Raw genomic sequence first — 128,127 nt, forward strand, 5'->3', positions numbered from 1 at the left:
ACCTGCAGTGTAAATCCATCCAAAGACTTTGCGGCTTGAACGCAGCCATTTTGCAGGACCTCAGTGTGAAAGAGGCTAACGTGAACGTGTGACGCACACGTTGCATTTTCAGTTCAAACGTGATCTGTAGTTCTGGCAAATGAGGTCAGGTCGTTCTGCATGGCTGAAAGAGGAAGTCCAGAGTGACACACATCAGCGCACCTTAACCTCTGAAAGGTTAAAGGTTCAAACATCTATTTTCACTTTGTTGCACTGAGTCAGCATGTGCGAGCGGGAGTGAAAGAGATGACGACAGATAAAGAGACAGAAGGAGCCATGCGAGCTAAGCAAAGGCTTATCTCGTCTTTGTTTGCACGTGGAGTCTCTGGAAGATAACACCGGTGTTTTTTTTTTAACACACTTCACTGTCTCTCACTCACTCGCACACACTAAGACTTACATGCAGGATGATTCAGTTCTCAGACAGCATGATCATTCACTGAAGTGGTGGTGGGTGGGGAGGGGTGCACGACGTCCTCTCCCTGCTGTGTTTGTGATCAGACATTCTGTGCTGCTTCCAGACACATTGTACAGCTCTCTTCCTGTGCGGCTTTGAGGTGGATTGCATTGTGATAATGATCATCATACCTCACAGTGTACGCGTTTCAGGTCTGACCAGTGGTATATCCACAGTCAATGTTGGGAAGACAATGCCAACAACACTTTGTATTGTCAGGTTACATTCATGTTTGTGAAGTACTAACTTTGTGGACAAGTTGTTAGTGTGTCAGCGTCACAATTCCCACGCTGCCTGCCCCAAAGTCTGGGGAATAGACAGACCACTACACCATCTGTGACTAATGATAACCATAGTACCAAAAATGGAAAGTACTTTGTCATAGGTAAGCGTTTGGCTGCTCAGTACAATTCGTCCGTTTTCTATAGCGCTTGTTCTCATTAGGGTCACGGATGAGTTGGAACCTATTTCAGCTGACTTTACGCAAAAGGCGAAGTACACCGTCGACTGGTCGTTAGACAATCGCAAGGAAAATATAGACAAACAATTCATACTTACATTAACAAGTCAATTTAGAGTCTTCAATTAACCTGACATGCATGTTTTGGGAATTGGGAGGAAGCACAGTTAAAACTTACAAACTCCACACAGGAGGGCCTAAGCTAAGATTCAAAGCCAGGATTTCTCAACAGTGAGGCATACATGCTAATCACACATTCACCATGCTGCCCTTTTTTTTTTTTTTTTAGCTTCATTACACAGTGGTTAACTTCTCTGTAAAATTATTTTTGCAACCATCATGTTCCGAATATTTTTCTTATCTCATGTAAAAATACAGAACATACATTGACTCAAGTACAATAAGTATACACCTACACTTAGATTTAGTTGGGTTTCGATGATTATCCAGGCGTAGCCTACATGTAGTAATAATTGATAAACATCCATTTTAATACATTAACCCACCAGACATGACAATACTTGTGGACTTCATCATATTTTGTATTCAGTAAATGCCACTGATGATAATTCTTGATATAATAATGTCCTTTCATTAATCAATTTTCTATAGTGCTTGTCCTCATTAAGGTTCACGGGTCAGCTGGTACCTATCCCATCTGATTTTAGGTGAGAGGCGGAATAAAGCAAGCACAGGGAGAACATGAAAATTCCACACAGGAAGGCAGGAGCCCGCATTCAAACCCTGAACCTCATAACTGTGAGCCTGATGTATTAACCATGATGCCTAGCTTTTTTTTTTATTTGAAAAAATATATCAAAACTATCTAAATGTACTATTTTCTTGCTTTTCTAAATAAAAGTAAATAGTGTATACAGATATACACAACTAAAATATAAGAAATATAAGTAATTCATTTTAAAATTAAATGAATGTAAAATGTGTAGAGCCAGGTTTGTTTTCATTTTAATGTTGTTTGTTCCTGGAGTTACTTAAAGCAAACATAATTTGTTTCTTGGCTTTGCTAACTCGTAAAGTCAATATTAAAGTCAATATTCATGTCATCCTGCATGAAATTCTGTCATTCATCTTCCATACCGCTTGTCCTCACCAGCGTCGCGGGTGTGCTGGTGCCTATCTAAGCTGAATCTGGCTGGGTGAGAGGCGTTGTACACCCTGCACTGGTCGCCAGCCAGTTGCTGGGCACATATAAACAAACAACCATTCGCACTCACATTCACGCTTATGGGCAATTTTGAGTTTTCCTTTAACCTACCATGCATGTTTTTGGGAAGGGGGAGGAAACCGGAGTACCAGGAGAAAACCCACGCAAGCACGTGGAGAACATGCAAACTCCACACAGGCGAGGCCAGCTTTGAACCCGGGTCCTCAGAACTGTGAGGCAGATGTGCTAACCAGTCGTTCACCGTGCCGCCACCTGCATGAAATAGATTAATTCAAATGAATAGAACAACAATGTAGTACCTATAACGTAGTAACTTTCACCTGAATCCTATTTGTTCCTGGTAGTCTTGCCATGTAACAGTGTACAAACATGTTGTAACTGTACTTGAGCAGAATTTGTACCCATCTGTAAGTTACTTCAAAAATACAATTTCATTCAACTTTGACTTTTACTCCATTTCCTAAATAAAATGTATACTTTTACTCCAGTACATTTCCACTAGCCACCATTGTCATTTGTTACTCCAAAGTAAAATCTGAATAAATTATTGATGACAAGATTTGTAATATCAGAAAATTACTGTTCAATAAGTAATATTCTACAAGGTGACTTAAATTTCATCAATTCTCATCAAGTTACTTTCTATTACGATACGTATACTTTGACTCAAGTTTTTTTCCCCAGATACGTTATTCAAAATATTGGTTCCTGGATATGACGAGTTTGTTTACAAATGTACCTTATATCCAGGGGGCGTGGTCAGTAACCTTTCGTGCTGACGTCACAGCCCACTGACAACCCCGGCACGTAATTAACAAGAAAAAAAATGTTTTATTGCCGTTAAGGTCGTACGGAAACACGCTTGTGGTTTTCAATTGTCCCTTTCAACTTTTGTGCAGGTCAGACGAGTGGGTCAGACACTAAGTACCACTGCAAACTATTTATTTCAACATTTCGTCATGGCGTTTGGAACATTCTTTCCCCGCCGGCTTACGGAAATAGAACGAAGCGACCTTTAGAGGACAAGTCCACCTTAAATAAATAAAACAAAAAAAATCATTGACATCACATCCGAGGAGTCTCCTTAAGAGGCGCCTCGCCGACGTTCTTGAGCCCGAGAGAGAGGCACTGTAGACCGGATAGATAGCTAAGAAGCAACGGGCGGAAGCGTTTTCGTACACCTTGTGGATATTTCGTTTCACTCACCTTCTTTTTTGGGGGAATTCGCCTCTGTTCTGTTCGGTTTTATACCTTACATGCCAAAGCTGGGGGAACAAATTGGACCTACTTCCACGCGAAGCTTCGCGGTTTTCGCCACAGTCATCGGTAAGTACTGTACACCTTTTGAATAATGACTAAACTATGTAATATTCGTCTGCTTTTGAGGCCAAAACGTTAGCCGGCTTAGTAGCCGGCTCGTGTTAATTAAAACAATAACTTGTACGTCATTGTTGTGCTTGTGGTAGTGATAGCCTACTATCGTTTTTTTTAATTGTAAAAAGAAAATAAAAAATAAGAGGGTTGGGTCTCTATTATAAAATATGTTGTATTAAAAAAAAATTAACAATAGGCCACTACGAATTGTATGCCATTATGAAACAATATTATTAGGCAACTCCTTGGATTGATATAACCTCCTTGGTGGCCACTTGGTGGCGATCGAGTTCTTCTAACGTGGAAGGTGGGCTAACTTTTCTCCAAGAAGAACAGGCATAACTACAGCAAATTTATATTTATATGCTATAAATATTGAAGTTTAAAAAAATGCTCTATGATGGCACATTTTGAGAAATACACACATATATTTAGTCTTAGTTTACATACTCAAATAGATCCATTGATTAAACTCATTCTTATATTCAATATATTCATTGCTCGTTCTAGTTTAGTGTTGCACACCACATAGAGAACCCAATCACACACATGCAGGCATGCAAGGAGACGTGTCGGAGTAAAGTGTGCAAACAGTGCTGCACCCATTGAGCTTTATGCAGTCACTTAATAGCAAATTTCTTTTTATTTATTTATTTTTTGTTTTACTTTTACTGCCCGATGTCATAGAAAATCGATGGATGGATAGTATTGCAATGTGTTGCTTCCACAAGAGACAGAACAGTATCCAGCCTCATTATTATAAATGATTGCTTGAATGAGATGCTGGGATGTATTATTATTAATATTTTTATTTTTAAACATATATTGGTGTAAATGTGGTGAAATTAGAGCGTTGTGGTCTTCATTGGCTTTATCTATGCTGTCATTTATTATGAATGGCTTTTAAGTCGCTTGCCCTCCACGTGGGTGTAAACCTCGCCCCCCTATTGGCTCGTCCCCGGGTGAGCTCTCTCGCCATTGGTCCGCCGTGCAGGGGGTTTGTCTTTAGAGTCGACGCTGGATCTTCGGGATACTTTTTGTGTGCGCGACCACGCTCATTGTCGCTCGTGTTCCACGGGAGCCTGCGCAGGTACGATTGAAGCCCTACGTCGCGTCGAGCGTACTTAAATACCGAGAGGAATATACGTGCTTTTGTGTGGCGTGGACGAGCCTCCCCTTTTGTGGTATTCACTCATCCATGTAGCATTGAGCTGCGGGGACACTATAGCGACGGATCGCTCACCTCCACGCCCTCCTCCTGCTCTTCTTATTCTCCCTCGTCGACTCCAACACCTCCGGTTCATCCTCCACCTTCCCGCGACCCACAGGTTATCGGATGGACCAGCATCCCAGCGCCCGGAGCTGCACCAGCCGCGGGGCTTCTTCGTCCTGCGAGGCTCTCCCCGCCGAGCCCTCCATGAACCTGCACATCCACTCCACCACCGGCACCCGCTTCGAGCTCTCGCTGCCCCAGGAGGAGACCGTGGACGGGCTGAAGAGGAGGCTCTCGCAGCGGCTCAAAGTACCCAAAGAGAGGCTCGCCTTGCTGCACAAAGAAACGTGAGTCAAATATTTCACGTTAAGTGTGTATCGTAGTACACGTTTGAGTAGGAAAAATACATTTAGTCTGAGGAACTCTTTCTTGGCTGCAAGGGTGGGAAACGTCCAGCCCGTGGCCCAGCCATGCATTTCTCAAACCATGGAAGAACTGCTATAGAAAGTCTAAATGTACATATGTAATCATATTCAACATGCATTCGATCATTGCATCGTATTTTTACAGTATGGCCTTCTGAGGACTGAAACTGCAATGGAAAAAGGTTCCACAACCCTCATTTAGTGGTAGTACTGCAGCTAAACATGCATAAAATTGCATAAAACATTCTGGCAATGTGTCAATAATCACTTTCAATGTTATTTATGGAAAGACCTTTTGATATGAGTTTTTAAGGGGGTCCAACTTAGAACACACATTCAAAGAAGCTCTCAAATATCCATCTGCCCAAAAGCCTTCCATCCACCATACGTATCTAACGACCACGGCATAATGCAACATGACATAATTCAAGCGAGTGCGCACACAATCATACATTGAACAGCACTAAGACATAATGCTGGACGTAACACAGAAAAATGTCAAAAATCAAACTCAACCTCTTATTTTTGCTCATCTTATTCTGAGAGGTATTCAGGAAACAATGTGTTTATTATTATCCTGGTTACATGGATTTGTTATATCTTAAACATTAGGAGCCGCTCTCAGTACGATGAAGTACTAAATGTATTATATTAAAACTCGGCATAAGGGTAGATTGCGCAGGTGTACCCAATGTTATTGCAATGGTGTCGCAATTATACACAAGGGGACACGTCGGTCACTGGGAGGGTATTGATGGGACGATGCATTGATTAATCCCTCCCACCTTCTAAACAGGGAGGCCAGAATGAATTGATAATGCTTGGTGCGTGTGAGTGAGAGAGACAGAGAGAAAGATAGAGAGACTCATATAAGTGTCAATGCAAGTAACCTTACACAAATCCAATTTTATGGAGTTCCATCAGGGATTATTTTTTTTCTCTTTTCGTAACCCCATGTTACATGTCACGGGTGAGTCATGCTCTTTTTGATTTCAGCAGACTTTTGGGTGTGGGTTGTCCGTCGCAGTGGCGCGGAAGGGTGGGCGCCGCCTAGATGGTTGTGGCTTTTCTTATTCTAACTGAAGTGAAACCATAACGCTGGAGTATTAGCAAGTGGCTAAGTGAATGAATGAAGGCCAGGTTAAGTGGGGTTTAACAAAAGCGCAGGTGGTGTTATGCAAAAAGTAAGTAGGGAGAGGGGGCTTTAGAAGATGCAAACAGTATGTATTGTTTTTCTGCCTATACCCACTCTTGCCCATTGTAATCACATCATCCTTTAAAACCTGCACTCCCCCCTTTAAAAAAAAATAAATAAATAAATAAAAAAATAATAATTAAAAAAAAAACATCCGCTCCTGCCCTTATAACTGTAGATCAGCTAGAAAGTCTGTGCCGGGGGTCTTTTGTTCAGCTGCACAGGGTGAGATTTGGGTCACGCTGGCTTTTCACTCAGCTGTCCATCGCAGGTTATTGTGTCAGTCATGTGTATTGCGTCACATAACATGCACCGGAAAGCTCCCTTTTAATACAGGACTAAGTTATTTCACTGATCATCAAGCAGGCTATTTAATTCAAATTGATGTCTTCTGTGTTCTTCATCATTACTTGTATGCAGTATATGCCCAATTTATGATGTGTTTTAGTACATTTGGTGAAGGAACCAGCTATATGGATCATAAATCGCACTCCTCAGTATAACACACAACCTCAAATGCCGCAAAATATCCACTGCGAGCAATTGTCAGAGCCTCGCTATGCTTGAAATTGAAATATGACAGCCAGTCAATACTTCCCCTTCACCCTCGGCTCTTTTTCCAAACTAGTTTTGTAGTCGGCACGCCCCCGTGGCTGGAGTGTGTGTGCGTGTGTGTGTGTTTGTGTGAAGAGCGACATTGTCAGCACAGTCTAATTATCTTGTTCCTCCCCGAACCCCGCAGCAGACTAAGTTCAGGCAAACTCCAGGATCTTGGCGTCTCCGATGGGAGCAAGTTAACACTCGTACCGACCGTCGAAGCAGGATTAATGGTGAGGCCAGCCTGCTTATCTGTCTGCCGTTTGAACACGCTGTTAATTTATTCACTTTTTAAAAAAATATGCCTTGTTTTTCTTCACAGTCTCAAGCATCAAGACCTGAGCAGTCAGTAATGCAAGCCTTGGAGAGCTTAACTGAAACGCAGGTAAGAAGTCAGCATGGTTATTAGAGTTGATTGCTTTGGGAACTTGGTCCTGGTCAGGTTCATTTTCAAAGTGAATGGCAGTCATTAGGTGTCTTCTTTTATTGGTGCTTAAATGTTGAAAGGGGGTTCTTCCCTGGGCCCCAAACTTATCACGACTTACACATATTCCATGTATTGCCATAACACGAACATATACAGGGGGTCCTCGGTTTACAGCGGTGATGTAACACAAGTTTGCAAGTTGGAACGTACCATGTCTATCACGAAGCTTCACTAACACACTAATAAGGTCATAATTACAGCCCATAAATAAAAAAGTAAAACTTTAAAACAGTAAGTAATGTGGTAACTAAGTGTGTCTTTTAGTGCTTCTGGATGATGTTATATCATGGCGCAAACTAGTTCTAGTGTGCCATTTGTAACTGTCGTATGTTGAGACCCTCGTAAACTGACGACGCCTTCATCAAACATGAATTTACTTCAGTGAACATAAACCAAAAAGCCCTTTGCCAAGAAATTTTACTGTGGCCCATGTAGTGGCCCCTGACAACAGTTTGGGAAACCTTGCAAAATATCCTTGATTACCAGATTAAAGGACAGTAAAAAAAAAAAAAACTGTGGGCACCTTCAGAAGACATTGTGAGTCATGCACAGTCTCATGCATGTCATCGGTTGACACGCTACCTGTTGTTACATCACCTCAAACCTGATTCATTCCTTTGTCAGGTTGCTTGCACCACCACGTCAACACAACTAAACTGCACAAAAGGAACCACACAAATTACACCAGACCAAAGAGGGCTACTGTGAAAGCCTGGTTTGAGCTACTGTATTGTGTGTGTTTGTGAGAAGGGCAACTTTATCACTCCAGCAATGCTGTAGAAAGCGGATGAGCCTCTAAAGCACAAGCCTCTTTCCCTTGTCTTAATCTCCACCTCTTAAACAAGCCCATTGAGCGTCATGTGTTAAGATATAACAGGGAGCAACACCCTCCTGTATCCTAGTAACATTTGCAGTTTATATGTGGAAGTGCCAGCCCTTCTACCTCCATGGTTCATGTAACACTCACATGTCCAGGCAAGTTTCCAGGAAGTGCGCTGGGGCCTCACTCGCTCATAAACCCTTGCGCTGGATTGTCAGATGAACACCAGCTTCATGACAGCCAGTTGTGCGGTGGTGGGCCCCGACACGTTGCAGTTAAAGTAAAACCGCTTCGCCAGATTCCGTCGAAATGTTTCTACGTCTTTCAGTCCGCATCAGGGTATGACTCAACCTCGGCAATTGATAGCGACGTCTAGGTGACCGAGGCGGCCAGGCCAAACACGCACACAGGCGACAGCGTGACGTAGGAAGCACATGCAGTGACTTCCTTTCGCAACGTTGTGTAATTGCAAGATGCATGGAGACGTGTCAGAGTCAATTTCAAAACCAAAGTAGATGAGGATGCGAATTTAGCAACCTATTAGTGAATTTGCATAAACTGTGTTAGGTTTTGTGGCCTCAAACGTTTGGGTCATAAACCTCTGCCTAGTTGTCAGCAAACAAGGGATAGGCCTTTTTCTTATTTTCCCCAGGTGGCTCTTCCGCCATAGTTTCAGCAAAGCTCTTGAAGCCCAAAACGTCAGCCAGAGAGGGCTGATTCCCCCCCCCCCCCCCCCCGACCCCACAGATCATTTTACTAATATACTACTGTCAGGTCAGAAGGACAGCTTTATGTTGTTGTTGTTTTTTTTGTAAATTGCAAAACTCCCTTTAACATTCGGGGATAGAATTATGACTTATGGGATTGCGTGCAGCTCTGCGCTTATTGCACAAAGCTGTCCGGTGACATCAGAGCGCAGTTTGGCCTGACTTAGCTCCCCGATGTGAACTTGGTTGGCCGTGGTGAGGCTGTGAACTCGTAGCACCGAAGAACAAGATGACTTCATGTGTGTAGGTGTGTGTCAGCAGATGGTTGCTCGCACTTGTGAGCAGTAGTGGGCTGCCTATCGAGCTCTTCATCTTTGCATCTTAACTGTCAGTTGATGCATCAACTTTGAATATTGTTCACCCTTGTCTCGATTCCCGGGTTGGCCTCTTAGACGCATTAGTAGTCGTGTGTGCTTTTCTGTGGAATTTCTTGCGCTACATTATTGCTGTGCTCATCCTTGTTGCAAAACTAATTACAATAGCACAGTCTGGGTCAATGTGGTCAGCCTGATAGCTGGGTAAAAGGTTACAATAAAGGCATTCAGCAGCTTTAGTGTGTTTTTATCCAAAGAAATTGATTCTGCTTTATAATTCATGAAGCGGAACGGGACGATATAGATCGCGCTAAGATTTGATTGGAAAATAGGAACACCAAAGCTTTCCACATTCGACCCCCACCCCCTCTTCCCCTTTAATGCTGGGGCTATCAAAAATCAATCAATGCACTTAGCTCTTAAAAGTGTCTGACACGATAACTGATACCCAAAAATAGCCTGAGGGAAATGTATGCGTGTGTTTGGCAGACTTGGGGTTGCGGGGGTTAGCTGTGGTAGCCTGAGACGCTAACCTATGAACCTTTCCAGACCTCGCATATCCCCCTAACACCCACATGTGTTTTCGCCATATGAATTGGATATTTAATATACTATATTTCCTTAAATAGTGGTGGTCTTGCTAATAGACTGTCTGCCGCCTGGTCGGCATTGCAAATGAGTCTTCTGAATTGCCTTACATGGATAAATAAAGTTAAATAAAATGGACGGCAGCCCCTATTAGGTGTAGAATGCATCATCCACTTAAATAGAGTAAGTGTAATTATGTCAGTTCATAGACTCTATTGTTAACACATGGACGGGTGAACTTCTGAGCCCATTTGGAATGTTGCTAACAAAATAGAAGCACCTACCAAGGCATGTAAACGGACTCTCAAATTAAGTGAGGAGTTTTATTGCAAGTTGTAAATGAGACCCCTGTGTTGTGTTAAAGATGATGGAGTTATGTGGAAAGGGCATCTTGAACGATGATTAGCCATCCAGCAGACTGAACAGCTTTATTCTGTTTTAAACTTCAATTTTGCTTGACATGAATTGTAAAATGCTAGTACCATTGTTTAATATTAGGACAACTGGCCCCATTTCCAGATGAGTAAATCAACACCTCCCGTGTATTTGTGGAAATACGGTTTATACAGGTATATAATATATATTAACAAACTATCCATAGTTCAAAGTAAGCGGAATAATAAAAATGGAATTGGCCGGTCTTTATTGAAATGAGTCAGGGATCTCCCAAGCAGCTATCAATTAAACGGACTCACCGCCTCAGTTTGAGCGTGACGACAAGGACAATCCTGGTCGCCTTTTAATTCCTGCTCTGCCACCTCAATAGAGACTCTATGCATGACATCTAATTGGCGTTAAGCGCCTGCCTACTGACAGCCCATCAAAGCACAGCTCTAGGCCGTGCTACTCTCGTCATCAACCTTATATGGTTAGTGTGTACATCTTACATATGCACATCCCAGAAGAACAGCAACGTTGGAAAGGATGTATTTAAGAGGATTTCTCCTCCTGTCCAGAGACTGATGAGACGTCTCTTAGGAAAATGTAAGACGAGCGCTGAAAGCGGCATATTCACAATTTTGGGGCGTTCGTTGGCATCGATGTCCTCTCTCCAACTATTGATCTTGGCATTTGACAGAAACAGAAGGATTATGTATCCCTTCTTAGCACACAAGGGACTATTTCCTCATTGATGCACATTGATGTTGGAATAAAACCCAACCAGGCAAGCAAACAGGCAGGCAGGCATCACCCTTACCATCCCCCCCGTTGCCCTTCCCCCGCATGCAGCCACCTCTTTGTTCCTGTCTTAAAGCACCAAACCTGACCAACTGACAAACCCTTCAAGGCATCACAGTGATTGAGGTTTTGTGGTGGACTTTTTAACTCCCCGCACCCATGCATCGGCTTTCATCTACACGCATCCATAGGCGGACCTCACCATCTTCCCGAATGAATGCCTTGGCCTTGGCTTGGGCTGCAAATTGACAAATTTCCTCTTGAATGCTAACAGATTGCTTTGGGGGGAGACTGTGTTTTTGCCATAGCTGGGCATCCCCGCTGATGACGCCCCCCACCCCACCCATATACATTTGCTGTCCTCGCACACACTTCCCTCATCCTTGCACACTTCCTCCTCCACAGGGAGCGACAGATCACGCTCATTGCCATTGGGTCTTGGAGCAGAGTGACGCAAATGTGTGTCATCTGAAAGTCGGAAGAGGAACCTTTGGGGTCACCCTCACCTCGTTCTGTTTGCTTTGCCTCCTGTGAAGGGGCAGAGGAGGAAAGTCCTCTGCCTCTGCTGTTACACAGCAAAATATGCTTATTCCTGCGCTCATATAGTGAAGATCTGCTAGAACAGAATATAGAATAACTGTTTTGTGCCTGCGTACATCTCCTTGCAAGGGCTCAATTTCTCTTTTCAGTCATGGATGGTAGTTAATCAGCTGCATTGACACTACTGGAAATCATTATAATTGGATTTAGAAGATGGGAGTGCCAGGAAACTGAAGAATGACTCAATGTGTTGGTCAATAGCATGCCCTCCTCGCCACTCTCTGAAATGAAGGCTTTTTAAATGCATGCATCTTAAAGTTCTTTTCTCTTTTAGAATGGAAATTTTCCCTTTTTTTTGTTACCTAAACGTGAATTAAAATTGAGATAATAGACAATGTTTCGATAATGGCGAGGCCCCATTGAGTCGCTGCTCATGTAAATGGCGGCCTTGGAAATAGAATTAATAAGATGATCACACAGCCTTTTAGCACCTGTGTAATCCCCCTTTGTGATGTATTAATGCATGGCAGGAGGGGGGATGGGGAGTGGGGGTTGTCAAAGGTGTGTTTGCAGGGGATTTCGTTTGTGTGCATGGGCCGGCATCCATTTTTAATGTCCGCCTCTTTTATTCGCTCCCGCACACGGCGGCGAGACCAATTTCTCCATCTATAGCCATTGTTTTTGTATTCCACTGGCGACGCAGAGCTTTTGTGATTCGAGTAGCAGACGTCGTGACCGCTGGGGGTGCTGAGTGGGTGGACGAAGACGGGAAAATTGCATGTATGATGGCCACTACCAAGTCTAATGAGGTCAATTAGATTGCACTGTCAAAGAACTTGGGCAAAGGACAAATTATTTACAGAACCCCAAGCAGGATTTTGTCTGGGTTCACTGATAATTGAATGACAGCAGCATTTGAAAGTATATCTAAAATTGGAGAAGGAATGTGTGCTGAGTGTTCAGTCCGGGCATGTGTGAATACGTCATTCAAAACAGTAATGGCCTTACACAACGCTGCAGAAACATTTGTTCTTATATCACTACTGTGTCCTGCAGATTTGCATTACTTACCAAAATTTTACATCACAAATCACATATATGCCAATGAAATGTATTCAAAGGACTGTTTTGCCGGTCTAACCGCCCACCACTTGCCTAGCAATGGCATTAGTATTTTCAGTCCTATTTTTTTCAAGTCAATGTTAATGTTTTGACACATCTCATGTATGCATGAAACTTTCCAGTGTATTCGTTCTTACTGAATTGATGTCACATAAACGTATCCTCCATCTGTCATACTGTGTCAACCAATGAGCTCCAGTCTTCTCATATTGAGGCTGCTCTAGTTTGTGTTTGGCTGGAGCCGTGACCACAAGGAGTGGCTTTAGTGGGAACTTAATTTCACCGTTATGAATGCTATTTCCTGACCGTCTCTGTTTCATATCAGGCGGTATTACTCATGCCAGTCTTCCTAATGCGGTCTTTGAAAAGCCCCTGGCTGCTTTTATGATTTGGTGCATGATGCAAGTCATTGATTTTTTTATTTTTTTTTCCTCTTCTTTTAAGAGCAAGCAAGTTATTGCATCTTTAGCTGGTCCGTGTTTGCACAAAGACTGTCAATATTGTCCCGGTGCGATCAAACCACATCAGTCGATAGGTGGGTTAATAAGAATGGCTTCGACAGGTGAGCGGCTTTATCGAAACCAGAATATGGCCGCATGAGACAGCCTAGCCCCCTCCTCTTCTCTCCACCATCCTGTCCCGTCCTCCAAGCCTCTATCCTCTTTCTCGGGCACAAAGCTGCTCAGTTGTTCATGAATGTCAGCTAGGCACTGCCAGCTCCCTCGATCTTCTTCCCCTCCCTCTCCCTTCTTGCTTCCTTATCTCCACTGCTGTACTTCCGCTTAGTGTGCAAAGGAAGAACGACTGCAAATGAGTTCCTTGAACCACAGGGACCCCAATAAATAAAACTGTCATCCAGAGAAGAAAAAAAGGGAAGGAGCCAGAGGCACATCCTCACTGAATATTTCATCACCCACCACCACCACAACCACCAATACACCCTGCCCCCACCACCCGCATCCGCCATTCCCCCTTCTCTCACCATCTTCTCTCAACCCCTCCTCCTCTCACTGCCCCTTATCATGCTCGTCTCCCATCCCTGTATGGCAACCACAGCCTCCCACCAAACAAAATACCAGCACCTAAATATGACAACACTGTGGTATTTCAAGAGGGAACAGCGTCTTCATGAACATCACCAAGCCTGGGCTAATCACGCGTGTCGTCTTCAGCAAATGTACACCTTGTTCTTCCCTTTGCATATCATGCAGTCGCTGCATGTGAAAGGGAACAATGCAAGGTTGGCTTCAAGTGAGGCCCCTCCGTTCTGCTCGTCTTGGGTCTCTTATAACAAACCACTACAGAAGTTGCTTTTGTAAAGCTTTGGAATTCAAGTGTGCTGCGAGGAGCACCGGTGGGGGGAAATAAAGATTGCAGAGAGGCGTAGGATGAGGAGGAGGGTTTCAGACATGCCTAGAAGCCTCTCTTTTGTTTGCCTGTGATGTTCCAGAAAGATCTATCTGGTGTTTGTCCTGACGTCAATGGTAGCCAGCCACATTGGCTCTCTCTTGGCTGGGGTCCTGAGAGCAGACAGGGATGTTTGGACTGGAGCTGAGCTGCTATAGCTGAGACCTCTGGGAATCATTCACTAGCCAGCTCGACAGCACTTGAAAACTCCTCCCCCCTGCCTCATTCCCTCACCGCACACACAAAAAAACACACACACAGAGACTTAACAGACACCCTCCTCTTGTTTCCCCTCTCACAGTCTCTGTCCGTCTGGAAGAGCCTTGTTGCCACACGATTGCTCCCGGCAATGTGGCCGCTGGCAAGCAGACTGTGCTGTGTCATTACCCTCCCCCCCCCCAATCCCCCCTCCTTCAGGAAACAGGGCCCCGTTTCAGGTGTTGCACTCGGCAGCCCTCACCCCCGCCCCGGATCCTCAAGCTGCTTCTTTGCGGGCTCCTCGTGCGTGCCTCTGTCTGGATTCCACACCTGAAGATTTACTTTGGCTCTGCTTTGTTTATCATTTGTCGAAACAAAAGTCGAAATGCGCTCTGTTATTTGTGTATTTGCTGATTTTGGCCTTTTGATTTGTTTTGTCTAAACTAAAGGTTGCGGTGGTGCAAGCATGTACGACTGGAGACCCTTTTGTGAGTCAGACGTATCGGTTTGCAAACAATTTTAGCTTGAAAACACGTGTGAGGCACCAAATTGGTTTTGTGAGTCAACTGTGACAAAAAATTGCCGTAGGAGGTAAAAAATAAAGAGGCAATTTTTTTGTTTTTACTAAACTTAGACTTGAGGTTGGAAGCTTTGTCTACTGAACATCCATCCATGCATTTTCCGAACCGCTTCTCCTCCAGGTGTGCTGGAGCCTATCCCAGCTGACTCTGGACGAGAGGGAGGATACACCATGAACTGGTTGCCAGCCAATCGCAGGGCACATATAGACAAACAACCATTTGCACTCACATTCACACCTACGGGCAATTTTAGAGCCTTCAATTAACCTGCCATGCATGTTTTTGTGATGTGGGAGGAAACCGGAGTACCTGGAGAACACCCACGGAGGCATGAGGAGAACATGCAAACTCCACACAGGCGAGGCCGATTTTAACCCGCAACCTCAGAACTCTGAGGCAGATGTGCTGACCAGTCGTCCATCGTGCCGCGTCTGCTGAACACACACTTAAATATAAATTTAAGAGGAACAAGAGCACCCATAGCACAGAGATTATGGTCAAGTCTTGGGGGCAAGGCCAAAAATTGTGCTTTGTGGCCACTCGAAAACTGCATTTTGTAGACTAATGATGATATTTAGTTAAACATGGTCCGACTTTTTAAAAAAAAAGTGTTCATATAATATACACAGGCAACGATATTCAAAAGACAATTCTGTTTGGTAAGAGTGAGCAACTACAGGCCTGGCATGCATTTTACAGCATTGTTTTAGCAGGTAACTTTCACTGTCTTTACCAGGTTGTTGTTGACTGAACATAACCTTCAACATGTGCAAAATCAATTAGCCTATCTAGAATATTTATTAGCTAAAAGGCAGTTTAAGGAAACATTTCATCCAAACCTGGAATCTCTTCTGGATCCACGGGAACACAATGTAACAAGGTCTTACAACACGTTACAAGCTGATTCGATGAGAACTGACAGAATGATTATTGTCTAAACATGTTAAACTCTTAATTGCTGCCAAATGCACAATCTGTATTCGATCTGGATGAAAGTTGGTTTATATTGCAGCTCTTGCAATACGTAAGATGTGGTTTTTCACGCTCCAAATTTTCAAGGGGACATCAGCAGAAGAATAACTGCACAAGTGCACTTTGTTCAAAAACAAAAACGGGTTGAACTAAGATGCACACATACAATGATTATGCTGTGTGCAAAGGTAATTTGTTCTTTTTCCTGACGCTCTTGTGCTGTAGAATGAAGGTTTGTTATATAAATCTACCTGTAAGTCCTGTACAAACAAAACAGGCCGCACCAGGGTGGAGCTTGCAGTGATGGCGAGAAACTTCTCAGGAGGGTTCCACCCCATCTTTCAACCTTCCTCAAACCAAACACCAGTTTGACCCCCCACCCCAACAATACTTGTTCTCTTGACATCTGCCAACTACCCACCACCTGACCCTCACTTCTAGGATTGCACCTTCTCCCAAATATGTTACGTTGTCTATTATGCCCTTGCCAAAACCCCTCACATGCGGCGCCCAACCCTGTTTTCACACCCTGCCTCGGGCCTGCTGGGTTTGTCATTTTACCACAACAGTGTCATCATGGTGGGTGTGGACTATATCAACAAGACCCTGATAGGCAGCGTTTACACTCTCAAACTGCTGGGTTTATGTTCATCTCAAAAGCCTCCCCTGTATGCTGATTGTAGTCACCTTTTTATTTACTTTTGAAATGTTGCCATGAGCTCATCCTTGTCCTTTCAGCTGCCTTTCCTTTTTTTTTTTTTTTGTTGCACGCCCATGTCAATACCAACTTGCAAAGGTCACCCTGACAGTATGGCGTGGCGACGGTCAATAGAGAAATAAATAAGCAGCCCTGGTGAAAGAGGAGTGATTGAGGGCAGAGCCTGCTGATTGACAGGGTTAACCACCGGCCAACATCTCAGGAGCACGCCCAAAAGTCTTGACAGGGTGACACCTGGGCTCTTTTTTTTCCCTAAGCCTCTTTCACACACGTCAGAACTATAACACATCAGAGTCGTAACAAAAGAGCCAGAATTTTTCTGCCTTTTTTTTTGTATAACCCAACAAAGCGAGTTGCAGCAACTGTGGGTGCTTTCGCACAGCAACAAGGCATTCCCACAATCAGTTAATTGGATGTGTCGGGTGTCAAACTTTACCCCCTTTTTGAATATTGCCTGATCGACTTCATCCCCCCCATTCGCCGATCGTACCATTTAAGCAGAACAGCAACGTGATAGGGGAAAACAAAGACACTTTCACAGGCTTGATTCTGCTTTGGTTGCCCCTACTTTCCTCCGCTCCATTCCTTGCCTCTCCATTCTTATCCATCTTCCTGTTTTCCCTGAATATCCTCCCTCCCTTATGTCCTACCAAACCTCCCTTTATAGACTCAAAGCTTGCGAGCTGTAGGAGATGTTGAAACCCTATTGGACAGACACATCACGATGCATTTGCGACTGCTAAGGCTTTCAGACGCTAAGAAATCTTTGTGCCCTCTGAGTGACTCTCACAATGAAACACACATCACATGCACACATGGTTTTAGCAGCGAGTGGCAAAAAGATGCAGCAAAGTCACATGCGTGCCAAGGCCAGGACAACAAAACGTTTGTTGTTTAATGTGAATCCTCTAGCCAAGTTGTGACAAATCTGCTGTGTCTGTGTGGATTTCTTGTGTGCCCATCCGGGCCACTGGCGGGTCAGTGAATACCCATCGAGACACACACACACACACACACATTTGGCCTCCGTTGCTGTTGTGAGTCCTCCAAAAATGGGCATCGCTTCCAGATCCGCCATACACAATTGTCCATTTTGTGCGTGTGTGGCGGGTGGGGTGTATTTCCTGGACGGAGGACTGATTTTTCAGGCCCTAAGCCAGAGAGAAGGGTGGCTTTTGTCCGCGCACTGAATGACACTGCTGACTAAGAACGGGCCCAAAGGCAGTGGTAGGCGAGTGAGAGTGGGCTCTGTTTGTGTGTTTTCAAACAGTCAGCCTCATCCAGCAGATGTAAATAGCCCAGTGTTATAGAATGGTGATTGATTGTAGGATTGGCCTAATGTGGTGCGTCTGTGTCTCCATTAGAGTGGGAGCTCAAAGCTCTGTTGTTTGTGCTTCAACGGCTGTCCAGTGTTCACTGACAGAAGAGGAAGTCAACGCGCAGGGGAGATTCTCAGTTTTTGACTGCAACAGTTCTCAGTTGCCTCTGCCAATGAGGCTGTATTCATCAGCCAGTTTGTTGGTAATGGGCATTATTGTGAAATAAACTAAAAGCATGGGACAAGGATAAACCCATTACAATTTGGCAGACTTACTTCGAATCTCATTAGTTGTCCAGTGTAGCGGGGAAATGAACAATCGGTATGTCTTTGACCAGTCGTACAGTCGTCACTTGAGTTTCTGTTGAATGGATGGACAACCTGCTATCATGTCATGAATGATGTTGTTATTGTTGTTTGTCTCTATATCTCTTTCCTTTCACTTTTGGCTCAGATCAAACCACAAATGACAAGTGAAGCACTTTGCAATGTTAGTGTTAGTCCATAGTTCTGCAATTAACTGGCTCGCTGGCTGTATTGAAAATCAAATCTTTTCTCTATAGGTCAGCGACTTCCTGTCTGGCCGCTCTCCCCTCACGCTGGCCCTCCGCGTGGGTGATCACATGATGTTTGTCCAGCTCCAGCTGGCAGCACAGCAGTCGGGCGGTCCGCAGCTCCAGCACAGGCACCTTATCACCCGGGGCAACTCAGATGCCACGATGGGCCAGCGCACAGGACAGCCTTGTCTCCCTCAACCGCACTCCCACCTCCACTCTCATTATCCACACAGCCCCCACTTGCCTCAGCCAGGCACCTCCTTATCCTCTTCCACGAGCACCTCGACCTTCCCTCTTCCCTCCACACAGCACCAGTCTCTGCCCCCAATTTACAATCAGTCCCCGTCGTCTGCTCCTCACTGCAACCCAGCCACCCCTCCTCCTCCTTCCCGCTCCCCTCCCATGTCTCATGTCCCCGGGAGTCTGTTCCGGTCTCCTCCCCATCACCTGCGGGACCACCACCACTACCACCAGCCTTCCTCAGGCCAGAGCAGCCACAACATGAGCCAGGCCAGCCCTGTAGCCCCCGTTTTGTGCCCAGAGGTAAACCTGAAATATCATCCTACTATGCATGATGCTGGATTAAAATGTCTGGGAATTGTTGCTTGTCGGTAATATAGCTACCGTCTTCGGAGGTTTGTGCCTATGAGAATAGCGTTTCAAAAAATTACAAGACCAAAACATCGAACCAAAATATCTGACCAAATTGCCCCAAAAGTGCAACAGAACTTTACTTTTTATTGTGCTAAACTGTTAACATGTCACGGCCACTGATGTGGGAATGCTGGTTCCCTGCACTAGAAATAAAGATATAGTTTAGGAGTTACATAACTCCCACGTCCAGGTGGTATTGCTGAGGTTTGACTTTCACTCTTAAATTAGTTGCCCAAGTTTACAAGTTTAGTCCGGTCTTACTTTGTGGTAACTTAATACTGTGTCATTTTAGTGGGTAGTGTGACCCGCAGATACTATTGCTTTTTACGTACATTGTACTAGTAGTGGTTTCAGCATCATGACGTAACTGTCACTTAGCACTGGGTGCTCTTCTACTGAAATTGAAACATGATGATAGACTCAATTTACTCCCATTGATTGTTCCAGGCCAGCTGCAGCACCAGCAGCCCCAGTAGTGGCACCAGTTCCTCAACGCGCTCCCGTAAACCTGGTGCCATCATTGAGAGCTTTGTGAACCACGCTCCTGGAGTCTTTTCAGGGACCTTTTCAGGTGAGATTTATTGATGCACTGAGCAATAAACATGCACTCCCCTCTTGAGGGTGTGAGCGGGGCTATATTTAGAGATGTGGTGTATTACTCTGCTTCCTCACTTCTCAGGCACTTTGCACCCCAACTGTCAGGACAGCAATGGCCGCCCCAGGCGAGATATAGGTACCATTCTTCAGATTCTCAATGACCTCCTGAGCGCCACACGCCACTACCAGGGGATGCCGCCGTCCCTCACCCAGCTTCGCTACCAAACCCAGTGCAGCACGCCCAGCTCGCCGTCCCCGTCACCGCCTCCCTCGCCCCCAGTGGTCGGCACGACTGGACTCTCCGCCAAAGCTACCTCGGTGCCCACTGGCAACCCCAGCAGCCCTCCACCGGCCCTTCATCCACTGGTGCAGTGCCAGAGCCAGATCCGCATGTGCAAGCCCCCTGGTGAGTGACTCTACACATGAAAGCATGACATGGAATCACAGGCACACAAACAGGCGCATTAATTCACTGTGCATCCTTTTGAAGCTCTCATGGAGCAGATGTTCCTGCTGTTGCCTTGAAAGACCGTGTGTTCATTTGCAGTTCATCATTTTCTTGATCAGCTCATTTTTTTGCCTTGATAACGTGCCAAAGAAAAAGTGGAATGAAACAACCTAAGAAGTTAGGATATCTTTTTGTGTTGAGATGGAGGAGAAAAGGGGAAGGGGTTGCTTTCCTAAGAAATGCGATACAAGCATCTCCAGACTTGTTCAGTCAGCCGTCACTTGTCACGCAGCAAGTTGGCTTTGTTTATGTGCACCAAGGAGATAGGTTTACCCCTCCCACCCCGGGCAAAGCTATGTTTAGAGTAGATTAGGCTTTGGCTGCTTTAAGACGACAGGGGTTTGTACAGGTCTGGACTAGTAGGGACTGAACAACGCTGGACACACCCATGCCCAAGGGCAGGGCTGGTGCAGGTGCTGCAGTTCAGATGACACTCTTTTAAAGCACCTTTCCGGCCGGAGACACTAGATTTGGAGTGTCAGACAGATGTCCAGCACAGATAACATTGAGCCAGTGTTGTAAGGTTACACTAAGAGAAAACAGCATTGTCTTGTGTGGCCTCCTTATCTCCTTTTGGGGAAATGGAGTTTGGTGAAGTAGTCCGTTGGGCTCAGTCCTGAGATGCAATGAATCTTTTTCAATGTTGGCTTTTGTGTGAGTAGAATAGAGGTTCAGTTTTAGCAGCTGACTGACTAAGAGTGTACTGTCAGTCGAGCATCCCCCTGTATCACCCCTAGTGCCCTCAAAAGTGTCCAGTGAACAGTTGGAATAACACAGTCTTATTTTCCTAACTTAAGGAAGACCTTTCCCTCACTGCCTCCACCCCTGTTACTCCCACCCTCCCCTTGTCCTGTCTCTACATCTGCACTCACCAGCCCACATATTGAACCCCCCCCCATATGCTGTCCAAAAACAGCCTCGCCTGTAAAATCCATCTGTCCATCTTCCTCCTATTCACCCTCCCCCGCTTCGTTTTCCATGCCTGTGTTGTGCATCAATACTGTACATTCTCTGTGTTCATTTGGCCTTTAAATAGATTTAGTCTGAACTTCAGCACTGGGGAGTTGTTACAACCACAACACTAAGCCTTCATTCATCATACGGGTGCTGAATCCTGTCCTTTAGCCAGCCAACTGCCCATGGATTGACCATGGCTTCCAGTGGAGGAAAAAAAAGAATGGGTCAAAGAGAAGCTTGTCTTGTGCCCTGTTTTGACACTACAGCCCTTGCCCCAACTTCCTGCTCACCATCTAAACTTCTGGGAACTGATATGAATGGGGAACCAGCTGTGTCAAACCCGGTCTGGCTCACTGAGACAATAAACCCTGGTCTCTGGCATCCTGTTTCGCCTGATGTCCTAAGGAAGCCATTGACTCAGCGAGCTTGGGCAACCTTATCTGCCGACACCTGACGGACGACTTACTGGACTTAACACTGCAGCTTAACTCCACTTCACAGCGGCCTGCCTCCATTCAGCTGCAGGACTAACCAGTGCGTTCCGTCTGCCTAAGTATGTGTGCACACTTATACTTGAGACAGGCTCTTGAAAATGTCACATAGCTCGGTTCTCTCCAGAGAGCCTTTACCCTTTTCCACTGCAAGTTCATGTACGGGGAGGATAAGACAAGCGTAAATAAAAAAGCTTGACACACTCCGCCTCAAACGCCTGGTTAAAAGCTTGGATTCATGGCTCTGGTGAAAGGAGTTGCTGAGTTTGAGGATTTTTCAGCTTAGGACTGACGGCCTGGCAGGCTGATTGTTGGATAAATTCCATTACTTGGGAGGGTGAACCTCCCTCCAGCCCTCCTGCCCAGTCAACACCATTGTGTAGGGGCCAGGGACAGGGGCTGCATACAGGGCACCAGGCTGAGCCATTGTAGAGTAGAGGAAGGGAGGGCTTTGGGATTATAGTGCTGCCTTTTACTCCTTCTCCCACTGCAGCTGCCTTAGTTCAACACAGGCCCACAGAATAGAGCTCTGAAAGCTCCTGCGCCCCCGTCCCCCACCTTCCGGATCTCTTCACCCCCAGTTGTCCCCTTTAGATTTGTCAGGTCACGTTAGCGTCCAGGGAAAACCAAAGGGGAAGGGCGGGTGAGGGAGAATCTGAGATATTTTCCTCTCTGCATTTAAGATCTGACGAGCTTGAACTGATTGCATCGCACCCGTTATCCATCGCTAAGACCCTGCACACACGTGCGGCGGCAGCAAAGTGAGCTCAGCGACCGGTGACGCAGTATAGCGCGGCGCTATCGAGCGAAAAGGCAGTCAAGCACATCAGGTGCCCTTTCATTGTCGACAAGCAGAGAAGAAGGGGGAATGCAAATGAAGTCTATAAGTCATTGAAGAGCATGTGTCCCTGCAGGGTTGTCAGTGGCCTTTCACTTGCTGTCACAAGGCTCATTTTAGCCCACCGTTTATGATTGGCGGTGCATCTTATTGGCCGGTTAGCTGTTTTGTACAACAGAGCTACATGGTTTCTCAGGTGGCTGGCATTGGCAGCTCAGAATATCAAGTTAAAGTCATTTTACTATACCAAAGAAACCTTCAGTCCTTGGTTTGATTGTTTCTGAATGTTAGTCAATAAAGCAAGTTATTGCTTACCTCTTCATTGCAAACTTGTAATGATTTCAATCATTAAGCTCCATCAGTCCTTGTCCACAAAGGTTTAATTGAAGGCCCAACAACATATAAGAACTCCATTTGGCTTTGATTCAACTTTTGTGGATAGGGACTCACGTTGCAGTCTCCCCTGGACGACTGAGAATTTACAAAGACATGAGAGTCCTTAAATATTGTTTAAGTTCATCTTAATGCAGCTTTGTTTGGTTTATTGTTTACCAAAGGAAATCAAAACCAGAATATTAAACCCTTTGTTCCACCAGCCAGAACAGTTTTTTTTTTGTTTTGTTTTGTTTTTTGTGTGCAGAAGATTCTATTATACTACACACTATGTAACCTTCCAACAAATTCCAAAAGAAGACACTGTAAACATAGGACAACTATAATGACGGACATCCAGCATTTCCGTGGTCTTCCCATTTCATTCCTGTGTGACTTTTCTCTGTCGACCGATCGGCAGACTGCAGGCTAGCTCCACCCTTTAGGTGTTGGGTACTAAATAGTTTCACAGTATCTGACAACTTCTGACACTGAAAAGGCAAAAACTGTATTGAGCTCCCGGGTCATAAAAGAGGTTGCTTTTAGCAAACACTGTGTTAGCTGTCCCCCTTCTTCGTCTTTTGTTCTCTGGTTACCACTCCCCAAATTTCCCAAACATACACTTGGAAGATCAGGCATCACATCAAAGCAAACAGCCTCGAGCATTGCCACAAATGAACACCAATCTTAGTGCCATTAATAAAATAAACATCCATGTTCCCCTTGTGTCTTGCTACTGCATCCCCTCAATTCTTTTACCCTCCTCCAACTCCTGCCCTTCTCCCTTGGTCTTGATGCAGGGCTGGGCTAACACATCGGTTATTCATAGATCACTTCTTCTTCTTTGTCTTCTCCTTCTCCTCCTACTCCTCCTCCTTCTTCTTCTCAGTCTCTGTGGCTACCACAGGGCGTCTGTCAAAATATAAGCGGACAAAATTTAATTGTTTTTCTCTCCAATTCACTTCCTATTTCTCTCTGAGTCCTCCAAGGGTATTGTGCTCACGTCAAAACTCCACAGTCAGGCTCTGGGCCAGCCAGCCAGCATGCATGCATGCATGTGCGTGTGTGTGTGTGTGTGGGAGCATGGACTGTCCCTCTTAGCCAACCCTAATAATAGCCCTACTGTCATAAACATAGACTGGAGATCCCTGCGGCCAGCTGTGTCCGGCCCAGCCGCCCAGGGCTCCGGTAGTGACGTTGATGAATGGTCACGCGCGCACACACACACACACACACGCACACGCACACTCTCACACTCACTTTGGTGGCGCTCCAAGCACATTCCCTAAACACTTGCCAAGCCAAAGGCCGTAGACCTCCTACTGCACCATCAAACTTCTTTTATACTCTCTGTCGGTTGTATCAGCGACGGCTTGTTAGAAAGTAGAATTGAATGTGCGGCCATATTTTTGACATAAGGGGAAACAGGAGGACTGGAGAGGGAACAAGAGCCTTGCTGCGATGTATAAGAGTGTCACATGGAGCTGGGGCAAAGGGACAATGGTCTGAATGTAGGAGACCCCCTGCTCTGTTCCTTAGAAATGTCATTTTAACATCCTTGCTGATCTCCAGCAACCAACGCCAGCAAATTTCCCATTCACAGTGGCTTGTATTTATAGCAGCAAAGGAAAAAGGCTCAAGGGGGGAAAAACCAAATGAAGCCCATGCTGGGTTGACAAGTCATTTCGATGGGGGTAGAGCAAAGGAGGGCACAATCGATTGGGGAAAACTGCCACCGACGCCTGATCCTTTACCCTCCGCCCTCCATCCCCGCTCTGCCCCTGGGGGAGGAATTCCTTAGCCCTCCCCTCCAGTATCCTTCCTCACACTGCCCCACCCAGCAGCATCCCTTGGGCAAAGAGAGGAGGAAGGTGGAAATCAAGATGGAGGTAGTGGGTGAGGTGGGGGGCGGTGGGCTTCGGGTCAATGAGCTGAAAGTAGGAAGCCATGAAGGAAGAAAAAAAATTGAAGAAAAAGCCAATCTCCCTGGCTCTCTCGCTCTCTCTCACCGCGTACAATTTCCATTCGCTTGCATTTTCTATTGAAAGCCAATAGCGTTGTCCTGCGCTTGAGATGGATGGCTGCACTAGAGCTAAGGTTTAATCAATAGGTCTTTTTAATTTGCCATCGATCCACGTTAAAAGCTACTGCTGCTGTTGCTGTGTGTGCCGTGTACGTGTGTGTGCATGCACTGTTTCGCCCCCGTATTGTGTGTGTGTGTGTGTGTTTATATGCGCAAATATGTGATGCCGGATCAGAGCCACAGCTAGGCGATGGGCCGCCCCGCTTTGCTTTATCGACATGGGAGCCTGTTATTTCATTATTTAATTCTCAGACAGATACGAATGCAGCTAGCTAATAGATTGTGGTTACGCCGTCTACCTTCCTTCTGAGCCCTGTATACAGTATATATAAATACTATATACTGTACATGTGTATATAAATGTGTGTGTGTGTGTGTAAATATACTGCTTAAGATGCATATCAGCAAGCATCTTTACATGTTACATGGCAGTATTACTGATTTTCAAGTCAATTATTGTTGAACCAGAATGTTGGCTCCTAACTAACAGAGTCATGGTTAACGAAAACAAATACGCCACACTGCAATTTTTCACTTTTTGTTTACAGTCCAGCCTTGGTTGTTTATGATTGATTCTCAGTGCGATAAGGCTCCGCCCACTCATTGATAAGCTGCTATTTGAAGCCTGAAAATGCTATTTGTAAGCGAATTAAACGGATGGATGTTGTGGTCATGTAAATGTGTCCTTGGTGACTGTAATAAACTCACATGGTGCATCATGCTTATGATAAGACAGGCAACGCTCTCTTTGAAGGTTCTGAACGCCTGTTTCTATGCCAATACTGTTTTTCCACAAAATTGTGGTTTGGCTGAACATTTTGGTGCTTAAAAACCTGTACAATTTTATAGATGTCAGATTTATACAGTAACCTTAAACTTGTAATTTTAGCGTATTCTGGATTAGATTTTTGTCTTCCATAACTACTTCAGGTGATGACCCTCCGGCGCTTTCCATACCATTGTTGTGTTGGGTCCTGGAGGCTGAATAAAGTATTGCAACACTACAGTGTACTTACTCGCCACAATTTACAGGAGCAACCAATAAACGGTTGGAAGCAATGATACTCAACCTCTTCCCTATTTGCCGAACTGCACAGACGTATTGGTATTAACAATATGTAGTATTGTTTCATTTTTTAAGGCGAGGTATCTCTGTACCTTTGTAGTACCGGAATACTGTACAACCCTTGCAAGCAATAATAATATCCTGTTCTTCCCACAAGAAAGAACAAGAACAGGAACCCAGACAAGAAACACAAAACAAACTCTGATCAGGCTGTGGATGCTGTATATTTACACCAAATTGTGTGATTATTATTATTCCACCCCCCCAAAAAAACCCCATCTAACTCAGTTTTCTTCTCTCCTGATCCAGGTGACCGAGTCCGGCAAACGGAGAACCGTGCCACCCGCTGCAAGGTGGAGCGCTTGCAGCTGCTGATGCAGCAGAAGCGCCTGCGCCGGAAGGCCCGGCGGGACCAGCGCGGCCCCTACCATTGGCTGCCCAACCGCAAGGCGGGCCGCAGCAACAGCAACAGCAGCATGTCCAGCGACGGCTCCCTGGACCTGGACTTTGACGACTCCGTGTGGAAGCCCGACGTCAAGGCCGACTTGAAGTCCGAGTTTGTCATGGCCTGAAAGGAAGAAGGATGTGAAAAGCAAAGTTCGGGCGAGTTTGCAGCGGGCAGGGGAGCGGATCAACAGGGGGGCAGGCATGAGTGTGTGATGATAGGAATGACCCCCTTGTAGACTTCAATCACATTATCCTTCACAGCAACAGGACTTAGTCTGATGCTTGGATTTGGACTCTTCACGTACGGTCTCATGACAAAGATGAAACCTTGAATATAAGCATAGCAGAATTCCGTGGGTGGTGGTGGTATTTTTTTGACGTGTGTGTATGTGAGAGAGAGAGATAAGGCACACACTGGACAGTGACTTAGAGCTCCAAGTGGACTTCCCAACAGGACACAAGCACCAGATGCCTCAGTGTTCTCTCCCAAACCGCCCAACAATGGCAGAGCCGCCGAACTCTTTGGAATATTGCGATGGGCATTCTTTACTGATCTCCAAACTCACTCGAGCAGTCCGCTTCTGACCTGTTACAGGCTGGTTCAATGTTGTTTGTTTTTTAAACATTCTATTTTCTGAAGCAGAAAAAAAGATGTAGCATTGTTCACAAAGCATTCAGGTTTTCATAGAACAGTTCAAAACGTTGATTTGCACAGGATATTGATTTCTAACTAGTGTGCAGAAATAATATGGAAGTATTGATATCAACCTCAGTGATCGTAATGATTTAAGGGTTGACAGAAAGTGCTTTAGATGGGGGATTTTAAAATCTTTACAAAAACGAATTATGACATTTAATAAGAAAAAAAATCTTTTTTATTTTATAAAAACCTTGCTGTTTTCCAAAAACAGCAGCCGTCTGCGGCTTCGTGGTTGACTACCAATAAACATCCATTCAGTCGTTCATGAGTTCACAGCGGTCTAATGACACGCAACTCACAACCCAAGTAGTTTATGTACATAAATGTGACGACTGGCAAAGATTTATTAGGCTGTGTGTTGTTCGTCCCCCCTCATATTTGTCGTTTTCTCCTAAGTTTATCCAATCAGCTAATTATATCCCCTCCCTCACAACCATTTTAAGTTCCTCTAGCAATTATATTTTTATGGACAAAGTGGGGGGAAAAGTGTGATCAGTTTGTTACCTAGTGCCTCCACCAGGACATCCATGAACATATCACAGTTTTGCTGCTACACACCTTGACAAAAAAATGAAAAAAAAAAAGTGTCAGGAAGCGTTTTCTTTGCATGCGGATGATGTTGGGATGAAATGGACAAAGGAGAGCAGAGGTGAGGGTTCACATGCATGATTTTTTTTATGAAAATTAAAAAAAAAAAAAAAAAAAATGCTGCTTTTGTTAAGGTTTTTGTCATTATTACTTGTGCGTGTTCAGGGGGAGGCAGACAAAAAACAGTACTGAAAGTATTAACGGCAAACCAGAACAGATGATTTTAAGTGTGACACCCCCCCCTCCACTGAACCATTCATGTTAAGTGACAATGAAGTTGGAACCTTACAACGCAACCAATCCCCCCGCCCCCCCGCCCCCCCCAAAAAAAAAAAAAAACACCTAGAAACTATTAAGCCCTCTTTCATGCCAGGAGACTGAGGATCATGTATGGACGCATTCGCGGAGACCCGAGGAACCAGCGGAATGTTTTCCACGGAACTTTGTTCAAACTATCGAGCGCCCCGCCACGATTGCACTCCCAGGAGGTTGCAGTGAGAGATTACCTTTTTTGGGGTGAACCTCATATTTTTGTTAAGTGGCCTTACCTTTCACTAAGAAATTGGAGACAATGGGGACGGGAATGTTTGTTTGTTTTTGTGTCGACTTGTCATCAAGGCACCACTTTCATGGCCATTTTTACACTGCCTGTATCAGCCCACGTTTGTCCACCTGCTTTTTTTGTTGCTATTCTCTATAAATGACACAAAATGGAGGTACAAAGTCAGAAGTGGCAATTCTCTGCTTTTGGAAGTAGTGTCCCAAAAAAACCCACCAAAAAAAAAAAAAACCCCTCAAACATCCTTTAGGAGTAGCAACGGAGGTGGGACAGACCCTGTGTAGCCCATTTTATACTGAATGTAAAAAACATTTTTCCACTTTTTCCCCATTCTGTATAAACTGCAATGACACGGAATAGGGAGGCAAAGTCAACTTTGCAGTTGTCCACCTTCAGAGGTAATATTTGCCTGTAAAAGATGACATGTTTCCTCCTTATTCCACCATTCTGTTTAAACTGCACCGATACGAAATGGGGAGAGTAAGTTGGCTTGTTGGCTGTCCATCCTCAGAGGCCACCATTTTCCTCATGTCTTTTTCGTGTAGTTGTTGTATAGGAAAAGTCTCCTACACGGACATGGAGGACGGAGTTGTCTCCGCAATTTTCTGCCTTTAGAGGTATTATGAGAAGCCCCTCTTTCACTGTCTACATGGGGTGTCGCCATTTTTCCCTATCTTGTGAAAGCCAGCACCTGTATAAACTGCTTTGCAATTTTCCAGCTTTGTAGTATCTCCCTGTAATAGCCGGCATTTTCCTTCCCCCTTTCCGTGTCGCTGGTGTGTATAAACTTCATCAAAACGGACTTGGAGGACGTTAACCTCCCCGTGTAGTCTGTTTTATATAGCATGTAAAACCCCACATTTTCTTAATTTTCCGACTTCTGAGGAAGTATTAGATCAGCGTGTGAAGGTATTGTGCAATGCTGTCTCTCTCGACCTTTCCCGCCTTTGCTGGGCTCTGTGTAAAAGGCAAAGGTGGATAAATAGTGGGTCTTTTTTTTTGTTTTTTTTTGTTTTTTTTTAGCAGGATCTGTGTAAAAGTGGCTAATGTCTCCCAAGGACACGGGGCATGTGTTGTTTTGTGTTTTCTAGCTGGTGGAGTCTCTATTCTGTCAAGGCTTCTGTGCCTTAAGTGTTGCCCTTGCTGTGTCGATGAAAAGTTGCGATGTTCCTCAACGACTGTCTTCATTTCGTCATCCCGACCTCACATCCCTGCAAAAAAAAGAGAAAAAAAGAGGGTAAATTTGAACTGTTCACGCTATTAACATGGCACGAAAGAGCCAGAAAGGTCCTGTGAGGACCACATGCACTTCCTGTTCCCTCGGATCCAACATTACCAAAAGGACAGTTTACCCGCCCGCCCCTCCACTCCCTTGTCAAATTCTATTTATTTTCTTTTTGTATATCTATGAACTATACTCTGTGTGTGCCTCACTCCTGTGTGAAATTGAAAAACAAGACAAATGATGATAGAGCATTACAGAGAAGGATACAAAAAACAAACATTGTCAATGAAATTCCAGATCACAACAGTTTCAGTTGCCTGTTCTTTCTTGTAGCCAACTATTGAAGTTGTACCAGATTCAAGAATACAATTTACAATGTTCTAGCTCTAGACCGGTGTAGCACATGTGTGACTGTATTAATTTATGAAACCAAAATGGTAACTGTGAATTACAGTTTTTTTTTTTTGTGCATTTTTTTCTTCTTTTTTTTTTTTAAGTCGGGGGGGGGGGGGGAACAAGGCAGCAGCATCTCTTGCTCGTGTCTGGATTTTATTTTGTTTTTTTGTTGGTGGAAATATAACAGAAACAAACCATGTTTCTCAAAAAAAAGAAAAAAAGAATATATGAATATATTTTTTTCTTAAGCAATACATTTCAGTGTGACTTGTGATAGAACATTTTCTTTTTTTAGGTAATAAATAAAAAGCCAAAATGAAAATACAAGCTTGTATCCACGAGTGTTCATTACATCCGCATTCGATAACATTGAGTGAAAGCTGTTATTCGGTCTAATATTTCATGGCAGAATCTATTTGATCAAGTAATGTGATAGAATCAAGAAGAGAAGCATTTGATTGATAACATGATCTTGACCTGATTACATTTAATGACTGGAGCATACCATGACTGCTTGTGTAGGTTCTGATGTAACTACCCCTATAGAAACATCCATGAATCATGACACAGTCTAGGTTGACAGGTAGTATCTGATCTGTAACACAGGCCAAATGGTTCCTTTGTAACCCCTTTAGACCCCTTTATAGCTATTCTGTGTAACAGCACAGACTATGACACGAGGGACAAAGCGGACGTGACAATTTTCTGCTTTCACAGCTATATGTATTATAAAACCTTAGTAGCCCCTTTACACTGCATGCAAAAGCCAGCATTTTATTTTCCATGTTGCTATAGTGTATAAATGGCACTACCGCAGAATGGTGGGACGACTTGACGATTTTCCGCTATCAGAGATATGAACTGAATTATTGTAATAGAGGCGTAATAGTGCCTTTGTAGCCCCTTTTACTCTGTAATACATGTCATTGTTGTGTATAAACGGCACTGACACTGAATGGAGGGATAAAGTCGCTCTGGCAATTTTCTGCATTTGGGGGTAGTATCAGATCTATAACATCAGCAGGATGCTCCCTTTGTAGCTCATTTTACACTGCATACAAGCGCTGCCATTTTTTTCCATGCCACAGTTGTGTAAAGATGGCATTGACACAGAATGAATGGTGGGAAGAAGTCAACCCGTCAAATTTTCCTGCTTTGGATGCAGTAGCAGATCTGTAACATAAGTGGGATGATGCATTTGTAGATCATTTTACTCTGCATATAAAAGCTGCTATTTTTTTCCATGTCGCAGTTGGCTATTTCCAATAGTGACACGGAATTGATGGATGCGTCTACCTGGCTATTCTCTGCATTCAGAGGTCGTATCACTCGCTAGCTATAATGTAATTGAGGTGTGACAGCATCTGTGTTGCTCCTTTTACACTGCCTGTACAGAAGGCATTTTTACATCTTTTTTCCACATCTTTACAAATGGCACTGACACGGAATAGGGGGAGAAGAAGTCGACCCCGGAAGTTCTTCAGAGGTAGAATCAGAACAGGACATCACGCGACCAACCAGTGTTACACTACATACTGTATAAAGTCAGCATTTGTCTGATTTGCCCTAGGAATTTTTCCGCCTTTTGAGGTAGTACCAGATCAATTTGTCAAATGTTTTTTTTTTTCCAGCTCGAGATCCAAACGTTTGGTTCCTCCCCATGATCTAAACTTACTTACATCTTTTACTGCAATAACATGGACACATATGGACATAAACTAATGATAAAGAACACATGTGTATTCTCTACAATAAATGTGGTTCAGAAAATGTGAAGCCTGAGACGGGCAAGCAGTTAAGTGTTGGCGAGTCGGTGCTGCCAGCTCTGACTTTTGTAAGTGCGAAGGACAAGAAGAGTGGGCTCAACTTGAGGGGATTTGAAGGTGGATTGAACATGAAAGGACGAAGACGCAGAAGCCAAGCAGACCTGAGTTGTGCATGTCAACTAAACCTTCACATTAAAGCTGTTTTGTAGTGCTGACATCAACTGAAGCAGTTGTGGAACCATTCAGTCTTTGTTCAGGGCGGCCTGTTATCACTGAAATGTAATACTTTATTGTACAAAAATTTTATTTATAAAAGGAATTGTTGAAAGCGGGGTTTAAAAGAGAATTTTTTTTAAAATTTGTGTTGAAAACGATACACCTCCAAAATAGCCTACAGTGTTTGTGGCACAATATAGTTTTGTTTTTTTTAAACTAATTAGCATTGCGTAAGGTGAAGTTGATTTGTGTTTTATTTAAACATTGCTTTCAACATTGCTAAAGAGGCATGCATACAAGTGTCAATAAAAGTTCACAACTTCAGTTATATGTACTGTAAAAAAAAAAAAAAAAGAATACAGGTGAGTCGCACATGCATCTTGTTAACATTCTTCTTGTCACATGTGTTGAAAGAAGTTAAACTCTAAATTCACATACATTCCTCTGTTTATTTTTCTTGTTACACTCCTTGTAGCGGACTAGAACTATAAGAAGAGACTGACTATAACATAGATTGTAAAGAGATTGACCAGAAATATGAAAGAAAATCATAAGACTCTTCAACTGGTTCAAATTGATGCTGCCTGAATACTGACTAAAACTACTTTGTACAAGAAACAATCATAAGACTCGCCAACGGTTGTAATATGCTGCTGCTCAAATGCTGACTAGAACTACGAGAAGAGGCTGACTAGAACAGAGACTGGAGGGATTGACTTGAACTACAGGAAGAGATATAAGACTCTCCAATTTTTCCAAAATGTTGCTGCCCAAGTTATCTGCCTATTTCCAAAAATGTGTCTGCAAGCGACCCCCTCTGCACTTCCTGGACTGCAACTATGAGAAGAGACTGACTAAAACAGAGACTGGAAAGACCGACTAGAATTATCAGAAAATATCTCATGACTCCCCAACTGGTGTTAAATGCTACTGCCTGAGTACTGACTAGAACTATGAGAACAGACTGATGTGTCTTTTTAACTGGTTCAATAATCTACTGCCCAATAGACTGACTAGAAAAGGGATTATAGAGCTATTGATTAAGACTGCGAGAAGACACTGACAAGAACACAGACTCTAGAGAGATGACTACAACGATGAGTAGAAATCATGAGACTCTCCAAAAGATCAAAAATTCTGCTGCATGAGTACCGACTAGAACCACAAGAAAATGTTACAAGACACTCAAATTTTTCCAAAATGTTGAACCACGAGAAGTGACTGACTAGAATAGAGCCTCTGGAGAGACTGTCTTGAACTATGAGGAGAGGTTAAAAGACACTCCGATTGGTACAAAATGCTGCTGCACGAGGACTGACTAAAACCACACAAAGAGACTAACGAGGACAGAGACTTTAGCAAGACTGACTGGAACTAACAGAAGCATATGACCCTCCAACTTGTCTTAATTGCTACTGCGTGAGCACTGATTAGAACTATGAGACGAAATAGATTTGTCTTTTCCAACTGGTTCAAAATGCTACTGCCCAAGAGCCTGGCTAAAACAGAGATTCTAGAGATACTGATACAAACTGGGAGAAGACTGATGAGAACAGAGACTTACAGAGATGTCTAGAACTACAATTAGAAATCATGAGACTTTCCAAAAGGTAAAGAATTCTGCTGCTCGAGCACTGACTACAACCACAAGAGGTTACAAGATTCTCCAACTGGTCCAAAATGGTGCTGCTCAAAAGCTGACTAGATCTAAGAGAAGAGGCTGACAAGAACAGAGGCTCTGGACAGACTGACTTGAACTATGAGAAGACGTTACAAGACACCCCAATTGGTCCAAAAGGCTGCTGTCTGAGTGCTCAGTAGAAATATGAGAAGAGATGATGAGACTCTCCAACTGATCCAAAATGCAATCGCCAGAGTCCTGACTAGAACTACCAGAAGAGATCACCCTTGGGTTTTTTCTTTAGAGGAGTCTTCCTCGCCTCGGTCGCCAGAGTTCTTGTTCATGTGAGGTTCTGCAGGCATAGGCAAACTGTAAGGCTACGCCTTGTGCTAACTTTCGTTGAGAATTGTCATTATAAAAAAAAATTTGGGGGATTATAAATACACATCATATGGCATTTTTTAGGGCGTTCTTTTTTTTCCTTTTTTTTTTAACATTCTCATGACTTCCAGTCAGACTGCAACTGTCAAGAGGCTTCTTCTGAGAAGTTGCTGCCTCTTTCTCGCAGTCACTCACGGCTTCCGCACCCAACCGTCTTCGATGACAGACATGGGCGAGCGAGGCGCACTGGTACAGAAAGAGAGAGAGAGAGGCTCCATAGAGTTGGCTTTTTCTCCGTGTGATCTCAGATAACACATGCTGCCGTATTTAAAAAAAAAAAAAAAAAGAAAGAAAAAGAAAAAACACGCAGGCATGTACACATTGATGTAAACAGTCAACAGCAGATCTTGCAGGGTGTTGTTGTTGTTGTGCCTGCTTGTCATAATGAGGGCTGGTTGTGCATGTCAAAGCAAAGTGAGCCTACCTGTCAGGCTGCTGTTTACACATGCTGTTTTTCATTGCTATTTTATTTTTGACATCAACAGCAGTCACGCATGCCGACGACTGCGCTGCAATTTATGAGGACAGTCTGTCCATCAGTTCACCTCGTCCCACTCTGACAACAAAACACTACGACTGCCAATTAGCGATTTTTAATTGCCTTAATAAAGCAAGAGAGTTAAGGGGGATGGGGGGGGTGGCAGAGAATAAAATCGGCTTGCATCAGTAATATTTGTATACACTATTCTATTCCATTATAAAAAAAAATATTATATTAAGGTAAAGACAGAGTCCATTTTGGTGTACAGTGTATTTACAGTCATGGGTCATCAAAAATGTCAACCGTGCAAAACCTCGCCTTGACCAAAGCTGTATTTCTACTGCTCCAGGAACTTTTAGTTCTAACTAATAGGTTCCAGTCGGGTATGTTCAGTGCTGCAGATGCCACCCAAATGGTTCATGGACCACTTGAAAGTACTACCTAAATGTTCTTTTAGCCCCTGATAAATTACCCCAGAACTCTGGAATCTATCCATCCATCCATTTTCTACACCGCTTGACCTCACTAGGATCACGGGTGAGCTGGGTGAGAAGGGGGGTACACGCTGAACTGGTCGCCACTCAATTCCAGGACGCATATAGACAAACAACATTTCACACTCACATTCAGCGCTATGGAGAAATTTAAAGTCATCAATGAACCTAACATGCATGCATACATTTTTGGAATGTGGGAAGAAGCTGGAGTGTCCCAAAACTCCAGCTGAGATTTGAATATGGAGCCTCAAAACAACATACAGGGTCTTAGGTTTTGCCGGTCAATGTACAGTACTTAATTGCATTGTGAGTCGTCAACTGAATTTTTTTCATTATGGTTGACTTCAGTCACTTTTGGCCGTGTCGCTCGGTGTGTAGCCGGCTGAAGCATGTTGAATTTAGTGTAATAAAGCAATAAATAATACTAAAATAATAGAATACAATTATTATCTCTATTGTGAGTTTGTGGATTTAAGGATAATAATAAATAACAGTAAATAAATACTCAACTCAACTCAAATTTATTGATTCATACAACCACAGCTGACAACAAGTACTGTACACAGTTAAGAATCAAACTTCGAAAGAAAGAAATTAACTAATCAATTAATACAGTGCAACTTTCCAGGGTAATCAAGGCCCAAATCAACTATCATGCAGGATCTTTTTGTTATTTTTATTTTTATCAGTTCAAACCTTCTTTGCCTCTTCCAAGAAGCTAGTGGCTGGCAAGATGCTATACCGACACAATTATAAAACTGCTGTTTCCTGCTAGGGGAAGGCGTTGACAGGAATAGCCCCATTGACTGATGAACACAAGATAGCTTTAACTTGAATAGTTAATGAGGAACTGGAATCTTTTCCCTTTGACGACTGTTCTATATACATTTGTCATGGGTGTGTGTTCTGGTTGTGTCTCGTACACACCTGCTCCTGAGAGCATCTTCCCCACCAGTGCCTCGTTTACCCTAATTACCCCTTGCATTTAACCTCGTGTCTCATTCTTTCTGTTCGCCAGTTCGTTGTACCTTGTTGTCACGTTCCAGCATTCCTTGTTTCCACATCACCGACTCATAGTAAGACTAGACCCTGTTCCGATTATTGACCTTGCCTTTTTGCCTCACGTTTTTTGGATACTGTTGCCTTTTCGGATTCCCTGCCTGTGTACCGACCTCTCCTCGTTGATTAAATCTCTCTTTTGTGGAACTGTCCATTTGTATTGGAGTCGTGCATTTTGGGTCGTCTCCTCTGTTCCGTTCATGACAACACTGGGATTATTGACACATTTTTGAGGAGGAGCCTTACTTCTGATTGTAACAAACACAAAATGTTGTCTTTGTAGTTTATTCCTTGCAAAAAAAAGAGTAGAAAATAGAGTGCAGTAAACGAGGTCTTCTGAATAACACAGCAGCTGCTGTCACACTTATACTGAACGTAAGCCACATCATGATCACAAACACAATACACAAACCAGTTACTGAACAGTGAGTACAAAAATGAGCCACATGCTGCGTCACCAAGATTAACTGATCATGTCGCAGCCTGTGCTGGTGCATTTCCATTACAGACAGAAAGGATTATTCACATTTACGATAGGGAAACGACGGCAGTATGGTTTGTTTATATGTGCCCTGTGATTGGCTGCCGACCAGTCCAGGGTGTTCCCCGCCTCTCGATCAAAGTATGCTGAGATGGGCTCCAGTTGACCTGCGACCCAAATGGTTGGACATAAGCCTTTTTGTACAGGCAGACATTTTGACAAAACATGTACCGGATCCTATTAGACCGCCATATAACCTCGCCAGACTTTCATCTCTTCACCCGGGCTCGGCTTTGTGCCGTTTGATTAGTGAGCGCCATATGTCTGGGCGGGTGTACACATCCTGTTTGCAGGGTTTATTTTAACCATGACCTCTGGGCTGTGTCGCCGGGTCAAGCTGTGAGGTCGTACACACACACACACATACATACAGCCACACTGATGGCGTTGGACAGCTGAACACCTTCTACTGTGACTGTGTGTGTACATGTGCGTGTGTGCGTGCGTGTGTGTGTGTGTGTGTATGTGTGTCTGAGGAGGATATCAAAGGTTCTCCTAACAGCTGCATAAATATCCACCAGGTAAAGTCTCAAACAGAGAGCCACTCTGCTCCTTGCACAAAGAAAAAGTAGACAAAAGACAACAAGGACCCTGCCGACCGTGCAAACTACGCCCCCCCCCAAAAAAAGAAGTTTCCACAGCGACCTCCAGAAAACATTGCTGAAAATGCAGCTTTCATCACATCCAAATGCTTATTTGCCTGTCCACTGAGACCATTTAAACACATGCTCAGATGGGGGAGAACATTTCCAAGAATGGTGGTAGTGTTATGGTTCACATAGTTGACTTTTCTGCAGTTGGCGTGGGATCAAATCTCAGTGGACGTGGACTCATCGGGTACAATTTTAAAGGTGCGAGACAATTTTTGATGATAGTAGGTCAGACTAGTGTCAGTGAAGCGTACCATGCTCAAGCACAGACTGAAGGTCTGAGTAGTGGCCTGTAATTACTTGGGCACATATTGTCCAGTTCATGCCCGTCTTTTTTTTACACGCCTGGCTTGCGCACCTTCAAGGTATATGCATTCTCCCAAAATTACTTCTGACACACACCATGCGAAAGCAACTCATGTGTGCGCAGCGACCAAAGAGGTGTGACTAATTGAAGTCTGAGGCTCGCTGTAATTCCTGGAGTGTGGAGTTTTCCATGTGAATGCCATAGAAACCCATCCATCCATCCATTCTCTGACCCACTCATTAGGGTTGCAGGTGTGCTGGAGTCTATCCCATCTGACTTTTGGGCAGGAGGTGGGGTACACCCTGAATTTGGAAAATATGTCAGACTTTAAATCCAGAACTGATACAGATGTTAAATGTCACGAGTGAGATGCATTTACCGAAGCAGATGCCACAGGATCTCTTGGTAGACGTGTTGATTTATCTTCTGGGTCTGTGGCAAAATCTCACAGTGGAAGATGCCCTCCATATCAAATAACTCGATCATCATGACTTTGGATTTAGATTGTCTTGCTGTCTTTGCATTTGGTGCTGTCAGACTCAGAGTGTACCATACTTGAGCACAGATTGAAATGCTCAATACCGGGTAATTACTTGGTTTGGGTGTGTAAAAGAATACTCGAGTTTCATGGGAGGTGAGCTCAGCTGGTTAGACCATGACGCAAAAAAGCCAAGACCCCTTTACGTGCAATCACGTTTGGTGACACTAAAGCTATTTCAAGTAATTTGGATCAATAAAGGACAGCAGCAAAGACAACATTGCTCTCGTAACGTATCCATGTTTGGTTCTCTTTTACAAGCATTAATTCTGGGTCTAGGGCCACATCAAATGTACCACACTTGAGCATCTGGCTTTATCACCCAGTAAACCACTTTGCTGGAGCCCAATACATGGTAACAACTTAGTTTGGATGTTTATGTGAAGCTGGTAGAATTTTGTCAATGGGAAACTCAGTTGGTTTAGTGCTAATAACACCAAGGTTGCGAGTTTGACGCCTGTCTGGGCCATTTGTTTTGGCAACAGGAGCTCAGGCCACAATCATGCTATTCCCTGTTATTCAAGTGAATTAACGGCCAGCAGGAAGGCCCACATTCATCCATTTTCTGTACCGCTTATTCTCACTAGGGCCGCGTGCATGCTGGAGCCTAGCCCAGCTGACTGGGTGAGACACGAACACACTGTACTGTCACCAGCCAATGGTGGGGCACATATGAACAAACGACAATTCACACTCACATTCACACCCACGGGCAATTTAGTTTTTAATTAACCTACCATGTATATTTTTGGGAGGTGGGAGGAAACCGGAGTACCCAGAGAAAACTCATGCAAATTCCACAAAGGTAAGGCAGGATTTGAAACCAGGTCTTCAGAACTGTGAGGCAGACATGCTAACCAGTCTTCCACCGGAAAGACAATATTGCTTTGGCAAAATAATTTTTGATTTCTGGTCTTTTACATGCAATCTTTCCCGGCACAAGCCCACATCAAGTGTACCATGCTGGAGCATTGAGAGAAACTGTCACATTCGTCCAGTACAACTTTCTGGAGCCCAAAAGAAACCACTTGGTTTGGGTGGGTACCGGAGATGAGAAGAATTTTAAGGCTGGTTAGCTCTGTTCGTTGAGAGTCTGATACTGCTAACAACAAGCATGTGGGTTCTGAGCTCAGACTGCTCGGTCATGTATACTGGCCAAGAAATGGTAAATGTATGGTTTTGGTGGGTACATATGACCATAACTGTTACGTGGCCGGTTAGCTCAGTTGGACAAGATCGTGGTGCTAGTAATGCCAAAGTTCCACCCCCCCTACGGGCCATTTCTTTAAGTGACCATAGCTGTAAGGTAGCTCTTTTTTTTTTTTTTTTTTTTTTTTAAGTCATTGGATTTAATAACTGCGGCACGGTGGACGACTGGTTAGAGCGTCAGCCTCACAGTTCTGAGGTGCGGGGTTCAATCCCCGTCCCCGCCTGTGTGGAGTTTGCATGTTCTCCCCGTGCCTGTGTGGGTTTTCTCCGGGCACTGCGGTTTCCTCCCACATCCCAAAAACATGCATTAATTGGAGACTCTAAATTGCCCGTAGGCATGACTGTGAGTGCGAATGGTTGTTTCTATGTGCCCTGCGATTGGCTGGCAACCAGTTCAGGGTGTACCCCGCCTCCTGCCCGATGACAGCTGGGATAGGCTCCAGCATGCCCGCGACCCTAGTGAGGAGAAGCGGCTCAGAAAATGGATGGATGGATGGATTTAATAACAGCGAGGCAGAAAACAACCTCTTCTGGTAAAAAAATCAATGGTTTCTTTTTATTTGCTAGCAATATTGCATGGCCCAAACCCATATTAGGTGTACCATGCTTGAGCATTGATAGAAATGGTCAGATTTTTATCCTGCTGGAGTATATGGTAAATGCATGGTTTTAGTGGGTACGTATGACGATCACTGTTTTCTGGCCAGTTAGCTCTGTTGTACTAGTGCGTGGTGCTAATAACGCCAAGGTCACGGGTTCGACCCCCGTACGGGCCATGTCTTTCAGTGACAACAACTGTCGGGTAGCTCATATGTTTTTAAAGTCATTGGATTTAATAACAGCCAAGCAGAAAGCCAACTTTCTTTTGGTAAAAAAATCTATGGTTGCTTTTTATTTGCTAGCAATATTGCCAGGCCCAAACCAATATTAGGTGTACCATGCTTGAGCATTGATAGAAACGGTCAGATTTGTCCTGCGGGCGGGAGTATATGGTAAATGAATGGTTTTAGTGGGTACGTATGACCACCAGTATTATATGGCCGGTTAGCTCAGTTGGACTAGAGCGTGGTGCTAATAACGCCAAGGTCACGGGTTCGACCCCCGTACTGGCCATTTCATTCAGCGACATGAGCTGTAGGGTAGCTCATGTTATTTTAAGTCATTGGATTTAATAACAGCCGTGCCGAAAGCCAACTATCTTTTGGTAAGAAATCTATGGTTGCTTTTTATTTGCTAGCAATATTGCAAGGCCCAAAACAATATTAGGTGTACCATGCTTGAGCATTGATAGAAACGGTCAGATTTGTCCTACGGGCGCTAGTATATGGTAAATGCATGGTTTTAGTGGGTACGTATGACCATCAGTTTTATATGGCCGGTTAGCTCAGTTGGACTAGTGCGTGGTGCTAATAACGCCAAGGTCACGGGTTCGACCACCGTACGGGCAATGTCTTTCAATGACAATAACCGTCGGGTAGCTCATATGTTTTTAAAGTCATTGGATTTAATAACAGCCAAGCAGAAAGCCAACTTTCTTTTGGTAAAAAAAATCTATGGTTGCTTTTTATTTGCTAGCAATATTGCCAGGCCCAAACCAATATTAGGTGTACCATGCTTGAGCATTGATAGAAATGGTCAGATTTCCTGCGGGCGCTAGTATATGGTAAATGCATGGTTTAAGTGGGTAAGTATGACAGTCAGTGACGTATGGCCGGTTAGCTCAGTTGGACTAGAGCGTGGTGCTAATAACGCCAAGGTCACGGGTTCGACCCCCGTATGGGCCATTTCTTTCAGCGACAATAGGTGTGGGGAGCTCATGTGTTTTATAAGTCATTGGATTTAATAAAAACCATTCAGAAAACCGACTTTCTTCGAGTAAAGAAGTCAATGGACGCTATTTATTTGGTAGCAATATTGCCAGGCCCAAACCCATATTAGGTGTACCATGCTTGAGCATGGATCGAGACGGTCACGTACACTGCTGGAGCCAATATATGGTAAATGCATGGTTTTGGTCGGTACATATGATCACCAGTAGTACGTGACCGGGTAGCTCAGTTGGACGAGAGCGTGTTGCTACTAATGCCAAGGTCACCGGATCGGCCCCCGTACATGCCATTGCTTTCGTTGACAATAGTTGTAGGGTACCTCATGTGTTTTTGAACTCATTGGATTTAATAACAGCCGTGCAGAAAGCCAACTTTCTTTTGGTAAAAAATCAATGGTTGCTTTTCATTTGCTAGCAATATTGCCACGCCCAAACACATATTAGGTGTACCATGCTTGAGCATTGATAGAAACGGTCAGATTTGTCCTGCGGGCGGGAGTATATGGTAAATTAATGGTTTTAGTGGGTACGTATGACCACCAGTGTTATATGGCCGGTTAGCTCAGTTGGACTAGAGCGTGGTGCTAATAACGCCAAGGTCACGGGTTCGACCCCCGTACGGGCCATGTCTTTCAGTGACAACAACTGTCGGGTAGCTCATATGTTTTTAAAGTCATTGGATTTAATAACAGCCAAGCAGAAAGCCAACTTTCTTTTGGTAAAAAAATCTATGGTTGCTTTTTATTTGCTAGCAATATTGCCAGGCCCAAACCAATATTAGGTGTACCATGCTTGAGCATTGATAGAAACGGTCAGATTTGTCCTACGGGCGGGAGTATATGGTAAATGAATGGTTTTAGTTGGTACGTATGACCATCAGTGCTATATGGCCGGTTAGCTCAGTTGGACTAGAGCGTGGTGCTAATAACGCCAAGGTCACGGGTTCGACCCCTGTACGGGCCATGTCTTTCAGTGACAACAACTGTCGGGTAGCTCATACGTTTTTAAAGTCATTGGATTTAATAACAGCCAAGCAGAAAGCAAACTTTCTTTTGGTAAAAAAATCTATGGTTGCTTTTCATTTGCTAGCAATATTGCCACGCCCAAACCCATATTAGGTGTACCATGCTTGAGCATTGATAGAAACGGTCAGATTTGTCCTGCGGGCGGGAGTATATGGTAAATGCATGGTTTTAGTGGGTACGTATGACGATCACTGTTTTCTGGCCAGTTAGCTCTGTTGTACTAGTGCGTGGTGCTAATAACGCCAAGGTCACGGGTTCGACCCCCGTACGGGCCATTTCTTTCAGTGACAATAGGTGTGGGGAGCACATGTGTTTTATAAGTCATTGGATTTAATAAAAGCCAAGCAGAAAGCCAACTTTCTTTTGGAAAAAAATCAATGGTTGCTTTTCATTTGCTAGCAATATTGCCACGCCCAAACCCATATTAGGTGTACCATGCTTGAGCATTGATAGAAACGGTCAGATTTGTCCTGCGGGATAGTATATGGTAAATCAATGGTTTTTAGTGGGTACGTATGACCACCAGTGTTATATGGCCGGTTAGCTCAGTTGGACTAGAGCGTGGTGCTAATAACGCCAAGGTCATGGGTTCGACCCCCGTACGGGCCATTTCTTTCAGCGACAATAGGTGTGGGGAGCGCATGTCTTTTATAAGTCATTGGATTTAATAAAAGCCAAGCAGAAAGCCAACTTTCTTTTGGTAAAAAAATCTATGGTTGCTTTTTATTTGCTAGCAATATTGCCAGGCCCAAACCAATATTAGGTGTACCATGCTTGAGCATTGATAGAAACGGTCAGATTTGTCCTGCGGGATAGTATATGGTAAATCAATGGTTTTTATTGGGTACGTATGACCACCAGTGTTATATGGCCGGTTAGCTCAGTTGGAATAGAGTGTGGTGCTAATAACGCCAAGGTCACGGGTTCGACCCCAGTACGGGCCATATCTTTCAGTGACAACAACTGTCGGCGAGCTCATATGTTTTTAAAGTCATTGGATTTAATAACAGCCAAGCAGAAAGCCAACTTTCTTTTGGTAAAAAAATCTATGGTTGCTTCTTATTTGCAAGCAATATTGCCAGGCCCAAACCAATATTAGGTGTACCATGCTTGAGCATTGATAGAAACGGTCAGATTTGTCCTGCGGGCGGGAGTATATGGTAAATGAATGGTTTTAGTGGGTACGTATGACCACCAGTGTTATATGGCCGGTTAGCTCAGTTGGACTAGAGCGTGATGCTAATAAAGCCAAGGTCACGGGTTCGACCCCCGTACGGGCCATTTCTTTCAGCGACAATAGGTGTGGGGTGCGCATGTGTTTTATAAGTCAAAGGATTTAATAAAAACCATTCAGAAAACTGACTTTCTTCGGGTAAAAAATCTATGGTTGCTTTTTATTTGCTAGCAATATTGCCAGGCCCAAACCATATTAGGTGTACCATGCTTGAGCATTGATAGAAACGGTCAGATTTGTCCTGCGGGCGGGAGTATATGGTAAATGCATGGTTTAAGTGGGTAAGCTATGACCACCAGTGTTATATGGCCGGTTAGCTCAGTTGGACTAGAGCGTGGTGCTAATAACGCCAAGGTCACGGGTTCGACCCCCGTACGGGCCATGTCTTTCAGTGACAACAACTGTCGGGTAGCTCATATGTTTTTAAAGTCATTGGATTTAATAACAGCCAAGCAGAAAGCCAACTTTCTTTTGGTAAAAAAATCTATGGTTGCTTTTTATTTGCTAGCAATATTGCCAGGCCCAAACCAATATTAGGTGTACCATGCTTGAGCATTGATAGAAACGGTCAGATTTGTCCTGCGGGCGGGAGTATATGGTAAATGAATGGTTTTAGTGGGTACGTATGACCACCAGTGTTATATGGCCGGTTAGCTCAGTTGGACTAGAGCGTGGTGCTAATAATGCCAAAGTCACGGGTTCGACCCCCGTACGGGCCATTTCATTATGCGACATGAGCTGTTGGGTAGCTCATGTTATTTTAAGTCATCGGATTTAATAACAGCCGTGCCGAAAGCCAACTATCTTTTGGTAATAAATCTATGGTGGCTTTTTATTTGCCAGCAATATTGCCAGGCCCAAACCCATATTAGGTGTACCATGCTTGAGCATTGATAGAAACGGTCAGATGTCCTGAGGGCGCTAGTATATGGTAAATGCATGGTTTAAGTGGGTAAGTATGACAATCAGTGATGTATGGCCGGTTAGCTCAGTTGGACTAGAGCGTGGTGCTAATAACGCCAAGGTCACGGGTTCGACCCCTGTACGGGCCATTACTTTAGGTGACAATAGCTGTCGGGTCGCTCATGTGTTTTTAAAGTCATTGGATTTAATAACAGCCACGCAGAAAGCCAACTTTCTTTTGGTAAAAAATCAATGGTTGCTTTTCATTTGCTAGCAATATTGCCACGCCCAAACCCATATTAGGTGTACCATGCTTGAGCATTGATAGAAACGGTCAGATTTGTCCTGCGGGCGGGAGTATATGGTAAATGCATGGTTTAAGTGGGTAAGTATGACCACCAGTGTTATATGGCCGGTTAGCTCAGTTGGACTAGAGCGTGGTGCTAATAACGCCAAGGTCACGGGTTCGACCCCCGTACGGGCCATGTCTTTCAGTGACAACAACTGTCGGGTAGCTCATATGTTTTTAAAGTCATTGGATTTAATAACAGCCGAGCAGAAAGCCAACTTTCTTTTGGTAAAAAAATCTATGGTTGCTTTTTATTTGCTAGCAATATTGCCAGGCCCAAACCAATATTAGGTGTACCATGCTTGAGCATTGATAGAAATGGTCAGATGTCCTGCGGGCTAGTATATTGTAAATGCATGGTTTACGTGGGTAAGTATGACAGTCAGTGACGTATGGCCGGTTAGCTCAGTTGGACTAGAGCGTGGTGCTAATAACGCCAAGGTCACGGGTTCGACCCCTGTACGGGCCATTTCTTTCAGCGACAATAGGTGTGGGGAGCTCATGTTTTTTATAAGTCATTGGATTTAATAAAAACCATTCAGAAAACCGACTTTATTCGAGTAAAGAAGTCAATGGACGCTATTTATTTGGTAGCAATATTGCCAGGCCCAAACCCATATTAGGTGTACCATGCTTGAGCATGGATCGAGACGGTCATGTACACTGCTGGAGCCAATGTATGGTAAATGCATGGTTTTGGTCGGTACATATGACCAACAGTAGTACGTGACCGGGTAGCTCAGTTGGACGAGAGCGTGTTGCTACTAATGACAAGGTCACCGGATCGGCCCCCGTACAGGCCATTGCTTTCGTTGACAATAGTTGTAGGGTACCTCATGTGTTTTTAAAGTCATTGGATTTAGTAACAGCCGTGCAGAAAGCCAACTTTCTTTTGGTAAAAAATCAATGGTTGCTTTTCATTTGCTAGCAATATTGCCACGCCCAAACCAATATTAGGTGTACCATGCTTGAGCATTGATAGAAACGGTCAGATGTCCTGCGGGCGCTAGTATATGGTAAATGCATGGTTTAAGTGGGTAAGTATGACATTAGGTTATGTATGGCCGGTTAGCTCAGTTGGACTAGAGCGTGGTGCTAATAACGCCAAGGTCATGGGTTCGACCCCCGTACGGGCCATGTCTTTCAGTGACAACAACTGTCGGGTAGCTCATATGTTTTTAAAGTCATTGGATTTAATAACAGCCAAGCAGAAAGCAAACTTTCTTTTGGTAAAAAAATCTATGGTTGCTTTTTATTTGCTAGCAATATTGCCAGGCCCAAACCAATATTAGGTGTACCATGCTTGAGCATTGATAGAAACGGTCAGATTTGTCCTGCGGGCGGGAGTATATGGTAAATGCATGGTTTAAGTGGGTAAGTATGACCACCAGTGTTATATGGCCGGTTAGCTCAGTTGGACTAGAGCGTGGTGCTAATAACGCCAAGGTCACGGGTTCGACCCCAGTACGGGCCATATCTTTCAGTGACAACAACTGTCGGCTAGCTCATATGTTTTTAAAGTCATTGGATTTAATAACAGCCAAGCAGAAAGCCAACTTTCTTTTGGTAAAAAAATCTATGGTTGCTTCTTATTTGCAAGCAATATTGCCAGGCCCAAACCAATATTAGGTGTACCATGCTTGAGCATTGATAGAAACGGTCAGATTTGTCCTACGGGCGGGAGTATATGGTAAATGAATGGTTTTAGTGGGTACGTATGACCACCAGTGTTATATGGCCGGTTAGCTCAGTTGGACTAGAGCGTGGTGCTAATAATGCCAAAGTCACGGGTTCGACCCCCGTACGGGCCATTTCATTATGCGACATGAGCTGTAGGGTAGCTCATGTTATTTTAAGTCATCGGATTTAATAACAGCCACGCAGAAAGCCAACTTTCTTTTGGTAAAAAATCAATGGTTGCTTTTCATTTGCTAGCAATATTGCCAGGCCCAAACCAATATTAGGTGTACCATGCTTGAGCATTGATAGAAACGGTCAGATTTGTCCTACGGGCGGGAGTATATGGTAAATGAATGGTTTTAGTGGGTACGTATGACCACCAGTGTTATATGGCCGGTTAGCTCAGTTGGACTAGAGCGTGGTGCTAATAACGCCAAGGTCACGGGTTCGACCCCCGTACGGGCCATGTCTTTCAGTGACAGCAACTGTCGGGTAGCTCATATGTTTTTAAAGTCATTGGATTTAATAACAGCCAAGCAGAAAGCCAACTTTCTTTTGGTAAAAAAATTTATGGTTGCTCTTTATTTGCTAGCAATATTGCCAGGCCCAAACCAATATTAGGTGTACCATGCTTGAGCATTGATAGAAATGGTCAGATGTCCTGCGGGCTAGTATATTGTAAATGTATGGCTTACGTGGGTAAGTATGACCACCAGTGTTATATGGCCGGTTAGCTCAGTTGGACTAGAGCGTGGTGCTAATAACGCCAAGGTCACGGGTTCGACCCCCGTACGGGCCATGTCTTTCAGTTACAACAACTGTCGGGTAGCTCATATCTTTTTAAAGTCATTGGATTTAATAACAGCCAAGCAGAAAGCCAACTTTCTTTTGGTAAAAAAATCTATGGTTGCTTTTTATTTGCTAGCAATATTGCCAGGCCCAAACCAATATTAGGTGTACCATGCTTGAGCATTGATAGAAACGGTCAGATGTCCTGCGGGCGCTAGTATATGGTAAATGCATGGTTTAAGTGGGTAAGTATGACAATCAGTGATGTATGGCCGGTTAGCTCAGTTGGACTAGAGCGTGGTGCTAATAACGCCAAGGTCACGGGTTCGACCCCCGTACGGGCCATGTCTTTCAGTGACAACAACTGTCGGGTAGCTCATATGTTTTTAAAGTCATTGGATTTAATAACAGCCGTGCCGAAAGCCAACTATCTTTTGTTAATAAATCTATGGTTGCTTTTTATTTGCCAGCAATATTGCCAGGCCCAAACCCATATTAGGTGTACCATGCTTGAGCATTGATAGAAACGGTCAGATTTGTCCTGCGGGCGGGAGTATATGGTAAATGAATGGTTTTAGTGGGTACGTATGACCACCAGTGTTATATGGCCGGTTAGCTCAGTTGGACTAGAGCGTGGTGCTAATAACGCCAAGGTCATGGGTTCGACCCCAGTACGGGCCATATCTTTCAGTGACAGCAACTGTCGGCTAGCTCATATGTTTTTAAAGTCATTGGATTTAATAACAGCCAAGCAGAAAGCCAACTTTCTTTTGGTAAAAAAATCTATGGTTGCTTTTTATTTGCTAGCAATATTGCCAGGCCCAAACCAATATTAGGTGTACCATGCTTGAGCATTGATAGAAACGGTCAGATTTGTCCTGCGGGTAGTATATGGTAAATGAATGGTTTTTAGTGGGTACGTATGACCACCAGTGTTATATGGCCGGTTAGCTCAGTTGGACTAGAGCGTGGTGCTAATAACGCCAAGGTCACGGGTTCGACCCCCGTACGGGCCATGTCTTTCAGTGACAACAACTGTCGGGTAGCTCATATGTTTTTAAAGTCATTGGATTTAATAACAGCCAAGCAGAAAGCCAACTTTCTTTTGGTAAAAAAATCTATGGTTGCTTTTTATTTGCAAGCAATATTGCCAGGCCCAAACCAATATTAGGTGTACCATGCTTGAGCATTGATAGAAACGGTCAGATGTCCTGCGGGCGCTAGTATATGGTAAATGCATGGTTTAAGTGGGTAAGTATGAAAATAGGTGATGTATGGCCGGTTAGCTCAGTTGGACTAGAGCGTGGTGCTAATAACGCCAAGGTCACGGGTTCGACCCCCGTACGGGCCATGTCTTTCAGTGACAAGAACTGTCGGGTAGCTCATATGTTTTTAAAGTCATTGGATTTAATAACAGCCAAGCAGAAAGCCAACTTTCTTTTGGTAAAAAAATCTATGGTTGCTTTTTATTTGCTAGCAATATTGCCAGGCCCAAACCAATATTAGGTGTACCATGCTTGAGCATTGATAGAAACGGTCAGATTTGTCCTGCGGGCGGGAGTATATGGTAAATGAATGGTTTTAGTGGGTACGTATGACCACCAGTGTTATATGGCCGGTTAGCTCAGTTGGACTAGAGCGTGGTGCTAATAACGCCAAGGTCACGGGTTCGACCCCCGTACGGGCCATGTCTTTCAGTGACAACAACTGTCGGGTAGCTCATATGTTTTTAAAGTCATTGGATTTAATAACAGCCAAGCAGAAAGCCAACTTTCTTTTGGTAAAAAAATCTATGGTTGCTTTTTATTTGCTAGCAATATTGCCAGGCCCAAACCAATATTAGGTGTACCATGCTTGAGCATTGATAGAAATGGTCAGATGTCCTGCGGGCTAGTATATTGTAAATGCATGGTTTACGTGGGTAAGTATGACAGTCAGTGACGTATGGCCGGTTAGCTCAGTTGGACTAGAGCGTGGTGCTAATAACGCCAAGGTCACGGGTTCGACCCCCGTACGGGCCATTTCTTTCAGCGACAATAGGTGTGGGGAGCTCATGTGTTTTATAAGTCAAAGGATTTAATAAAAACCATTCAGAAAACTGACTTTCTTCGAGTAAAGAAGTCAATGGACGCTATTTATTTGGTAGCAATATTGCCAGGCCCAAACCCATATTAGGTGTACCATGCTTGAGCATGGATCGAGACGGTCACGTACACTGCAGGAGCCAATATATGGTAAATGCATGGTTTTGGTCGGTACATATGACCACCAGTAGTACGTGACCGGGTAGCTCAGTTGGACGAGAGCGTGTTGCTACTAATGCCAAGGTCGCCGGATCGGCCCCCGTACAGGCCATTGCTTTCGTTGACAATAGTTGTAGGGTACCTCATGTGTTTTTAAAGTCATTGGATTTAATAACAGCCGTGCAGAAAGCCAACTTTCTTTTGGTAAAAAATCAATGGTTGCTTTTCATTTGCTAGCAATATTGCCACGCCCAAACCCATATTAGGTGTACCATGCTTGAGCATTGATAGAAACGGTCAGATTTGTCCTGCGGGATAGTATATGGTAAATCAATGGTTTTTAGTGGGTACGTATGACCACCAGTGTTATATGGCCGGTTAGCTCAGTTGGACTAGAGCGTGGTGCTAATAACGCCAAAGTCACGGGTTCGACCCCCGTACGGGCCATTTCATTCAGCGACATGAGCTCTAGGGTAGCTCATGTTATTTTAAGTCATTGGATTTAATAACAGCCGTGCCGAAAGCCAACTATCTTTTGGTAATAAATCTATGGTTGCTTTTTATTTGCCAGCAATATTGCCAGGCCCAAACCCATATTAGGTGTACCATGCTTGAGCATTGATAGAAACGGTCAGATGTCCTGCGGGCGCTAGTATATGGTAAATGCATGGTTTAAGTGGGTAAGTATGACAATCAGTGATGTATGGCCGGTTAGCTCAGTTGGACTAGAGCGTGGTGCTAATAACGCCAAGGTCACGGGTTCGACCCCCGTACGGGCCATTACTTTAGGTGACAATAGCTGTCGGGTCGCTCATGTGTTTTTAAAGTCATTGGATTTAATAACAGCCACGCAGAAAGCCAACTTTCTTTTGGTAAAAAATCAATGGTTGCTTTTCATTTGCTAGCAATATTGCCACGCCCAAACCCATATTAGGTGTACCATGCTTGAGCATTGATAGAAACGGTCAGATTTGTCCTGCGGGCGGGAGTATATGGTAAATGCATGGTTTAAGTGGGTAAGTATGACCACCAGTGTTATATGGCCGGTTAGCTCAGTTGGACTAGAGCGTGGTGCTAATAACGCCAAGGTCACGGGTTCGACCCCCGTACGGGCCATTACTTTAGGTGACAATAGCTGTCGGGTCGCTCATGTGTTTTTAAAGTCATTGGATTTAATAACAGCCACGCAGAAAGCCAACTTTCTTTTGGTAAAAAATCAATGGTTGTTTTTCATTTGCTAGCAATATTGCCACGCCCAAACCCATATTAGGTGTACCATGCTTGAGCATTGATAGAAACGGTCAGATTTGTCCTGCGGGCGGGAGTATATGGTAAATGAATGGTTTTAGTGGGTACGTATGACCACCAGTGTTATATGGCCGGTTAGCTCAGTTGGACTAGAGCGTGGTGCTAATAACGCCAAGGTCACGGGTTCGACCCCCGTACGGGCCATGTCTTTCAGTGACAACAACTGTCGGGTAGCTCATATGTTTTTAAAGTCATTGGATTTAATAACAGCCAAGCAGAAAGCAAACTTTCTTTTGGTAAAAAAATCTATGGTTGCTTTTTATTTGCTAGCAATATTGCCAGGCCCAAACCAATATTAGGTGTACCATGCTTGAGCATTGATAGAAACGGTCAGATTTGTCCTACGGGCGGGAGTATATGGTAAATGAATGGTTTTAGTGGGTACGTACGACCACCAGTGTTATATGGCCGGTTAGCTCAGTTGGACTAGAGCGTGGTGCTAATAACGCCAAGGTCACGGGTTCGACCCCCGTACGGGCCATGTCTTTCAGTGACAACAACTGTCGGGAAGCTCATATGTTTTTAAAGTCATTGGATTTAATAACAGCCAAGCAGAAAGCCAACTTTCTTTTGGTAAAAAAATCTATGGTTGCTTTTTATTTGCTAGCAATATTGCCAGGCCCAAACCAATATTAGGTGTACCATGCTTGAGCATTGATAGAAACGGTCAGATTTGTCCTGCGGGCGGGAGTATATGGTAAATGAATGGTTTTAGTGGGTACGTATGACCACCAGTGTTATATGGCCGGTTAGCTCAGTTGGACTAGAGCGTGGTGCTAATAACGCCAAGGTCACGGGGTCGACCCCCGTACGGGCCATGTCTTTCAGTGACAACAACTGTCGGGTAGCTCATATGTTTTTAAAGTCATTGGATTTAATAACAGCCTAGCAGAAAGCCAACTTTCTTTTGGTAAAAAAATCTATGGTTGCTTTTTATTTGCTAGCAATATTGCCAGGCCCAAACCAATATTAGGTGTACCATGCTTGAGCATTGATAGAAATGGTCAGATGTCCTGCGGGCTAGTATATTGTAAATGCATGGTTTACGTGGGTAAGTATGATAGTCAGTGACGTATGGCCGGTTAGCTCAGTTGGACTAGAGCGTGGTGCTAATAACGCCAAGGTCACGGGTTCGACCCCTGTACGGGCCATTTCTTTCAGCGACAATAGGTGTGGGGAGCTCATGTTTTTTATAAGTCATTGGATTTAATAAAAACCATTCAGAAAACCGACTTTATTCGAGTAAAGAAGTCAATGGACGCTATTTATTTGGTAGCAATATTGCCAGGCCCAAACCCATATTAGGTGTACCATGCTTGAGCATGGATCGAGACGGTCATGTACACTGCTGGAGCCAATGTATGGTAAATGCATGGTTTAGGTCGGTACATATGACCAACAGTAGTACGTGACCGGTTAGCTCAGTTGGACGAGAGCGTGTTGCTACTAACGACAAGGTCACCGGATCGGCCCCCGTACAGGCCATCGCTTTCGTTGACAATAGTTGTAGGGTACCTCATGTGTTTTTAAAGTCATTGGATTTAGTAACAGCCGTGCAGAAAGCCAACTTTCTTTTGGTAAAAAATCAATGGTTGCTTTTCATTTGCTAGCAATATTGCCACGCCCAAACCAATATTAGGTGAACCATGCTTGAGCATTGATAGAAACGGTCAGATTTGTCCTGCGGGATAGTATATGGTAAATCAATGGTTTTTAGTGGGTACGTATGACCACCAGTGTTATATGGCCGGTTAGCTCAGTTGGACTAGAGCGTGGTGCTAATAACGCCAAAGTCACGGGTTCGACCCCTGTACGGGCCATTTCATTCAGCGACATGAGCTCTAGGGTAGCTCATGTTATTTTAAGTCATTGGATTTAATAACAGCCGTGCCGAAAGCCAACTATCTTTTGGTAATAAATCTATGGTTGCTTTTTATTTGCCAGCAATATTGCCAGGCCCAAACCCATATTAGGTGTACCATGCTTGAGCATTGATAGAAACGGTCAGATGTCCTGCGGGCGCTAGTATATGGTAAATGCATGGTTTAAGTGGGTAAGTATGACAATCAGTGATGTATGGCCGGTTAGCTCAGTTGGACTAGAGCGTGGTGCTAATAACGCCAAGGTCACGGGTTCGACCCCCGTACGGGCCATTACTTTAGGTGACAATAGCTGTCGGGTCGCTCATGTGTTTTTAAAGTCATTGGATTTAATAACAGCCACGCAGAAAGCCAACTTTCTTTTGGTAAAAAATCAATGGTTGCTTTTCATTTGCTAGCAATATTGCCACGCCCAAACCCATATTAGGTGTACCATGCTTGAGCATTGATAGAAACGGTCAGATTTGTCCTGCGGGCGGGAGTATATGGTAAATGCATGGTTTAAGTGGGTAAGTATGACCACCAGTGTTATATGGCCGGTTAGCTCAGTTGGACTAGAGCGTGGTGCTAATAACGCCAAGGTCACGGGTTCGACCCCCGTACGGGCCATTACTTTAGGTGACAATAGCTGTCGGGTCGCTCATGTGTTTTTAAAGTCATTGGATTTAATAACAGCCACGCAGAAAGCCAACTTTCTTTTGGTAAAAAATCAATGGTTGTTTTTCATTTGCTAGCAATATTGCCACGCCCAAACCCATATTAGGTGTACCATGCTTGAGCATTGATAGAAACGGTCAGATTTGTCCTGCGGGCGGGAGTATATGGTAAATGAATGGTTTTAGTGGGTACGTATGACCACCAGTGTTATATGGCCGGTTAGCTCAGTTGGACTAGAGCGTGGTGCTAATAACGCCAAGGTCACGGGTTCGACCCCCGTACGGGCCATGTCTTTCAGTGACAACAACTGTCGGGAAGCTCATATGTTTTTAAAGTCATTGGATTTAATAACAGCCAAGCAGAAAGCCAACTTTCTTTTGGTAAAAAAATCTATGGTTGCTTTTTATTTGCTAGCAATATTGCCAGGCCCAAACCAATATTAGGTGTACCATGCTTGAGCATTGATAGAAACGGTCAGATTTGTCCTGCGGGCGGGAGTATATGGTAAATGAATGGTTTTAGTGGGTACGTATGACCACCAGTGTTATATGGCCGGTTAGCTCAGTTGGACTAGAGCGTGGTGCTAATAACGCCAAGGTCACGGGGTCGACCCCCGTACGGGCCATGTCTTTCAGTGACAACAACTGTCGGGTAGCTCATATGTTTTTAAAGTCATTGGATTTAATAACAGCCTAGCAGAAAGCCAACTTTCTTTTGGTAAAAAAATCTATGGTTGCTTTTTATTTGCTAGCAATATTGCCAGGCCCAAACCAATATTAGGTGTACCATGCTTGAGCATTGATAGAAATGGTCAGATGTCCTGCGGGCTAGTATATTGTAAATGCATGGTTTACGTGGGTAAGTATGATAGTCAGTGACGTATGGCCGGTTAGCTCAGTTGGACTAGAGCGTGGTGCTAATAACGCCAAGGTCACGGGTTCGACCCCTGTACGGGCCATTTCTTTCAGCGACAATAGGTGTGGGGAGCTCATGTTTTTTATAAGTCATTGGATTTAATAAAAACCATTCAGAAAACCGACTTTATTCGAGTAAAGAAGTCAATGGACGCTATTTATTTGGTAGCAATATTGCCAGGCCCAAACCCATATTAGGTGTACCATGCTTGAGCATGGATCGAGACGGTCATGTACACTGCTGGAGCCAATGTATGGTAAATGCATGGTTTAGGTCGGTACATATGACCAACAGTAGTACGTGACCGGGTAGCTCAGTTGGACGAGAGCGTGTTGCTACTAATGACAAGGTCACCGGATCGGCCCCCGTACAGGCCATCGCTTTCGTTGACAATAGTTGTAGGGTACCTCATGTGTTTTTAAAGTCATTGGATTTAGTAACAGCCGTGCAGAAAGCCAACTTTCTTTTGGTAAAAAATCAATGGTTGCTTTTCATTTGCTAGCAATATTGCCACGCCCAAACCAATATTAGGTGAACCATGCTTGAGCATTGATAGAAACGGTCAGATGTCCTGCGGGCGCTAGTATATGGTAAATGCATGGTTTAAGTGGGTAAGTATGACAATAGGTGATGTATGGCCGGTTAGCTCAGTTGGACTAGAGCGTGGTGCTAATAACGCCAAGGTCATGGGTTCGACCCCCGTACGGGCCATGTCTTTCAGTGACAACAACTGTCGGGTAGCTCATATGTTTTTAAAGTCATTGGATTTAATAACAGCCAAGCAGAAAGCAAACTTTCTTTTGGTAAAAAAATCTATGGTTGCTTTTTATTTGCTAGCAATATTGCCAGGCCCAAACCAATATTAGGTGTACCATGCTTGAGCATTGATAGAAACGGTCAGATTTGTCCTACGGGCGGGAGTATATGGTAAATGAATGGTTTTAGTGGGTACGTATGACCACCAGTGTTATATGGCCGGTTAGCTCAGTTGGACTAGAGCGTGGTGCTAATAACGCCAAGGTCACGGGTTCGACCCCCGTACGGGCCATTACTTTAGGTGACAATAGCTGTCGGGTCGATCATGTGTTTTTAAAGTCATTGGATTTAATAACAGCCACGCAGAAAGCCAACTTTCTTTTGGTAAAAAATCAATGGTTGTTTTTCATTTGCTAGCAATATTGCCACGCCCAAACCCATATTAGGTGTACCATGCTTGAGCATTGATAGAAACGGTCAGATTTGTCCTGCGGGCGGGAGTATATGGTAAATGAATGGTTTTAGTGGGTACGTATGACCACCAGTGTTATATGGCCGGTTAGCTCAGTTGGACTAGAGCGTGGTGCTAATAACGCCAAGGTCACGGGTTCGACCCCCGTACGGGCCATGTCTTTCAGTGACAACAACTGTCGGGTAGCTCATATGTTTTTAAAGTCATTGGATTTAATAACAGCCAAGCAGAAAGCAAACTTTCTTTTGGTAAAAAAATCTATGGTTGCTTTTTATTTGCTAGCAATATTGCCAGGCCCAAACCAATATTAGGTGTACCATGCTTGAGCATTGATAGAAACGGTCAGATTTGTCCTACGGGCGGGAGTATATGGTAAATGAATGGTTTTAGTGGGTACGTACGACCACCAGTGTTATATGGCCGGTTAGCTCAGTTGGACTAGAGCGTGGTGCTAATAACGCCAAGGTCACGGGTTCGACCCCCGTACGGGCCATGTCTTTCAGTGACAACAACTGTCGGGAAGCTCGTATGTTTTTAAAGTCATTGGATTTAATAACAGCCAAGCAGAAAGCCAACTTTCTTTTGGTAAAAAAATCTATGGTTGCTTTTTATTTGCTAGCAATATTGCCAGGCCCAAACCAATATTAGGTGTACCATGCTTGAGCATTGATAGAAACGGTCAGATTTGTCCTGCGGGCGGGAGTATATGGTAAATGCATGGTTTAAGTGGGTAAGCATGACCACCAGTGTTATATGGCCGGTTAGCTCAGTTGGACTAGAGCGTGGTGCTAATAACGCCAAGGTCACGGGTTCGACCCCCGTACGGGCCATGTCTTTCAGTGACAACAACTGTCGGGAAGCTCATATGTTTTTAAAGTCATTGGATTTAATAACAGCCAAGCAGAAAGCCAACTTTCTTTTGGTAAAAAAATCTATGGTTGCTTTTTATTTGCTAGCAATATTGCCAGGCCCAAACCAATATTAGGTGTACCATGCTTGAGCATTGATAGAAATGGTCAGATGTCCTGCGGGCTAGTATATTGTAAATGCATGGTTTATGTGGGTAAGTATGACAGTCAGTGACTTATGGCCGGTTAGCTCAGTTGGACTAGAGCGTGGTGCTAATAACGCCAAGGTCACGGGTTCGACCCCTGTACGGGCCATTTCTTTCAGCGACAATAGGTGTGGGGAGCTCATGTTTTTTATAAGTCATTGGATTTAATAAAAACCATTCAGAAAACCGACTTTATTCGAGTAAAGAAGTCAATGGACGCTATTTATTTGGTAGCAATATTGCCAGGCCCAAACCCATATTAGGTGTACCATGCTTGAGCATGGATCGAGACGGTCATGTACACTGCTGGAGCCAATGTATGGTAAATGCATGGTTTTGGTCGGTACATATGACCACCAGTAGTACGTGACCGGGTAGCTCAGTTGGACGAGAGCGTGTTGCTACTAATGACAAGGTCACCGGATCGGCCCCCGTACAGGCCATTGTTTTCGTTGACAATAGTTGTAGGGTACCTCATGTGTTTTTAAAGTCATTGGATTTAATAACAGCCGTGCAGAAAGCCAACTTTCTTTTGGTAAAAAATCAATGGTTGCTTTTCATTTGCTAGCAATATTGCCACGCCCAAACCCATATTAGGTCTACCATGCTTGAGCATTGATAGAAACGGTCAGATTTGTCCTGCGGGATAGTATATGGTAAATCAATGGTTTTTAGTGGGTACGTATGACCACCAGTGTTATATGGCCGGTTAGCTCAGTTGGACTAAAGCGTGGTGCTAATAACGCCAAAGTCACGGGTTCGACCCCTGTACGGGCCATTTCATTCAGCGACATGAGCTCTAGGGTAGCTCATGTTATTTTAAGTCATTGGATTTAATAACAGCCGTGCAGAAAGCCAACTTTCTTTTGGTAAAAAATCAATGGTTGCTTTTCATTTGCTAGCAATATTGCCACGCCCAAACCCATATTAGGTGTACCATGCTTGAGCATTGATAGAAACGGTCAGATGTCTTGCGGGCGCTAGTATATGGTAAATGCATGGTTTAAGTGGGTAAGTATGACAATCAGTGATGTATGGCCGGTTAGCTCAGTTGGACTAGAGAGTGGTGCTAATAACGCCAAGGTCACGGGTTCGACCCCCGTACGGGCCATTACTTTAGGTGACAATAGCTGTCGGGTCGCTCATGTGTTTTTAAAGTCATTGGATTTAATAACAGCCACGCAGAAAGCCAACTTTCTTTTGGTAAAAAATCAATGGTTGCTTTTCATTTGCTAGCAATATTGCCACGCCCAAACCCATATTAGGTGTACCATGCTTGAGCATTGATAGAAACGGTCAGATTTGTCCTGCGGGCGGGAGTATATGGTAAATGCATGGTTTAAGTGGGTAAGTATGACCACCAGTGTTATGTGGCCGGTTAGCTCAGTTGGACTAGAGCGTGGTGCTAATAACGCCAAGGTCACGGGTTCGACCCCCGTACGGGCCATTACTTTAGGTGACAATAGCTGTCGGGTCGCTCATGTGTTTTTAAAGTCATTGGATTTAATAACAGCCACGCAGAAAGCCAACTTTCTTTTGGTAAAAAATCAATGGTTGCTTTTCATTTGCTAGCAATATTGCCACGCCCAAACCCATATTAGGTGTACCATGCTTGAGCATTGATAGAAACGGTCAGATTTGTCCTGCGGGCGGGAGTATATGGTAAATGAATGGTTTTAGTGGGTACGTATGACCACCGGTGTTATATGGCCGGTTAGCTCAGTTGGACTAGAGCGTGGTGCTAATAACGCCAAGGTCACGGGTTCGACCCCCGTACGGGCCATGTCTTTCAGTGACAACAACTGTCGGGGAGCTCATATGTTTTTAAAGTCATTGGATTTAATAACAGCCAAGCAGAAAGCCAACTTTCTTTTGGTAAAAAAATGTATGGGTGCTTTTTATTTGCTAGCAATATTGCCAGGCCCAAACCAATATTAGGTGTACCATGCTTGAGCATTGATAGAAACGGTCAGATTTGTCCTGCGGGCGGGAGTATATGGTAAATGAATGGTTTTAGTGGGTACGTATGACCACCAGTGTTATATGGCCGGTTAGCTCAGTTAGACAAGAGCATGGTGCCAATAACGCCAAAGTCAAGGGTTCGACCCCCGTACTGGCCATTTCATTCAGCGACATGAGCTGTAGGGTAGCTCATGTTATTTTAAGTCATTGGATTTAATAACAGCCGTGCGAAAGCCAACTATCTTTTGGTAAAAAATCTATGGTTGCTTTTTATTTGCCAGCAATATTGCCAGGCCCAAACCCATATTAGGTGTACCATGCTTGAGCATTGATAGAAACGGTCAGATGTCCTGCGGGCGCTAGTATATGGTAAATGCATGGTTTAAGTGGGTAAGTATGACAATCAGTTATTTATGGCCGGTGAGCTCAGTTGGACTAGAGCGTGGTGCTAATAACGCCAAGGTCACGGGTTCGACCCCCGTACGGGCCATTACTTTAGGTGACAATAGCTGTCGGGTCGCTCATGTGTTTTTAAAGTCATTGGATTTAATAACAGCCAAGCAGAAAGCCAACTTTCTTTTGGTAAAAAAATCTATGGTTGCTTTTTATTTGCTAGCAATATTGCAGCCCCAAACCAATATTAGGTGTACCATGCTTGAGCATTGATAGAAACGGTCAGATTTGTCCTACGGGCGGGAGTATATGGTAAATGAATGGTTTTAGTGGGTACGTATGACCACCAGGGTTATATGGCCGGTTAGCTCAGTTAGACGAGAGCGTGGTGCTAATAACGCCAAAGTCAAGGGTTCGACCCCCGTACTGGCCATTTCATTCAGCGACATGAGCTGTAGGGTAGGTCATGTTATTTTAAGTCATTGGATTTAATAACAGCCGTGCGAAAGCCAACTATCTTTTGGTAAAAAATCTATGGTTGCTTTTTATTTGCCAGCAATATTGCCAGGCCCAAACCCATATTAGGTGTACCATGCTTGAGCATTGATAGAAACGGTCAGATGTCCTGTGGGCGCTAGTATATGGTAAATGCATGGTTTAAGTGGGTAAGTATGACTATAGGTGATGTATGGCCGGTTAGCTCAGTTGGACTAGAGCGTCGTGCTAATAACGCCAAGGTCAGGGGTTCGACCCCCGTACGGGCCATAATTTTAGGTGACATTAGCTGTCGGGTCGCTCATGTGTTTTTAAAGTCATTGGATTTAATAACAGCCACGCAGAAAGCCAACTTTCTTTTGGTAAAAAATCAATGGTTGCTTTTCATTTGCTAGCAATATTGCCACGCCCAAACCCATATTAGGTGTACCATGCTTGAGCATTGATAGAAACGGTCAGATTTGTCCTGCGGGTGGGAGTATATGGTAAATGCATGGTTTAAGTGGGTAAGTATGACAGTCGCTGATGTATGGCCGGTTAGCTCAGTTGGACAAGAGCGTGGTGCTAATAACGCCAAGGTCACGGGTTCGACCCCCGTACGGGACATGTCTTTCAGTGACAGCAACTGTCAGGTAGCTCATATGTTTTTAAAGTCATTGGATTTAATACCAGCCAAGCAGAAAGCCAACTTTCTTTTGGTAAAAAAATCTATGGTTGCTTTTTATTTGCTAGCAATATTGCCAGGCCCAAACCCATATTCGGTGTACCATGCTTGAGCATTGATAGAAACGGTCAGATTTGTCCTACGGGCGGGAGTATATGGTAAATGAATGGTTTTAGTGGGTACGTATGACCACCAGTGTTATATGGCCGGTTAGCTCAGTTGGACTAGAGCGTGGTGCTAATAACGCCAAAGGCACGGGTTAGACCCCCATACGGGCCATTTCGTTCAGCGACCTGAGCTGTCGGGTAGCTTATGTTATTTTAAGTCATTGGATTTAATAACAGCCGTGCCGAAAGCCAACTATCTTTTGGTAAAAAATCTATGGTTGCTTTTTATTTGCCAGCAATATTGCCACGCCCAAACCCATATTAGGTGTACCATGCTTGAGCATACAAGGCCTTCACAAAAAAACTGAAAATGTGGCTAGTTAACACCTATAGCTGCCAACACTAAAAGACAAGTATGTTATGTTGTCTTTTTGTTATGATCAAAAAAATTATGGCTTTATTCTCTCTTAATAGTATAGTTTGATTATGTATCCTGTATTATATTGTCTTGTAGATGTATTTTACTGCTTTTTTACATCATGGCCAGGGGACTACAGATGAAAACTAGCCTTCTGGCTAATTCTGGCTTTTTTAACCATGTGTACTTCATGTGTTTTATGAAATTGCATTGTCCCCTTTCAAAAATAAACTGAAACTGAAACTGATAGAAACGGTCAGATTTGTCCTGCGGGTAGTATATGGTAAATGAATGGTTTTTAGTGGGTACGTATGACCACCAGTGTTATATGGCCGGTTAGCTCAGTTGGGCTAGAGCGTCGTGCTAATAACGCCAAGGTCACGGGTTCGACCCCCATAAGGGCCTTGTCTTTCAGTGACAGCAACTGACGGGTAGCTCATATGTTTTTAAAGTCATTGGATTTAATAACAGCCAAGCAGAAAGCCAACTTTCTTTTGGTAAAAAAATCTATGGTTGCTTTTTATTTGCTAGCAATATTGCCAGGCCCAAACCAATATTAGGTGTACCATGCTTGAGCATTGATAGAAATGGTCAGATTTGTCCTGCGGTCGGGAGTTTATGGTAAATGAATGGTTTTAGTGGGTACGTATGACCACCAGTGTTATATGGCCGTTTAGCTCAGTTGGACTAGAGCGTGGTGCTAATAACGCCAAGGTCACGGGTTCGACCCCCGTACGGGCCATGTCTTTCAGTGACAACAACTGTCGGATAGCTCATATGTTTTTAAAGTCATTGGATTTAATAACAGCCAAGCAGAAAGCCAACTTTCTTTTGGTAAAAAAATCTATGGTTGCTTTTTATTTGCTAGCAATATTGCCAGGCCCAAAACAATATTAGGTGTACCATGCTTGAGCATTGATAGAAACGGTCAGATTTGTCCTACGGGCGCTAGTATATGGTAAATGCATGGTTTTAGTGGGTACGTATGACCACCAGTGTTATATGGCCGGTTAGCTTAGTTGGACTAGCGCGTGGTGCTAATAACGCCAAGGTCACGGGTTCGACCCCCGTACGGGCCATGTCTTTCAGTGACAACAACTGTCGGGTAGCTCATATGTTTTTAAAGTCATTGGATTTAATAACAGCCAAGCAGAAAGCCAACTTTCTTTTGGTAAAAAAATGTATGGTTGCTTTTTATTTGCTAGCAATATTGCCAGGCCCAAACCAATATTAGGTGTACCATGCTTGAGCATTGATAGAAACGGTCAGATTTGTCCTGCGGGCGGGAGTATATGGTAAATGAATGGTTTTAGTGGGTACGTATGACCACGAGTGTTATATGGCCGGTTAGCTCAGTTGGACTAGAGCGTGGTGCTAATAACGCCAAGGTCACGGGTTCGACCCCCGTACGGGCCATGTCTTTCAGTGACAACAACTGTCGGGTAGCTCATATGTTTTTAAAGTCATTGGATTTAATAACAGCCAAGCAGAAAGCCAACTTTCTTTTGGTAAAAAAATCTATGGTTGCTTTTTATTTGCTAGCAATATTGCCAGGCCCAAACCAATATTAGGTGTACCATGCTTGAGCATTGATAGAAACGGTCAGATTTGTCCTGCGGGCGGGAGTATATGGTAAATGCATGGTTTAAGTGGGTAAGCATGACCACCAGTGTTATATGGCCGGTTAGCTCAGTTGGACTAGAGCGTGGTGCTAATAACGCCAAGGTCACGGGTTCGACCCCCGTACGGGCCATGTCTTTCAGTGACAACAACTGTCGGGTAGCTCATATGTTTTTAAAGTCATTGGATTTAATAACAGCCAAGCAGAAAGCCAACTTTCTTTTGGTAAAAAAATCTATGGTTGCTTTTTATTTGCTAGCAATATTGCCAGGCCCAAACCAATATTAGGTGTACCATGCTTGAGCATTGATAGAAACGGTCAGATGTCCTGCTGGCGCTAGTATATGGTAAATGCATGGTTTACGTGGGTAAGTATGATAGTCAGTGACTTATGGCCGGTTAGCTCAGTTGGACTAGAGCGTGGTGCTAATAACGCCAAGGTCACGGGTTCGACCCCCGTACGGGCCATTTCTTTCAGCGACAATAGGTGTGGGGAGCTCATGTGTTTTATAAGTCATTGGATTTAATAAAAACCATTCAGAAAACCGACTTTCTTCGAGTAAAGAAGTCAATGGACGCTATTTATTTGGTAGCAATATTGCCAGGTCCAAACCCATATTAGGTGTACCATGCTTGAGCATGGATCGAGACGGTCACGTACACTGCTGGAGCCGATGTATGGTAAATGCATGGTTTTGGTCGGTACATATGACCACCAGTATTACGTGACCGGGTAGCTCAGTTGGACGAGAGCGTGTTGCTACTAATGACAAGGTCACCGGATCGGCCCCCGTACAGGCCATTGCTTTCGTTGACAATAGTTGTAGGGTACCTCATGTGTTTTTAAAGTCATTGGATTTAATAACAGCCGTGCAGAAAGCCAACTTTCTTTTGGTAAAAAATCAATGGTTGCTTTTTATTTGCTAGCAATATTGCCAGGCCCAAACCAATATTAGGTGTACCATGCTTGAGCATTGATAGAAACGGTCAGATTTGTCCTACGGGCGGGAGTATATGGTAAATGAATGGTTTTAGTTGGTACGTATGACCATCAGTGTTATATGGCCGGTTAGCTCAGTTGGACTAGAGCGTGGTGCTAATAACGCCAAAGTCACGGGTTAGACCCCCGTACGGGCCATTTCATTCAGCGACATGAGCTGTAGGGTAGCTCATGTTATTTTAAGTCATTGGATTTAATAACAGCCGTGCCGAAAGCCAACTATCTTTTGGTAAAAAATCAATGGTTGCTTTTCATTTGCTAGCAATATTGCCACGCCCAAACCCATATTAGGTGTACCATGCTTGAGCATTGATAGAAACGGTCAGATGTCTTGCGGGCGCTAGTATATGGTAAATACATGGTTTAAGTGGATAAGTATGACGATCAGTGCTGTATGGCCGGTTAGCTCAGTTGGACTAGAGCGTGGTGCTAATAACCCCAAGGTCACGGGTTCGACCCCCGTACGGGCCATTTCTTTCAGCGACAATAGGTGTGGGGAGCGCATGTGTTTTATAAGTCATTGGATTTAATAAAAGCCAAGCAGAAAGCCAACTGTCTTTTGGTAAAAAAATCTATGGTCATAGAGTACTGCTTTTTTACATCATGGCCAGGGGACTACAGATGAAAACTAGCCTTCTGGCTAATTCTGGCTTTTTTAACCATGTGTACTACATGTGTTTTATGAAATTGCATTGTCCCCTTTCAAAAATAAACTGAAACTGAAACTGATAGAAACGGTCAGATTTGTCCTGCGGGTAGTATATGGTAAATGAATGGTTTTTAGTGGGTACGTATGACCACCAGTGTTATATGGCCGGTTAGCTCAGTTGTACTAGAGCGTGGTGCTAATAACGCCAAGGTCACGGGTTCGACCCCCATACGGGCCATGTCTTTCAGTGACAGCAACTGTCGGGTAGCTCATATGTTTTTAAAGTCATTGGATTTAATAACAGCCAAGCAGAAAGCCAACTTTCTTTTGGTAAAAAAATCTATGGTTGCTTTTTATTTGCTAGCAATATTGCCAGGCCCAAACCAATATTAGGTGTACCATGCTTGAGCATTGATAGAAACGGTCAGATTTGTCCTGCGGGCGGGAGTATATGGTAAATGAATGGTTTTAGTGGGTACGTATGACCACCAGTGTTATATGGCCGGTTAGCTCAGTTGGACTAGAGCGTGGTGCTAATAACGCCAAGGTCACGGGTTCGACCCCCGTACGGGTCATGTCTTTCAGTGACAACAACTGTCGGGTAGCTCATATGTTTTTAAAGTCATTGGATTTAATAACAGCCAAGCAGAAAGCCAACTTTCTTTTGGTAAAAAAATGTATGGTTGCTTTTTATTTGCTAGCAATATTGCCAGGCCCAAACCAATATTAGGTGTACCATGCTTGAGCATTGATAGAAACGGTCAGATTTGTCCTGCGGGCGGGAGTATATGGTAAATGAATGGTTTTAGTGGGTACGTATGACCACCAGTGTTATATGGCCAGTTAGCTCAGTTAGACAAGAGCGTGGTGTCAATAACGCCAAAGTCAAGGGTTCGACCCCCGTACTGGCCATTTCATTCAGCGACATGAGCTGTAGGGTAGCTCATGTTATTTTAAGTCATTGGATTTAATAACAGCCGTGCGAAAGCCAACTATCTTTTGGTAAAAAATCTATGGTTGCTTTTTATTTGCCAGCAATATTGCCAGGCCCAAACCCATATTAGGTGTACCATGCTTGAGCATTGATAGAAACGGTCAGATGTCCTGCGGGCGCTAGTATATGGTAAATGCATGGTTTAAGTGGGTAAGTATGACAATCAGTTATTTATGGCCGGTTAGCTCAGTTGGACTAGAGCGTGGTGCTAATAACGCCAAGGTCACGGGTTCGACCCCCGTACGGGCCATTAAGTTAGGTGACAATAGCTGTCGGGTCGCTCATGTGTTTTTAAAGTCATTGGATTTAATAACAGCCAAGCAGAAAGCCAACTTTCTTTTGGTAAAAAAATCTATGGTTGCTTTTTATTTGCTAGCAATATTGCCAGGCCCAAACCAATATTAGGTGTACCATGCTTGAGCATTGATAGAAACGGTCAGATGTCCTGCTGGCGCTAGTATATGGTAAATGCATGGTTTACGTGGGTAAGTATGATAGTCAGTGACATATGGCCGGTTAGCTCAGTTGGACTAGAGCGTGGTGCTAATAACGCCAAGGTCACAGGTTTGACCCCCGTACGGGCCATTTCTTTCAGCGACAATAGGTGTGGGGAGCTCATGTGTTTTATAAGTCATTGGATTTAATAAAAACCATTCAGAAAACCGACTTTCTTCGAGTAAAGAAGTCAATGGACGCTATTTATTTGGTAGCAATATTGCCAGGCCCAAACCCATATTAGGTGTACCATGCTTGAGCATAGATTGAGATGGTCACGTACACTGCTGGAGCCAATATATGGTAAATGCATGGTTTTGGTGGGTACATATGACCACCAGTGTTATGTGGCCGGTTAGCTCAGTTGGACTAGAGCGTGGTGCTAATAACGCCAAGGTCACGGGTTCGACCCCCGTACGGGCCATTTCTTTCAGCGACAATAGGTGTGGGGAGCGCATGTGTTTTATAAGTCATTGGATTTAATAAAAGCCAAGCAGAAAGCCAACTGTCTTTTGGTAAAAAAATCTATGGTCATAGAGTACTGCTTTTTTACATCATGGCCAGGGGACTACAGATGAAAACTAGCCTTCTGGCTAATTCTGGCTTTTTTAACCATGTGTACTACATGTGTTTTATGAAATTGCATTGTCCCCTTTCAAAAATAAACTGAAACTGAAACTGATAGAAACGGTCAGATTTGTCCTGCGGGTAGTATATGGTAAATGAATGGTTTTTAGTGGGTACGTATGACCACCAGTGTTATATGGCCGGTTAGCTCAGTTGTACTAGAGCGTGGTGCTAATAACGCCAAGGTCACGGGTTCGACCCCCATACGGGCCATGTCTTTCAGAGACAGCAACTGTCGGGTAGCTCATATGTTTTTAAAGTCATTGGATTTAATAACAGCCAAGCAGAAAGCCAACTTTCTTTTGGTAAAAAAATCTATGGTTGCTTTTTATTTGCTAGCAATATTGCCAGGCCCAAACCAATATTAGGTGTACCATGCTTGAGCATTGATAGAAACGGTCAGATTTGTCCTGCGGGCGGGAGTATTTGGTAAATGAATGGTTTTAGTGGGTACGTATGACCACCAGTGTTATATGGCCGGTTAGCTCAGTTGGACTAGAGCGTGGTGCTAATAACGCCAAGGTCACGGGTTCGACCCCCGTACGGGTCATGTCTTTCAGTGACAACAACTGTCGGGTAGCTCATATGTTTTTAAAGTCATTGGATTTAATAACAGCCAAGCAGAAAGCCAACTTTCTTTTGGTAAAAAAATGTATGGTTGCTTTTTATTTGCTAGCAATATTGCCAGGCCCAAACCAATATTAGGTGTACCATGCTTGAGCATTGATAGAAACGGTCAGATTTGTCCTGCGGGCGGGAGTATATGGTAAATGAATGGTTTTAGTGGGTACGTATGACCACCAGTGTTATATGGCCAGGTTAGCTCAGTTAGACAAGAGCGTGGTGTCAATAACGCCAAAGTCAAGGGTTCGACCCCCGTACTGGCCATTTCATTCAGCGACATGAGCTGTAGGGTAGCTCATGTTATTTTAAGTCATTGGATTTAATAACAGCCGTGCGAAAGCCAACTATCTTTTGGTAAAAAATCTATGGTTGCTTTTTATTTGCCAGCAATATTGCCAGGCCCAAACCCATATTAGGTGTACCATGCTTGAGCATTGATAGAAACGGTCAGATGTCCTGCGGGCGCTAGTATATGGTAAATGCATGGTTTAAGTGGGTAAGTATGACAATCAGTTATTTATGGCCGGTTAGCTCAGTTGGACTAGAGCGTGGTGCTAATAACGCCAAGGTCACGGGTTCGACCCCCGTACGGGCCATTAAGTTAGGTGACAATAGCTGTCGGGTCGCTCATGTGTTTTTAAAGTCATTGGATTTAATAACAGCCAAGCAGAAAGCCAACTTTCTTTTGGTAAAAAAATCTATGGTTGCTTTTTATTTGCTAGCAATATTGCCAGGCCCAAACCAATATTAGGTGTACCATGCTTGAGCATTGATAGAAACGGTCAGATGTCCTGCTGGCGCTAGTATATGGTAAATGCATGGTTTACGTGGGTAAGTATGATAGACAGTGACTTATGGCCGGTTAGCTCAGTTGGACTAGAGCGTGGTGCTAATAACGCCAAGGTCACGGGTTTGACCCCCGTACGGGCCATTTCTTTCAGCGACAATAGGTGTGGGGAGCTCATGTGTTTTATAAGTCATTGGATTTAATAAAAACCATTCAGAAAACCGACTTTCTTCGAGTAAAGAAGTCAATGGACGCTATTTATTTGGTAGCAATATTGCCAGGCCCAAACCCATATTAGGTGTACCATGCTTGAGCATAGATTGAGATGGTCACGTACACTGCTGGAGCCAATATATGGTAAATGCATGGTTTTGGTGGGTACATATGACCACCAGTGTTATGTGGCCGGTTAGCTCAGTTGGACTAGAGCGTGGTGCTAATAACGCCAAGGTCACGGGTTCGACCCCCGTACGGGCCATTTCTTTCAGCGACAATAGGTGTGGGGAGCTCATGTGTTTTTTCATTCATTGGATTTAATAACAGCCATACAGAAAACCAACTTTCTTCTGGTAAAAAAATCAATTGTTGCTTTTTATTTGCTATCAATATTGCCAGGTCCAAACCCATATTCGGTGTACCATGCTTGAGCATAGATTGAGATGGTCACGTACACTGCTGGAGCCAATATATGGTAAATGCATGGTTTTGGTGGGTACATATGACCACCAGTGTTATGTGGCTGGTTAGCTCAGTTGGACAAGAGCGTGGTGCTAATAACGCCAAGGTCACGGGTTTGACCACCGTGCGGGCCATTTCTTATAGCGACAGTAGCTGTCAGGCATCCCACATGCTTTTTTTTTTTAAGTCATTTGATTTAACAACGGCCACGCAGAATGCCAACCTTCCTTTGGTAAAAAAAAAAATCAATGGTTGGTTTTTATTTGCTAGCAATATTGCCAGGACCAAACCCCATATATCAGGTGTACAATGCTTGAGCATGGATCGAGACGGTCAGTCGTCCTGCTGGCGCTAGTATATGGTAACTCCATTGTTTTAGTGGGTACGTATGACCATTAATGTTACGTGGCCGGGTTATCTCGGACTAGAGCGTGGTGCTAATAACGCCAAGGTCAAACGTTTGACCCCTCTTTGTGCTCGCTCATTTGCTGACAGTAGCTTTTGCGAGTCATTCAAATGAATAGTGGACAGAAGGAATGACAACATTTCTTTGATAACATAGCAATGGTTGCTTGTCTTTTGCTTGCAATATTACCAGGCCTAAGCCCATATTATAAGCATGCATCAAATGGTCACGGCAGTAAAACACTGCTGGCAAGCCCAGTATATGCTAGTGTTGTGTAACTTGTTAGCTCAGTCAGTGTTGAGCAGTGATTCTCAACCAATGTGCTGGGCACATTAGTGTGCCGTGAGTGCTCTTCAGGTGTGCTGTGGGAAATTATAAAATTTTTCGTAATTGCTCAAAAAATAATTCATGTACAAGAAATAATGTATCTTTGTTCATCAATTTGTGCCAGTGAGGCATCGTGAACAAATAAATGCTCTTCTATTAGATGGCAGGGAGTAGATATGTATGCACTTTTTGAGACATTTTTGTTTGTTGGTGTGCCATGAGATTTTTCAATTGTAAAATATGTGCCTTGGCTCCATAAAGGTTGGCAATCACTGGTCTAGAGCATGGATTTGACCCCCTTATGGGCTATCTGTTTTGGCGTCAGTCGTTGTCAGACAGCAGTCACGCTTTTTCAAGTCATTGGAGTTAATAACGACCAGACGGAAAGCCAACATTGCTTTGGGAACATGGTTGCTTGCCTTTTACAAAAAATATTGCTAGACATAGAAACTATACAAAGCGTTGCGTGCTTGAGCATGGATCGAAACAGTCTCATTCGTCCAGTCAACCATTCTGCTGGCCAGCCACATACAGGGTATCTACTTGGTTTGCTTGCGTACATGAGAATACGAGCTTCCAGTTACCAGTTCAGTTTCTTTTCAGCGTTGTGCTCATGTCAAGGTTATGGGATCGACACCTGTACAGTCATTCTGTTTTAGCGACAGTCGCTCAGACAGCAGTCACACATTTTTGAGTCATTCGGGTTATTAACAGCATGTTCACACTTACCTGGTAAACCATTCAGGTGTGCCCATATTGTAATTACTTGGTCTGAGTGTATTTGTGCGCCGATTACCATTTCCGTGGCCGATTATATCACTGGTATGGATCTTGGTACTAATAATGCCAAGGTAGTAAGTACAACCTCTATACCAGCCATCTATTTTGGTGAGAGTAGCTGTTATCAGTTTGATATGTTTTGGGGAATTTACATTCAATTAAAAATCTAATTTATGTGAATAACCTATTTGTAGAGCAGAAATGTTAGTAATTCGTCACTTCTGAATCCTATCAGCCGCTCTCAGCCACTCCATCTCTGAAAGGCAACTCCTATGTTCACCTTTTTTTCTCTTATATTTCACTTTCAATATATCCAAAGATCCCACTCTATATTGGAATGCATATTTTGATGTTATACTTTAATTTACATCATTCATCCAGCCAAAATCTATGTATTTGCGCTGTTACCAATAACTATACAATGTGGTGTTAGCACGGTAGTGTATTGATTAACACATAGGCCAAACAGTTGAGACGTTGTCCAAAGGTATGAATATGAATGTGAAGGATTGTGGCAACCAGTCCAAGGTGTAGTCCAACTTTTACCCAGTCAGCTGGGATACTGTAGCTCAACCGTGACCCAAATGAGGATAAATGCTGTAGAAAACGGATGGATGCATGGATGGAGTAATTGGATTCTGTCTGTCGTGTCTTGTGCAGTTTCACAAACTCAATACACTAAGCAAATTTCACAAAAACTCTTTTGTTGTTTGCAGAGTTTTGTTGGGAATGGCTAAAAGTTGCATCTCAAACACGTTGGGCGGCTTGTAAGTGCAATTTACATTTAGAGCCAATCATGAGAGACCCACAAACTTAACTTGTGTAGCTTTTGTGTGTTGCTCAGTCAACCATTAACATTCCATTCAACATTATGTGAAGATAATTGTGTTCAAATGGCTTCACTTTTCAATGCTTGATTTGGAAGCATGGCACATGGCTGTTGTGTGGAGGCGGATAAGGGGGAACCCAACATGCACGCAGTGCCATATATGGTAAATAAACAGAAAACAGTCGTCTGGAGTAAGCGTGCATACACACAAAAAAAATGAATGAGCACAGGAAGACCCAGTCGGGCAGGAAGTGGCAGCTGCTGCCATGGCAACAAAGTGAAACCCAAAGCAGTGAGAAATACACCTCGCAGGGCGCTCTTGACGTCACTTCTAGTAGCACTGACTCAAAGGCAGCAGCTGCACGGCACACAAAGCTTCGTGGATGCGCAGACACACACAAAAATGACGAGAGAAAACAAACATTTCTGCCAGCATTGTCCTTTCAACATAATCATTGTAGTGGAAAATCCCCATATGTTCACCAAGCATTATGGAGGACAAAGCGCAAGTGACAGTATTAAGAAAATCAGAGTGTATTTCTAAGAAGTGTGACTGATGAATATGCAAATGCATTCTGCATTAATGCCAAATTAGCAATATGGTCGCTGCAATTCTGGAGCTTGTACAGATTAGAAGTGCATGTGTGTGTGTGTGTGTGTGTGCGTGTGTGCGCGTGTGTGTGTGTGTGTGTGTGCGTGCGTTTGTCTTGTTTGTATTTCCAATGATTAAGGATCTGCAGTGGAACAATTAAAGTCAGTCTGAAACCAACACAAAATATGCATCCAAAGTCACACAAATTTCTTGGTTTTATATTGTATTTTTCCAGTTGGAAGCACGGTATAGAGTGGTTATCTGCTCTGCCTCACAGTTCTGAGGTTCTGGGTTTGAATCTCACACTTCTTGTGCAGTTTGTATGTTCTCGTACATTTCAAAAACATGCACATTCGGTTCATTCACAGCTCTAAATTGAATATGTGTGTGACTGGTTGGCGGTTGGGGGTGGTGACCTGTGATTGGCTGCCGACAAGTGCAGGGGGGTGCTATATTGTATTTTTGTAATGTTTTTGTCTACATTTATTCCAAAGAAGCAGCGACTCTATCAAGGGGGTGTTGAGAGGAATGTGTAGATGAGTGAGCATAGTGAAGGTGGAGAAGCTGAACTGAACTACCTTTACCAACCGCTGGCTACCTGCAATAACTTTCATCACGTGCTGTCATTTCAATATTTTTGCTTTAGTTTATAGACTGTTTGTATGTGGCGCATAGACAAATCACCAAACACAAATACCCTCACTCAGTGGCCACTGAGTGAACAACTTCACCGAACAATTAAGCATGTGCCACTGACCAGAGTCTAACGCTGTTAACTAACGTGAATCTGTGCATCTAACAAAAACCAATGCAGCTTGGTTACCTCTTGGGTTTGACATGACTGCAGGTGTCGCACCTGGGAGGGAGGAAGGTTTTTTTTGTTATTTCAGAAAGTCTGGCCATAGTCTCTGGAGCCTGAGCAACAGGGAAGACAACTCTGCTTTGGTAACATATCCATGTTGCAATCACTTACAAGCGGTTAGGTCAGTTGCTTAGAGTGACATGTTGTAATGCCAAGATCATATGTTCGATCCCCGTACAGCCCATCTCTTTTGGCAACAGTAGTCGTGCTATTTCAAGTCTCACAAGTGAATAACAGACTCGAAGAACGACAATATTGCTTTAGTTACATATCCATGTTTGATACTCTTTTATAAGCAATCATGCTGGTCCCTGACCCACATCAAGTGTACCACGCTCCAGCACAGATCGAACGCTCACAATCGTTGGGTAAGCCAGACTTTTGCCGGCGTGCCCATCGTCACTTGTTTTAAGTGTGTATGTGAAACTGATAAAGAACTTCTTGGCTGGGTTGCTCAGTTGGTTAGAGTTGTTTTGACCCTCGTACGGGCCAACTGTAATGGCGGCATTAGCTCAGATGGCATTCATGCTATTTCAGGTCATTCGAGTGAATAACGGGCATTTCCATGTTTGGTGCTCTTCTATAAGCAATCGTGCTGAACCCAGGCACGCATCACGTGTACCAAGCTTAAGCAAGGATCAAAACCTTCGCACTCATCTGATGAACCAGACTTTCGCTGGAGTGAAATGATAATCACTTTTGAATTTCTTGGCTGGTTAGCTCACTTGCTTAAAGTGTGGCACTGATGATGTCAAAGTTGTGCATATGACCCCCATACGGACTATCTGTTTCGGCAACAGTACCTCAGACTGCACTCCCATTATTTCAAGTCTCACAAGTGAATAACAAACAGCAGGAAAGACAATGCTGCTTTGGTCACATATCTATGTTTGGTGCGCTTTTACGAGCAATTGTGCTGAACCCAGGTCCACATAAAATCTACCATGCTTGAGCACAGATCGAAACACTCCCACTCGCAAGTATCTTTGTTCATTATTTCGATACATTTAAATATAAAAATGGCCTGAAACATCCAGGTTGGGCACGCCGCCAAAGTAATCCTGCTAAAATAACCTCTTCCAACTAAGCACAGGCTAGGGAAGTGTACCATAGCATGCCAAAGCATGGTACTAATGCATGGTGATTACCGAGTTGATGAAATATCCATCCATCCATCCATTTGCTGAGCCGCTTCTCCTCACTAGGGTCGCGGGCGTGCTGGAGCCTATCCCAGCTGTCATCAGGCAGGAGGCGGGGTACACCCTGAACTGGTTGCCAGCCAATCGCAGGGTACATACAAACAAACAACCAGTCGCACTCACAGTCACACCTACGGGCAATTTAGAGTCTCCAATTAATGCATGTTTTTGGGATGTGGGAGGAAACCGGGGCGGCACGGTGGCCGACTGGTTAGAGCGTCAGCCTCACAGTTCTGAGGTGCGGGGTTCAATCCCCGTCCCTGCCTGTGTGGAGTTTGCATGTTCTACCCGTACCTGCGTGGGTTTTCTCCGGGCACTCCGGTTTCCTCCCACATCCCAAAAACATGCATTAATTGGAGACTCTAAATTGCCCGTAGGCATGACTGTGAGTGCGAATGGTTGTTAGTTTCTATGTGCCCTGCGATTGGCTGGCAACCAGTTTAGGGTGTACCCCGCCTCCTCCCCGATGACAGCTGGGATAGGTTCCAGCACGCTCGCGACCCTAGTGAGGAGAAGCGGCTCAAAAATTGGATGAAAAATGGAGGAAACCGGAGTGCCCGGTTTCAAACCCAAACCCAAGATTCAAACCCAAACCTCAGAACTATGAGGCAGACGTGCTACCCTGTTTACAAAATAAAATTTTCATAATACGTCCTCTTTAAAAAAATGTTTTATAATGCATTAACAATACAGTACAAGTATTACTTTCATTTTACACTTGTATGAGAACATTCCCGTGTCCATTTATTAAATGTAGCCTATATCTATTGATAGCCATGTAGAAAAAAAAACCAAATGAAATGCGAAAAAATTGGATTTCTGTGAAAAATTCCGGCTGACTTCTAAGTTTCCATTTCCATTTCCATCTGTTTGACAATAGTATAGAACCCCCATCTGGATGGGTTGTTCACCCCATGAGGTCAGGGGGGAGGGTCCAACAAAGGGGGACACCGCTAGAAACAAATATAACATCACATATTTAGGTCATGGTTTAAACCGAGAACGTCGGCTCCTTCGACGCCTGCGGGGCCGAAGCATTTAACCCGTCCCTGCAATTATCTCAACTGACTGCCAGCAATTGGATGCAGCTGATCCATTTAGATCCATCAATGACGCTTGTACTTTGTGGCAAACGGTAAGTCTTTCGTCCCTCTTTTTTTCTTTAACACTAATTATCAGAAGTGTCCGAGAGAAGGAGTCCCTCATGATTTGGCTCATCACTCGGCCTCATTAAAAATCCTACATCCATGCACATTTGAGGCCCTCACTCGTTAACTGCGGATATAAGCTTTGTAATTAGGGGTAGTGTTAGAATTAGGGTTTAGTGTAGGGGTGGGGCACCTATGGAACTTCATGCAATTTTAAAACAGATTAAGCCTCATTATGGCAGCGTGGTGGACAAGTGGTTAAGCATATCTGCCTCAAAGTTGAATCCAGGTTCCCCCCACATTCTCAAAACATGTAGGTTAAGTTTATTGATATTAACCTAAATTCTAGTATTTGTTCTATGAAATTGTCATCGCATTTCTCTGTTGGATTGTTGTTGTTTTTTTTAAAATTCGATTTGTTTTGTCCAATCAGATTTCAGCCTCTATGTGTTGCCGTGTCAATCTAATCTGCTCACGGCCTTCATAATCAGCGGTGGTGACTGATGTAATTTAAACTAGCATTGCAACTAGCAATGGGACTGTTTCTTTAACCAAGATTTAAAATATATCATCACAGGGCCAACCAGCTAGTCCCCGCTGACATCAGCATTTTTCAGTCCTCTGATTGGTTGGTCAGAGCTAGTCAAGTTCAACTGGCAAAACACATCTTTCGCAATCTGCGAACATTAATACATTTCATCATTAGCGGCTCTGGTAAGTATATTGTATTTTGTTTAAATTTGTCATGTTTTTTCATGATAGTGGATTAATGTTGATTCTGAGTTGTTGACTTAAATATTTGTCTCTATTTTCATAACTTCTGATTTCGCAACCAATTTGTTGTTAAAAATATATACTGTAACAATGAAATGAAAAGGATGGGCAATTGTGCATACCTAATAATTTGATTCCACATTTATACAATTTTCATATCATAATGGCCCGCTGAGGGAAAGCATAACTACGATTAGTTTGATACCTCTAAATTGTCCGTGTGAATTTGACTGTAAATGCTTCTCTTTATGTGCCCTGCGACTGTCGACCAATCCTGGGTGTACCCTTCCTCTCTCCCAAAGTCCGCTGAGAAAGGCTCCAGCTCACCCACAACTAATGAGAACCAGCGCTATAGAAAATGGATAGGTGGCTGAAACCTCATAATAGTAAACATTTGTCCCATCATATTTCACATTTTTGTTGAACCTGAAAAGGAAAAAGGCTGCCCATTCCTGCTTTGTATAAAGCTGCTGGAGGAGGGGTTGGGTTAAGGCTAAACCCGTTGATGACAATCCTATTTAAATTGAGGGGTGAGGGGTAGGGTGACCTGAGCATGTGTCAAGTGTCTGTAGGGGATTATTGTAAATAAGGCACGTGCAAGAGGGAGGGATCTTCCGGGAGGCGTGTGCCTCTATGCAAATCTATGTAATTGTGGGTTGGGGCTCGGCTCTCAGTTCCACCCGAAGACAAACAACTGCCCTCGTGCATTTTCAGCCCTCTAATCATGTGGACTGATTTGTCTCACATCCCCCCTATCATCATCTCCAGTAAAGGGACAGGTGCCACAGCCTCCTGGCTTAGTAGCTTCATTATCAGTCCTCTGTGGGCCATACTAAATATATGAAAAATGTTTGATGCACTGATCAGTATAATTTTGAGCATTTGTATGTTAAATGTTTTTGGGCCTGGAATTATTTGAAAATTCAGCCCCCGAAGCTAGTCTTGCTTATCACTGTAATATTCGGTAGGCATGCCTATCATGAGTAAAACTGCAAAAAGGCTTTAAGAAACCAATTCAGAAAAGGCAGAGGAGGTCTTCCAATTTGGTTTGAAACGGTCATTGCTAGGTGTGTTTCAAAAATGAACCTGCAGATATTGTTCAATTGCTAACAAGAATCCGTCTAAAAGGTTAAGGTTCAAATCCTAAATTCTCCAAAAGTGTGAATGTGAGTTGGGCCAATGGTTTGTCTCCAGGGTGTGTCAGAAAAGTTCCAAAACTAGTGCCACAAAAACTATATTTCATATCCAAACTTTAAACTACAAGTTATCCCCTTCGAAGTAAATCTCTTGGAGTCTAATGCTCTTGCTCATCTTGGTGTTGCTCACATACATCTTCAAAACGGGTACCCTTGATTACCCCCTTCACCTTGGGAAAAAGAGGGTGGGGGGAGTCGAACATTGCCAGCACGGCAATGTTCTTCTCAGCCAGGATCTGTCAGATGCTCAGAACATTGTGAATATAAATTTGTAGATTATAGTTTGGGTTTAAAATATGTCTTTGGTGGCACCAGGCCTATTGAGGAAAGGCGCTATGGAAACTGGATGTATGGATGTTTTTGTGACTTTTTGAATCTGTGTATTGTTTGTTCTTCCTATTTTCAATTGGTCATCAAAAAATGAAACTACGACTCATTATTTGGTCATTTGTTTTTGAAACTCACAAAAAACGAAAAAAAAAACATTTTTCACATTTCAATTTTACTGCGATTGGCTGGTGTACCCCGCCTCACGCCCGAAGACAGCTATGTTAGGCTCCATCATGCCCGCGACCCTTGTGAGGATAAAGCGGTACAGAAAATGGATGGATGGATGGATGGATTTCAATTTTAGAGTCAGATCAAAAACACAAAATAGAAACGTGGGCCACATAAATTAATTTGAGTGTGCTGGTTATGCATGCCCGAAAGCTTGGTAATTGTCATTATTAAAGGTAACGTCAGCTTGTTTGCTGCCACAATTAGACCGGACTACAACCATGATCCAGCTAATGATCCACCAGCCATAGAATACAAAGGACAAACATGTTGGAAATGTAATCGGCTTGATGCATTACATAAAAAGAACCACTTTTCAAGCACTATCCATCAACTTTTGGGACGTCATGCCAATCCCCAACAAAATTTGATGAGTTTTTGCATATGGAAACTCTCTCAACATTGCCTAAGAATAATAATGACAAAGCTGAGATCCTGCTGTGCAGCCCTGCCCCCCCACCTTCCCCCCAAAACAGCGAGTGCTGATGATCAATAAGGAATTTTGTGCGTTCGATCGCCTGTGCCTGTGGAGGTCGTTCTGGTGTCCGTTTCTCAGAATGTGTGTGTCTGTCGCCATCTGTGTGTGTGTGTAAGTGATGTGAGGAGGGTTTAAAGGGGTTGGTGGGGGCCAAGTGTTTTTCTGCTCACTGGTATGGTTGTGACTGATAGGGTGACGAGCCCCCCAGCATGTGGAGGTAGTGGTGGGCGGGGAGATAGTAGAAAGGCTTTCTTTTGGGCCATCGATCCCAACGTGTCAATTAGACAGCCTCAAATAAATGTGGCCCCCACCTTAGCGGGCTGGCGGTGCGCCGAGCCTTCCGTGTAAGCGACACCCACGCGCTGGCCCCCATGTCACCCAACCCGGACCGATAGCGGCGGGCCCTCGAATTGAGCGACTTTTCCGCCACGCAGATTGTTTTTCACATTGACCGCGACCTTTGCAACCAGACATTATGTGATCGCAGACACAGTGCAATTGCGTTCGCTATTACTTTTCGTTAGTTGGTCGGTCAGTAGGATGTTGCTAATATATGCACAAAGGGCTTTTTATTTGTAGACGGCGCAGCTGCGCTTCAGTCTAAAAACTGGTGCATCTTGCTTTTCGTGCAAGCACAAGACTCGCTGTGTGTTTTTGCCTTTTTGGCAGACCTGTCTGCGGCAAGCCGAGCGTGGTCGGCATAGTGAAATTTTGGTGTTAAGCCTATTGGCACTACGTCTCAGTTTTGCCGAAGGTAAACACGATTTTGGTGAATTTGATCAGGGCACACACAGGCGGGCAGACACACAAGCACCTCGGATGTTTGGTGGACGACAGACTTACTTCAACAGTGGGCATCCAAACCTCTTAATCATTGCAGAAATCAATTCATTGATTACTATTATTATCATCACTTTTATATTTTTTAACTCATCCCATGTACTGGCCGGAACGCAGCTATGTGGGTCAGGGTGGGGGGTGTGAGTAAACAAAAAATCGTGAGCATGAGGTCCTCTGACATATTCAAGTCGCCAGCGGTTTTCACCACCTGATTCTGTTTTTAATAAGGATACCCGCTAACGTTCAATACTCCAGTCACGCACGGATCGCTGCGTCCTCTATGGAGACTTCTCCATGCGAGAGTATTGCGCCACTTTTAAAGCGAATGAAAGGAGCCGCTTCAATTGGACAGGATTAAAGTCCGCTGTGAACATGCCAGTCCAGTCCACGAAATAACCAAAACCTGGTCTAACCCGCCTCCTTGCACTGTTACACCAAGTGCAGCGCTGGATTTGCATTAGTCAAATGACCTAAATGACCCTTAAAAAATGGTTGCTTCAGATCAAAATAGCCGATTTCTTGTGACACTTCAATCAGGGGGCCTTCAAACCTTTGGTGCTACTACTCATGATACACGTCTACCACATTTCATATTCAAAAAGAAACTTGGCTGAGGGCTGGAAGCATTTCAAAGCCTTAACTTGAAATCAAACCACAGTGTTTATAACGAACCTTTATATAGATTAGCGAAAAAAACTAAACTAATATTTATTGACTGTATGAAAGGGTCTATAGCTTGGGGGGGGGGGGCTGCAGTATAGCCTGCACACCATATATAGCTGGCTTCTTTTTTATTCGGGCTCCCTGAGAATTTACCTTACAAAGAGTCCTGTAATGTTAAATTAAATTTGCTTTTTTATTTTTTTGCAAAATTTGATACATTAAAACATCATTTTCCATTAGTTTACTTATTGAATTTCTTAAATAATTACTTCACTTGTTTATATTATTTAAAAAAATAAAATAGAAAATAGATGCATAGGTGGACTGCGATTGACTGGCAACCAGTTCAGGGTGTACCCCGCCTCCTGCCCGATGATAGCTGGGATAGGCTCCAGCATGCCCGCGACCCTAGTGAGGAGAAGAAGCGGCTCCGAAAATGGATGGATGCATGTGTCTATTTAATTATTTGTCCACATATTTGATTAATTACTTGGTTAAAATAAACTATTTTACATAGTATTTTACATACACATATGAACTAAACATGTCCCAGCTGTCCATTTTAAAAATTAAATGTGGCTCGAGCGCTAAAGCTTGCCCGGCCCTACTCCGTAGTCATCCATCCATCCATCCATTTTCTGAGCCGCTTCTCCTCCCTAGGGTCACGGGCGTGCTGGAGCCTATCCCAGCTATCATCGGGCAGGAGGCGCGGTACACCCTGAACTGGTTGCCAGCCAATCGCAGGGCACATACAAACAAACAACCATTCGCACTCACATTCACACCTACGGGCAATTTTGAGTCTTCAATTGATGCATGTTTTTGGCATGTGAGAGGAAACCGGAGTGCCCGGAGAAAACCCACACAGGCGGGGCCAGGGATTGAACCCCGCTCCTCAGAACTGTGAGGCTGACGCTCTAACCAGTCGGCCACCGTGCCACCCTCCGTAGTCATCTACTGCCTCAATCTTTTCATAGCACATGCTGCTGATTGCAGAGAGCGCAGCTAGCCACAGTGTGGTCTTACAGGCAAACAAATATACAACTTCTTTTAACATTTTTGTTCACCTTAGTGGAGGTCTGCACACTGGATTTGACCACAGGAAATAAAGGGAATTACTGGCGCTGACGGAGCAAACCATCACACCCTTTAATACTCTTTACAATGCTCCACTCTGTCTGAGCACCCATGCATGAACATAAATAGACATTAGGAGATAAGATGATAGAAATGACCAAACAAGGGACAAGACTGAGGTGAAGCCTCTTGAAGATAACAACACAAAAAGACCTCCACTCCCCTCAACACAATCAGTAACCCATCCCCCCTCACCTCCAGGGGCCGACTGGAGGCGATAAACCCTTACTACTTCGGTCCCTCCACTCCTTCACCCGCCGGTCTAAAGGCAGCTCTTTGCACCTTCTCCCTAATGTGCCCTCCTACCAAACCCCCTCCCCTCACCTCCACACTGATCAGTAGGATTTACTGTGCACTGGTCCACACTTCTCAGGCGGTCACACACGCCCTCCGGGTTGATCCAGGTCGAATTCAATTTGTAAGATATTATGTATTGATCTCTCCCGACCCCTCCTCCGCTATACGCCATATACCACCACCCTCATTGACTCGCGTGCACCATTCTCTCGGCTCATCATCATCATCATCACGACAGACGTGCAGCAGTCTGAGCCAGTATTAAGGTCGCTGGCCTTAGGTCCCTTGTGGTGACCCTCCATCGCACCTGCTACCAAAGATCCTCTACACACACTTCGGCACTGCTCGGTTTGGAAAAAAAAAATATGACCGTTAGAGCGCAGACCTCTACCAAGGTCGAACAACAACCAGGTTGTATCATCACTTCCGCATATACTTGAATTGTGACATTAGCGTCTTATTTTTTTAATTTGTGTGTATTCTGTGGATTACGTGAATTTAATATTCAGAATATGCACAAATAAATGAAGGAAAACAATGAAATGATGACAAAAATGCAAAAACACTAGAATTAAGTTAAAATAGAATAGTCCAATTTATTTATCTGTTTTAATTCTTCTTCTTCTGTTCATATGAAATGCTAATTTAATGTTTTTGTGGCACACAGTAATATATATAATTACTACTACTACTTTTAGATTCCAATAGGGAATTTGCTAAATAGCTTATAAAAAAACAAACCACAAACATATATAGCTGGATTCATCTGAATTACAATTTGTTTGAATTAAATTAAAGCTAATTCATTTCGCCACCCAATATGAATTTATAAAATAAGAGAACTCCGAGAGCTTCCAGTAACCACCACAAGCCGTCATTTAGCGCTGCCAACAGGCCCTAAATCTTTCAGATCAATAGTTGCTCCTTCATCTCGCCATCAAACCCAAAAGCAAATAATTCAAATGAGATAACTAAAACCTCTTTGGAATTTAAATTGCAAAAAAAAAAAAGAAAAAAATCTGCATTGTGATTCGCATGTTGAATTTACGGATACAGCACCCAGCAGCTGTGAACTCGAGGGAGGAGGGGAAAGGAGAGGGTCGGGGGTCTTGTCAATAAATTTGCACTTTGAAAGCAATGCCTGCTCGGATGGGATGAATTGAAAAAAAAGCTTTTATGACTTTCCCATTGTATTAACATCAAATGTGTGCGGGTTTCACCTGAAGCTCATCGCAACATCACACTGATGTCAAAACAACAAGCGCAAACGAAAGAAACCCAGCTTCTAAACATGTAAATGTAGGCATTGTGTGAAAGAAAATGATAATGTAAGTGAGTGACACATGCACACGCAGATGAGCAGAGGTCCTGTATGGCTGCCACAGATAAGAGAAATAAGGTCACACGCTAACAGGGGAGAATAAGGTGAGCGATGGCCATGACATTTCACAAACTAGGCTAATTCCCCTGAAAATGTCTAAAGGGTACGCGCATTATTGCAGCGTGGCGCTCAAATCATCTCACAGTCGCAATTTCTTCTACCTCCAACAGGGATGAGAATTATTAGCCAGTGACTCTGTAAAAGCCAGCATTTCCCTCCCCCCGTATTTTTCTGAGTCGTTCTTTTGTATACAGTTTAAACAGTACCAACACACACTAGTGTAGTTGTTCAATTCCCTGACTTCCGGGCAGTGGGTTCAATTCCCACTGAGTGGAGGTGGGAATGTGAGCGTGAAAAGTTTTCTGGCTCTGCCTGTGATTGACTTGCAACCAGTTCAGGGTTTAGTCCGCCATTTGTCCTGAAGTCAGCTTGGATGCGATAATGAAGTGGATAAACAGTATAGAAAATGGATGAACGTAGGTACCAATACAAATTGGGGTTACAAAGTTGACCTGGCAATTTTCAGTCTTTGAAAGTAGTATCAGAGCAGTAACAGATCCGAGATGACATTTTCTATATTACTGCATTATGTAATAAACACTGAGAAGCATCAACAATTGTCTCTTTAATTAATATTATTCTTGCAAGAGAGGAGAAATTGCATAGAGCATAAAATGCAGTATCACAAGACCTGACAAATGCAGCAGCTACCATCTCACATACAGTATATTAAACATAAGCCTTAAGCTGCCTCTTAATTATAAACATACAACTGTTGACAGCTACTAGGAACAGAGCATTAGATAACCTTGGGTAATGAAGCACATGCTGCTTCACCACATCTATGGATAAATACATTATTATCTAAGCATGCAAGCAGCCTGCTCTGGTAAATTTTCATTAAACCCGTATGTAAATGTATATATATCCACCCATAGGGGCAGCACATTGACCCAAGATGTCTGCCTCATCTTGTGAAAAGCTGAGCCTTCTGTAACGGCTCTGATGCGGACATTTTGCAGGATTTCTGTGTGACAGAGCACCATTTGTTTCCTAATTTGCAAGCTAAAATAAATGAAACAAATTGCATGAAACTTTGTTGCGGGTTGGCGCTTGTGAAAATGCAAACAGCATTGCATTATAGTTTGGATCCTCATCGTCTTAGAATGCAAAATGGTGGAGTCCATTCTGTCAAATGCTTACGGTACCTCATTCTCCATGAAACCGAAAGTAGCCTCCTAACTAACAAAGGCCACACTTTGGTGAATTTGTTTTCTGTTTTGCTGTTTTAGTCATGTTGGAAGTGCCTCATCATTAGTAATGATTAAGTTACTTTCTAAATACATGTTTGAAGGTAATTGTTGAACATGTGCAAAGACCGAGAGCAATGTAGTACTCAATTGCGGAGCCATATCCTTTTGTTAAACAGTTTTTCACTGTTTTCCCGATTTATTTTTTATTTTTTTTGGATGTGGCTAAAACTGGGGCCCAGTGACCCACTTGGACATGTTTGGGGCGTCCAGCATCAACGGCCGACCCTGATCGTTTCTATCACTACAGCGCGCAGTAAGTTAGCTAGCTAGCTATTCTTACACCCAGAAAATGTATCTTTCCTGGTTGCCACAATATACAGAAAATATCAGTGTCATCAGAGTCCCGGGTGATACGTATTTTGTGGTATTCAGGCTACCGTAATATGTTGGAATGCAAAGCATTGTGGGCTATATAAAAAGTAGGAAACACAGTATGTGCTAAACAGGCTGAATAATTTGTGCCGCTGTGTTTAATAAACGGTTGAGTTTCTCTGAAGTGCCTCTGTTATTTCGACCTACACAACACACAACACTAAGCAAGGTGACGCAGCAGACGCCCCCACTGCCTGCCCCACGGTGTCGGGTAGCCTGTTAGCTTGCGAGCTAGCTGGTCACTAGCACTTCTCATCAAGCAGTGGAAAGCGCATCGGCAGCTTGGTGTGATATTTTCCAGTCACCGCAGGTTGTAAGCAGATACGCTGTACCGGGATTCAGGGGTCATCCCCATAGTGTTTGATATTGTAGACAATGGCTTGATTTTCGTTATTTTGAAACCTCAATTTATATACTTAATAACACTCGTATCAATGGTGTGTCAAATTTGCAAGACCTATTTATTTTCTCTTGATATTGACTTCAATTGCTGTCAAGGCAGAATTGTTGATAAGGTTTTTATTGCACCTCATTAGATTATACATGTGTACCTAAAGTATTGTCTGGTGAGTGTAAATGAAAATCTAGTCAAAGGCAAAACTCTCGTGTCTCGTGTGGCCCCTAAAAGACCCCGGAAATGAAATGAAGACAGTGTGGCAGAATAAACGGGGACACTGATGAAGATGAAGCACGAAATGGAAAACAAAAAGTCCTTCTTTCTTTTTCTCTGCCGTCGCCCCCGCAGCCTCCCTGAGCGCAGTTGTCTGCATGGCTCGGCTGTTTTCACTGACAGGCTGGGAGAGCCATGAAACAGGAGGGCACCTGGGACCGGGGCCACACTGACAAGCGGCGCCCCCACATTGCACCCCAACTCAAACTAACAATCTCCTTCGCTATTTCAAACATTTCCATCCCTCAGGCTGCTAGCTCTTTTGCCTTTTAACACCACCTTTTCCTTATTTGTATCATTTTCTTTTGCCTTAATACTCACAGATGCACTGGAATAGCCCTCTTTAAGTGTCACATCTGCATGTTTACAGCTGTCCTGCTTCAATGAGCAAGAAGGAGGAGAGGTGAATAAACTATTTACTTTTTTTTTTCGCAACAGATGAGGCAAAGGGACTTCTCACACTCTCTCTTCCCATCTGCAGTTCCCCCATGGCTGGGCGGAGCCTAAAAGCGTGGGGCATTTTATCTGGAGGCTGGGAGCCGAGGTAGCGATGGGGACAAGCTCGACTCCAAAAGCGCTGGAGGGAGGCAGCTTGTGTGCAGTAAATAAACAGCCCACTCTCCCCTTTATGTAGCTCGAATCCCCTCAAGAATGGCTTCGTATTATTGCAACCCTCCCTTATTATTTTTTTGTTTTTGTTCCTCTGCTATTCCATGCCCTTCAAACACCATCATCCTTCCACAGCAAAACTTTCTCATGCTCAAACAGAAGATACAAAATCAGATCTTTTCTCAGCTTGTTTCAGCAATAATGAATAACCTGGGATCTTCCTGTGGGAGACTTGAAAAGAAAGAAGGAACACCCCCGCTGTGGGATGAATACTCAATAAGTGTCTGCCATTGCTCTGTTTGTTGTTGCTGCTATTCGTTTACAGTACTAGCTTGAACATAACCCATTCAGTGATTCTGATTTCTCAACAACTGTCCACCATAGGGATATCAGAAGTGGTTTGCTTGTCTGCCTCACAGTTCTGTGGACTGGTGTTCAAATCCCGGCCCCGTCTGTGTGGATTTGCATGTTCTCCCCTGTGCCTAACTCTATAACTCTAAATTGCCCTTAGGTGTGAATGTGCGTGTGAATGTTTGTTTGTTTATGTGCCCTGCAATTGGCTGGCGACTCTGAATCTAGTGATGTGAATTCAAATGTCAGTGGACCTGAACCTTTTTTGTCAATTATTTGGAACAGGGTCATTTGGAAGAATTTGTGTGATCAATGAAACAATATTGCCCTCCGAAATCCGTTATGAGCATTCCAAGGTGTAATGGTTAGCATGCTGGACTCTGAATCCAGCGATGGAAGTACAAGTCTCGCTGGGACCTGGGCAGCTTTTTCACAGATTTGGAACAGTTTTGGATGGAAGGATTGTGCATAGCCCAGTGACACCATATGCCCCTCCCATGTCAGCTATAGGAGTACCACAGTGTAATGGTTAGCATGCTGGACTCTTGAGTCATGTGATCTGATATTTTGCAGTACTGTATGCGAAGCACAGTGGCACCATATGTCCCTCTTGCAGTACCTCTGGGGATTCCATGGTGAAATGGCTAGTCCGCTGGACTCTGAATCCACTGGCCTTCCTTCATGATTCGTGTGAGGATCTATGAAACAACATGCCCTCCCAAAGCTCAATACGAGGGTTCCATGGTGTAAAAGTTAGCACTCTGGACTCTGAATCCAGTGACCCGAGATCAAGTCTCAGTGGGACCAGCATGGTTTTGTCACAGACTTGGAACAGGGTTGCCTTACCGCGTGGAGCCCAACACCACCATATGCCTCTCCGATGTTGACAGTAGGGATTCCATGGTGTAAGAATTAACACTCTGGACTCTGAAACCAGCAATCTGCAATCAAGGCTTGGTGGGATCTGTGCTCTTTCTTTCAAGTACTTTGAAAAGGCTTGAAATTTTTAGTACATGCATGGCCCTATGAAACCATATGCACCTCCCGCATTTGTTTCGAGGCTTCCATGATGTAATTGTTATCACTCTGGACTCTGAATCCAGTGATTGGAGTTGAAGTCTCAGTGGAACTTGAACTTTTTTTCCATTTACTTGAAACAGGTTTGGATAGATGTAATTTTTATGATGATCTACGAAACAATGTGCTGCTCTTTGTGACGTAATGGTTAGGACTCTGAATGCAGTGATCAGAGTTCAAGTCTTGGTGAGGTGGATGGATTTGTTGTAGATTTTGTACATGGTTGCTTTTGCAGTACTGTGCATCAACTGCAGCAACACCACATTCCTTTCCCCCGTTATCATTTGTGTTCATAATGGTATAATGGTAACCACTCTGAATCTAGTGATATGAATTCAAATGTCAGTGGGACCTAAACCTTTTTTGTCAATTATGTCACTCATTTGGAAGAATTTGTGTGATCTATGAAACAATATGCCCCTCCAAACGTGGATGTGGGGGTTCCATGGTGTAAAGGTTAGCACTCTGGACTCTGAATCCAGTGATCTGAGTTCAAGTCTCAGTGGGACCTGTATGGTTTTGTCACAGACTTGGAATAGGGCTGTTTTGCCGTACCGTGCGGAGCCCAGCACCGCCATATGCCCCTCCGATGGTGACAGCACGGGTGCCGTGGCGTAATGATTAGCACTCTGGCCTCTGAATCCTGCAGTTTGCATTCAGGTCTTCAGGGGACGTGTGCTCTTTGAAAATGGTTGAAATTTTTAGTACATATGAAACCATATGCGCCTCCCGCATATGCTTCGAGGGTTCCATAGTGTAATAGTTATCACACTGGACTCTGAATCCAGTGATATGAGTTGAAGTCTCAGTGGGACTTGAACTTTTTCACGTACTTGGAACGTTTGGAAATATGTAATTTTTATGAAGCGCTATGAAACAATGTGCTGCTCTCCGAGATGTAATGGTTAGGACTCTGAATGCAGTGATCAGTCTGGTGGTTTTGTTGCAGATTATGAACATGGTTGCTTTTGCAGTACTGTGCATCAACTGTGGTGTAATGGTGAGTACTCTATCCATCCATCCATCCATTTTCTGAGCCGCTTCTCCTCACTAGGGTCGCGGGGGTGCTGGAGCCTATCCCAGCTGTCATCGGGCAGGAGGCGGGGTACACCCTGAACTGGTTGCCAGCCAATCGCAGGGCACATAGGAACAAACAACCATTCGCACTCACAGTCATGCCTACGGGCAATTTAGAGTCTCCAATTCATGCATGTTTTTGGGATGTGGGAGGAAACCGGAGTGCCCGGAGAAAACCCACGCAGGCACGGGGAGAACATGCAAACTCCACACAGGCGGGGACGGGGATTGAACCCCGCACCTCAGAACTGTGAGGCTGACGCTCTAACCAGTCGGCCACCGTGCCGCCGGTGAGTACTCTAGAGGTTTAAAAATTTTGTTTGCCGAAATTTGTGTGAATATTTATGAAACAATGTTAAATGGTGTAATTGTTAGCTCTCTGGACTCTGAATCCAGTGACCTGAGTTGAAGCCTTGGTGGGACCCGAATAGCTTTGTCACATACTTGATACACATATTTTGCAGTTGTGCGGAGCCCAGTGGCAATATATGCCCCTCCCCCATCACCTGCAGGTGTTCCGTGGTGTAACTCTGCGCTCTGAATCCATTGAGCCAGGTTCAGGTTTTTGTGGGCCCTGAATAGTTTTTCACATACTTAGAACAGATTTTGGATTTTAGCAGTTTTGCGGAGCCCAGTGACACCATATGCCCCTCCCACATCTCTGAGTTTTAATTTTCGGTGGGACCTCAGCAGTTTTCGGTGGGACCTCAGCAGTTTTGTCACATACTGTCCTTAGAACATGGTTGGATAAACTTCATTACAGACTGTCGCTTTTTGTGCACTGCCTGATAAAACCATATGCACCTTAACATTTTTGTCACATGATTGGATAAACTCAACATTAACAATTACAAAAACGGTTGCTTTTTGTAGCAATTTGTACGCAGAACTGAGAAACCAAATTCCTCTCCCCTGAATACTAACATCAGGGGAGTGAGCACTATACATGAATAAATAATATACAACATAATGTTTAGTTATAACTCTTTTTTTTTGGGGGGGGGGGTTATGTTTTTTATTAGTTCTCTCATACCTAAGAAGCCACATTTAGATCGACAAAAGTTAGCTAAATGGCCAAGCAATGCAAGTAAGTGAACTTATTAAATCTTCGATGTTATTAGCGTATCTCAAAGGGCGTTCTGTGACAGTTTTGGAAAAGCCCCATGAACGGTTGGTTCTGTGCGTGACACTCCAGCCCTTTGATGGTGTTGCAGATAGAAGGACAAGATAGTTACACTACAGGAAAGAACTGGAAAGGATAGGAAAACATTCTGTCTGGTGAGCAACTCCATCATGTCAAGATAAGTCTTGATAAAATGAAACAAGCTCAGGAAATTGCACCTACAGTTGTTGCACTAAGTTCTCCATTGTGTAGAAGCCTTCATTGCACACAGTGTAACCACACTTGTGTCTCCACCCTATTTTGACCAACTGTTGTGTGTTTGCGTAACCCCGCACATCCATTAGCATAATGAGACAAAGGTGGCAAGAAAAGATACAAGGCCAAGTATTTCCTGTTCGCATCTCGACTTAACACACACACACGTACACACACCTACACACATACACACATGCTTAAGGTACACTCACAAAGACAACAAAAACTCTAAAAGGTTTCAATGTTTACAAAACCATGCTCCGTATTTAACCCGCAAATAGTGGCCAGGGGCGCTTATTTATTCAATTGCAAATGAAGGAGCCGTCAAATGGTGGTAGGCCTTTATTTGTACAAAAACAATGTTACCACTATATTGCGGAAGCTGAGTTAAAAAATAAAACACAAAAGTAGAAATGTGATAAATGGCACAAATCTAGACAGACAGGGTCGTATAAAAAAGTCACATAGCTCTCTGGAACATAACTCACATGACATTGAGCGGGCACAAGTCAGTCTACAGGAAAATGAATCATCGCTCAAAACCTATTATAACAATCGCTATAGCTTGTAGAAAACACATGGTCCAAAGAAGAAAATAAGAGACAGAATAAGACCATGTTTTTGGGCATTTTTCACCCTTACCGATTAAAGTCGGCAAATAAGTATATTTTATGAACAGTACATATTACTTCAACATAGGACTCACAAATTGCTTTACATAGCGAAAATACAGAATCACATTTTAGTTAAAATAAGAAAAAATACAAAATTAAAGGGTCTCAATAGACTGCATTGACCCAAGAGAGCAAGTATGTTGGTGCCTAACTATTGAGGACTCTGTAAGTGACCATTCAAAATTGTATTGAATCTTAAGATGAACAGGGATCCAGTGCAAAGGCCAAAATTTCAGATTTTACGATTACTTGGTGGTGTGGGGTGTGTTAAGAGTGAATTTTTTTCCCCTTCCCGATCTGCTCAGAAAACAATATGGGCCAAAATTTCATAATGTTAAAGCTGCATATTACAGACTACATGATTGTGAGGTGAAATGGAACGATTGCTAATAAGGAAGCGATCTTACACTGTTGTCGGCCAGAAATGGAGAAGCAAGTGACTTCGGTATGATTCATTCATGCTTACTCCCTTACACTATATAGGGATTTATTTTTATTTTTTTTATATATATGGTGGATATATAGTGCACTTGAGGGTTCAATCCTGATTTCATTAGACCATAATGCAAATTCCCACAAGAGGAATTTTAATTTTAATGGCTATAATTGCAAAAGGTATGCTTTGCGCACCATATCTACATTTTGAGGCATGGTGGTGGCTGAATCGTGCATTGGAGCAGTTTTTTTTCAGCTAGAACTGGGGCCTTAGACAAGGCAGGGGCCCCCCAAAAAACTAGTAGGCGTTTCTTCCCATTTTTATTTTATAATTCTAATTTGTGCAAGTGGCACGGAGTCGACTGGTTAGAGTGTCTGCCTCACAGTTCTGAGGATCGGGGCTCAATCCGGCTGTGTGGAGTTTGCATGTTCTCCCTGTGCCTGCGTGGCTTTTCTCCGGGCACTCTGGTTTCCTCCCACATCCCAAAAACATGCATGGTAGGTTCATTGAAGACTAAATTGCCCTTAGGTGGGAATGTGTGTGTGAGTGGTTGTTTGTTTATGTGTGCCCTGCAATTGGCTGGCAACCAGTTCAGGGTGTACCCCGCCTCCTGCCCGAAGATAGCTGGGATAGGCTCCGGCACTCCTGTGACCCTTGTGAGGATAAGTGGCTCAGAAATACAATACAACTGCATTGTAGAGGTGATAGGTAACATTATTGGTGGGACGTTTTGAAATGAAATATAACATGACATACGCTGTATTTTGGTCTCATTTTTTTGTGCCACAAGTATCGGGCATTTGAACAGGGGTGTGTACACTTTTTATATCCACTGTACATAACATCACGTCAATATCCCCGAAATGGAAAAAATTGCCTTTTTATGACAGAATATTAGAGCAGTTGTTGTTGCAGGACGATGGTGACTAGTAACAGGGCTCACAGTTAGGCGCAGTAGCCAAGGAGTGGGCGGCACCATGATCAGAAGAAATTGAGCTGGACAAACACGGCATTGCTAAAACAATGATTTCCACTAATTGTGTTTCCTATAGCCGATTTGAGCGCGGTGACATTTGGTTGCTGTGTTTGTTGGTCAAAGGATGAGTTAATTAATATGGTAATTGAGCCCAGATGCCTCCGGTGGCAGCCACGCCCCCCTCATTAGCAGTCAGGGGGTAGAAATGCAAACTCTCACGCTCTTCTTCTGAGTAAAGCTGAGTAAAGTCGTGTCACGCCACTCATAACGGGAACATGTTTTTTTTTTTCTGTGAAAATGGGGAACTTTGTCAAAAGGTTTCCCACCCACACTGTGTTTCTCATCCCCTCCTTGGCCCCTGTTACACAAAAGGCTTTACTTTGAGCATGCAAAAGCACAGACACGCACACACGCACACATTCTGTGCAATTGCAACCTATGTCAAAGTGCAGTATTCATAAATGTGTTTCCTTGTGTCATGTGTTTCCTTGTGTCATGAGTGTGATAATCAGCACAAAGTGGGCCACTCATGCAATCGTTACAAAGTTGTGACTTCTGGGACATACTGTACAATATGCTATTTTTGATACAGGAAGTCTAAATTAATCTAATTTATAGCAGACTAGCAAAATGTCAGCTTCATCCAAAGAGTCACAAGACAAGTTTCAGGGGGTCAACACTGTGATGCAGTTATGCAACTGGAAAAGTTCTTGGGTAGATACAAAATTCAAACAACTTTGAAATCATAAAAAGGAGACATGTGCATTTATTTCACAATAGGATATATGTGCTGCCTACTTCTGCATTTGGCAAAACGGGTAAATGGCAGAACCCTGTAGCAGGAGCATGGAACAAAGCAACCGTAGGAACTTAAAATGTAAAATGTTATTATTTATGTACACAACAAATATAATAAAGATGATATATAATGTTTAGGCTTTGTTCATGTTTACATACTGTATATCATCATATTTGTATAGTCATATTTGTATAAAAAAGGCTATACCGTGGACCCCCGCATACTTGCAGTTTGGCACCCTCTGATTCACCTTTTTGCGTCTTTGGTCTTTTTTTTTCCCTAGTTTTTTTTTATTCAATTTGTTTTTCATTTTTGTGATTTTTTTTCATTTTTCTTTTTTTTTTTTGTTTCTTTTTTGGGGGTGGGGGACCAACCACAAAAACGCTTATTAGTGCTTTAGCCCTACTTATTCAAGAATCTTTGGAGTTTAGAAAATTGTTTTTATTCTTTTTCAACGCAATTATAATAGGTGTCAATTACCCACAGATCTTTGCTATTTGCTGTCTGTCTCTATACCTCACGAGTAGTGGGGGTTCACTGTACATGTATTTAACCTTTGTAAGAAGACATCAGCCATAAAGAAAACAACTTTTTAGCAAGTTTGGCTTCAAACAATTATGTCATCAACCTGTAGTTCGTTGTTGCATCCTGCACAGGAAGTCCGCTAATCTGTTTTCCGCGTTTGGTCACGTGAAGTGACCGATTCAAAACAGATGGCAGATTTTTTTTAACAATATTACTGTGACATGCTTTTGTCAAAGTACTATTAAAATGAACTCACCGGTAGCCAAGGAAGGAGGCCGGAATAGGATTTATGTGCTCCCTCTTACGTGTTCCAGTTAAGAGAAGAGCAGCAGCATTTGTTGCTGGGCCAATGGCGAGTCCAACTTTTATTACCATGACAACCACAAGCAGAGCTTGAGCGTTGTAACTTGAGCAGAGCTGAAAGTGTGCAGGAAAAAATGGTGCACAAAAAGACAATAAAAGCATTTTTTTAAACTTGTGGAATTAATTTATATACTACACCGTGTGTATGTGGGGCTTAGACTCCAGAGGCATTCCAGAGATTTATATAGAAGCAATTAAAACTTTTAATTTTCCATAATAGTATAAAGACCTCCAGGAAACATACAGTATCAACAATTTAGAACATTAGCTTGACGCTAACAAGCAATTGAGATACCTACTAACGGGGTAATGAAAATTAGCATTGAAATTGCAGACATTTTACAACAAAAAAGAACAAAAAATATGCTTTTGATCCACCAACAAGTAAATGCCATTTAGTGAGCTATTACAATTCATCAAACCAAGTTTGTCGATCTGCATTTTTCTTGCCTGGAACCTTCGCTTAAAAATAAAAAATAAAAAATGAACCAGCTACTACAGCCAAGACACACTTCAACATCCTGTGGTGCAAAGAAAAAAAGACTTTTCCACAGTAGGAATTTGGAGGATGTGAACAAATGTTTGTGTTTATATACTCCAAGCAAATATAATTGGAACCCTGCGTGTCAATTTAGCAATCCTATCCAAACGCCACAGGAAAAGGGAAAGGGTTTTGGACACTTCTCAAAGAAACTTTATCTGAATATTTTATTCGGATAAAGTAATAATTTGGAGTTAGTGTTCTACTCACTATTGTGTTTACGTATCAGCGTAGTATCCAGATAATGATAGAGCCATGCAAAACGAACAAAACTGCTTCCTCCAGCCAGCCAATGATCCTAAAACAACTACAGAAAAAGAATTTTTGAATGTAACTTTTTTCCCCAAAAATATTTTTTTGTTGATTAATGCAAACACTATCTAGCACAATAGAAAAAAAGGGATATCCAAGGAAAAATGTTAAAGAAAAGCATTTATTGCAATTTTATTTTTTTTCAAAATGTTCTAATTGCAATTTATTTACTGCTCATTTTTGTTTACATTCTTGCGACCAATGAGAAGAGAGCAATGCAACATGTTATTTTGTGATCTGTTTAGGAAAGTTATTAAGAGGTGGAGGACCACAGAAAATTGGGAAAAATTCGACAAATAAAATGTTTTTTTTTTTTTTACAAATTTAGAAAGAAGTTAAAAAGTAAAAAAAAAAAGAATAAATCATAAAATCAATCACATACAGTGTGTCATGTATTGCCATAAAATTGACCGAGACATATTCAATAATGTTAAAGAACACAAAAGACATTTATTAAAAACTTAATGTAAAACTTAAATCAAAAGACCATTTATTTTGTTTTGTTTTGGATAGAATAAAGTAAAATAAAAGATTTGGTGATACATGTTGTTCATTGCACAGCATAAAAAAAACACAAAAACACATCCTCAAAATGTGAAGGTGCCACCATCATACTTCATTGTAGGTATGGTGTTCTTTTGGTGGTGAACAGTGTGTTTGGGATATTTTGTAGTTTTAAAGATAGAATGTTTTTCTTTATTTTTCTCAAGCTTCTGCGCACACCTGAAGTACCCTGGTGGCCCCCGAGGGAGGCTGACAGTGCTCAGTTAATTGATTATAAATTAAAATAACCTTCATATGGTATTACGCAGCTGCACGGTGGACGACTGGGCATCAGCCTCACAGTTCTGAGGAGTGGGTTTCAATCCCCGGCCCTGCCTGTGTGGAGTTTGCAAGTTCTCCCCGTGCCTGCGTGGGTTTTCTCCGGGCACTCCGGTTTCCTCCCAGATCCCAAAAACATGCATGGTAGGTTAATTGAAGACTCTAAATTCCCCGTAGGAATTTTGTTTCAACAAATGTTTGTTTGTTTGTATGTGCGCTGCGATTGGCTGGGAACCAGTTCGGGGTGTACCCCGCCTCCTGCCCGATGATAGCTGGGATAGACTCCAGCACGCCCGTGACCCTAGTGAGGAGAAGTGGCTCAGAAAATGGATGGTATTACGCAAGAAGAAAAAGCAGAACCCGTTGTGACTTGAATGAAACACTCTTTAGGAAACCGTCATTCAGCTGATTTTGAAAGCGGATGCTCCAAAAGGAGAAGTTTTTCAACTCCAAGAAGAAAAAGAAGAAGGGCTCTTAAGTCTGTTATTCACATTTCAATGAACCTCTCAGCTCATCGGTCCTCTTTACCTCACACACAAACACACACATACACGTGCACACGTCAGGATCATTAATTAAAAGCACAAACAATTTACGGAAGCCGACTCCTCCTGCGTTCGGAAGGCAGGTCCGCTTGGTTGAGGAATGTTCTGGTGGCGCTCATGAAAATCATTTAGCTTGTACATTTATCCTGATCCAATCTTAATTGTGGCTCCCCTTAGAGCCAATTCATCAAAGTCCACATCCGTGAGGGGGTGCAAGATGTACTTGTTGTTGGGAATCACTTTCGACCAAAGTGAGAACACACGTATACACACGCACACAAGCACACGCGTACACACACGCTAATTTGGATCAGGCGTTTTCAAACTTTTTGGGTCCAAAATGGAGAAATATTTTCACGTACCCTCTCATAAGTCCAATGTCAATTAAGTTCAGATTTTTTAGAGTAAAAAAGTAATGTATTTTTTTCTAAAAGAAAAAGTAATATTTACAAGAACCAAGCCACATTCTGTCAGGACAAAAAGTCATTATCTGACGTGATCTTCCAAGATGAAGTCATAATATTATGATATTAAAGTGAAAAGTCATCTTTCAACAAGTGAATTGAGAAAAAAATTCATTAATTCATTCTCGTAATAGTCCGCCTTTTATTTTGGAAAATACCCCTTTATTCTAAAAAAAAATAGGACTATTTTGTTGAGAAAATACACCTTTTGTTCTCCCCAAAAGTTGAACTTCATTCCTGTGAATGAATTATTTTAGTATGTTTGTTTTATGAGTGCGTTGATCCCCATATCTAGGTATGCACTTTTTGAAAAATAACAAGACTTAATAATTTTTTGTAAATTATTTAGCAGACCCCCAGGCTGCAGCTCCGGGGACCTCAGTTTGATAACCACTAGTTTGGATTAATGCCCTATATCTATTTATTTTGATGCTTCTGGTAGTGTGTTGTCTCTAGACATTGATTCATATTTCCATGGAGCATGGAACAATAAGAGCATTAAAAGGCCCCAGCAAGATTTGCTGCAGGCATTCCGAGGTAAGGTATTCATTATAGCAGGCAACCAGAGATGAGCTGCATGCACATGCGCAGCTGGAAGCCAACATACCAACCGTGTGTCGCTTTATTTGCAAAGGGGATTGGTTGAGTCTTTATTTTTATTTTATTTTTTTCGTGCTCAGCTCATAAGCCCCTTTGATGTGTCTCGGCGGCGCTGTTAAAAAAAGGGCTGCCGAGGCAGCTCGCGTGAGCCACGTGTAATGACAGGCCTCTCCAAATGAAAGCACGCTTTGGACGTCTCGCAACACAAACACTAAAGAAACCAACACTTCCTGTGGAGTGAAATGTGCCTCATCTACCACACTCTGCACCAGAAGCAGACTGTTCTCTCTCTGTGTGTGTGTGTGTGTGTGTGTTTTCTTTGCTTAGCAACGTTCAACTGCCACAAAATTAGGTACACCTGCAAGCCGCAATGAGACCCAATACAAGAGCTTGATCAAAGCGTTTGCCTTTACAAATACAGTAATGCTCCGTTTTGATTACACTGCGAGAGAGGTATTTATTTAACAATGCGTTTAGTGTATTATTCTATCCCGAAACAATAGGCCTACCTGTTACTCCAACAGCAAAGAATAGAATAGAAGAAGCTTTTATTATTCCGCAATGAGGAAATTCCGGTTTTACAACACCAAAGCAGATAGTAGCAGCCAACACCAATCCAGAAATTCCCAAATATATATGTACATATTTATAGCATTAGGTAAGGAGAGCAGAGGCATCTGTGGCAACTGTGCATGAATAATAAATACTGTAAATGCAGATGTGGAATACAAACTATATGAATAAAGAGATACATAGATATGCAGTCAGCAGCATTGTATGTAACAAACACACTATGCATTGGATGTATTAATATTCTATATATAAAATATATGAGATTGAAATAAATTTAAAATAAGCAGTTTAGTGACAGCTAAAGTATACAGGAATTATTCAATTATCGGACCCCTTAACCTTGAATAGTTCCATAGTTAAACAATATAATTTCCCCTAAATCTCCAAAGAAAACAAAGTCCAAAGTGGAACATGAATTCAGATCTTCATCCAAAAACGGGATGACAACTTTAATTACTATCAACAAATTCTTGTTGAATTCACTAGACAATTAACAATGCTACTGAATTTGAGCATGGCTGATTTACTGTAGCTACAGAAGAGGATTAAAATGTGATTAATTGTTTTAATAACTGAGCATTATTATGTTTTTAAAAGTAGATACAACTCTCCTTAGATTATTCCAATGTACCTGATGTATTTGCCAGTGAGTGTATGTTGCGTAGAGACAAGGGTAGCAAAATTCCAGAGATTTCCAAAGAATGAATGGAAAGTGATAGTAATTAATGGGGGAAATTTCAGTTCACGGGTCATAGGAATTGTATTTAATTTCATGATGCAACATTCTTGCGTTTGTATTCACCAGTAAATTAAAAGTAAAAATGTCTCTTTCTTAACACAATGCTCATTACAAGTTAATTCTGAATAATTCCAGTCAAAAGTGGCCAAATTGAATATGCCTCAAAATTCCCTGGTCAAACTTCCAGTGGTAAGTTTACAGACGTTTCCTGTTTTTTTTCCACCCCTTTGCAAGCCTAGTCCAAATCGAACCAGTTAATTGGTCATTGCAGGCTGAAATTCGGATTACTGACCTTTGGGGGTGGTTTGTCACACACAACATAATAGATGAAGTATCAAATTGTGGCTGACTTTTAGCCATCGTGTGACCTGACGCTGCTCTCTCAATGGCTACAATGCCCGATGATCCGGTTCTGTTCACATTTCCATTGATCACCCGGATGTATTGCTGCGCCTTTATCGACGCGCAAGCATTCACACAACGGCGTCTTCCAGCACGTGAGCACGTTATTGAGCCATGCGAAAGACGCTAATGACCGTGCTAGCTTCAGGCATAAACCTGTGTACTCTGTTCCTTCTCCTATATTGACCTCACTGCTTCACTCAATGCTTCATCTCTTGCGGTCATGATTCCATTAGGACCCAAATGACATTTTTTAAAGCCACGTTTCGACTAAGCAGTACCATTCATGGTATGGTTTGGAGAGTGAATTTGGTACCCGGGCCTGCAGTGGGTTTTACCCGACTTAATCTACAGCATCTCTTAATACCACCAGTATTATGTTGCAATTATAGAAACTATTAATACTATTAAAGATTTTTGCCATTAGATAAATATTGATTCTTAACTACTCCAGTATGTGGCACAGTTGTGTGCTGTTATACAAAAATGCAAAACATGTCAATAAAATACATCATACTCACCAGGGATGCTGATTATTAAATGCCTTATAATGTGTACAGATTACTACGGACGTGTTTTGCCACTCGAAGTTGGCTGTAACAAGTTTTGCTCAAAACAGTGATGTCATTCAGGAACAGCTGGCTCGCCTCAGGTGGCCCTGTGATACAAACTTGAAATCTGATTGGTTAAAAAAAAAAAATAATCTCAATCTCATTGCAATCTCATTAAAAAAAAAACATCTCATTTTTATTGGTAACATAGTTAAATTACATCAACCAGCGCTGCTGATTGTAAAGGTCTTGGGCAGATTAAATTGACATAGCAGCAAACAGAGGCTGAATTCTGATTGTGCAAAAAGAATCTAACGTACACGTACTGGAGGCAGTACAGCCAAGAGAAACGCAATGAAATGAAGAGAGTAGACTGTTGTAAATAAATCAATACAATTTCATGGAACGATTATTACAATTAAGGTTGTAAATGTAGGTTTGGAATGGTAACACCTGATCTGGCTTGGTAGCTGTGTCTCAATTCCCCGGCCTAAGCCACCAGAAGACGCAATGCATGACGAAGGTGACGCTTTCAGAGGCACCTCCAAAAGTCACGTCAACCCTTTGGAAGATTTCCTGGTTGTGTCACATGCACACACCCTAACCCTTTCATCATAAGGAGACTTGGCTGCATTTTTGACAAATTTCAGGCTTTTCAGGTCCAATCAAGTTCAAACGCTCTGTCTCTCTGCTGTTGTCAGTGTAAGATATGAGAGGCCACAAAGTATAATAGTGATGTATTCATCAAAAAGCTGATAGTATGGCTACATATGAACTTGGTGGAAGGGATGCCCCTTTGTTTTGATGCCTCCTGGTAAATCAAAATCAAAATTAAAAAAATCCAGATGCGGACAAATTGTAACTGAACCGAAAAGAGTTGCACTTGTTTTACCTCTGAAATGGGAATTTGAGAAACGTTTACTTGTATTTTAGTTTTCGTAAAATGACGAATAAGATGACCTCCAAATGCAGCACAGATACGTTCAGAGGGAGATTTGAACCTGCATCTCCTGATCTCCTAACCACTATTCCACATGATGACTGTCCCACAAACATGTAATGGAAAAATCCCAATGCTGAAATCTGACTTTACGTGAAAAGAGTCTTTGCCAAAAAAAGACTTGGTGGAGCGGTAGTCACTGGAAAGATCCAGATATGCGTAAACTGAAAAAAGACTTTGCTTCAATCCTCCTGGGTGGAGTTTGCATGTTCTTTCAGTGCATGTTTGGGTTTTCGCATGTTGGGTTCATTGAAAAATCCAAATTGTGATTGTGAATGGTTGCTTGTCAATATGTAATCTGCAACTGGCTGGCAACCAGTGTATGATTTTTCCCACCTCTTGCCTGCAGTCAAGTGGGATAATCTTCATCTCACCTGTGACCTTAATGCGGACAAGAAACTGCATGGATGGATGATAAAATTTCACCCTAACCCTGAGCTCCACCCTTAGGTTCCAAACTCTTCTGGTTGGGAAAGTACTGAAAAGATGGTTGTAAGAGTGAGTTATTCAATACCTTTTACAACTTACAACAGAAACACAAACATTTGCAAAGTAAACCCACTGGTCTTTTTGTCTGCCCTCTATATTGTTTTGTTTTCTTTTCATTTTCCAAGTTTCAATTTCCCCGGCTGTAACCCCACCCACCCCCCCCCCTCATATTCCTTAGCCCTGCACACCTGCTCAGCTGCCAAGCCCATTTTGCAACAGCACAAACCCCACCCGCCCCCCTCCCTGCCAAAGCCTTGTGCCTGAGCCCAACCCTTGGCATGCGGAGCAGAGAACAGACGGGCCCTCTGTTTTCTGATAATCATCACATAGCTCGCATGCCTGCTCTGTTCCTCCTTGCTCTTTCCTGCACGCTCGCTTCGACTCGTTGCCCCACCTGCCACTTAACCTCCGCCAAGCCCGCAGACAGCCAAACACCCACTACTCAATTCTGCCACATCACTCCACACCCGGGCGGCTTTCTTTTTGCTTTTCAACAACAATTTAATCAGTCACAGCCGTTAATTACCCAACTTCTTGGGACTCCTTTTCCAAGAGATATATGAACCATTCAGAAGCACTTCTCCTGACCCCAGGCCATTACACTCCTTTACCCTGACATTATGTGCAACTGCTTCCATTGCCAGGGGTTGAAAAGCAAACTGTCCTCCACGTGCCCACCACTAACCTGGTTGAACAAGGCCAGTTCATTTTGCCTCAGGAGCAGAAGAGCCAGCCCCCAGGTCCGACACTGTGTATCTCCTCAAGGGCCACGTATCATCTCTCCATCTCATTATTCGATCAAGTGGTTCTCAGCCGTCTGCCGATTTGTGTAGCACTTGAGGGACTGAGCACTCCTGAGGGCCCCTTCCCAGCGTCTATTGTGTCGCTGTGTGAAAAGAAGCCCCTGTGGAACGGGGGTGGGGAGTGTGGGCTTGTGCAAGAAATTGTTCATTTATTAATTTGCGCTATATCGGGTTGCCCGGTTTCATGTTTGACAAAAATGCGGCCACCAAATGGGCAGATTAGTTATCAACACCAGCTGTCCAGACCAGACTGGCGAGATTCACTATGTCTCCCTCCCACCTCTTCCTGCAGTATCATTATCGGACCCCTTATCTGTTTATCTTCCTCGCCCTGCCGCCTCCGTCTCTCGTGTGTTCTCTGCGGCATTAAGAGCCTGCACCAGGCAGATGGACAAAGTCTTGGCTCAATCAGAGAGATCAATACACCCCCGACTGACTGAGACATGCCGTCCAGACTGACAGACAGCTGACAAAGGCTCTGATTCGGTTCGGTCCGGTCCAGGCTTTTTCACCTCCCGCCCCACTCCAGCTTAGCTCTGTTCAATCTTGTCTGGTCTTGTGCAGTGATGACATGTTAGTATTTTACAATGAAAGTAAAGTAAAATAAGTAAAATGTTTGAAGAAGACATTGTAGATTTTCATAATGCCATGTTTCTGCACCTTCTCAACTTAACACAACCGAATTCTTACCTCCATCAAGTTATGCCCCTCCAATGAATCTCTGGTCTTTACTCACTTTAACACAACTTGCTGTTAACTCTTTTCCATGTTTTGCCAATGTGGGGAGATAACTTTTCTAATACCTCATGAACCGAGGTTCCAAGTGTGCCAAACCAATACCATATGAATGATGTAAACCATAGCAGTCATTGGTCAAGTATATTTGAAAACACGAGCCTCGAAATGCTATGGTTACCTGTCCCCAATGTTGTCCTCTTAGCTCTGGACACTGCAATATTACAGTCCACAACCTCCACTGTGCTGCAGCGCTTTTTTTTGGTACTGCCTTCAGTCTCTTCTCAAATAATATGATTGTGTCTCCTCACAACGCAGAGAAGTAAATACAGGAGAGCATCATTCCCTTTCATTGTTGTTGTTAGCATGTGTAGTTAGCACTATTCAACGCGGCGCGTTTTTCGCAATTTGCAGCGGTACCATTGTGACGAGGGAAAAAAATTACTGCCTCAAACCAAGACAAGACAAGTGCAGTGTTAAAGCGGCACTAGATTGCTGCACAAAAACTCCTACACCATTTACTATGAAATTTTGGTATGCAGTGGCCCAAGGATTGAAATAAAGTTTTTCCAAAATTGTGGCATGTTCTGTATTTATTTATTTATTTTTGGGGATGTAGTAGGTGGGTATCAAAAAGATGAAAAACTTACATATCATGAATTAGAATATTGTAGAAACGATTCCGGCTACACAGTGGGCGACCGGTTAGAGCGTCTGCCTCACAGTTCTGAGGACCGGTGATCAATCCCCGGCCCCGCCTGTGTGGAGTTTGCATGTTCTCCCCGTGCCCGGTTTTCTCCGGGCACTACAGTTTCCTCCCACATCCCAAAATCATGCATGGTAGGTTGATTGAGGGCTCTAAATTACCCGTAGGTGTGAATGTGTGTGCGAATGGTTGTTTGTTTGTATGTGCCCTGCGATTGGCTGGCAACCAGTTCAGGGTGTACCTTGCCTTCTGCCCGATAATAGCTGGGATAGGCTCCAGCACGCCCGCGATCCTAATGAGGAGAAGCGGCTCAGAAAATGGATAGAAAAGATTCCAGATTCATTGAATACATAGGACGTACACAGCACGTGCATAGGACGTAAAGCCAATGCCAACCTAATTTATACTTCATGAATCATTTACATTTTTTTCTCATATATTTTGATCATTTTTTAGATGGTGTGTTTTGGGTTTTCGTTAGCTTTGAGCTGTAATCATCAAAATGATGAAAAACAAAGTCATGCAATATCTCCCTATGCATGCAGTATGAGTTTCACTTTTTACTACTGAAGTGCATAACATTTTGCATGTTATTCCAATTTTTTTAGATTCCCCTGTATGTTTTTAATGAGTATTGTTTGGCCTTGGTGGGTGTCTTTGCTCCAGTGAATTCCATGACAACATATCAATGTGACTGCATGGAATGAGAACCAGAAAGCATATTTTCCTCCACGTGGTGTTGGGTAACAAGAGAAAGGATTGCGGGTAAATTAGGATAATAACGCTGCACATAAAGAGACCCATAAAGTAATCAGAGACAAAATCACAGGTGGGTGATCTTCTCTTTGCAGACAAAAGCAGACTGGATGTTGTTTTTACACGCCCTCCCCACCTGTCTAGCCTTCACCCCGTCTGTGTTCATTCTAGGTCAGGTTCCTGATAACAGACAGCAAGAGCCTCACCAGTTCCTGCCTGTCTTCCGGCTGTAGCGTCTGCCGTGTTTTTGATCTAGTCCAGGCTCACCGCCGGGGCCCCCTTCTCGCTCTGAGAGGCCGCGATGGAAACGAACATGGAGGAAGGAAACAGCTCAACAACAACAATCAGTCATCACTCAGTCGTTGTGGGTACACTGTGATGTTCTTACAGGTTTCCTGACTTTACAATGAAATACCCTTACAGTATTTCTACACAAAACGCATTTGAGTAAATACATTATTTTTGTGGGTGTGACATTTATGTCATGTTTTTGATTACCTGTCCAAATATTCCCTATTAATTAATAATTAATTAGCATAGAAATAAAGGCCTTCCCGCTAATGAACACACTGTTCTCACAAGAATGTAGTATGATTTCTTAAAAAAGATGTTGTTGTTGTTTTTTTTTGTGAATGAGTGAAAAAATATGCCTTAACCCTATCTTCTCATGGATTTTTGTGCATTGTTTGCATAGTAATCATGTCTTATTTGTTGCGTTGGTTGCGACATGTTTGCACACGTAAGCAGACTAGTGAATTTGCTGCTGCTACCAGTATGCACTTACCTATATTAAAAATACCTACGTCTATTTCAGCATCGTTCACATCTTACTGTTTTTATACTATGTTTACCTGATGCTCATTTGAGTAGTACTTTCTGATGCACACAAAATGTGCACGAGTGACACTCAAGTTACTTGAAAAAAGGCTTTTTTTTTGTATTATGTAGCTTAGATTCAGAAAATTTCCAACTACAATACATTGACTAAATTAAATGTAATTCGATGCAACCTGGTTATTTGTAAACCCTAGTTTTCATATGATTCGGTTTTCAACTATTTTTTTTCATCTAAGTTTTCTCCCTGTTTTTGGTCAGCAATCCACGGCCATAGCATTTTGTAAGTCGTATATAAAGGGCTGAAATAACGGCAAGGTGTATGCCACAAAGAAAACCTTTATTAACAACTCAAATAACTCAAAGCAATAACCCTCCCGGTCTGCTGTGCAACACTCAGGCAACATCTGCGTAGGACATCTTTTGATCTTTTGAGTCCGACCTTCAAAGAAAAAGCATGCAGTATAACAACACAGTTTCACCACACTTTCTTGGGCCGCATGGAGGCTTATTTAACAGTCGCGCTAAATAAACAAGCACAAAGCACTTGAAATAAAATACTGAAACTGTATTTAAACTGTAATTATACTGGCGTGCTTTTATTTTGAAGGTCTGACTTTAGACAGGATGTTACATCAATGTTGCCTCTTTTCGATTGTACCGGTTCTTCCCCAACCAGCCTCGCTCTGCCCCGTGTGGTTGCTTGGCCATTAGATTTTCGAGGCCGAGCGGGGACAATGGCACCGCTTTTCAGAACCTCCTCCGACCTCATTCTAAAACACAGGCCGAGGAGCGCCGTGACGTACCTGTCATGATTGGCCGACAGATGTAGGCGTTACTTAAAGCGCGGTGACTTGTCACTTTCACAATCATTGCGTTGAAAGGCTGCCGCACACCGAGCAACGCCGCCGAACCTGACTGAACTGTCGCGTAATTTGTGTGATTAGGCGACTGTTTTCATGAGTGGTCGATCATTGTCCCACTGGTTTTGCTGTGGTTCAAAATTTGAATCGCCATCATAACGTCGCCACAGATAAGCTTTCCCTCATGGGGAAAAAAAACATTCCCGGATGTAGCGCAATGTGCCGCCGCGCCGCGTCAAGCCGTATAAATACTATATAAAGCATAAAATTTTGTTTTACTGAAGTTGCATGAGAGTCATGGATATAATCCTCCATTGCCTTTTTCTCAGGTCGGGAAAGGTTGTATAGACAGCTGGAAGGAAGAGGGTGGGTCAGGAGCTTGTGACCAAAAAGTACGCGAACGTATGTACACGCTGGGTACGTTGAAATGAATGGAGCCAGTGAGCCTCCTTTTCAAATATCCACACTCTCGCTTTTATTCTCACCAACACCCTCTCTTTTTAGCAACCTGCTTCTTTCTTAACTATTGATGTATCTTTTTTTATGGTTTAAGGAATGTGATAAAGTACAAGATACTAAATACACAGCATCAAACGCCTATACAGGCTCGCCGGGCATCCACCTGTGAATCACTCATGTGCGGGGGTGCGTCAGCAACGCTACACGATGGTCCAGCCCAATCGGGTTCAACCACATCGTGCAGCAGGCTGAAAGCAGCTTTCGTTCTGTGGTCGACGGATGAGGTGCGGGCATTTTTGTCCATATTGGCAGAAGATGAGATACAGCGAGACAGAAGGCGTGACAAGAAATGAGCGCTTCACCTTCTTCTTGATCCCGCCCCAATCCCTCCTACTTTTGATTGGTGCCTGTCCTTATGGAAAAGCAACGGGGCCAGGCCGGGGCCAGGCCGGGGCCAGGCCGGGGCCAGGCCGGGGCCAGGCCGGGGCCAGGCCGGGGCCAGGCCGGGGCCAGGCCGGGGCCAGGCCGGGGCCAGGCCGGGGCCAGGCCGGGGCCAGGCCGGGGCCAGGCCGGGCATTTCATAAAGAAGTTGAGAAACACTATAGAATTCAATAGAATATACGCCATCATGCAACTTCAGTAAAGGTAAAAGTGGTGTGAAATATTTATTTATTCACCTCAATAGTCATATTTATTTCCCTTTTTACATGTAAAGCTGTAGTTATTCCCCATAAAAATAAATGTATTAATATTTTTGGGTGTCTACGGGGGAACGCTGCTTTGGATTTCGTACGATTTGGTTTTAGTCAGACTTTCCGGAATCGATTAATCACAAAAATCTAGGTTCCGCTGTAAAGTCAATAGATAATTTTTAGTCACATGCCTTTATTCCTAGTCAAGCCCCAAATTCTATGATTTTGTTTTCCCTGTTTTTATTATTTTTGTAGAGACTTTGTTTAAAAGTATGGACTGATTTTTGGATGAGCATGGATTTATTTATTTATTTTTTTCTATCTCGGAACATTTAAATTTCCCCTTGGACTCTATTGGACGACGTGAGTTTCGTGATGCGGGTTTGGCTGGAGGTTGCTGCGTGAGTCATAAAGCACGGCAGGCTTGTGTATCCTGCCAGGGGAGTCGCTGGCAAACGCGTCACTCTTCATTGCCGGGACAGGAAGCGAGCGGGGTTAAACAGAGGGAATCCCGCAAACATTGGCCGGGAAACTCCACAGCGACATCCTACGCTTCCCGCCACAGGGACTTCTGGTGACGGCCGCAAACTCGGATGTATTCCCGCTTGAGCTCCTACGTGGATCAGTAGATGGCTACCACAGTATACAACATAAGGAGAAAGTAGAATAGCACTCAGGACTGCAAACCTCCGCCAAGGCTGAGCTACTAACAAAAGAGGGGGGAAAAAAAGAGCCATTTTCCCCTTTTGTTTGTTTCATTGTACCTTGCTCAGATTTGTGCTGTATGCAGGAAAACAGGCCGAGAACATAACCAAGCCTCCTCTGTCAATTTGAAGGGAACCATTTAGACAGACAGACAGACAGATCACTTTCTAATTCTGTAAAGGAAATGAAGTATTTTAATTGTTCAAATGACATGAATGCTGAATGCCATGTTTACAGTATTTGCATTGAATTGCAGTATGTATTACAACGGAAATATAATGTCAAACAGTTTATTTTCCCGAAGATCTTATGCGCCTATTTGAGGGGAGGCATTTATATGTTTAAGTGATTTAACAAAGGCATGGTGTCAAGAGTGGAGGCCACTATTTGGGGAAAGTACAGTATGGGAGTGGAACAGTCAAACATATTTTAGGATTTATTCAGCCTTGGCGGCAGTCCACCCACAACTGACTGCCATGTTTATTTGTAATGAATTATGCATTGCAATAATAATAGGTTTACTGTATTTTACTAAGAATACTGAGCTTCTATTTGAGGGTAGTCTTTTTTTTTTTTTTTTTTTTTTTTTTAAATGTGGTTTAACTGTGACGATGTCTGTTGAAGTGGAGGTCACTTTTCGGGTGTGTACCCTATTGAGATAAAACAGTTAATTTGAGGGTCTGTTTGAGGGAATGCATTTATTTGTTTAAAATGTTTAACAGCCATGTCATCGATTGAAGTATAGGTCACTCCTCGAAAGGGTTGTGCAAGTGTACCCAATAAACTGTCTAAGTGTAATTTTGTGTTTTCAAACTAAATACTGAATCATGTGCTTACTTTGTCTCGAAGCAGCGCCACCTGCTGGAGGAACGCTCCTTGCACGATACACGTGCACCGACATTGAAGAAGAGCAAGCCTGGCAGCCTACATCGGCCGGCCTCTGACACAAGATCAATCACAGGTCTGCTCAAGTGATTTTTATCGACTCTAAAAAGTCCTTGCCACGGGCCTAACGGGGAGCATTCATCTTCACCCCCGCAAACCGTACATCTCCCTCCCAACACGGGCGACTTAAAAGAAAATGACAGCCCGCCAACACAGTGTTCACAACAGAGACGTGGTCTAGATCAATGCCCTCCTTTTGAAGGGACCAGCGCTTTGTCCCAGTGGTGTCCCCCAACCTCTCCCCCCTGCAACCCACCATCCTTCTTTTCTCCCCCACACATGAAGGTCTCACCTCCACTACCAGACCCCAAACCAGCCTTTCCTGCCATCATGGTTCATGAAGGACAAATTCATATACATGGTTCTCATTGACTTAAGACATTTTGTCTCCTGCTTAGCGTCTGGCGGCCAGCGGCAAAGCTCCCCCACAGAGAATACACACAAGAAGTACATCTCTATACTTACTGTTCGTCTCCATGGTCATACAGAAATGGTAGCTCTGCATGCTTTTTTAGTTTTTTTGTGCAATGGGGGAGTTTATTGCCTCTGCAGTTATTCATACTGTGATGGATATTTTATATTCTGAGGACCGGGGTTCAAATCCACCCTGCGTGTGTGGAGTTTGCATGTACTCCCCGTGCCTGCGTGGGTTGTCTCCAGGTACTCCACATTCCCCAAAAAACATGCATGGTCGGTTAACTGAAGACTCCAAATTTCCCGTAGGTGTGAATGCGAATGGTTGTTTGCTTATTTGTGCCCTCCGATTGGCTGGCGATCTGTTCAGGGTGTAGCCGGCCTCTCGTCCAATGTCAGTTGGGATAGTCGCAGGTGGAGACAGGCTTCAGCAAAGAGACGTGGAATGTGGGATGGATTTTCAGAGACTGTGGAAGCTTCAATTAGACAGAAGTGGGATTAATGATCTTGGTAATGGGGAAGGAACCAATGAAACGCGGAGTGAGTTTCCGGGACTCTGTCTGAAGCGGGAGGTCGTGAGAAGAAAGCCAGATAGATTGGCCCACCTTGTATTCGGGGAGCGATGAAGGTCCGCGAGTTGTTTATTGCGTGCGGGGGACCGGGTCAACGCCGCTCAGACGTCTTTCCAGACTGCCTGGATTTTCCGGAGATGTCGCCCAGCTGGGGGCAGGTGTGAAGACTTCCCTCGAGCACAGACGGAGCAGGCTTGGACAAACTCCCGGGGGTCTTGAACAAGGCTGGGCCACCAGAAATTCTGCTGGATGAACTGAATGGTGCGGGTGATGCCAGGATGACAGGTGAGTTTGCAGTTGTGAGCCCACTGAAGAATGTCAGAGCGTGCGGAATCGGGTACGAACAGGCGGTTTGGAGCCCCGGTCTTGGGATCCGGGTGAGTCTTTTGGGCCTCCTGAACCACCTGTTTGATCTGCCAAGTGGCTGCTTCAATGAAGCACGAGGAAGGAAGGATGGGTTCCGGTTCGGCAGGGCTGGAGGGGGTGAGTAAAGTCGAGACAGGGCATCTGGTTTGCTGTTTTTGGAGCCAGGGACGGAAGGAGAGACTGAAATTAAACCTGTCAAGGGTTAAGGCGTTTGGCGGAACAGAGGTAAGAGAGATTCTTGTGGTCGGTCCAAATGATGAATGGTAGTTCAGTCCCCTCCAGCCAGTGCCTCCACTCTTCCAAGGCCCATACAATGGCCAGTAGCTCTCTGTTGCCGACGTCGTAGTTCCTCTAGGTAGGGGACAGACGACGGGAAAAACAGGGACATGGGTGAAGTTTCTGGGTCGTGGGGTCCCGCTGCGAGAGGACGGTCCCTGCCCCTGTGTCCGAGGCGTCAACCTCGACCACGAACTGGATGGAGGGGTCGGGGTGGCCACTGGTGAACAGGGTCTTGAGTTGACTAAATGCTTGTAATTACGGATGAATCGACAGGAGAAATTGGCGAATCCAAGGAAACGTAGTTCTTTGCTCGTGGTGGGAGTGGGCCAGTTAACGATGGCTTGGATCTTGGCAGGGTTGGGTTGTAGTTGTCCTTTAGAGATAACGTAGCCCAGGATGTGTACGGAGGAGAAGTGGAATTCACATTTTTCGGGTTTAACATACAGGCGGTTTTCAAGGAGGCGTTGGAGGACTTGGCATACATGACGGTGAAAATGAAAATGTCATCCAAATAGACAAAAACAAACTGGTTCAGCATATCACGGAGGACGTTGTTAATGAAGGTCTGGAAGACAGCGGGGGCATTAGTCAATCCAAACGGCATGACCTGGTATTCAAAGTGTCCAAGAAGGGTGTTGAAAGCGGCTTTCCATTTATCCCCCTCTCGGATACAGATGAGGTGGTAGGCCTTCCATAGATCCAACTTGGTGAATATCCGGGTGTCGCAGAGGGGTTCAAACGAAGGGTCGATGAGGGGAAGCGGAGATTTATTTTTGACGGTGATGTCATTGAGACCACGGTAGTCGATACATGGACGAAGAGTGGTGTCTTTCTTTTCAACAAGAAAGAAGGTGGCCCCTACCGAAGAAGAGGAAGGTTGTATGAGGCCGGAAGCCAGAGAGTCATGGATATAATCCTCCATTGCCTTTTTCTCAGGTCGGGAAAGGTTGTATAGACAGCTGGAAGGAAGAGGGTGGGTCAGGAACACAGGGGAGCACTGGGAACGAGGAGACACAAGAGTTAACAAGGGAAGCGAGGAACAGTACAGCTTACTTGACATAAGGTGGGCCGTGGTACCGCTAGGAGAGGCTGCAATAATTAGGTGAGGATTTTCAGGAACAGGCAGGCTTATATACACCGGTGGTGATGAGGCTGATTGAAGACAGGTGCTGAAAACAGAGAGGGGAGGGGGGAGAGAGAGGACACAAAGCGCCCTCCTGGCTCCAATAATGGAACTGCAGTGCAGTATATGACCTCTATGACGTTTTTCTTGTAGTTCTGTAGTGTTGTATTGATACTAACTACACTTATGTTTGGCATCTGCAAACAGTTGTATACACATGAATACACTCAGAAAACTGCACACTCCAAATCAAAATGTAAATAGTAATTTATCAAATGTGCTGTTCCTTTAAATAAACTGAGGAAAAAGGCTGTTAGGTTTTTCTTCACAGCAGAAAACATTCACTGTATAAACTGAAAATGCTCAACTTTTGCTTTCCTGTGATTCACTGAACTAATATTTTGTCGAATAACCACTGTTTCTGAAAACTCTTCACATCTGTGTTGCACAGTCGACCTGGCACCAGTAAAACTGCTCTTTCAGCCCAAGATTTTCCATTCCACAATTTATGTGTCAATGACTTGATGTGGCAGAATGATAAACTAAGACCAAAATGACTGTTTACTCTTCTATTTCCAAGTTGTTGACATGTGCACTTCGAGGTCTCCGTACAACAGGCCTAAAATGAAAGCGAAAAGAACCAATAAAAGCGTCTCCTGGCACCCAAGGTTGCCCAGTAAATCTACCCACGATGCAATAACAACCTCCTGAGGAGAGTGGAACATGAGGACTGTGATTTTTTCTTTCTTTTTTCTTTTTTTTTTCCTGGGGCACAAATGAAAGACATGAACTGGTGGAATGGGGCAGCTAAAGCTCAGGCTGCTTTAAATCACCTCGACCAGGCCCGGACTTTAAAAGCAGGCCAACTCCCTGGAGAAACTCGGTGACCAGTAAACAATGTTCGCCAAGCGCCCTGGAGCCATGGGAGGGAAAGGAAACGGCGCGTCCCTGGGGGCTTAACTTTGACCTCACCACCGTCCAAGAGATAAAATATACGTGATCTCTACTGCACATTTGTTTTTAATTTGGTTGGTGAGAGGTGTGGTCAAAGTTCAAAATATTAATATTGCGCTGAATCATCACAATATGCCTTTCTGTGTATATTATACTGTATATTATAATAATACTATGAAAGAAAAGTGCATCTTGTAATCAATAGTTAAAGGCATAATCACATAAGGCCATTTAAAGTGTGCTTGAACCCACTTGACACCCTAGAGGAGTGAGTGTCAAGTCATTCTCCCCACTCTCAACTGTCGATTCTCATTCAAACTCTCAACTGTCGATTCTCATTCAAATGCCACTGCTACCACCTGGAAAAATGTTTGCTACTTTCTTTAACATCTTTCTCATGCCTAAAAACAACTAGGTTTGAGAAAATGTTTTGAATATGAATATATCACAATGTGTCGTTGTGGGGCTTTTCCATGCCATGACAATGAGGCGTTCTAAAGCGGCTACGCCAGAAGGGAAGATGGATTTCTGGGGTTAGGCATAGCTAGCTGGCTAAATGATCATCGTTACTTCGCCGATGATGCAAACGAACATTTTCAAGTTCTTACAGTATATAGTGGGAGAGGGGCAGCTCATGCTGGGGCCCAAGTGTGTCACTGGGCCACGTTTTAGCCACGCCCCAAAAAACAGGAAAACTGAAATAATGAAAATCGCTTTGTCTTTGCATGCTTCCAGCAATCATCTTCAAAACATGTATGTTTGAATTCACCTTACAGTGATATTGTTGGATAATATTTGAATTTGCTCATTCCTCTTTATATTCCTGTCGATTTGACATTGTGATTAAAAAAAAAAATTAAATTAAGTTACTCTTAAATTACTGAGAACTTGAGTACTTATTCACTGAATACTTACTGTGTCATGTTATACTACCAACAGTACTCGTGAATAACATTTTTGGCTACTCTACCAACCTCTATCATGCACCGACGTGCACAACACACGTCATGTGATTCCGCTTCTTGCCAGTTCTCAATGATAACTGCCAACTTGCACAATAGAAATGAAAAGAACGAAATATTTCAGTGTCAAAATAGTACGTACGGTACACTGGGTCACATATGAGAACATCTGTGTGTGTAATGTATATAATATCATACAATTAATGTATCTAATAATGATACGATTACACCACAAAGTAAAATAACTCCACATCACACTTGGTCACACGATTGCTCCTCTCGCCAGTTATTGATAATAACCACCACTTTGCACAAGAGAAATAAACAGAAGGAAAAAAAATCCCAAAAGTCAATAAAGTCAGGTCGGTGGATATAGTTTTGATGTGTAAAACATTTATAAAATCAATAGCTTGATTAGATAGATTTAACTTCACAGTGACTGTGCAGGGCCTCTTTTCGGGATCATAGCTGTATTTGCTACATCAGAGAGTCACCTTCACTGAGTGAGCAGCTCTTTCGCTGCTTCACACAAGGGGCCCAAATTATGCAGAGCTCAACATCAACGGCAACAACTGTTCCCACTAAAGTGCATGAGTCACTTTTGTGTTTTATTTCACTTTGTGAGTTGCTTCCCTCAGGCACTGTAAAACAGTGTCCTCTTTGTGCCAATGGTGCCAATGCTACAAGGTTATTTGAAGTGCCATCCATAAATAAAACAAGTATTTTTAGAAGCACTTCTCTCCACTATGGGGTAAAAAATAAATAAATAAAAAAAATTAAAAATCTCAGTCAAAACCACTGACAGTATAGAAAAACATCTTTAATCACATGAAAATGTATTTGCATCCTGTCAAGAGTTCGCCAAAGCGAAAGAAGGAGGTATAAATTGTTTTTTGTAAGAACATTTAGGCCAGTGAGAAGACTGAAGAAACTTATTTCTGGAAAAGGCACAATAACAAAAAATGGAAAATCAAGGAAAGATTTCAAAAAATGTTTACAAAAGTACTAAAAAAAGATAAAATACAAATAATATGAATGTAAAAACAGTGGTTTAAAAAATATCTATAGCCACATGAAAATGCAAATAAGATGGCTTTGATATGACCTTGACATTAATGCGATACATTAGCTGGTTAAGCTATAAATAAACCAATTAGCAGCAATTAGTTATGACTGATAACATTTGGTCAATGTTTAGCAAAGTTTTATAGAAGCAAACAACATAAAACACATCAATAGTTGGTTTAGTGGAAAAAGCAACACGTATAATCTGTAAGTGAACGCTACAAACACAAGTTAGTAAGGAGAGTGCTCATAAATAGACGCTAACACTTGAGCTTGCTTAGGAGATTTTTGATTTTGTAACCTCTAATTGGAGAACATTTTCAACAATGAAAAGCCTGATGTCATTAAAAAAAATACATAAAATAAGAAAAAGATAGGAACAATGTAAATAAATGCAAAATTCAAACTATATTAAAGGTCAATAAAGCAAAACAAATATATATCCCTGTCTGCTTCATTGGTGGTTGAAATTATTTTTTATCTTTAGCCACACAACCATATATTTTCTTCCTGTAAAGGACATGCCAAAGCAAAAGTGGACGCTATTACCTGTAATCATAAGGAAAATTGAAGCCAATTAAAAGGCTGAGGACAGTAATTTTCAGAAAAGGTGTGATAACTATGGTGAATTAAAAAAAAGTAATTCAAATAAAAAGGAATTTAAATATGTAAACTCAACAAGAAAAAATAAAAAGGAGACAATTTAATTTGGAGAAGGCACAATAATAACAATTGAGCAATTGAGAAAAATCAATAATCAGAAAATTATTTAAAAAATAAGAAAAAGTACAAACAATATAAATAGATAAAAATAAAAGCTGAACATGTCAATCCGATTATATCGAAATAAAAAAACTCTGTAACAACAATGGCAAATTGAAGAAAAATGAATAGTCAAAAATTGTTATAGAATAAGGACAAATTAAAGTAAAAAATTTAAAATGGAAAACGTGGTGAAAAAAAGCCCAAAAATATGTTTTTGTGAAGGAAATAAATTCTGGAAAATCCTCTAAGTTGTCAGTTTGCACTGACCTCAAATGTCGTTTGCATGTAGACAAACCTTTATAGTGCGAGCAGATAACTCGATAAAACAACCTACTACAAGTTTAGATCCGCATCTAGGTTCCCTACACACAAAATAGACATAAGCATACACGTGGGCCTTCCTATTCCATCCACCTCCTGCTGTGACCGTTAGCACACTCAAATTAGCGTCCTCTCTGTTTCCTTGGGACGTCAAATGGGTTCTGCGCCCGGTGCTTCCGTAAATCACAACACAAATATACCCCATAAAAAAAAAAAAAAAAAAAACATGCACAAGCAAGAACACCTCTGGGCCGAGGATGGCGGCCACAAGTGTCGTAACCTAGCAACCGGGGAGTAGCTGCCGTGAAAGAGTGATAAAGGCGGGCGCAGGAGGGGGGTGGAGGATGGTCGGGTGGGTGGTTTCCTCTTGAAAATAAAACCCACGCACTCGTTCTCGTTTATTCGTGCCTTTGTTTGATCGGCTATTTTAAGACCTTTGAGCGTGGCTCTTCCTCACACGAGGATTAATTTATTTTTAGTCACATTGCTGCCTTCTTGTGGACCGACACACTCTATCTCCGCCGGGCTACCTGCATCTGCTTTACACAACAACATGGGAGGCTGAGGAGAAAAATGTGTGTGTGTGTATGTGAGGGAGGAGGACAGACAGAGGGAGTGTTTTCCATCTGTGTTTTTGGCTCCGTGTATTCCTTTTGTTTGAGGCGGTCATGCAACGCAGCATGTCTACGAATACGTTTATACCACCTCCCCCCTCAATCTGGATTGTTTCTTATTACACAGCATTGTCTTTGTCTACTGTACGTGTAATGTGTACATTTGTTGCTATAGCAATGGCAACGGGGGCATGCGCACCCCCAATTTTTGACCAGCCTTTGATGCGTCTATTTGGTGTTGATGACCTGACCTCACTGGAGCACTTTTGAGTCACCTCAGGTAAAAGAAGGCTCTCTTTGGCTTGATCATTTTTCCACACGGTCTGTTACTGCACACTCACGTAGCAATAAGCGTGAGCTTGGAGGAAACAGTGCATAAAAAAAGAGAGAGAATGTCCCAAATTTGGGATCATTTCAGTCAGTGCGATGTGAGAGATGACGTACCTCCTCTTCCTCACGTCACCTCAAGATTGAAAGTTTGCGTGTCTTTTTTAGACGAACGTGTCAAATGAGTTAGGTCAGGTACAGTTGAGCAAGCCTGTTTTGTTAAAAATGTATAGTTATAATGCTTCATTTTGCATGCAGATTCATTTCCATCTATTACACTGCTTCGTTTGGGAAGATGGTGTTGTTTGATTTTGATTATAGCAAATCTTATCTTTGCAATTGGCTTACTGTATTTTTGGGATACTATTGATATATATCATATCATTTCATCTGGGAGTGTAAAAACTGAGCAGCATTTCTGATACTGATCACATTATGCAGGTGTGCCAAATGAAATGACGGTCGAGTGCATATTGTTTCTCTCTGGATAAGCTTTGCATATTCCTGAAGGAGAAGTCTGATTATGTTTGAAGCAAAAGCACAAATAGATGACCGTCGAGCGTGAGTATGAATCAATGTGTTCACTGTCCTGCCTGCCTCTTGATTTGCATATTCAAAGCTTCTGCACGATGTCACAGGTACAATTTATTTGAGTCACAAGCTGTCCCTTCCCCCCACTGGACAAAATGCTGCACTCTCTGTGTCGTGCGCAACGGCGGCAATGACAAATAAACAAGGAAATCGTACAGAGGCGAGATGTGCGACTCTCTGGCGGCGATTTGATTTTACCGTCATTGGCTGGAGAACGGTCAGAGCAAAGGCGCATGAAAATGGGAGGCAAATAAATAAGCACGCGTGGAAGAAGTGCTTAGGGAAGAGCAGGGTCCCAATTTATTCCCCTCACGTTCTCCTTTCTCTCCCATTACAGACCTCATCAGCATCAAATCCCCAATAGAAGGAGAGCCAACCCCCTCCCCCCTACATACAGTACAGTATACGTGTCCTCTTTTTCTCTCAACCACGGGCCTCCTTGCAAGAATGAGGCAATCTGTGCAAATCTTATGGAAGTCTCTGCATTTTGAATGTTTATATAAGACTTGCTATGCCACTGTTGGGAAACCTTCAGCCCCTTATAGGAAAAAGGTTCCACTACCCCTGAAATACGCAGTTTCAATGGAGGTCATTGTATTAAACATCCGAAAATACGCACAGTCCTGAATTAAAACGACAGCATAGTGTTGATGTGCAAAGTTTAAGCACTACTCACAATAAATACTGTATGTGAAATATGAATTGTGTGGGTTTTCTCCAGCAAATCCGCCCCACCCCCCAAAAAAAACAAAAAAACAAAATGCACTTTAGGTTCAATGAAGACTCACTGTCCATTCACTGTTGTGAATGTAACTGTGAATTGTTGTTTGTCTATATGTGCCCTGCGATTGACTGGCGACCAGCCCAATGTGTACCACGCCTGTCGCCCAAAGTCAGCTGGGATAGTCTCCAGCTCACGCGTAACCCTAATGAGAACACGCAGTATCAAAAAACAAGATGGATGAAAACCTAGAAATCAGGCATATTTTGACTTACTGTACGTACGTAAAAAGCGTCAGTTATTGTCTCAATTTAAAACAGTATACTTTAAAGTAACTTTTTAAATAGGACATATTTGGTGTATATGTGGATTAAATACATATTTGTTGGGAAAATTATTTTAGGCGCACCATGTTCACCAATTTCCAGTTCAGAAATAACAGTGTTTTTTATTCAAACACCTTCCGACAAATTACAAAATGTCTGAACCGTTTTATTTTTTTATTTTATCTCCATCAATGTGACAAAATTTCTATATTACTGTACTTTATTCCTTGCAAGAAACAGAAATTCGCTTCGGAATGCAGTTTACAAGGCCTCGTGACTAACACGGCAACCGCTGTCACACTTAAACTACACATTAGCCGCCTTGGAATAGCGAGTTCTAAAACATAACATTGGGCAACGAGCCACATGCTGATTAGCTAGATCCATTTTTTTAAATTTTATTTTAAAAATCTGATTGCATATAGCATCCTCCTCTGGTTAATTCCCATTACAGCCCATCACGAAGCGTGAAAAATGGAGTTTAATAACTGAAAAACTACTTAACCAATTTACACCACACTTTGTGCAAGGTTATGGAAAAATGCACAATTTCTTTGACATAATGAAAAAATGTAACTGAAAACTATCATCACCTATAGGAGGACACTGCTATTCTGGTTTGGTCGAGATCTGCAGTCTACTCAGTGCTTTGGTTTATTAATATGTTTTGCTATGAATAAAGATATTTTACTCCAAAAATTCACCTATTTTGCCCTTTAATATGTTGCTAAAGTTTAAAGTATATTTTGTCTTCATTTTTTTTTTTCAATCTGCCGCCCCTCCCCTGAAGTAACCAGTGTCTGTAAATTAACAGCCAACAATCGCTTTTTAAATCTTAGTTAAGGAGCACAATCACATTTTTGGTCAGCTGCCTTCTATCCCAGCTGCCTCCTCCAGTGGACTGTCCCTCCTCACAGCTTTGCTAACATGACAGGCTTGCTGGATGATGATAAATGTAGAGGAAAAGCAATTAGAGGATCAGTTAGGTGTTGTAGGGAGTGCTCAGGGCAGCCATTAGCGACGGAGGATGCGCACCAACACGCTGGAAAACAGACACACACACTACAGCAGGTTTCGATGCTACAATAGCTTTTTTTGAGCCCATTCATTCCATGATATTCATTATGTTCATGATATGATGTGCAATTATGTGAAGATACATTTGTAGAATTAACCCTACGCCGGTAGTGCTCTCTTAGAGTAAAGAAATCAATACTGAGCCTTTTGTTTTACCCTTTAAGGCCACTGTAGTTCTCATTCGTGCTGGGCAATACGGAATTGTGTCCAAATAAGTCCTGCTGAAGATCCCGTTTTGCATTTCTTTAATGTAAATGACAAATGACAATGAAGCTCCGAATTGCAGTGCATAGAAGACAATTCTGTCCATTACTTCTATTCTTATTATTATTATTAACCTTTCAAGGGCCATTTCTTTGTTCATTTTCCCTTAGGGGTGTAAGTTATTTGAAGGGACAGTTAATTTAAACAAGCTGTATAATGACTACATTGTAGCAAAGTGTCATTTTTCTTCAGTGTTGTCCCAATAAAAGATTTAATATGTATCAAAAATGTGAGGGATGTTCTCACTTTTGTGAGATACTCTATATACATTAAAAAAAAAGATTCTTAAAAAGGGTTCATACTGAGAAGAAAAAATACATTTGGCTGAACTTTTATGCTATCAAAACGAGTTGTTACCGTTTCATCACTAACTTTGTGAACTGAGAAACAGAAAATGCTAGATAAGCTAATGATACCAACTGAAAAAATACACCTTACTTGTAGGTGTTTTTTTCACATCAACTCAGTATCTTTTGGGTCATCTTTCAATGTTGAAAAAGGGTAATAAGCCTGTTTTGACAAAGAAGTCGACCGTTTTCAAATGTAAGGAAAAAACTGTCAGAAAATGATAATGATAATGATAATCTACTTTGGTACATTAACGAAGTAGTAGATGTACAGTACTTTGTTGGTTCAAAACTGTGGCTAACATTCTGTTTTCTGTTATTTGTGCTATCTGCATGTTTGTATTTGTTTTGTGCGTGTGTGTACATGCATGTGAGTGCGCGTGATCTTGTTTTTTTGTTTGTACAGCACAACCCTTGACATCCCTATTTTCTTACATTTCTCTGTGTGTACGTACATTTTGGCAGGGGCACACAAACCAAATGCGAGGTGTTTGTGTGTGTTTGTGAGTGGTGCATGTGGATGTCAATTGGCCCAGAATAGCAGAAGAGAAGCAGGCTGGGTTGGGAATCACTTCCTATGTCTTAATATTAATCATTTTGTTGTGCAGTGTGTTTATAGCTGTTTGAATGCATAGTGAGCTTAGATTATCCCCTATTTAGTGCCCTCAATCAATGTACAAAAAGCAGTGAATGTCCGATGATCACTGGAAAATCAAGTATATAATTTTTTTTTTCCATTTCCAGGCTATTGTTTGATTTTTGGTGTCAAAAAAAATAAATAAAATATATATATATATATACATATCCATCCATCCATTTTCTGAGCCACTTCTCCTCACTAGGGTCGCGGGCGTGCTGGAGCCTATCCCAGCTGTCATCGGGCAGGAGGCGGGGTACACCCTGAACTGGTTGCCAGCCAATCGCAGGGCACATGGGAACAAACAACCATTCGCACTCACAGTCATGCCTACGGGCAATTTAGAGTCTCCAATTCATGCATGTTTTTGGGATGTGGGAGGAAACCGGAGTACCCGGGGAAAACCCACGCAGGCACGGGGAGAACATGCAAACTCCACACAGGCGGGGCAGGGGATTGAACCCGGGTCCTCAGAACTGTGAGGCTGACGCTCTAACCAGTCGGCCACCGTGCCGCAATATATACATATATATATATATATTTTTTTTTTGTCAGGTCCACCCACTGATGTTCATCCATCCATTTTCTGAGCCGCTTATCCTCACAAGGGGTCGCAGGCCTGCTGGAGCCTATCCCAGCTATCATCGGGTAGGAGGCGGGGTACACCCTGAACTGGTTGCCAGCCAATTGCAGGGCACATACAAACAAACAACCATTCGCACTCACATTCACACCTACGGGCAATTTAGAGTGTCCAATTAATGCATGTTTTGGGGATGTGGGAGGAAACCGCAGTGCCCGGAGAAAACCCACGCAGGCACGGGGAGAACATGCAAACTCCACACAGGCGGGGCCGGGGATTGAACCCCGGTCCTCAGAACTGTGAGGCAGACGCTCTAACCAGTCGTCCACCGTGCCGCCTGATGTTCATCCAGTACATTGTATTTATGCAACAACAATGATGTAATTAACGGTGTGCCTCTTTTTTAAATTTTATTTCATTTTATTTTTTATTTATTTTTTCCACTTGACTGTTCAGTGAACTACAGTATATAGTCCACTGTACAGAAATCCCTATATAGTGATTAGGGAGTAAGAAATGAGTGAATGATTCCGAACACAGCCGCCACACTTCTTGGCGTAGCTCACGGCTTGTCCATGTTGGGTCCTTAAATGTGATACAATACAATTGCTTCCCAATGAGAAATGCACTGAACAAAAAACATAATACGCAATGGTTAGAAAGCCTTTCTCTGCATCATGTTGCACTACCACAATTACACAGCCCATACACAGTCCATGGCACTTAATTACAAGTGTTACTTTACCGCACAACTAAAACAGTTTGGACATGCTAGCCTTCCGGTTCACTTTCGCCAACTTTCACTTGTTTTGCTCACCTCCTGGTTGTGTTTACTCTTGTGAGGACATTTTGTCACAGGCCGGACCACATTTGGACCAGAAAGGATGTTCTTCTTCATGAAGAATGTGATGTAGTTGTACCGAAGGTGGCACAGAAAAAGTCTGCAAATTGTGTGTTGCAGTTGCAACAGTGTTTATGCCTCCGTGTGTGTGTGTGTGTGTGTGTGTGTATACGGGCAAGTGGGGGTGGCAGGCCTATAATCTGCTCCAAACTGCTCGCGGGCAGAGGCGAGGTGGGCGAGACAGTGATACAGAAAGAGAGCACAAGAAGGAGAGCGAGGGCGTGAGGACAAGTGAGGAAGTTGGCAAGGAAGATGGAGAAAAAAAACAAGAGAGGAAGAGAGTTGTGATTCCGGCTTAGCGATGCACTACAGCCGCTGTCCTCTCTGTCGTCTTCTCGCCCATTGTCACGCTGCGTTGTGCGGGCGCCGCCGAGGCAGCTAATTCCTCTGACATTTACGTCGCTTTGTCAGCCGCCCCAACCCCCCTTTGGATGACGCAAAGCCGGCCCGGAACCGCTGTCACCACCCACAATGGCCTCAGGTGCACGGGAGATGGCGCACGATGCCGAGCCAGCGAGGATGCCCTCAGAAGCACTCGGCGAGCCAAGCCCCCGTATATTTCGTTCTATTATACAGTATGTCTTGAATAAAACAGGGTCAGTGTGGGTGGAGGAATATGAGAAGCCGACAGGGGAAGGAGATGAGGGTGGATGAAGAAGTAAAAAAGTGATAGCGACGCACTTCAGTTTGAAAGAAAACACAACCAAAACTGCGACACAAAACCTACAAGGCACAATTTTAAGCAGATATAGTGCTTTTAAACCTATATTTAGCGTCCTCTGGTCCGGTTTCCATCCATCCATCCATTTTCTATACCACTCATGACATGGGCGTGTGGAGAACCCAAATGCAGTACATCGGACCACAGGAGTATAGTTGGAATTGAATTTTAATGCCAACTGCAAAAAGTTCTGCAACAAACAAGTAGCAACGCAGTGAACTCCAAAGTCGAGATGAAGAGCAGTTAAATTTGAAGTACAGGTAAAGAGTATTTCAAGATTGGGAAGAAGTTTGTGCCCAGGTCATGTAATGCTCCGTAATCCACAGATAGGACGACGGGGAAATTCACACTTTGACGTTGTTGTTGTAGAGGAGAGTTACATGAACAAATCACTTTACGAAAGTCTGCTATCTTAATGTAGTGCTAGACAGGCTAATTAAACTAGCATTAATGTTGCTGTAGTTTAAACCCTTTACGGGCAGCCGTGGCCCAATGCTTAAGATCATCGCCTGCCACCGTGGGGGACCTTGATTCAAGACTCAGACCGGACCATCTGCCAACATCCCACGGACTCACGGCTGTGGTGTCCTTGAGCAAGACACTGATACTCCGAACTGCTCCCCGGGCACTTCAGCTGCCCCCTGCTCTAGTGTGTTCCACTAACAAGTGTGTGTGTTCACTATGATGGGTAAAATGCAGAGAACAAATTTCGTGTGCATCCATGCATCTTCATGACAATAAAGGTGATTCTTCTTCTTCTTCTTCTTAAGCATTGGCTACAATAGGGACAAAATTTGAAGTCCTTGCTTAGAGTCACATTTTCTGATAGCGGCAGCTCACAAAAACGGGAGCTCTGCTCCTACTCAACAACAAGTGTGAATGGTTGTCTGTCTCTACACATGCTCAGCGGGGATAGGCCTGAACAAGCTAAGCGGTCTAGAAAATGGATGGATGGGTTTCAGTGACAAAATTGCTTTTGCATTGCCGGTACATTCATAGAGAGAATTTTTACAGTACAGCTCCAATATGGCTGATCTACAACATACAAACTCTGCAATTTTAGTCTCTGTATTACTTGCTTTGATGCCATCAGCAGACATTTATTAATACTTCACAACGACGATCATTTTGAAGCGATGCAATATAAATAGTGATATGTTGTGCCTTTATTTCAAAGGCTATAGAAAGGCACGCTGTAGATAACACGTATACAGCTGTAATTTCACCCCCTGTAATATTGCAACGCGAACGTGCAGTGCCGTGTGTGTGTGTGTGTGGTTATATTGCAGCCCGGGGGCTCATACCTCTCTCCCTAGCTGAGGCCTGTGATGTTTACACTCTCTTGCCCACCCTGCAGGACGCACTGATAGATACCTTAATAGCATCTGAGAAGGCACGTGTGCATGCATTTTTACGACTACCTTACATAACTCCATGTTTCCAGTTAAGTGTGATGCACAAAGGGAATCAATCTGTCTACGGATGAGAGATTTGCTTTGAGTCACAACTGACAAGAGGAATCCGTCTGTCTCAGCAGGCCAATTCCCGAATTGCCTTTTGCAAATGACTGTGGAGGGGGGAAAAAATGCAAATATGTCTTTGTGGGCTTTAACGCTTCGAGCTTAGAAATGCAAATCATGGACAGAATCTATTCTCTCGTGGTGTCTCTTTGTTGATCCTTTCTTGTGCGCTGACTCATTGTTCTGTTAAGAAGAAGACGAAGAAATACCAATTACAGGCATGTCGCTCTCTCGTGTTCTGTCAGTCTATAGCGGTGTACAGTACATGGACAGCGATATTCTGCAATGAATGCAATAATTATTGAATAGTGTGTCCCAAAAGTGGAGGGTCTAATATTTTTCACACTTTTAAAGCCAAGATGTGTTCACAGTTATGTGTCCCAAATGAAATTTCATGAATTGCAACATGTTTTCGGAAGATGCTAGCTACAGATTAGATCTATAGGATTTTTCTCCTATTGCTTAACATTCACTGCCAGGCCTCCATGTTAACATGGATATTTGACTTCAACAGCCGTCAATGGCAGTGAATGAGATAACTCATTCGTAGCCATTGCCATGAAAAATAACACAAATGCATCTTAGTGTCTTAAGTGTTTCTCTTTTGTGTGTGTGTGGTTATTTTACAAATGGTCCTATGTCATTCAAGCTGTCTTTACCATTAATGCCACTAGAGGGAGTCTCATTATGTTTTTGCAATACACCAGAGGAAACTGCGATCTGAAGGTGGCCATTTTGCATTCACACAATAGAAGACAGCAAAATAGATGGTGTTATTTTTGAGGTACCTATGAATTTGTGTCAGAAAACTTGCATTTCTTTACCATTATTGTGAATGAATAAAGACAAGAGAGTAATCGGTTTACTGAGTAGATAAAATAATTTATGCATATTTGATGATCAACACATGGAAACTGTGCAACATAGCAAATGGCTGCTATGAAGCTGTTTAGGTCTGTACCGTTATGCAAGACGAGTATTTCAGTGGGCCACCACTATTTGCCCCGTCATTGGAATATCTCAACAAAGTTGTGGCGAAATTTAAGTCATTGTCATTGTTAATGATTTTTCCTATACAAGTTAAAGAAGTCTTGTTCACATTACATTTCAATTGGACTGCCAGGCAATTAGTGTATTTAACTCTCGATTGGTTTGACTGTGTGGCCTAAAATTTTAAATCAATAATTTTTTGAAAATAGCACTTCAAGCATGGCTGTTTTAACAGGGACATAGAAATACACATAAAAAAAACAAAGCGACAAAAGAAATAATTGCCAAATTAAAAAAACAATTTTTACAAACATCTTCACCGTTATTAATCGAATTATAAGGAAATTACCCATTGATTTTGCTGCCCCCTGGTGGTTATGTTGCACGCTCTGGAAGGAGCCGCTCAATGTATCAAAGGGCCCATGGCATCATTATTTCCCCACAATCTTTGAAGTCCTTTGGTTGTAGTTGTACTTTATTTGCTATGATTGGTCCTTGGTGATATCACGGTGTCTTGTGGCTTGTGGCTGCTAAGCATTCATAGTGACGGATCCTTCAATGTGGGGTCTTAATATCATTTTAAAGCAAAATTCAAGTGATGGATTGTTGGCCCACTAATAGGAAACATGAGCTGAAAGGGAACGTGGGTGAAAATAAAAAGAGAGGAGGATATTTTAAGGTTAGAATCATCATTCACTCCCATTTGCTTAAATTAAACCTGCACACGACGGTCATCGCTTGCACACATTTTGACAACAATGACAGCAAGCTTTATTATTTAATCCACAGTTGCTTTATAAATTATATAGTTAAGTGTTGTTGTAAAGCACAATTTATGTATATAGACTGTATTTGTCTGGGTTGGGGGGAACTGAGACTCGCTCGCTTAAAACCAGGAAATTCTGTGTTACTGCTCAGCTGAGTTGAGTTGGTGGGTTCCACCCATGAAGTGGGCAAGTACTAGAATAATTGCCAACTTTCTACATCACAAACACATTGAAATCTGATCCAGTCATTTTGCAAGCTTTATGCTGTTTGATGCCTTTTGCATTCAATCAACAAACCGTGTTGAACTCAAACTTAAACCATGTCGCAGACTCATTTTGACCAACTGTATGTTATGCAAAAAACAATAGACAAAATTGTTGGCCTGGGACCTTTAAAGCAAAAATATCATGATACATAAACTGTTTAACTACTTAAATTCAATGTAATTAGGTGATTGCTGTATGTTTTTATAAACTATACTGTAAAGTGGTACTTATGATAAGCTTTTAAAAAAAATGGCGTTTGATGGAGGGAACAGATAAATGGCATTTACATTATTATTATTAGATTATTCGTGTCAGACACTAAATGTTTTTTATTTTTATTTTTTTTTACAACCGTGGGAACGGATCAAATTAAACTTGTAAGTCAAGGCACCATTATGTGTATACAAGCAATTACAATGTCTCGTTTTATGTATAGATGGGTGTTTTAGAATATAGTAAACGTCAATAAAAACAAATGAGCTCAGGGCCACAGACTTTAGACATCACTCATCTCAACCATCCATCATCCTCAAGGGAATCCTTCCAACACACTTGAGGCACAAAATAATATTTACTGTTTAGAAATTAATAGTAGTAAAAGAAAAGTATGTTGTTTGTCGATGGTATAAAAAGTATAAAAAAGTACTTTGTAAATGTAATTATATCCAATGCAAGGACATACAAGATACCTCACACCACCATACCTCAGCATCTATGAAGGGAAGATTGAAGAGAAAGTCGTTACGATCGAGCGGCAATCCGCAAACCCCCACACCCGCCCCGACCACCGCCATCGCCCATTCCACAGCCTCCACTGCTCACCCAGACACATCGAAATGATATTGACAGTTGAATAAATTTTCTGCATGAAATCATGTCAGCTCGAGCATGCTTTCTCCCCGCCTCAATGACCCACTGAAGTGCTAAATAATTACATTAGATTCCAGAGGCTAATTTGACTGAAAGCAATAATTTGGGTCCCTGACCACCATTGTTGTTTTCATACATTTCATATTGGCGGAAAAAAAATGAACCGTAGGTTAGCGTGGCTTTAACTTTCAGTTAAATCTGCTGCAAGAGGAACATTTGGACAATGGGTTGCGGTTATGTGATGCTTTGTGTAATGCTTCACTAAAACACATACCAGCTGTAATGTCATTATTTTGCGCCTTTCAATTGTTTTTAAATTGGCACAGACTGATCAGGTGTCAATAAGTGCCATCACTTCATCCAGTGTTTCATCAAATATAATAGACACCACGCCCCAATTAGTCTCTGGGTGCATCATCCACTTATAGATGTCTCGCTTTTCCTATCTGGAAAAAAAAAAAAAAAAAAACAAGGTACAAGTAAGCAATGTAATGCAATTTCTCACTTCATCGGCTCATTATGTATGTAGGTAACTCCTGAGCCCATTTGAATTCCACAGCTAACCAAATAAGCAGCACCTATACTGAGGCAAATAAAAAAATCTTTCAGATTAATTAAAGAGTATAGACTTATTCCAAATGTTGTTCTGTATTATTATGTGGAGATGGCGTTTTTAATGACATTTGGTGTTCCAGTAGACTCAGACCTGTGGCTGCTCCACAACGTTGTGTGCATCCATTTGTTTTGCCTTGGTTCTTGCCGTTTCTCCGAATTTCTCTAAAATTTCCATTTATATTTTCTTTAAAGTCCACTTTCACTTGTCCTGAATTGTAATATATCATAATACCAGAATATTATTACGAAAATTTGGTGATTAACTTATGCTGACATATGAATGACTTTTAGGAATCTTAAAAACATTGCCTTTACAGTTTGACTGTGGAACAGATTTTTTTGTGTTTCCGTTACAATATTTCATGAAATTGCATCGTAAATGTCAACAAAGTGTAGGACAAACTGCATTCTGATACAATCTTCTGTTTCCAAATGACTTCTAATAACTTCAGTCATCAATAAGCAGCTGCTAGACAGTGTGAGTTATGAGCCTTGCGCAGCTTTTATTTTAGTATAATGACAACATGAAAGCCTCTGAAAGGCAGTGTTTACTGTCAAAGAACGTCAACTCATAGGAGTGAGCCTGAAAGTGTAATTTATGACTTCTTTAGACCTTTTATGCGTCTGCCATAACATTGTAATCACAGGATTAGGTTGGTATTATCATGCCCGGGGATATTGCATTTTTATTACTGACAAATGCTATGACCTTTATGCAACACTCACTGTTATTTTACTCACTGTTTGGAAGTAGTGTTGGGTCTATATTTTAGACCAGGTGAACTTAATTAAAAAGAAGAAAGAGGTCCAGTTGAGCAAAATGTGTTCACATCCGGAACATCATAATTAATGGCTTGCTTACATCAAAATTTGGTACCAAATAGCCCCCCCAAAGTTGCCCAGATAAAACTAAAACTACTGTAAATCCCCACAAAATTGCACAGGTTGTAATACAACTACCATACATCCTCAAATGTTGCGCTGGTTAAACTAAAACTACTGTAAAGCCCCATAAAATTGTACAGATTAAACTAAAACGACCCTAAATTCCCCAGAAGTGTCACCAGTAAAATGAAAACTACTGTAAATCCTTCAAAGTTGTGCAGCTTAAACTAAAACGACAATATATTACCCAACAGTGTTACCAGTTAAACTAATCCTACTGAGAATACCCCCAAATTGTGCAGGTTAAACTATTATTACTGTAAACCCCTCAGGTTGTGCGGGTTATAAATAAAACTTGTATAATGTTGGGCCAGTTAATCTAAATTTAGCGTACATTCCCAGGTTAAACTACTGTAAACTTGCCATTAATTCCCGAAAATGTTGAGGCTGTTGCCTACATTACCCTAAAGCTACTGTAAATCACTTCATTAATTGTGTCGGTTAAACTAAAAGTACTCTACACGCCCCCCACCCAGGATCAGGAATAGGGTCGGAGTTCGCCTAGTCAGAAAGGCTCCATTTGACTTTCCTGCTCTGACAATTTCCCAATAAATCATGTGTTTTCACATCAGGCCCTTTGTCATATGAAACAAAAATAGCTATTCTGGGGTTGTCGTATCTTCCGGGAAGGGTTGTTCTCTGCGGGACAGACAAAGGTCCATGGCTGCAGAGTTGAGTAGTGATAAAGGTTCCTCTCATTGACAAAGGCCAAAGAAACACATTCAGAGTTACATACACTTTCATGCTGCCCTACAGGCAAATTGGTGGACCAGTAATGCTATGATTGGTAAAAACAGTCAGTATTTCTTCACTCCCAAAACAAGTTTGCACTATTCTTCAAGCATTGTTCACCTGCAAGCATGAAATGTTCTTCTCTCAAAGTCATTGCCCCCACCCCACCCCCCGTTCAACAACCCCCTGACACGCAATGTAGTATTACCAAATGTTTCTGTCTCCGCTGGCAGCTGTGTCAACACCCACAGGCCCCCAGCCTTAAACAAACATCCGCACAGCTATTGTACACCAGTGCCACTCCCGTCGCTCAGCTAAGGCTACAATGACGACTCTATAAATGTTGGCAGTCCGTCCCCCGAGCAGCATTGATATTTTGTACCAATCAATCCGGAGCAGATTGCAATGCATGGCAGGCGACACTTCAGCATTAATTGTTGCCGGGCAGACTTGGCCAGAAAGGAAGGGCAGGGACCAGGCGTGTGCTCTTTGGGAGGTCACGGTCGTTTCGCTGCCAGATCAGCCCGATTGGCGGCTCATTAGCTGGTTCAGCGTAAACATCAGAAAACAGGGATTTCCTCTCGTTTACATTCACTGGAACTAATGTGAAGTTGGTATCAGTTGTCCCAATAAATTCTTGGAACGCGCTAACTCACTGAATGTCAAACTAATCCTTTTTTCTTTTTGGGTCATTGCCTGCTTTGCTACATTTGAGGCTTTCATTGCTAAAATAATTGATATTGCAGACTCTTTCCAGAGCAGCATAAGTAAGCTCGGAGAACTTGTGTGGATGTTATTGTAGCTGTCAGGCTTTGTTTACCTTTCATTTCAACATTTTCCTGTCTCTCATTCCTTAGTTTTGTGTGTTTTCCCTTCACCCCGGCTGTTGTTTTGTGTCATAACAAAGTGAGTTATGTTCCCGTTAGTCCAATAGTTTTCTC

At 43.0% G+C, this 128,127-nt stretch overlaps 1 protein-coding gene and 68 non-coding genes across 69 annotated transcripts; all 69 read left to right on the plus strand.

Annotated features, from left to right (window-relative positions):
• Nucleotides 1–3,009: 3,009 nt before the first annotated feature.
• Nucleotides 3,010–30,322, plus strand: midn (midnolin). The gene is made up of 8 exons (XM_061778376.1): nt 3,010–3,468; nt 4,845–5,076; nt 7,092–7,179; nt 7,269–7,331; nt 18,521–19,057; nt 19,616–19,739; nt 19,848–20,171; nt 26,390–30,322. The coding sequence occupies exons 1-8, from the start codon at nt 3,399–3,401 to the stop codon at nt 26,650–26,652; spliced, it is 1,701 nt and encodes a 566-aa protein (XP_061634360.1). The 5' UTR covers nt 3,010–3,398; the 3' UTR covers nt 26,653–30,322.
• A 10,037-nt stretch (nt 30,323–40,359) lies between these two features.
• trnai-aau (transfer RNA isoleucine (anticodon AAU)) lies at nt 40,360–40,434 on the plus strand. Its single transcript has one exon. It is a non-coding gene; the product is annotated as a tRNA-Ile (tRNA).
• A 596-nt stretch (nt 40,435–41,030) lies between these two features.
• trnai-aau (transfer RNA isoleucine (anticodon AAU)) lies at nt 41,031–41,105 on the plus strand. Its single transcript has one exon. It is a non-coding gene; the product is annotated as a tRNA-Ile (tRNA).
• A 595-nt stretch (nt 41,106–41,700) lies between these two features.
• Nucleotides 41,701–41,775, plus strand: trnai-aau (transfer RNA isoleucine (anticodon AAU)). Its single transcript has one exon. It is a non-coding gene; the product is annotated as a tRNA-Ile (tRNA).
• A 262-nt stretch (nt 41,776–42,037) lies between these two features.
• Nucleotides 42,038–42,112, plus strand: trnai-aau (transfer RNA isoleucine (anticodon AAU)). Its single transcript has one exon. It is a non-coding gene; the product is annotated as a tRNA-Ile (tRNA).
• Nucleotides 42,113–42,708: 596 nt separating this feature from the next.
• Nucleotides 42,709–42,783, plus strand: trnai-aau (transfer RNA isoleucine (anticodon AAU)). The gene has a single exon. It is a non-coding gene; the product is annotated as a tRNA-Ile (tRNA).
• Nucleotides 42,784–43,043: 260 nt separating this feature from the next.
• On the plus strand, nt 43,044–43,118 carry trnai-aau (transfer RNA isoleucine (anticodon AAU)). The gene has a single exon. It is a non-coding gene; the product is annotated as a tRNA-Ile (tRNA).
• A 262-nt stretch (nt 43,119–43,380) lies between these two features.
• On the plus strand, nt 43,381–43,455 carry trnai-aau (transfer RNA isoleucine (anticodon AAU)). Its single transcript has one exon. It is a non-coding gene; the product is annotated as a tRNA-Ile (tRNA).
• A 260-nt stretch (nt 43,456–43,715) lies between these two features.
• On the plus strand, nt 43,716–43,790 carry trnai-aau (transfer RNA isoleucine (anticodon AAU)). The gene has a single exon. It is a non-coding gene; the product is annotated as a tRNA-Ile (tRNA).
• Nucleotides 43,791–44,052: 262 nt separating this feature from the next.
• On the plus strand, nt 44,053–44,127 carry trnai-aau (transfer RNA isoleucine (anticodon AAU)). Its single transcript has one exon. It is a non-coding gene; the product is annotated as a tRNA-Ile (tRNA).
• Nucleotides 44,128–44,385: 258 nt separating this feature from the next.
• trnai-aau (transfer RNA isoleucine (anticodon AAU)) lies at nt 44,386–44,460 on the plus strand. The gene has a single exon. It is a non-coding gene; the product is annotated as a tRNA-Ile (tRNA).
• Nucleotides 44,461–44,721: 261 nt separating this feature from the next.
• Nucleotides 44,722–44,796, plus strand: trnai-aau (transfer RNA isoleucine (anticodon AAU)). Its single transcript has one exon. It is a non-coding gene; the product is annotated as a tRNA-Ile (tRNA).
• A 258-nt stretch (nt 44,797–45,054) lies between these two features.
• trnai-aau (transfer RNA isoleucine (anticodon AAU)) lies at nt 45,055–45,129 on the plus strand. The gene has a single exon. It is a non-coding gene; the product is annotated as a tRNA-Ile (tRNA).
• Nucleotides 45,130–45,722: 593 nt separating this feature from the next.
• On the plus strand, nt 45,723–45,797 carry trnai-aau (transfer RNA isoleucine (anticodon AAU)). Its single transcript has one exon. It is a non-coding gene; the product is annotated as a tRNA-Ile (tRNA).
• A 262-nt stretch (nt 45,798–46,059) lies between these two features.
• On the plus strand, nt 46,060–46,134 carry trnai-aau (transfer RNA isoleucine (anticodon AAU)). Its single transcript has one exon. It is a non-coding gene; the product is annotated as a tRNA-Ile (tRNA).
• Nucleotides 46,135–46,396: 262 nt separating this feature from the next.
• On the plus strand, nt 46,397–46,471 carry trnai-aau (transfer RNA isoleucine (anticodon AAU)). Its single transcript has one exon. It is a non-coding gene; the product is annotated as a tRNA-Ile (tRNA).
• A 260-nt stretch (nt 46,472–46,731) lies between these two features.
• Nucleotides 46,732–46,806, plus strand: trnai-aau (transfer RNA isoleucine (anticodon AAU)). The gene has a single exon. It is a non-coding gene; the product is annotated as a tRNA-Ile (tRNA).
• Nucleotides 46,807–47,064: 258 nt separating this feature from the next.
• On the plus strand, nt 47,065–47,139 carry trnai-aau (transfer RNA isoleucine (anticodon AAU)). Its single transcript has one exon. It is a non-coding gene; the product is annotated as a tRNA-Ile (tRNA).
• Nucleotides 47,140–47,399: 260 nt separating this feature from the next.
• Nucleotides 47,400–47,474, plus strand: trnai-aau (transfer RNA isoleucine (anticodon AAU)). Its single transcript has one exon. It is a non-coding gene; the product is annotated as a tRNA-Ile (tRNA).
• Nucleotides 47,475–47,735: 261 nt separating this feature from the next.
• trnai-aau (transfer RNA isoleucine (anticodon AAU)) lies at nt 47,736–47,810 on the plus strand. Its single transcript has one exon. It is a non-coding gene; the product is annotated as a tRNA-Ile (tRNA).
• Nucleotides 47,811–48,070: 260 nt separating this feature from the next.
• Nucleotides 48,071–48,145, plus strand: trnai-aau (transfer RNA isoleucine (anticodon AAU)). Its single transcript has one exon. It is a non-coding gene; the product is annotated as a tRNA-Ile (tRNA).
• A 260-nt stretch (nt 48,146–48,405) lies between these two features.
• On the plus strand, nt 48,406–48,480 carry trnai-aau (transfer RNA isoleucine (anticodon AAU)). Its single transcript has one exon. It is a non-coding gene; the product is annotated as a tRNA-Ile (tRNA).
• A 262-nt stretch (nt 48,481–48,742) lies between these two features.
• Nucleotides 48,743–48,817, plus strand: trnai-aau (transfer RNA isoleucine (anticodon AAU)). The gene has a single exon. It is a non-coding gene; the product is annotated as a tRNA-Ile (tRNA).
• A 258-nt stretch (nt 48,818–49,075) lies between these two features.
• On the plus strand, nt 49,076–49,150 carry trnai-aau (transfer RNA isoleucine (anticodon AAU)). Its single transcript has one exon. It is a non-coding gene; the product is annotated as a tRNA-Ile (tRNA).
• Nucleotides 49,151–49,744: 594 nt separating this feature from the next.
• Nucleotides 49,745–49,819, plus strand: trnai-aau (transfer RNA isoleucine (anticodon AAU)). Its single transcript has one exon. It is a non-coding gene; the product is annotated as a tRNA-Ile (tRNA).
• Nucleotides 49,820–50,077: 258 nt separating this feature from the next.
• Nucleotides 50,078–50,152, plus strand: trnai-aau (transfer RNA isoleucine (anticodon AAU)). The gene has a single exon. It is a non-coding gene; the product is annotated as a tRNA-Ile (tRNA).
• Nucleotides 50,153–50,413: 261 nt separating this feature from the next.
• On the plus strand, nt 50,414–50,488 carry trnai-aau (transfer RNA isoleucine (anticodon AAU)). Its single transcript has one exon. It is a non-coding gene; the product is annotated as a tRNA-Ile (tRNA).
• Nucleotides 50,489–50,749: 261 nt separating this feature from the next.
• On the plus strand, nt 50,750–50,824 carry trnai-aau (transfer RNA isoleucine (anticodon AAU)). Its single transcript has one exon. It is a non-coding gene; the product is annotated as a tRNA-Ile (tRNA).
• A 262-nt stretch (nt 50,825–51,086) lies between these two features.
• trnai-aau (transfer RNA isoleucine (anticodon AAU)) lies at nt 51,087–51,161 on the plus strand. The gene has a single exon. It is a non-coding gene; the product is annotated as a tRNA-Ile (tRNA).
• Nucleotides 51,162–51,423: 262 nt separating this feature from the next.
• On the plus strand, nt 51,424–51,498 carry trnai-aau (transfer RNA isoleucine (anticodon AAU)). The gene has a single exon. It is a non-coding gene; the product is annotated as a tRNA-Ile (tRNA).
• Nucleotides 51,499–51,756: 258 nt separating this feature from the next.
• Nucleotides 51,757–51,831, plus strand: trnai-aau (transfer RNA isoleucine (anticodon AAU)). The gene has a single exon. It is a non-coding gene; the product is annotated as a tRNA-Ile (tRNA).
• Nucleotides 51,832–52,425: 594 nt separating this feature from the next.
• Nucleotides 52,426–52,500, plus strand: trnai-aau (transfer RNA isoleucine (anticodon AAU)). The gene has a single exon. It is a non-coding gene; the product is annotated as a tRNA-Ile (tRNA).
• Nucleotides 52,501–52,758: 258 nt separating this feature from the next.
• trnai-aau (transfer RNA isoleucine (anticodon AAU)) lies at nt 52,759–52,833 on the plus strand. Its single transcript has one exon. It is a non-coding gene; the product is annotated as a tRNA-Ile (tRNA).
• Nucleotides 52,834–53,094: 261 nt separating this feature from the next.
• Nucleotides 53,095–53,169, plus strand: trnai-aau (transfer RNA isoleucine (anticodon AAU)). Its single transcript has one exon. It is a non-coding gene; the product is annotated as a tRNA-Ile (tRNA).
• A 261-nt stretch (nt 53,170–53,430) lies between these two features.
• On the plus strand, nt 53,431–53,505 carry trnai-aau (transfer RNA isoleucine (anticodon AAU)). Its single transcript has one exon. It is a non-coding gene; the product is annotated as a tRNA-Ile (tRNA).
• A 262-nt stretch (nt 53,506–53,767) lies between these two features.
• trnai-aau (transfer RNA isoleucine (anticodon AAU)) lies at nt 53,768–53,842 on the plus strand. The gene has a single exon. It is a non-coding gene; the product is annotated as a tRNA-Ile (tRNA).
• A 258-nt stretch (nt 53,843–54,100) lies between these two features.
• Nucleotides 54,101–54,175, plus strand: trnai-aau (transfer RNA isoleucine (anticodon AAU)). The gene has a single exon. It is a non-coding gene; the product is annotated as a tRNA-Ile (tRNA).
• Nucleotides 54,176–54,768: 593 nt separating this feature from the next.
• trnai-aau (transfer RNA isoleucine (anticodon AAU)) lies at nt 54,769–54,843 on the plus strand. Its single transcript has one exon. It is a non-coding gene; the product is annotated as a tRNA-Ile (tRNA).
• A 262-nt stretch (nt 54,844–55,105) lies between these two features.
• trnai-aau (transfer RNA isoleucine (anticodon AAU)) lies at nt 55,106–55,180 on the plus strand. The gene has a single exon. It is a non-coding gene; the product is annotated as a tRNA-Ile (tRNA).
• A 261-nt stretch (nt 55,181–55,441) lies between these two features.
• trnai-aau (transfer RNA isoleucine (anticodon AAU)) lies at nt 55,442–55,516 on the plus strand. The gene has a single exon. It is a non-coding gene; the product is annotated as a tRNA-Ile (tRNA).
• A 262-nt stretch (nt 55,517–55,778) lies between these two features.
• trnai-aau (transfer RNA isoleucine (anticodon AAU)) lies at nt 55,779–55,853 on the plus strand. Its single transcript has one exon. It is a non-coding gene; the product is annotated as a tRNA-Ile (tRNA).
• A 262-nt stretch (nt 55,854–56,115) lies between these two features.
• Nucleotides 56,116–56,190, plus strand: trnai-aau (transfer RNA isoleucine (anticodon AAU)). The gene has a single exon. It is a non-coding gene; the product is annotated as a tRNA-Ile (tRNA).
• Nucleotides 56,191–56,448: 258 nt separating this feature from the next.
• trnai-aau (transfer RNA isoleucine (anticodon AAU)) lies at nt 56,449–56,523 on the plus strand. Its single transcript has one exon. It is a non-coding gene; the product is annotated as a tRNA-Ile (tRNA).
• A 594-nt stretch (nt 56,524–57,117) lies between these two features.
• On the plus strand, nt 57,118–57,192 carry trnai-aau (transfer RNA isoleucine (anticodon AAU)). The gene has a single exon. It is a non-coding gene; the product is annotated as a tRNA-Ile (tRNA).
• Nucleotides 57,193–57,450: 258 nt separating this feature from the next.
• trnai-aau (transfer RNA isoleucine (anticodon AAU)) lies at nt 57,451–57,525 on the plus strand. The gene has a single exon. It is a non-coding gene; the product is annotated as a tRNA-Ile (tRNA).
• Nucleotides 57,526–57,786: 261 nt separating this feature from the next.
• Nucleotides 57,787–57,861, plus strand: trnai-aau (transfer RNA isoleucine (anticodon AAU)). Its single transcript has one exon. It is a non-coding gene; the product is annotated as a tRNA-Ile (tRNA).
• A 261-nt stretch (nt 57,862–58,122) lies between these two features.
• Nucleotides 58,123–58,197, plus strand: trnai-aau (transfer RNA isoleucine (anticodon AAU)). Its single transcript has one exon. It is a non-coding gene; the product is annotated as a tRNA-Ile (tRNA).
• A 594-nt stretch (nt 58,198–58,791) lies between these two features.
• On the plus strand, nt 58,792–58,866 carry trnai-aau (transfer RNA isoleucine (anticodon AAU)). The gene has a single exon. It is a non-coding gene; the product is annotated as a tRNA-Ile (tRNA).
• Nucleotides 58,867–59,127: 261 nt separating this feature from the next.
• trnai-aau (transfer RNA isoleucine (anticodon AAU)) lies at nt 59,128–59,202 on the plus strand. The gene has a single exon. It is a non-coding gene; the product is annotated as a tRNA-Ile (tRNA).
• A 257-nt stretch (nt 59,203–59,459) lies between these two features.
• On the plus strand, nt 59,460–59,534 carry trnai-aau (transfer RNA isoleucine (anticodon AAU)). Its single transcript has one exon. It is a non-coding gene; the product is annotated as a tRNA-Ile (tRNA).
• Nucleotides 59,535–59,795: 261 nt separating this feature from the next.
• trnai-aau (transfer RNA isoleucine (anticodon AAU)) lies at nt 59,796–59,870 on the plus strand. Its single transcript has one exon. It is a non-coding gene; the product is annotated as a tRNA-Ile (tRNA).
• Nucleotides 59,871–61,120: 1,250 nt separating this feature from the next.
• Nucleotides 61,121–61,195, plus strand: trnai-aau (transfer RNA isoleucine (anticodon AAU)). The gene has a single exon. It is a non-coding gene; the product is annotated as a tRNA-Ile (tRNA).
• Nucleotides 61,196–61,457: 262 nt separating this feature from the next.
• Nucleotides 61,458–61,532, plus strand: trnai-aau (transfer RNA isoleucine (anticodon AAU)). The gene has a single exon. It is a non-coding gene; the product is annotated as a tRNA-Ile (tRNA).
• Nucleotides 61,533–61,794: 262 nt separating this feature from the next.
• Nucleotides 61,795–61,869, plus strand: trnai-aau (transfer RNA isoleucine (anticodon AAU)). The gene has a single exon. It is a non-coding gene; the product is annotated as a tRNA-Ile (tRNA).
• A 262-nt stretch (nt 61,870–62,131) lies between these two features.
• On the plus strand, nt 62,132–62,206 carry trnai-aau (transfer RNA isoleucine (anticodon AAU)). Its single transcript has one exon. It is a non-coding gene; the product is annotated as a tRNA-Ile (tRNA).
• A 260-nt stretch (nt 62,207–62,466) lies between these two features.
• Nucleotides 62,467–62,541, plus strand: trnai-aau (transfer RNA isoleucine (anticodon AAU)). The gene has a single exon. It is a non-coding gene; the product is annotated as a tRNA-Ile (tRNA).
• Nucleotides 62,542–63,136: 595 nt separating this feature from the next.
• trnai-aau (transfer RNA isoleucine (anticodon AAU)) lies at nt 63,137–63,211 on the plus strand. The gene has a single exon. It is a non-coding gene; the product is annotated as a tRNA-Ile (tRNA).
• Nucleotides 63,212–63,469: 258 nt separating this feature from the next.
• trnai-aau (transfer RNA isoleucine (anticodon AAU)) lies at nt 63,470–63,544 on the plus strand. Its single transcript has one exon. It is a non-coding gene; the product is annotated as a tRNA-Ile (tRNA).
• Nucleotides 63,545–63,885: 341 nt separating this feature from the next.
• On the plus strand, nt 63,886–63,960 carry trnai-aau (transfer RNA isoleucine (anticodon AAU)). Its single transcript has one exon. It is a non-coding gene; the product is annotated as a tRNA-Ile (tRNA).
• A 262-nt stretch (nt 63,961–64,222) lies between these two features.
• Nucleotides 64,223–64,297, plus strand: trnai-aau (transfer RNA isoleucine (anticodon AAU)). The gene has a single exon. It is a non-coding gene; the product is annotated as a tRNA-Ile (tRNA).
• Nucleotides 64,298–64,891: 594 nt separating this feature from the next.
• On the plus strand, nt 64,892–64,966 carry trnai-aau (transfer RNA isoleucine (anticodon AAU)). The gene has a single exon. It is a non-coding gene; the product is annotated as a tRNA-Ile (tRNA).
• Nucleotides 64,967–65,226: 260 nt separating this feature from the next.
• trnai-aau (transfer RNA isoleucine (anticodon AAU)) lies at nt 65,227–65,301 on the plus strand. The gene has a single exon. It is a non-coding gene; the product is annotated as a tRNA-Ile (tRNA).
• A 259-nt stretch (nt 65,302–65,560) lies between these two features.
• trnai-aau (transfer RNA isoleucine (anticodon AAU)) lies at nt 65,561–65,635 on the plus strand. The gene has a single exon. It is a non-coding gene; the product is annotated as a tRNA-Ile (tRNA).
• Nucleotides 65,636–65,976: 341 nt separating this feature from the next.
• Nucleotides 65,977–66,051, plus strand: trnai-aau (transfer RNA isoleucine (anticodon AAU)). The gene has a single exon. It is a non-coding gene; the product is annotated as a tRNA-Ile (tRNA).
• A 262-nt stretch (nt 66,052–66,313) lies between these two features.
• On the plus strand, nt 66,314–66,388 carry trnai-aau (transfer RNA isoleucine (anticodon AAU)). Its single transcript has one exon. It is a non-coding gene; the product is annotated as a tRNA-Ile (tRNA).
• Nucleotides 66,389–66,983: 595 nt separating this feature from the next.
• Nucleotides 66,984–67,058, plus strand: trnai-aau (transfer RNA isoleucine (anticodon AAU)). Its single transcript has one exon. It is a non-coding gene; the product is annotated as a tRNA-Ile (tRNA).
• Nucleotides 67,059–67,318: 260 nt separating this feature from the next.
• Nucleotides 67,319–67,393, plus strand: trnai-aau (transfer RNA isoleucine (anticodon AAU)). Its single transcript has one exon. It is a non-coding gene; the product is annotated as a tRNA-Ile (tRNA).
• A 259-nt stretch (nt 67,394–67,652) lies between these two features.
• trnai-aau (transfer RNA isoleucine (anticodon AAU)) lies at nt 67,653–67,727 on the plus strand. Its single transcript has one exon. It is a non-coding gene; the product is annotated as a tRNA-Ile (tRNA).
• Nucleotides 67,728–86,225: 18,498 nt separating this feature from the next.
• Nucleotides 86,226–86,297, plus strand: trnaq-cug (transfer RNA glutamine (anticodon CUG)). Its single transcript has one exon. It is a non-coding gene; the product is annotated as a tRNA-Gln (tRNA).
• Nucleotides 86,298–128,127: the final 41,830 nt, after the last annotated feature.

Source organism: Phyllopteryx taeniolatus, chromosome 7 (assembly GCF_024500385.1).
Source record: "Phyllopteryx taeniolatus isolate TA_2022b chromosome 7, UOR_Ptae_1.2, whole genome shotgun sequence".
In the NCBI taxonomy this organism is placed as follows: Eukaryota; Metazoa; Chordata; class Actinopteri; order Syngnathiformes; family Syngnathidae; genus Phyllopteryx; species Phyllopteryx taeniolatus.

What these genes read in the sequence shown, in the direction of transcription:
- midn (XM_061778376.1), top strand. Translation starts at nt 3,399, where the DNA reads ATGCCAAAGCTGGGGGAACAAATTGGACCTACTTCCACGCGAAGCTTC. An exon ending in GCCTTGCTGCACAAAGAAAC is followed by an intron (nt 5,077 to 7,091) that starts GTGAGTCAAATA and finishes CGAACCCCGCAG; the next exon opens with CAGACTAAGTTCAGGCAAAC. An exon ending in CCGTCGAAGCAGGATTAATG is followed by an intron (nt 7,180 to 7,268) that starts GTGAGGCCAGCC and finishes TTTTCTTCACAG; the next exon opens with TCTCAAGCATCAAGACCTGA.